The sequence below is a fragment of the Malus sylvestris genome, chromosome 13, assembly GCF_916048215.2.
Source record: "Malus sylvestris chromosome 13, drMalSylv7.2, whole genome shotgun sequence".
NCBI lineage: Eukaryota > Viridiplantae > Streptophyta > Magnoliopsida > Rosales > Rosaceae > Malus > Malus sylvestris.
In genome coordinates, this window is record NC_062272.1 from 17,383,528 (window position 1) to 17,511,962 (window position 128,435).

Consider the following 128,435-nt stretch of genomic DNA (forward strand, 5'->3'; position numbering starts at 1 on the left):
ATTAGCATTTCAAAAATCTTAATTTGCACTCCTCACAAGTATTATTTTCTTTCTAAATATATAAAGTTTGGAGTGCTAAATAAGAATTTTTGAGTGCTAATAACAATTCCCTTTTATTTTTTATTTTCTAAATCAGATATATGTTATGATAACATGTGAGGGAGGGAAAAAAATATAAAATTCAGATTGTGCAAAACTAAATTACTGTCCATAATTTATTTAGTGATAAGAGACCAAATTGTCTTTTTACCTATTTTGTTGACAAATAGAGTTTTGTTAATATATAGTTTGAATATATGAAGGGACAATAAACTTAAATGTGGGTTATATCAAAGTATCTCCAAAGGAGATGTCAAAAATTCCACATCAGCAATAACAGTAAAAAAAGACAACACAAGTGTTTTCTAACTGAAATATCAATTCCAATGTAGCATAACATGGATTGGCAGGGGGTTGTTGTCAAATTTGACAACAATTTTAAATAAGTTTTAATTAATTATTGAGAGTAACTTTAACGAAAAGCTCCCGGTACCGTTCACTTTAACGAAAAACTACATTTTTACACTAAAAAGTCAATCATGGTACTATTCACTTTACCCTTTATTTTGTCCTTATCGTTAAAACTCAAAATTTTCAAGTTATTTTCATTAGTTTTTCTATTATTAAATGCTTGTTATTAATTTTTAGGAAATTTAGTAAAAAATCAATAAAAACTCTACTAATGAACCATACATCAATGGTCAATTTTTATTTTAGACCTAATCAATGAATATTTTTGTTAATTAGGCATAGGTCAAAAAGGAATGTTACATGGGGTTCAAGCTCATATAAATAGTTATAAAATTACTTTTTTACCCCAAATTAAATCATAAAAAAGTCCATGATCATATCTCCTAAAAAACCTCTCTTTTCTGAACGTGAATATGAACCCAATACTTATCAATGCAAGCCATGAATAAAGAGAGGTTTTTTGGGAACATGCACTAAAATGCAGTGTCTAAATCAAAATGTAGAGAGAAAAAAACAAAAAACAAAACTAGGAAACGGACAACACAAGCAGTGCCTGAAACTAAATGTAAAAATAATGTAAAAAACAGAACCAGGAAACGGACACTGCATTGCAGTGTCTGAATCCAAATGTAAAAATCAAGAGTCACGCAAAGTATGAAGCATATGAGGCTGTGAGTGATAGAAAAAACAGAACCATGAAACGAACACTAAAACGCAACATCTGAATCTAAATTTTATTGGTATTGCATATACCTACCCGTGTTGAGTAAGTTGTATTGGTATTGGTTAATTTTATTTGGAAAAGTGTTTAATTCTATTAAATTTGGTGACCCTTCTTAGATTACTTTAAGGCTAATTTATGGAAGGACTATTGTTTTCTTTTTTGTGTTTTTTGATTTTGCTCGAGGACTAGCAAAAACTAAGTTTGGTAATTTTTTATAGGGAGTTTTAACGAAAAGGGCCTGGAACTATTCATTCTTAATTATAAGGACATTTTGTGTATGAAAGGTCCATAATGGATCAAGTACTTTTCTTTATTTACTCTTATGCCATTACAGCGGGGTCCACAAAGATGTTGACATTTCTATCTGGGAATACATCATTTTATATTATGCTATTAAACTTATGCTAATTTTACAGTTAGCTCTTCAGGCTTTCATCATGTTGTCGATGTTTTGTAGCTCTTCTTCTGACAAATTATTTCAATATTGTTCATCGCCTTCTACTAGCTCCGCATCTCTTTCTCTATTTTCTTTCACCTTGTAATATATTTCTGCTGTTTCTTCTTTGAAATTTTGGGGCTTCCAATAAGGCTGATGACTTATTCTTGTCTTGCTGTAAATATATATCTCTTCTTCTTCTGCTACTAGTACCATGTCATACCTAAAATCTTCAAACTCATCTAAAGCAAACATTTGGATCCCTCTAAATTTTAAAATATCTTTGTATGAAGGAGTCCACCTATGTGAAGAGATAGGGTTTAGTCTAAAGGACTCTTCATTGATCATGGCTATATGCCTAGCTTTCTCCTTATGCATATGTACATACCAATCTGGAGGACTACTAATAAAACTTATGCAAATTTCCTTCCACCTTTCTAGATAATCTTCTGTTACTTTTATAAGTTTTTCAGGAAATGATTCTAGTTGAGAAATATGGTTAATAAATATTTTATCAAGATAACCAAACTCTAATAGTAAGACAGAGGTAACTTCTACCACATTATGCTTTTCCTGATGCTCATAACTAAAATGTCATGATTTAAAATTTCTCATGTTAATCCTGGCCACAGCTACGCTAACCTCTGGTTTACAAATACAATTCTATGTACTATCACAAAGACATGGAGGATACATCTTTGTAATAATATTCATCCCTGGTTTTGGATCAAAGATGGACTGATACAAGACGCATTATAATTGTAATTGTAACTCTTTCATGGACTGTGATGCTCTGCTCAGGATCTCACTTTGCATAACTGTTGGCATTATTCTTAGTTTCGCCTTTGAAATTTCTTCTAATAAGACATCATCTAATATTAAGTCTGAAGATATATTCCTAAGAAAACTTTCGTATTTTTCTTGTTTTTCTTTGTCACTCAAAACCTGATGCTGATCATTACTTTGATGTTGCTCCATTTCAACGTCTTCTTCTAAGAGCTCAATCTTAATTTTTTCTATGGGCTCATTAGCCTCTTGTTCTATGAGTTCAATAACCTCTTTTCCTTTATTCTTATGCTGATCAGTTTCTAAACCTATTTTTAATTCTCTTTTCAAGGTATCACTTGCCTTTTGCTGCATTCTAAGAGATTGGAGTTCTTGGTTCATTTTACCAAGTAATGACTCATGGTCCTTAGAAATAGCTTGAAGGTTGTGCTCAAGAGAATGAATATGCTGCTGGTTTTGGTGGAAATTAAAATTAAAGCTATCAAACTCTTGTTCCAAGGCTCTAATTAATTTTTCATGACCTAACCTCATGCTTGGCTGCTTAATTTGGATATTCCAGAAATTATCTAAGAGAACCTGCTGCCTATTAGAAAGCCCTGGTACCCTTGACCTATATCTCAGAGTTGGATTTCTGATTCCTTTAACAATATTGCCATTAAAGCTGAACGTAGGTACTGGTGGGGATGCTGGTCTGCTCATGCTATTTTGAAATCCACTGAATGGTGGAGGTTGATGGTGCATCATCATGCCATTGAAAGAAACTCTTCTGCCTTACAGCCTTGTGCTATTTGCTGATGATGGTCCACGATATTCCATACCTGTTCAACAAATTAATCTTGATAAGATATCAGCTAATGTATTGTCATTACCTTTTATATGTTCAAAATTTGGTTTAAAACCATTTCCTGTAATTGAATCAACAAAATTAACCCATCTTCGGGCTGCCTGTTTATTAGCATGTACCTTGTTATAATGAGAAACTATATTTTGACAATCTGTTCTAATCGTAAATACTTCATTATGTAAAAATAAAGAAAATGCTTCAAGTGAATTAATTTTCCCTAGAATTTCTAAATCTGTTGATGGTAATCTTGACTGGATATCACTAAACTTTCCTGAGGAATATCTACAAACTTGTTCCTCAGACTTTGGAGACTCCCTATGCTTTTTCTGGTATAGTATACCTGCCCATCCTAATGATGAAGCATCTGTTTCAACTATCTTGTAACTATTATCTAGTGGTAATGTTAATAGCTTAAGTTTAGTAATTTCTTATTTTATTTTTTGAACTAATTTAATATCTTCACTATTAAAATATTTTTGTCCTGTTTTGCTAGTTTTACTATGTAATATTGCTATTTTTCTTCCTAAATCAGGGATAAAATTTCTTGCATAATTTAGCAATCCTAAAAACTCTTGTAACTGTTTCTTATCTTCTAATTTATCTGGAAAATCTAACACCTTTTTAGCTATATGATCTTGTAATTGTATTGTATCTGACTTGATATACATTCCTAAAAATTCTATATCTTGCTTTTCTAATGCTATTTTATTTTTGCTAATCACAATTTCATTATTGATAAATTATTGTAATACTATCTCTAAATGCTTCCTATGTTCATTTTTATTTTTACTATGTACTAAAATATCATCTACATAAACACTACAAAAATTATCATATTTCTTGAAAATTTGGTCCATCTTTCTTTGAAAAATCGATGGAACATTTTTAAGTCCAAATGGCATAACGAGCCACTCAAAATGTCCTTCTGGACAAGTAAAAGCTGTCAACTCAATTGATTCTTCTGCTAATCTTATTTGCCAAAAACCTGATTTACAATCAAATTTGCTAAAATATTTGCTCTCTTGAATTTTATTTATAAGTTCATCCTTATTTGGTAATTTATAACTATCTTCGTATGTATTATCATTTAATCTCTTGTAATTATAAACTATTCTAGCCTTACCTCTTTTTAGTTCCGAATGTTTTCTTACAATAAATGCTGCTAATCTACGTCTAGACTTAGATGGTCTAATTACTTTTAAATTTAACAACTCTTTTATTTGTTGCTCAAACTCTTGTTTATCTATTAGACTACAAGGCATATCAGCTGTCTTAATGGTTAAATCTGGGTTAATTATATCTAATTTTGCTAGTATTTTATTTTTACTCCAATGTAACTGTGGGTCTTCTCCTATAATCCTAGTTTGTTCTGCTAATTGTAACAATTCTTCTAAACTCTTTGGTCTATCTAACTGTAATATTTCTATACAGGTTCCTTCTTCTAAAATCGGGCATTCATGTTCAAAAATGTCTTCATCAAACTCTTCTACGTTATTATGCTCATCATTTTCTTTTGAGTTTTCTAAATGATAACTATCTTGGCCACTAGGCTCTTCTATACTTATGTTTTTGTATGCTTCTACAGTATTACTTTGATCAGTTATTGTAATGCCTCTTTTGAAAAATGTTATGTTAGGGTTCATAAATAAAAAACCTTGCAAACTTTTCAAAAAGTTTAATCCTAAAATAAATGGATATGATCCTACTGGTGAAACAAATGTTAATGGTAAATTAAATTGTTGTTTTTCTACTTTAATAAACTCATTATTTATACAATGTGTTAAGTAAACTGGTCTATCATCAAATTGTGTTATTCTTACTGGTTTTGCTAATTTTTGTCTATATTTTTCTGGTACTAACTCTTCTCTTATGACACTCTTTGTACTCCCTGTATTTATCATAACTATGGTCTGTATCTTATGTTCTTTTGCTAATTCTATTTCCCAATTTATAGTGATTAAAGAACTATTTTTTGGTTTTTCTATACTATGAACAATATTTCCTAATATTTCAGATTCTGCTGAATTAACTTCTAATAACCTATTACTATAACATTTTTCACATAATATTGAGTATGTATTGTAGTATTTATTTGCAACTAATTTATTACACTTATGACATTTTTCTGGCCAACCTAAATTAATGTATTTATATTCTTCTTCATGCTGTTCTTCTATAAATGCACACATATACTCTTCTAGATCACTATTTGTGCTACTTGAATCTTCCGAGTTTGAATCTATCATGTTAATACTCTCTATACTATAAATACTCTCATTATCACTTAAATTATCTAAACTGTATATTGACTGAATATCCTCATCTTCTTCTAACTTAAACAACTCCATCAAATGTATTTATTTTTTTTACTGTTTGCCTAATTTTGGACATTTAGGTCTAATATGTCCAGCTTCTCCACATGAATAACATTTACAACTACTCTTATCTTTTGGTGCTTTATATTTCCTAATCCAAGGTCTGCCACTTCCTTTTCTAAATTGTTTTGAAATATATTTTCTTTTCTTATATGTTCTTGAAGGTCTTATACTGAAATTCTTATGTTGTTTGTAGAGTTTATATGATTTATATTTCTTTTTGTATATTTTCTTATGCTTATTTTTCTTATGTCAACCATACTGTTGTGGTAAATCTATATTTTTACAACTCATGTAAAATTGTTTCCTAATTTGTCTCTTAGCCTTTATTTGACTACACTCTTGTCTAAGTATATCATATACATGTTGAATTCTAGGTCGTATAGTAATATCATTTTTCTTCGAATGCTTTTGCCATTCACTCCAAATCTTTTCACCTATTGGTCCTTTTATTTTTGTCATATAAGTATCTAATAAATTAATATCACTAATTCTACATGTTCTTCCTAAATATTTAAAGAAATCTGTTGTATACTCAGCTATATACTGTAAATCGCAAATTTGTAATTGTTCTAAATTTCTAATTGCTCTTATTTGTTCTTGTTCGCTTCTGCCATCTAACCTATTATGATCTAAAAACTCTTGTTTAATCAAAGTAACAAAATCATCAATATTGAAATGTGTTTTAGCTGCCTGATGTTGTTCTGGATTTTGGACTTTCCATGATTGGAAATAATAAAAAACTAAACCATCCAAAGTATGTTCAAAGTAATCTAACATGTTTTGTGAATTACTAAAATCTAACATTAATGCTGCATGTACGCAGCCTTTTTCCCATCTCTCAATCGTTCTTTCCCAATCTTGTGGATCTACATTATCTAAATTTAATATATTACCAGCTATATTAATTTGTTCTAACCCTCTCAAATATGGAATCCTATTTGTTCTAGGTTTTATCATACTTTCTTCTATATAGTCTACTTTTGCTTTTTCATTATATTATTCATTTGTTGGTCTCAAAAATTGTTGATCGGTTCTGCTTGCGTGTCCTGAATTTTCTACTCCTGATGTACTACTTTCTTCTGCTGGATTACATTCTGCTTTCAATTCTAATAAATTATTATATTCTTTTAATCCTAAAATGTGTTCTACTCATATTTATAAGATTAAAATTTTCATTTCTTCGTCTGAAATTTTATTTAGTCCTAAATCATATGTCATATATTTTTTTCAAATATTGTTCTTCATCTAAATGATCAATATCTTCTATAAATTTATCTACAATATGATCAAAATTTTGTTCAACTAAATTAATATCTAAATTATCAAAAGCCATATGTATACTTTCATTTTCAATTTCACTCTCATCTTCTTTTATTTTTTTCTAGTTGCTTATAATTACTAAACCTAATTGTTGCTTGACCTGTACTGGTTTCATATATTTGTACTCTATCTGGTTGTCTATTTTGTGCTACTTGTAAATTAGGTAATGTCCACTGAGTTCCTTCTGAAAAACTATTATCTACGGGTTTTGCTTCTATTATATTTACATGTTTACTGCCAAATGTTTGAACTAAATTTTGAAACTCTAAATTAAACTTATGATTATATCTATCAGACACTTTACCTATATACATTAAGCTAATACACAAATTTTTATACTCTCCTTTCATATTATAATTTTTTGTTCTTATGCTCACTTTAATATATTTACTAAATTCATTAGTCGTCATAACATAATTTGGAATACAACCTATGACTGCTAAATTTGAACTTAACTCTACTTTAGCTATTGCTATTGCTGCTTGTTGGTGATTATCCCATCTATCATCATATATGTATACTAAAGCTTTTGTACCTACTTGTGCTCTGGTTAATCCTGCTATTCCAATTAATATTGTTCCTATATAAATCTGACTAAAATGTGATTTTCTCAAATGAGTAACCGCTTCTTTACTAATTAGATTAAGTGTGACTTCTTTATCAATACAGCTAACTTCATGTTGACTGATGTTGCTTACAATTCTACTTTTGTTTTCCAAATAAACCTAATTGATACAAGTTATATTTATTTTTTTGTGTTCTCTCAAAACCTCTTCGAATAAATTCTTGTGCTTTTTTTTCATCTGGATAAATATATTCCGCTCTAACTACTTCTTTTCCTTTTTTCCTAAAGAGTTTAATTTTCTATTATCAAAAGGATTTAGCTTAGGTCTTCTATTATTATTTGCACTCAAAGTTAAATTTTCTAATTTATCTAGCAAGGATGGTGGAAGTGATGAAGATGCGTTATGTAAAACTTGGTTTATTTCTGCTATTTGTTCTTCAACTTGATCTAATTTTTCAGCTAAACTTAAAACTAATTGGAGAATCAAATTATTTTGCCTAATGGGAATATTACTACTGGATACTTGTGTTGAAAAATCTGTTAATCCTACTAGTTCTTTATCTAATTTACTAATTTCTTTCAAAGCTTGAATATATTTTCTGCTAGTTCTAGAATCTGTCATTAAACTAATAATTTATCTATTTTATTATGCAACTTATCTACTTGTTCACTCAACTCCTTTTATACTAATTGAATTTTTTGAACTTCTAATTTTAGTTGTTCAACTATTTCTAATAACCTAAGTTCTACTTGCTTTGGCTTATTATCTATGAGGTCAACAAGCTCTTTTATCTCTCTTTTGCTAGGAAACCTTTGAATATTTTTATTATTATCTTCTACCTGAGATGTAATATAATCTAAATTTTGTCTAATTATCTTTATGGAATTTTTCTGAAAATGTTCTAACAACTGGTTTAACAAATGATTATGCTTATTATTTTCTAATTTTATATTTTCTGCTTGACTAATAATAAGATCTACAATACTATTGGCTTGCAGATTTTCTTCACTGTGCAAAATATGATTATGCTTTCTTGATAGAAAATAACAAACTAAACTATTTTGGTCTAAAGTTATTTTTCTTTTTTGAGGTTCACTAATTTCTAAATTAAGATAATCTATCATAAACTACAGTCTACCCTTCTCTAGAGTTACAGCTAATTGGTTTCTTAAAAACTCTCTTTTTTCTCTCAAGGTCTCTAAAGCTTGATATGTTGTTCTTTTTGCTTCTAAAACTTTATGTTGCACTTCTGTGTTATTATATTTACGAATAAATGAAGGATGTTCAAGATAGCCAAGATAAAACTTTTGCTTCTTCAAAGTACTGATAATTCTTTTGGATATATATGTTAATCTTCTCTTTATACTAGTTATAGTTGGATGTCTGGGACAATAAATACCTGGTAATTGTGGTTGACAGGGTCTATAGGGACAATAATATCTGTTGTTCATACACAATAAACAAATATGATATCAGTTGTATCAATGACTTCTATCCTCAAGGTACTTTACTATTATGCTTATATTATTAAAATGCTAAACTTGGCTCTGATACCAAATTCGAAACGCATGCTCGGTTAAATAGTCGGATGACCATTATAACAACTAGACATAGAACCTTGCACATGAAACTCGACATGTTTCAGCATGACGGCCACTCACAGTACAAGTATAAAGCCTTAACGGCTGAACTCAGAGGTACAAAGAACTCAGAGGTACCTTGGTTAATGTCCAGTTATTTGTATGGCGAACATTCAACTATAATAGAGTGCTCGAACAAAGTATGATCGTCAGTTTAGCAGGTTAATAATATAACCACAATAGTGTTTCCCTGTTTTAGCCTAGAAGTCTAATTAAACAAACACACTAAATAAGGAAAAGAAAACTTACTTAAGACTTGGAGATTGCTTGAATATGTACACTTGAACTTTTATTGATATATGGAATGTTTACAGAGATAGTTGTTTACAAGAAAGTGATTACAAAGAAGTGTTTACAAGGATGCTATGAAGGCTACGAATGCTTGAGTGTATGAAGTGAGTATGGTGTTTTCAGATGTTGAGAGAGGTGTGTGGTATTCAGGTGTGTTCTGTATGGGAGGAAATGCTCCCTTATATACAAAATCTGATTCTTCAAAGACAAAATAACATTTCATCTATTTACAATTTTTTGAATAGTGATAGTACACTGTTTCTGAAAACTGTCAGCACTGTTTCTGAAAGTTGGCTGTCTTGTCTTTACTTGAATGTCATGTGAATTTATGTTGTCATGGTTGCTGCAATGTTTGCCACATTTTCTTTTGCATGTGAATCTATATTGTCTTGGTTGTTGCAATGTTTGCCACATATCCTTTTGCATGCAAATGCTTTTTGAAAATGTCAATCTCCTTTTTCTTCTTTTGGATGTATCCACATGAACTTTGCATAAAACTGACCCAATCTTGTACATATGTGTGAAGGGTAGGATCGGCATTTTTGAAAAAATCTGTCTTGATGATTAAAAGTAAAGTTTTGAGGGTGTTTTGGTTAGTTTTCTATTTTTTATATGTATTTTATTTCTCATATCTTCATGTCAATTATCTCTATGTTTTGTTAAGGAATTGGCCCATAAAGAATCTTATTATTTTCTTTTCCTTAATTGTAGCCAATCTGCGACATTTTTAAAAAATAAATTGATTTTCCAGAGGAGTTTTTATGCAAGGAAAATTATAAAATAAAGTGAGGAGGCTAAAGATCATTGTGTCTAAATTTCATTATTTCTATGAAGTTGTTTGCTATAGTTTTACAAATCAATCTCATGAAAGTTTCCCATCAAAACTGCACATATGTGAGAGAATGAAGATTCGAAGGCTTTCTCGAGATTTCTTAGTGGCGTGCGATAATGTTTGGAAAGCCAAGACATATAGCTAGAAGTTTTTTTATTTTTCCAAAAATTTTCAAAAGCTGAATCGACCATATAAATCAGACGTGATAGAAAGACGACGAGTTTCCCAAGCCAAGAAAGATTCTTTCCTAGTTTGTGTCATTAATTGTTTAGGAATTTGTTTTGTTTTAGAAGAGTTTCTAACGGATCTTTTAATGTTTTTTTAGTGTAGATAAGGCTCCCTAAGCTCTCTTCGATATGATACCATAATACCATACCATTACCATACACCACAATTCACAAGAAGAGTTTAGGGACGTGCTTATCCATGGATTCCATGTTCTATCTTTCCTTTACTTTTATTTTTATGTGTAACTAAGTTATTTTCTAAGGTTTATGATGAAGACATGACATGAATATTTGCGAATTACTTTTGTTAATTGCTCTTTGATTATATGTCATGTTATACTCTTTAATCTTTGTGCATATTTTATTCTAGACTCAGATTTCAAATGGCTAACCACCTTTAGAAATTTTGCATCTAGACACTTAGATAAATCTATGAGGATGAGCAATTGATTAGGTTTATTTGGAACAAAGATTAAGAAGAGTAGATAAATTAATGAGGATGACCAATATCAAGCTAGTCCTACTTGGTTAATACAATTCTTCTATGCTTAATGAGTTTTTATGCGTTTAATTGTATGTTTAACCAATAAAATATAGTTATCATGTACAGATACACGAGTTGATGTCTGACCACATATTAATCCATACCTTAGAAAGAATATCCTTTAAATTGACATGGTAATTAGATAGTAGTTGGCTCTAGGAAAATGAAATAGGTTTGTTATGGGTAGATTCATAACCTTTGGCTTCATTTTTTTTTCTCAAAACCTTTATGTTGTGTATTTATTTTATTTATTCGTATTTTCCTTTTCTTGTTAGTTTTAGCTGTAATCAATTATTCAATCGACCTGGTATTTGTATATTTTTACTGCAATTGATTTGTGCGCTTACAAATTTAATTTGGTTTAAATTAATATATTATTTAGGTTAGTTTAAATAACCATGAGTACCAACTGTGAATGACCCTGACCATGATCATTCAAATTGTATATATGAAATCTTAAGTTGTTCGGATTGAAAAAAAAAACAACAATGATTATTAAAGTGAAATTGGATGTACATATGTCAACTAAAGAGTGGTCTCACATAAAGAGGTGTGTTAAGTAGTTTCACTACTAATTGTACTCAGACTTTTGTGATAAGACCTCTCACGTTTTTTGTCTACTAATAGACCCGTCGTTTAAATTGATGACAATATTGATGCTAGATTAATTAGCGGCAATTGACATTGAACCATATGTTTTTGAAATCCATATGTTTTCTAAACTAAACATGATTGCTCTCATATAAAATTCATGTACTCGCAACACATATTATTGAAAATAAACATACTAAATAAATATTTAAGATAAAAAAAAGTTTAAAATATTAATTACGTTTATATACTCATTAATAACTACGTCGGTACGTGGATCAAATTCAACAAATATAATAACTTTACTCATTAACGTAAATACGAATTTATCAATAAATATAAGAAAAACTAATGAAAAGGGTTTGAAAACTTTGAGTTTTAATGATAAGGACAAAATAAAGGGTAAAGTGAATAGTACCAGGATTGACTTTTTAGTGTAAAAATATGGTTCGTTAAAGTGAACAGTATCATGTGTTTTTCGTTAAAGTTCCCATAAATATAAGGCTAGTCGTATACATTCTATCATGTGTGAATAGAAACATCAAGGGAGGATGCCCCTATGGCTTTGAGTTAGAAGGCTGGTGGTAGATACACGGAATAAGTAATTGCGACGTTTGACCTTCCTATAAGTTATGTAGAATGAGATGCGGACTAAAAGCCCACTTTCAACAACACCAATATTGTAACGACCCAATTTCTTAATTCAGAAGATAATTACTATTACAGACCCAAAGAAATTAAACCCTAAGATTTATTTTTAAATTAATCACCCAATTCCTTTTCTTAGACAAATTTTCAATAAAAGATTAATCTTAGTTATTTTATGGCTGCATCTAACTTCTTGTTAGACTGTTTACGTACCCTCAATAGGGATCAAGTCATTCGTAGTTCACCTTTCATCTTTAATACATTTCCTAAAATATTCAAGTGGAGGAAATATTCAATACCATATTTGGCAATTGAAAAACATCAAATGGATACCCAAAAACAAATTCAGAATATTGAAATCTGGGTAAAAAGGCAGCATCGGCTCACTGGCCACGTGCCACCACAGGTGGCAGTGTCCGGCGAACGGAAACTCAATTTTCCGACGAACTCCAAAAATTACCAAATTTTACAAACTTGTAGAACACAACAAGGGGAACAATTTTCATACCTGGGCCGAAGTTCAATTCAGCCGAGAAGACGTCGGAAATTGCCTCGACTTGCCGGAAATCCAGTTTTTCGGACTAACTCTAAAAATTACCAAAATTTACAGGTAGTTGGAGCTCAATGAGGGGAACAACTTTCATACATGGGTTGAAGTTCAATTCGACCGGGAAGCACCTGAAATTGGCCTCGCACTATCGAAAACCCTAGAAATGGGTGTTCTTGACTCAACGCCAAAACGAACTCCGACGCTACAACCAACGATTGGGCCTTTCTCCTGGGATTGAGAGGAGTCTATTGGTGGTGGGGATCGATGGTAATCGTTGTCGGAATCACCGGAAAAGAGTAAAAAGCGCCAGACAAACCGGAACTTTGTGGCTTCGATATGTAAAATTGAGTTAGAAATCTAGAAATCTAGCACTACATGGACGTTGGGATCGCCAAGAGCTTTCCATGGACACCAAGATCACCCAAAACGAAAGTCGGATGAGGGATATACGGCCGGGTCGAGTTGGCGGGTCAAAAGGGAATCTGGTTCCTTATTCCTCTCATTTCCCCTCCTTCCCTCCCTTCCTGATTGGTCATCCCCTCTCCTTTTCTCTCCCACACCTCTCTCTTTTCCCCCTCTCTCCTGCTGCCATCTAGCAACTTCTTCTTCTTTTTTTTTTTTTTTCTTTCAACTAAAATGTCTCTAATTTATTCATTATAACTCCAAATTACATTATGTTTACGTCCACGAGTTCGTATCAACGAGTACTACCCAAATATGTAAAGAACTTTGAAAAATCATGAAATGATCAAATATGTCCACGAAGAATCCCGTTTAATACAATAGGGCCATTTTCGTTTTTTTCTCACTTATCAATAAATTTTACGACGTAAATTATAATAATTTCCAGTAACAAAATTTTAAACTTTCTCGATTAAATTTTCATAACCATAAATCGATATATTTTCGATTTTCTCTACATATTCATATATCTTAAATTTTCAGGGTATTACAGATATTGTCTCAAACTTGTTAATTACCACATGCACAAACCATGTGGGGTTTATCACAAAATCTCTCAGTATTAGTTGGAGTGAGGTTAGGATATTTAAATACTTCTTTTCTCAGAAATATGATCGATGTGGGATACTACAAAAGTCATTGATCCCTCCCTTTCTCTTTACTTTTGTATGGTAATGCTTGGCTACTTACTAGTGAGTACTTACCTTTTGATATTGTCTAATAATATTTTAACATGTTTTATTGTTTTTTTTAAGGACGTATCATCAATTTTTCTCGTCTTTAAAGAACAAAAAACACTTGACAAGGGACAACGAAGAAGCAACAACCAACAGCCAATAATCACTTATCTTTCTTACGATTACGCCCTTAGAAAAAAAAAGTGGCACCTATAAAAAAAAAGATTGGCTTGGTCACATTTTTTCATTGGATCGAATTAAAAAGTGCGTATATAGAGTACTCACTAGTGAATATCTAAGTATTATCATTTTTTTTACAGGTCTACTCAACAAACTTTAACCATTTCATCTCTAATTTAATGCACAAAACTTCTCACCAAAAATCATCCAACCCAGAGACCAATTCCCGCTTGCTCTTGTAATTACGTATTGAAAAAATAATATGGCAGCTGGGTAGGTATATGTGCATGCGTATGCCTAAGAATTAGGGTTTGGGACATGCAAGCACATAAAGTTGGCCCTACTTTTGCCTATTTGTGTTTATGTAAGTGATGGTAGACAAGAAATTAACTAAGACTTGCACGAAATGATCCTAATATTTTCTTCTTAATTTGGTTGTTTGTTGTGGCATTTGCTAGGCCAGTTCGGGTATATCTTGTTGTCTCATTCTTAGTGTTTAATTTCTGTCACAATCCGTGATGTTTTGTATCCAGGTTAACTTGATCGAGCTCATATGTTGTGGGGACCTAATGGCACCTCTTTTTACCTAAGAAGATGATCAAGATATATAGCTATATATTAGTCCACCTTTGCTTTCCCTCCATATAAGCATCGGTGTCCTTGAAAAGACTGTAATCTTATCATGGGACATAAAGTTGGCAGCATGCACCGCCCTTAAGTGGGCAGTTTAAACTATAAATGTGATTCATTCTGATAGAAACGATATTCCACCGTAAGTGGGAGGGAGTTATTTTACTCTAAAGGAAATGAGGATTGGGTTGGACCATACAATGAATTATTCATTAACTTGGTATCGAATTACATGTAAATATAATATGTCCTTGTCATCTATGCGAGTTAAACTTGATACATTTAACTTACAAGTAAAAAAGTTTACCACTAGACTGTAATACTAGAAGTTAAGTGGTGTTAGTGTCTATCATCGTATTAACTGATGATGAATCGATGAATATAAATTTCGAACTTTACGTAACACATAAATTAAATCACACTCATCTAACAATTATTAATATGATAGTAATGCTCACATCACTCAAGGTTGAACAAAAATACTCTCCATAAATTTTCCCAAACCTTTAAGCTTTTTCAATTATTTATTTATTTTATGGAAGGCCTTCAGGGTTTTAACATTCACACAACTAGCCCCTATCAAACTTGGACTAAACAATTTTAAATGTTTAGTTATGCCAGCCTTTAGACGTTAAACCTTAAAATTCAAATCGATTTTCTGTTTGTTGAGCAAACTTAGCTGGATACATATAAAGAATTGAATAAGTAGACTCTAAGCACTTCATTGAAAACTGAGCTCATAATAGAATCGTTAAATCTCATGTTGTTCAAAGATCATGTAAAAACAAAACTGTCAACTCACATTAGACATAAAGTACGATGTCCATGGTCTAATCGCATCACATATACCATGATCCCATAACACCATGTGAAGTAGATTCATTAGTTCAATTACAAATCCATCCCTTTTACACATAGATTTGAAAGAGTTTCAGCGCACCACGAAAAAATTAAAATAAAAAACTTCCCTAAGAGAAAAACCAAAACCAACACAATCCTAGTAAGTTTATGAAAATTATTATATATAAAAATAAAAATAAAATAATCAAACTAGTAATATGTCACCGCTCCACATCTTCCGGTCACCAAAAGAAAGTCATGGAACCATACCAGTTAAATACATATATAGTGGTATTAGCTTAAGGTGAACCTTACGTATTGCATCTCCAAACTCATATCAGGTGACAACTTAAGCCAAAACCTTATATTAGTTATGTGCATGTTGATAATAAATCCCCATTGATAGGAGGAGGAGTCTTGTATGTGCTTGTAAGTAGTTTGGTTACCCCTATATTGCCAATTTGGTTTTAAGGTGGAACCTTAACTTTCTTCATCGTTTCAGAGCAGGTTGTCCTGTGTATGAAGTCTCATTTGTATTGTCCACATGTTAGGCGCGTGAAGCCTAATGGTCACACATGCTCTGCGTCTACCCATTTTTGTTATCCACGTGTTAGACTTGAAAAGTCGCCACACTTGAGGAGGTATGTTGAGAATGAATCCTACATTGATGGGAGGAAGGACCTTGCATGTTATAAGCAATTGGGCTACTATCCATATTGCCAATAAATTTTATGGTAGAACCTCAACTTTCTTCAGTGTGTTAGCCAAAAAATGTCAACTGCTTCGACAACTAAAGTTTCACGATAACCCTAAAAGTAAGAGAAATGAAAGAGAGAACTGACCAAAAAGGATTGCTAGCAACGCCAAGGCCAAAAGAAATGCATGATGACTAATTTATTTTCTTTATTTTTTCTCTCTAACCGGTTTGGATTTTTTCAAGTGGTATTCCAAAAGGACAGGAGAAAAATGTACTTAAACTCCTGGTTTCACAAATAACCTAACCAATGAGTTAGGTAGCTTGACCATGTATATTATATACTTTTAGGATTACACAACTTTTTAATTTCGGGAAGGACTAACTAAAATAGTTAGTTATATTATAGGGAATTTCTACTAAATTCACGACCCATTCCTTTATCATTTATTTTAGAAGCAAAGCAATATTCAACCAAACAAGGGTAATTTCCATTTCTTCGCGACGTACATTACCTATATATTCTACGACTCTAGGGATGTAAGGTTGTTGACCAAAATGGGATATATAGGAGTTTGCTTGCAGGGCAGAAAGACGATGACCTAATGTTTTTAAAAACTGTAGTTTACCTTCTTAGAAATGCTTAACCAAAACAGATAACAAAGTATACAAATAAACAAAGATCAAGGAGAGTTTAAGATGTTGATGAAGGGGGGAGAGAGAGAGAGAGAGGCTACCAACTGCACACATGTTTCTTAAACAGTACTAGCAATTGGGCACACAATGTAAGTGCAAATTAAGAAAGTGTGGAACCAATTTTCCAGTACAATAACTTATCAACGTAAGAGAAATCGTGAATGTTTATTCTTTATTTGGTAAATGAAGTCATGAAGCTTATTTACTTATTTCCTCAAAGAGGTGGCGAGTTGATTTTTTCTTTGTGATAAGAGAGAGGTTTTCTTAATAATTAGTAAAGATAACAGGTAGAAGTTTTCAAAACAAGTGATGGCATGCGCAAAATAAACAATGGAAAATTTAGGGATAATTTTTGAAGTGTTATACGAACTTATACATTGTTTTTAATTTGTCATATGAATTAAAATTTTAAGCGATTTGTATTTCATTCTAGCACCATTATGTTTTCCATTCAAAATACTTGCACATGTCCTGTGTTTTGGGTTATTTCAAACATTTGACCTCATTTTCATTTTACTTCATTGTTTACCATGAGCAATAACTTTGTAAAAACAATGTAACTTTGATATTTCAATCGTTTTGGAGGACAACTATACTTCAAGAACATGCGATATATATTTGAAGACTATATTGTTGGATAGAAACTCAGTCAAAAATATTTATATTATGTCTTTATACTAAGTTTCGTTTTTGTTTTAGAATAAAAAATATTTTTCCTTTATATAATCATTTATATTTTTAGTTTGTAGAAACCCTAGATTTTTGTTTTGTCGAATGCAACCTTTTAGAAGGGGAGTGAAGAGTTGAAGTCCTAAATATCCCAAAACATAATTCATATGCAAGGCATGTTCACAACTTGTTTTGGATGAAAAAGCTAACGAAGTTAATGACATATAATAAATTTATGATTTCAGAAATTGAATATGACGAATTGCTTAAAATTTTAGTTCATATGACAAATTAATAAAATTATATAAATTCATATAACATTTAAAATTTCCCCCAATCCTTAAATGTAAGCAATTATTCCTCTTTAAATGACGATGTGACCATATTTTATTAGATAAACATATTTGAATCCACTCATTCACTTTGAAGATCAGTATCTTCATATGTGTCAAGAAAATCATCTTTAAGAAATGAGTTAATTGTAATAATAGTCCCTCAATTTTAATCAAATTGAAGCAATGGTCCCTCAACTAAAAATTCATTACCATTGGTCCCAACTCTTCAAAATATGTAGCTATGGTTCTTTTCGTCAACTTCGTCAAAATTTTGTCAAAATAAGTTATGTTGGAAGGACCATTACTACAATTGGGGTTCCTCAACTCATCAAAACATGTAGCTATGGTCATTTTCGTCAACTTCGTCATAATTTTGTCAAAGTGAGTTGTGTTGGAAGGACCATTGCTACAATTGGGTTAAAGTTGAAAGATCATTGCTCCAATTGAAGTTAAAGTTGAGAGACCATTTCTCCAGTTAGATTAAAGTTGAGGGACCAATGGTAATGAATTTTTAGTTGAGGGACCATAGTTGCACGTTTTGATGAGTTGAGGGACCAATGGTAATGGATTTTTAGTTAAGGGACCATTGCTCCAATTGAGTTAAAGTTAAAGGACCATTGCTACAATTTACTCTTAAGAAATTAATTAATTACAAGTAATTAATTATAAGGTAAATTTGTCTTTAAGAATTTTTTTTAATTGAAATTTGGCTAAAAAGGATTATCTATAAGAAAACTAAAACATCAAGGGATGTTAGTGTAATGTCTCAAAAAACTCGATAAACCTCAGGGAGTGTTAATGTAATTAACCTGTAAGGAGCTTGTTGCTTAATTGGTTAAGAGTATTTTTTTAATAAGCGATAGCGTTAGTAAGTTAAATTGTTAGTTGTTAAGAGATAGAGATCGGTAGGGATCGAATTTGTAATAGGGTGCATATACATAATTTTTTCGTCACTGTGATAAATCATGATCTACAAATGATTAAGTGCATTTACTTACCGTCAACTTTCTAGTCATCCCTACAAGGGATGGGCTAATGGGTCTAGGAACTGCAGGACGAGGCGAATCTAGTGAGTTCGGGGAGGGTACGTGGCGGGTACAAATTTTGTAAACTCCAAACGGGGGGGGGGGGGGGTTCCGAATTTATGAAAAAAATGACCCCTAGCCGAACCGTTGGTACCGTCGATTACATAGAGATTAAATCTTCACCAATGATTTGTAACACATCTCTTACTCTCGGTCTCTCCTCCCTCGATTTCCCAAGTCGAGTTGGTGGATTCTCCTCTCTCGAATTTGCAACTCGAGCATGAGGTCTCTCTGGGGACTCCGCCTACCACCGTTCTTCGCCATCATGACTTCAGCTTCTTCGTCGGTCCATACGCGATGTTCGCCGCAAGGACGCCAACAGGTTTCTGGCAAAGATGATCAAGGACGAGGACATCACCGCCTCCCTGGACGGCCTCACGGAGAAGGAGATCGGAGTCCTCACGACTAGGAGAAAAATTTCGAAGCTTACCCAGTTATGGAGGTTGACGTGTGTTTGCCACTCGAGGTCTTCCATTGGTGCCATCTTTCTGGTTTGTTTTTTGATTTCGAGCTGTTTGTGGGGGATTCTAAGTATGGAAAAAAAAGGGAATTTGTTATTTTTCCATGCATGCCATCACTGTTTTGGATTTTGATCAATTGGGTTGTTACATTGTAAAGCAATCTTGGGAAATTAGTCATCTGGGTTGTGTAAATTTCAATTTTTTTTATATTAAAGTTAGTTACTTGGAAGGTTTTTCATGAGGAGATGGACTTGGTGTGTATTGTGTAAATTATGATTGGGTTTTGAGATTTCGGTGAATTGGTTGGACTGGGAAATTTGATAGGAACCGGCCCGTTTGAAACGAACCGGATTAGCTCCTGTTCTTATTTACTCATCCAAAGCAGAGTAAAACGCATTTAGTATCAGGGTCTAACGCTGTTTCTCTTTATTTGTAAGTGAAAGGTAGATTCGACGGGAGTAAAAAGAGAGACAATTGATGAATGTTATAATAAGAGTGACAATTGATGCACTAAATTTTCCAACTCCATCCTGGTATAATCCCAAACAGAGTTGAAGTACATTTGTTCTTCTGATCTGGTAACCAAAACTTTTTAGCCTTACATCATTCCCGGAATAATAGAAGTTGATGATTTCGAATAACGGTCAAGGAGTGACAAAACCCTGGTAGCCTTCCTCCTATGGCGCCCATCCTCATGAATGTTCCTGCTAGTTAGTCCAGCAAGATTTAATCTAGCTGCTGAACCATACACCTCAACCATTTCCTTCGACATGAAAACCTTTTCGAGAAGACTCAATGCGTCTTCTTGCAGAGAATCCGTTCCCCAACACAATATCTCCAACGTCGGCTTTATGGCATCAGCGTCATGCAAGACACTGGCTCCTCTTTGAGGAGAGGCTTCGAGAACCAATGTCGAAAGAGTTTGAATTGCTTCGATGGCAGTTTCATAGACCTCTCCCGATAAGAGCCTTACCAAGTCAGGCAAAGCTTTCGCTTCCAAAAGACAGAATGTGGAAGTCACACTGCAGATACCACCGTGTGCTGAGCATAGTGGAGCGCCGGATGGCTTGAAACATGACCAGCAGCCAGAGGCTTTGGAGACCATGGTGAGCTTTGGAGTGCTTGTGGAAAGATTACCAATCAGAGCTGCAGCCCTCGCCCTTGCAGTCACTGAGCTGGACCTGAGAAAGTTTACGAGCAAAGGGTATGCTCCTCCTTCAACCAGCTTACGCTGCGATTCCAGGTTTGTGGGATCCGTAAACCTGAAAAGAGCACTTAGAGCATTTTCTTTTGCCTTCATAGTCCCTGTTCTTAAAATGTTTATGATTGCAGTATGTCCATCCAGTTCGATTAACTTGTTGGTTAGTAATCTTTCGGATTTTGGCAGATTTGCCAATAATCCAGCAGCAGCCATCTGTGCATCACCCTTGTCATCATTCTCAAGGAACCCCACTAAAGCCTCCAGCCTTCTTGGCTTGAGAAGGTATTCCACGACCCCCTCAGGCTCATGCTGCGAGAAGAGGAAGAGCAAATTTATGGCAATCTCCCGAATCTCTGAGTCAGAGTGATCAAGTAGAGGAAGGACTAGAGATATGGCATTGGCAGTGAGAACAACCTTCTTTATCAGCCCTGCATCGAACTTGCAGATTCCAAGAAGTGAGCACAAGGCAGGCCTCCGGACATTGTAGGCCAAGTAGGGATTCTGTTGTAATGCAGTCAAACTGGTGACAATTGGCTCTAACTCTAGTTGACAACCATTTTCATCAACAAAGAATTTAGCCCCATCCGTGTCAGACGTAAATTTCTCCAGGATTTCATAACATTTAACAGTAATGATTGAGGGTACATGGGGAGTGAACGCTAGCTTTAGAACAAGATTAACCCCACCAGAAGCAGCAATCAGTTCTTTGTTGGCTCTGCAACCTGATAATTCAGCCAAGGCGGATAAGGACAATTGTTTTGATTCAATATTTGCAGACACCATTTCGAGCAAAGGAGGTATAATCCCTTCCTCACCAAGGAGCTTCAAATTTGAGTCTACCAATTCCATTTTAACTAGTGTTCTCACCATTGATAACCTTGAAGTTTCCGGCCCTGGAAATTAGAATGATAAAATGCATCAGTAATCCATCGTTAAATGAAAAAAAAAGGCATTCATTTCCAAAACAGATTTATTACATCCAAATCTTTTCATTTTTTTATGTGATTGAAGGAATAGAATATAAAGAAGATGTTATATAGGTCCTAGGAGATGAATCGTCTTACCTTGAACTATGCGATCAACAAGTGGCTTATACCAGCCAGATTTAGCTGCACAAGAAATGTTTTTCTCATCTATGTCGAAAAGATTGAGCAAGATTTTCTCTGCAATCTCAGCTGACTCCCTCACAGTTCCCTTTAAAAGGGTGTAAACAAGGAAAAGAATTGTACTGCATTGTTCAGAGAGTTTAATGCATACACACACATTCCAACCAGTTGTGTCCTGCGACAATTCATATAGCAACTCAATTGCAGCCTTTGAGATGCTTGAGTCGCGGCCTAAGCAGGGAATGATGTGATCCCACCCCTGGGAGTCAACCACTTTCTCCTAAACGAATTGATCGAAAAAGATTTAGAATTCATAACTTTGTCCAACTCTGAAATAATAGATTGTATACTTGAAAAATCAGAAGAGTGGGAGGAAAAATTGGATGAATTAAAGGAAGGGCATTCGATTTGTAGTATTCTTTTATATTTTCAGCTTTCACTTTCTTTTAGTTGTTTTCCATACATACAAGGAGTATCAAAGATGCTTACCTTGTTTCTTGCATGCCCTTGGACAATATCCTTTAAGGTGATCAAAATCTTCCTCTTCACTTCTCTGTTGTGAGAATTTCCAAGGATGGAGATTATAATATCGGTGAGTCCTTCAATGGCGATCCAGTCCTTGTTAATAGAGTTCTCTGTCATAAGATCTTGCATTTGGCTTAAGGCCTCTAACATTGACGTCTCAACGCCTGATAACAACTTTGCCTTGGCAGATCGGATCTTGAGACAATAATTTAGCTCTCTCCACTCTTCTATTGATTGTCTCAGTGGGATGTTACACCTCCACGAAGTATCTTGAAGAACCTCAAGAGTTTCTGGGTCAGTTCTCTCGCCACTTTCAAACCAAGCTATGATAGCGGCTCTCTCACATGTAGTACCAGTGCAAAGACTGACTGGTTCAGCCATCACAGTTTTCCTAATACAGCATTTAAAAGGCTTAAGTGGTGGAATATATTCTTCACTCGGATCATACCTCTCTATGGCCTGCACCCGTTGCTTGTATTGCTTCTTGACTTCTTCATAATCCCTCGCAGCATCAGCTCGAGAGAGCAACTCAATAATCTGATCTAAGAAGAAAACTTCAGCTCTTTCTTTCCTGTTGGCAGCTTCTTCTTTCTCCTTTCGGAAATCTGCAAGCTCCTTGCTTATCTCCGAGGGCTCTAAAGGCACCCCAACTGCCATTGCTATTTCTGCAAGCATGTCGTTTGCAAAACCTGGGCCAAGGGTCTGATCATCAAGACCTTGTTTTAGCTTGTCGAAAACTTGGAGCTGAGACTGTGAAGCCTCGATTTCCACTCTTTGCATCTCATTCTGTAACCTATTCACCTGATCAGATATCCCCATTAAGACGTCGTTGTTTGCAAGGGAGAGAGCAGCCAAAGACCTTCCAATATCCCTGGTAACGTCTTGTACCTCCTTGACAATGTGCCTGCACTTGACAAGCAAGTAGAAACGTGCTCGGTTTTTGTACTTGTCAACCAGATTATTAGCCCTTTTAACATCTGTTTCGAGGGACTCCAAAGCAACCCTTGCAGCTTGTGAATCATTCAATTCTTGACGCTGTAGTTCTTTCAAAACCAATCCAATGTCAAGCAAATGGTTCGAAAGGACCTTGAAACTCTCCTTTTCGAGAACATCTTTCGCAGCGTTGGCTGTTTTAATGACCTGGTTCGTTAGCACAGCCAAGATGGTACCAATAGGTATAAGTTCCAATGCCATCGTTATACTCTACGCCAAACCCTTTATTCGAACAGAAACACGATCGCTTATAAGATGAAGGCTACAACTACCCAAGCATACTTGTCCTGCACACGAAAAACACACAAAAATACCAAGAAATTGTACCAATCAACGTTCTAGTTGGTCAAGGATAAATTACTTTTTAAAGTTGAAAAATAAACTGCAATCCAAATTGCAATGAACAAGTCACACCCTTTCACACGGAAACCTCTGAATTCTGAAATTCTGCTAATCGAAAAAAATGTACAAGTTTAATAGTTCAATCACAATGAAAGTGCCTGGTTAAAAAGCTGAGAAAATCAGAAAGAAATATCTCAGCTTTAGTTTTGGTCACTAATCCGTTGGCCGGAACATGTAAACGGAAGGAAAGTGGACAATCCAACTGGGCCAGAAGATGAACATTGCAACACTTGCAAACGAAATACTTTCAGTTTCAAACTGGTAAACGAAACAGTTATCAAACGGGCTGTTGAGAGAGCGTCCCAGGTCCGGGTAACGAGAGAACTTGCATGTACTTATAACTAATTCGGATAGAAATAAAATAAGCAGGAAAAATAAGCACAAGTATATTAAAACATGAGAAACCCAGAAAAAAGCAATGAGAATTAGGTACCTGCCACAAGAGAAGTGCATCATCATATTTACAATTGGAAAAGTTGGTGTTAACGCGATCAAAGATTTGCTCCGGTTGGAAAATAGCACTTGCTAATTTGCTATTAGCCTATACTGCTATCGCTGCAGGGAGGAAGACTTAAGCAAGTCAAGGCTTCTTTCTGTGGCTGTCACTCACCATTTATTAAATATTGGTTATTAATTTTAAATTACTTAATTCACACGCGGCGTGGAAAATTCAGAGTTTCTTTGTGCTTTCGACTTGTAAACCACGCTTCACCTGACTGAATATTTTTATGGAATTTCACGAAAGATCAGGAAATTTCCACGTACTTGAGGAAGGTTGCTGAAAATGTCCATCTTGATTTTATGCCATTGTAATCACAGCTGTGATGCGATGCAATATAAAGGTGTGACAATAATGGACAAGGATTGTCTGCCTCCACTTCTGATGGGACTTGGATTGTCTGCCCTCCCATTTCAGTGCCCTCCTCGTGCTCTCCTGTTTGTGTGGTTACGGTTAAGCCACATCAACATTTTATATTACTATTTTTTTTTGTTTTATTATTTTTATAAAAAAAACAATATAAAATGTTGACGTGGCTTAACCGTGACCACACAAAACAAAAGGGCACGGGGAGGGCATCGAAATGGGAGGGCAGACAATCCAAGTCTCTTCCGATGCTCTCTCCGTGCTTTCCTGTTTTGTGTAGTCACGGTTAAGGCACGTCAATATTTTATATTGTTTTTTTATAGATATAATAAAACAAAAATGAATAGTAATATAAAATATTGACGTGGCTTAACCGTGATCACACAAACAGGAGGGCACGGTGAGGGCACCGAAAGTGAAAGGCAGACAATCCTTGTCCACCAATAATACATGCAACTTACGTATATAACAAAAAAAAAGCCAAAAGAAAAACTAATGAAAAGAGTTTGAAAATATTGAGTTTTAACGATAATGACAAAATAAATGATAAAGTGAATAGTAAATATTTGACTTTTTAGTGTAAAAATATAATTTTTCGTTAAAATGAACAGTAACGTCAGTTTTTCCTTAAAACTCTCAAAAACAAAAGGTAAGAGTTTATATCTGAATTAGTTAAGAAAATTCACTTGTATATTCGAAATATTGAGTTTAAGTTCTTCCTTTTTCAATATCGTTTGCATAAAAAAATAAAATAAAAATTGATGTAGGAGTCCGACCATACATGTTTCGCACACAACGAAAAATTTCTTCTCTCTTTTGAATTTTTGTTATAGCATCCATAACGGCCTCTGGTTTCCGGTTTAGCCTTTCAGATGGGCACCCGGTTAATTAGAAACCCAGAGGAATTAGCTTATCAACTCCCTCAACTCCAAGGATCGGCTCCCACTGTCCCAATTTACAGGCCGGAGAAAGGTTTTCCCGGCGATTAATCCCAATGGATCAGAGCAGTAAAGCATGGAATCAACACAACAGTAAAGGAGACAAGTTCAACCATCTGAAACTACATTCAAGCTCAACCACCTAAGCACAGTTAGTGGTACATGGGCATGGTGATACTTGGTCGATAACATCGCCAATAAACGAAATCAAATCATTGAAAGCAACAAGTAGTGGTTCCATTCCATTCATGCTCTTACGGTATTACATCACTTCCCCAGTCACAAAGCTCATTCAAGTTTCATATTTTACAAACCGAAACGGAGGAGGCCACACCCCATTACCAACATTACAAGTTCATACGTGTATTCCAACACCTAATCCACTTACTAACCACTCTGCCTCGCCATTTATTTAAACCCAAATCCAAATGCAAATATAGCATTTCTCTACAGCAGCAAGGCACTTGCAAGTTACAACAGAGGCAGCACAAGCCTCAACGCCCAGCCTTGTTCCGAGCTAGCTCTCGTGCCATCTCCCTCATTTCCTCCGGTGATGGAGGTCTCGGTGCCTCTGGTGGATATACTACATACGAATGCTGCACCCCATAACAACACAATTAAAGCCATACATCGATCGCCTCGAAAACATGGTTAAATTAATAAACCCACATGAAATTTCACCAAGCCTCTCGCTATATAATAAGTTCTAACTTAATCATTGGGAAATTTCAGATTTACTATCACCTCAACTTTGAATCCTTCAATTTAATCACACTACAACGTTATAATCCAATAAACCCAATTCAGATTTCAACCAGATTCTTTCAGTATCTAAAAATTTCTTCCAGTTTATATATCCAAAAAGCATTAATAAAACACCAGTGAAATATATATGTATGGGGAGGGAGAGAGAGAGAGAGATTACATTGCCCATGAATCTCTGGAGATTCTTGGAGTTATTGGCGAAGGTGTACATAAGAACGATGGGGATGGAGACGTACAGGCCAAATTTACCCATCTCCAGAATTCCCTTCGCGGTTCCCACATTCGACATCTTCCCTGTTGGCTCAGGTCTGAAGGTTCAGCTCACAAACCCTAGAAAATGATCGACCTTCGCAGAGAGAGAGAGGTTCAGGGGGTGAACGTGTGCGGATGAGGAATTGGATACGTGGACTCTAGTGTTTCTTGGTGCCCGACTGAGTGTCGGTGACGTTGGGCCGGGCGGCGGGTTTTTGTCAGAAAATTATTAATGGGCTGCTCCAATGTTTCATTTTGGTTTTTATAGCTTCATTTGTCCAAATTTAACCTACCTTGTTAAACAATTGTTGTATTTTAACTTAAGTGCGTTACTTTCTACACGAAATAACAAGTGAGAGGCATGTGTTTGATGCTTTTGTAACTCCACACTAGACTTGGCAGTTTTTGACACGACACGGTGACACGACACGAAAACGACACGAAAATAACGGGTTTCGGGTCAACACGATAACTTATCGGGTCACTATGTGACCCGTTAAGAACCCGTTAATAACGGGTTCTTAACAGGTATACACGCGGGTAACACGTGGGTAACCCGTTTCGACCCGTTAAGAAAAAAAATATTTTAATAATTTTAAAGTTTAATTACTAAAAGATTTATTATAAAACACAATAGTCATATTAATATATTCTATATTAAATATATAATTTTGTATTATTGTTCTATATAAATTATAAAAAAAAAAAGTTTTAGTCATTATTTATTTTTATTATGAGAGTTCCTTATTATCATTACTAGGATAAATTTTACATAACATATTCTTGTACATAAATTTTACTAAATTTTACATAACATACTAGTATAGTATTTGTATATGCAAGAACTAAGAAGACATACATAAAAGTATGAAAAATGTGAAAGAATATATAAACACTCGTGATTTATCATTATTCCTCTACAAATAGATAATTGTTACACTTATATTATCATTTAGATTTTTAAAATCCTTCAAGTCCTCATGAATAATGTTTTTTATTTGAGGGCAAAATTAATAAAATTAATAATAATTATTGTAGAAGTGTAAAAAATGTAAAAATATATATATACAATCACTCATATATAAAAAAAATGTAAATGCTTTAAATTAAAGATCAAATTTATTCATTACATTCTTATAGGGTCGAGGAGTGTATATGTACAAAATCATCAAAATCAAAGCTAAAATAACCGTTAAATTGTGATTTTTCATTTATAACCGTCGAAAACTTTTGTTCCGTTACGTAATCTCTGAATGTTTTTTTTTATGATTTTTTAAGTTTGCGATCTCGGAATGTGTACAAATAAGTTTGACGGTTGGATCGTTGAAAAAAGTTTCGTAGAATGCATATTGCGTCAAAACGGTATATTAAACAAACACTTAGAGTTAATATTATACTTCTATTAAGTATAAAATAAGTTTTTGTGGTATCCACTAGTGTAAATACTTTAAATTAAAGATAAAATTTATTCATTACATTCTTATAGGGTCGAGGAGTGTATCTGTAAAAAATCATCAAAATCGGAGCTAAAATAACCGTTAAATTGTGATTTTTCGTTTATAATCGTCGAAAACTTTTGTTCCATTACGTAATCTCTGAATGTTTGTTTTTTATGATTTTTTACGTATGCGATATTGGAATGTGTACAAATAAGTTTGACGGTTTGATCGTTGAAAAAAGTTTTGTAGAATGCATATTGCGTCAAAACAATAGATTAAACAAACACTTGGAGTTAATATTATACTTCTATTAAGTATAAAATAAGTTTTTGTGGTATCCACTGGTATAAATACTTTAAATTAAAGATCAAATGTATTCATTACATTCTTATATGGTCGAGGAGTGTATCTGTAAAAAAATCATCAAAATCGGAGTTAAAATAACCGTTAAAATGTGATTTTTCGTTTATAATCGTCGAAAACTTTTGTTCCGTTACGTAATCTCTGAATGTTTATTTGTTATGATTTTTTACGTATGCAATCTCGAAATGTGTACAAATACGTTTGATGGTTGGATCGTTAAAAAAAGTTTCATAGAATGCATATTGCGTCAAAATAGTAGATTAAACAAACACTTAAAGTTAATATTATACTTTAATTAAGTATAAAAAAAGTTTTTGTGGTATCCACTAGTGTAAATACTTTAAATTAAAGATCAAATTTATTCATTACATTCTTATAGGGTCGAGGAGTGTATCTGTAAAAAATCATCAAAATCGGAACTCAAATAACCGTTAAATTGTGATTTTTCGTTTATAACCGTCGAAAACTTTTGTTCCGTTACGTAATCTCTGAATGTTCGTTTTTTATGATTTTTTACGTATGCGATCTCGGAATGTGTACAAATAAGTTTGACGGTTGGATTGTTGAAAAAAGTTTTGTAGAATGCATATTGCGTCAAAACGGTAGATTAAACAAACACTTAGAGTTAATATTATACTTCTATTAAGTATAAAAAAAGTTTTTGTGGTATCCACTAGTGTAAATACTTTAAATTAAAGATCAAATTTATTCATTACATTCTTATAGGGTCGAGGAGTGTCTGTAAAAAATCATCAAAATCGGAACTCAAATAACCGTTAAATTGTGATTTTTCGTTTATAACCGTCGAAAACTTTTGTTCCGCTACGTAATCTCTGAATGTTTGTTTTTTTATGATTTTTTACGTATGCGATCTCGGAATGTGTACAAATAATTTTGACGGTTGGATCATTGAAAAACGTTTTGTAGAATGCATATTGCGTCAAAACAGTAGATTAAACAAACACTTAGAGTTAATATTATACTTCTATTAAGTATAAAATAAGTTCCACTAGTGTAAATACTTTAAATTAAAGATCAAATTTATTCATTACATTCTTATAGGTCGAGGAGTCTATCTGTAAAAAATCATCAAAATCGGAGATAAAATAACCATTAAATTATGATTTTTCGTTTATAACCGTCGAAAACTTTTGTTCCATTATGTAATCTCTGAATGTTTGTTTTTTATGATTTTTTACGTATGCGATCTCGGAATGTGTACAAATACGTTTGACGGTTGGATCGTTGAAAAAAGTTTCGTAGAATGCATATTGCGTCAAAACGGTAGATTAAACAAACACTTAGAGTTAATATTATACTTCTATTAAGTATAAAATAAGTTTTTGTGGTATCCACTAGTGTAAATACTTTAAATTAAAGATCAAATTTATTCATTACATTCTTATAGGGTTAAGGAGTGTATCTGTAAAAAATCATCAAAATCGGAGCTAAAATAACCGTTAAATTGTGATTTTTCGTTTATAACCGTCGAAAACTTTTGTTCTGTTACGTAATCTTTGAATGTTTGTTTTTTATGATATTTTACGTGCTATCTCAGAATGTGTACAAATAAGTTTGACGGTTGGATCGTTGAAAAAAGTTTTGTAGAATGCATATTGCGTCAAAACAGTAGATTAAACAAACACTTAGAGTTAATACTATACTTCTATTAAGTATAAAATAAGTTTTTGTGGTATCCACTAGTGTAAATACTTTAAATTAAAGATCAAATTTATTCATTACATTCTTATAGGATTGAGGAGTGTATCTGTAAAAAATCATCAAAATCGGAGATAAATTAACCGTTAAATTGTGATTTTTCTTTTATAACCGTCGAAAACTTTTGTTATGTTACGTAATCTCTGAATGTTTGTTTGTTATGATTTTTTACGTATGCGATCTCGGAATGTGTACAAATAAGTTTGACGGCTGGATCGTTGAAAAAAGTTTTGTAGAATGCATATTGCGTCAAAACAGTAGATTAAACAAACACTTAGAGTGAATATTATACTTCTATTAAGTATAAATACTTTAAATTAAAGATCAAATTTATTCATTACATTCTTATAGGTCGAGGAGTCTATCTGTAAAAAATCATCAAAATCGGAGATAAAATAACCGTTAAATTGTGATTTTTCGTTTATAACCATCGAAAATTTTTGTTCCATTACGTAATCTCTAAATGTTTGTTTTTTACGATTTTTTACGTATGCGATCTCAGAATATGTACAAATAAGTTTGATGGTTAGATCGTTGAAAAAAGTTTCGTAGAATGCATATTGCGTCAAAACAGTAGATTAAACAAATACTTAGAGTTAATATTATACTTTTATTAAGTATAAAATAAGTTTTTGTGGCATCCACTAGTGTAAATACTTTAAATTAAAGATCAAATTTATTCATTACATTCTTATAGGGTCGATGAGTGTATCTGTAAAAGATCATCAAAATCGGAGCTAAAATAACCGTTAAATTGTGATTTTTCGTTTATAACCGTCGAAAACTTTTGTCCCGTTACGTAATCTCTGAATATTTGTTTTTTACGATTTTTTACGTATGCAATCTTGGAATGTGTACAAATAAGTTTGACGGTTTGATCGTTGAAAAAAGTTTTTGGACCGCCAGCAATAGATAATTTTGTAGTAGTGAAGCCTTAAATTTATTTAACTGTCGATTGTCATTTACAGTTTATTCTTCTTACTGAATTTCATTTTTAAAATTTTATTTTTTGAAAACATGATCATCTGGCGGATGTAAGAAGATGATATCACATTTCGATATTTACGGTTAACTGAAATATGAGTCAATGTCATATAATTTGTAGAAACTTTATAAACATCAAGCAATATTTTCACTAACCGCAAAACTCTAAATATAATATCAATGATCCAAACCGTTCATCTACCTGCACCCTCTAATAGATTATGTTTTCAAAAAAGAAAATCTAAAAAAACGAAATTTGATGAGAACAATGAAGCATAAATGTAAACAACAATCAATGGTTAAATTTTGATCTATGATTTATATGATTATAGTGGCGAATTTCGAAGTTAAGCTCTTCATGAAAGTTATAAAGCTTGTCATTACGAGTGTTTATATATTTTTTTCTATATTTTTTTACACTTCTACATTAATTAAAAAACTATTAAAGACTTTAGGTAAGCGAAAATATACTTAAAACAAAATTGCGTTTTTATGTTTTGGCTATGATAATATGGAATGTATATACTTATTTAGTATTATGTTTTTCATTTGATTATTTATTGGTTTAAAATATATTTTCCTTAACGGGTAACGGGTTGGGTCATATTACCTGTTAATATTATCGGGTCGATTTCGGGTCGGGTCATTTTACCCGTTTATTTTAACGGATGTTACACGACACGACCCGTTAAGATATCGGGTATGACACGAAAACGACACGAACACGAAAAACACGACACGAATGCCATGTCTACTCCACACGCCAATTTATCCTCGTATGCTTTAGGCGCACCGAAGAGAATTAAGATACTAACTCATTGAATATTTATTTATTAAACAAGACTGAGCTAAGCTAGTTCTAAAGCCAAAAGACCATGGCGCAAGGAGAAACAAACAAGGGGAAAGTTTCTTTGATTAGTTAGTTGTTTTTGTCTATTTTTTTTTCTTTATTCTTTCTTTATGTGTTCCTTTTTCCACACCTTGAGGACAATGTATGATTTAAGTTTGGGGCAGGATTTTGGTTTCTGTTTCTGTGTTCTGTTTTTGTTTAGTGTTCATGCTGTCTTTGTTGCGTAAAACTGTATTAACTGAGAAGGAATTTGAACATTCTGTCCGCGTTGTCTTTTTCAAATTTTTGTCTTCTTTCCAGCCATATAAAGACCATAAAAATCGGATTTTTCATTCAAAAGTTATGATTACATCTTTGTCTAAAGGTCAAACTGCCTGTGGGTTATCATATTTGCACCGTGCCGTTTGCAACCTCTGTTGGCATTTGTTCTTTTCTTTTGTTTATTTGTTCTTTGTTTTGCTCTTCTATTCAAGTCTTAATGTCATTAAAAAAAAAAAAAATATATATATATATATATATATATATATATAAAATTGAAAAATGTCAAAAATCCAAAAAGATTTTATTTTTCTTGAGTCGTTTAGTTAGACCTTCCATAAGTCAATGATAATAATTCGCTTTCTTCTAGGTCAACAAACTTATTTGAATTTGTTCTTCTTTTGTGAAAATTCAATTGTTTTAAATGGTTAATCCGATTCTTACATGATCATTCTCAAGTTTATTTTATACCAATAACCAATGTCAGTATGATTATCTCTTACTTAGAGAATTATATGTGGATTTAAAGTGAAAACTTATTGAACCCTTGTGAGATTTTGAGCCTCTTGCATATTCTTTCTTGTGAGTTTTATGATAGCATTATCATCCACTAGAACTTGCTTCAATATCTCTCGAGGCGAAATCCTAAGTCATGCAACATTAGAGAGATGATAAAGGCCATGTTTGGATCGTTTGAGCCTTTCTAACCAACCTTTTATGTTTCATTTTCCCTAGTTACCCTTTTGAAGCCAAACACTTAGCCTTTTCTTTCATCACCCACATTCATCCCTACACATTTAACCTATTTTAGCCATACCCTATAACTTAAGGGATACCAAGTGGACATCAAGGAAGATAAAGGTTGGGTACTACAATAAGAAGTGGCGTGTACCGAGGTACCATGTCTAGTATTATTTTTTTATTCTTCTGTGAAAAAAAATAATAATAAAATAAAATAAAGAAAAAAAAATTAGAAAAGAAGAGTTCGAAATTGTTCCATCTTTATGACATGAGTCCTGAACTCTAATAATAGAAGATTCAAGTTTCAAAAGAGGGCTGACCGAATTACATTATGAAGATATCTTGGTATTTCTTAAGTTTTAGTTTTTTTCCCTATCCTTTCTTTGATAGCCCATACCCTAGCCTAATGTTACAACCTTTATAAAGACCTTTGATCTTTGGTGTTGCATTGATTTACATTAGTGGAGAGTTGATATGAAGAGCAAGCTTATGGAGTTTTATATTGCTTATCATGATTGAGTGAAACACTTTGCCCTTTAATGTGTGATTTTTGTGTGAGTGATATTCATGGTAGAGGATTTGAAGTGGAAGCTTTGGTTTGCATATACCTATCCGGGTTGAGTAAGTTGTATTGATATTGGTTATGTCACTCATTATGCTTGAGAATGTTGTTTAAGGGTTGGTTAATTTTATTTTGAAAAATGTTTAATTCTCTTAAGTTTGGTGACCGTCTCTAGATTGCTTTGAGGCTAATTTATGGAAGGTCTATTGTTTCATTGTTGTTGTTTTTTATTACTCTGTTTTGCTTGAGGACAAGCAAAAAGCTAAGTTTGGGGGTATTTGATGAGTAGATTTTATATTATATATTTTACCCTAATCTTAGTATATTTTGGTTAATATATTGGAAGAATTTTGATACTTTGAATTGTATTTTTAATATAGGACTTTCGACTTCCTCTGGAGCAAAACAGGACCAAATGGACGAATTTTGGAGTAATTCCAGTTGGAGGATGTTCGTGAGTCACTTAGCTTGATCGTATCAAAATTTGGGATTTTTCCACCAAGCGGTTATTTTCTGGAAAATGACGTTTTTGGGCTTAAATTGCGTTTTTGGAGCCCAAGATGACCTCGGATGTGTTCGTGGCCTTCTGGATAAGTGTTCAGAATATTCCAAACATTAAATCCAGCTATATTGGGCCAGTTTTGGAGTAGCTTATGGGTCCAAAACGTGGTTGTTCAGATTTTAGGCGAATTTTACCATTTAATTTAGGGTTATGTTTCCTATTTTATTGGTTTTTTGATTAATTTTAGTTTTCCTAGGGTTTGTGTGGGGGGCTTAGCAGATATATTGCTTGGCCGTCTACAATATTTCTCTGCGTTTCTTTTATGCAATTTTGGAGACAGAGAATTGTTAGGGTTTTGGAGACTTTTTACTTGAAGGTGCTTTCAATCCTTTTCTTGAATATATTTTCTATGATTTCAATTATGAATATGCGGAACTAATTTCTTTTGCTAGGGTGAAGCCTTGAGCCTTAGCATGAATATGTGATTTTTATTTAATTGCTTATGATTGATTGTATGCATACTTTGAATTGTTAATCACCGGGATAAAAACTATCTAATTGTCTTAATGCCTGATCACTATTAGGATCTTTAGAAAAGTAATTTGATGCAATTTTGGTCGGAAGGTTCCTTGAAATTGACGCTAGCTTCTTGTGATTAATAATTGTAATTTCACTTAGGATGAATATCACGTCTTAAGGATTGCATGGATTTTCAAAGGATTTTCATAAAGCATAATGAATCTTTCATGTTCAGATTTGATCCGAACATCCGGATGGGTTGCATGTTAGATATACGTTCTATGTTGGAGGTTCCAAGTAGAATATGAATTAGGAAAATCTAACCTTCAAAGTGGCATGTATAGTTCATAAGTAATTGGTAAAAATTCATAGGATTGCTAGGTGATGGTGGAACCCTAGTGCTTTCTTAATTTTATTCTCCCAAAACTGTTTTCTTCTCTCTAGCCCTAATATTGCAGATTGTTTATTTTAATTCATTAATTTCGTTTTTATTTTAATTAGGTTATAAAATCAATCACCTAAACTTCTATTTTACAATAATTAAATGGAATCTGATTAGTTTCGAATTATTTAATAGTCCATGTGGAGACGACCTTGCGAGATCCGTTTATACTACAATAACCTTGTGATTCTTGCAAGTAAAATAGAAAATTTAAGCCCGTTCACATGAGTAGTAAAAATCCTATCACTGCCCTACTTTGTGGAATTAATTGTACTTAGGATGGGGCTCCACCGGACCTCATTCCAGACCTTCTATTTGAGAAGGCTAATATGTAACTGTGTTGTTGTCCATTTGGACTTTTTAATGAAATCTATCAATCCTTTCTCAAAAAAAAAAAAAAAAAAAAAAAAAAAAAAACAAGCCTTCCCAATGATTTTCTGATTTCTTCGGAAATGCGATTGATCGTCATTTTCTTCAAATTACAAGCCCAAACTATAGGGGCCTAAATCAAAATGTTGCTCTTTTTATCTATTGATGGAGAATTCAAACTACGAATCTCTTCCGATGTTAGAAACAGTGATAACATTGTACTAATTAGAGCATCTTGCCACTTAGTTTTACGGTCTAGTAGTATTCTTCTTCACTAGTAAGTGAGAGGTCTTAGGCTCGATTCTCGCCAAAGATGAATTTGAACCACATTATTGCTAGTTCATTGTGAGGCTAAACCCTTCCCCTCCTCCTAGTGTAGATAATATCGTTTGTTTGTCTTGTGCAAAGTGATAAGGCAATTGCCTCATCGATTTTGCCTTATCCTTGGGAGAGCTAGTGTGTTCTTGTACCTGGTAATTTAAATCCCATGGCTGCAATGATTTTAACTTAGAAAATTATAAGCATGGGAGTCATTGTCTTAAATCCTGCGTTGCATTGTTAATAAAGTGATTAAGACTTGGATTAGGGTTGTATTAAACTAGAGAGAGATTTGCAAATCTAATGCTCTCTTTGCTGTGATCCAAAATAAGCAAACAACTTCCAAGAATTTCATTGTTACAACTTACAATGCTTGGCCAGGGTTTAAATAATAATATATACCTATACCAATAATTTACAACATAAATTGTTTAGGGGTTTCGGAGTGGTGAAAATTTGAAAGGAGAGACGGTACATCTGCACTAAAAGCAAAATCTTCGTGGTAAATGACAAGATAGTTTAGGTGATATTTGCACACACAATCCTTATTAGTCCATGTAATGTTTGTGCAATTTAACTTCTTTTTGTTTAATTAGCTAGATACGGACAAAGGAGACGGAAAAATAACTCATGCACATTCGTTAAATGTAAATAAAAATCAAAAGGATGACATTGGCAACTAAACTTATTGGATAAGTAGAAAATTCGTATGCAGTACCAACCATTGTTGATCTCAAGCACAAAGCATTTGGTGAAAAATATCTAATAATTAGCAACTAAACTATGTTCACTTTGTCATTAGCCACAATTTAGTTATAAAAAAAAATCTAAGCTAAACCCGTTGTTTGTGGACAAAAATGGGATTGTATTATGTTGATGCACAAAATCAGCGAGGACTTTGGTACAACAGAAAGTGTCAGGTTTGTGACCTTCGCTTGGTTGCTTCGATCACTAGTGAAGATAAGTACGTAAATGAATAGGGACAGGGAAGCAAACACAAGATGTACGTGGTTCACCCAGATCGGCTACGTCCACGGAGTAGAGGAGTTCTCATTAATTGTGAAGGGTTTACACAAATACATAGGTTCAAGCTCTCATTTTGTGAGTTCTAGTGAATAGTTTAGTACAAAATGACATTAGAGATTATTGTGGGAGAATGATCCCTATTTATAGAAGAAAGTTTCTAGTTTTGTTCTAACATTGACACGTGTCGTGTTGTGATTGGCTTCTGATGTTGACACGTGTCGTGTTGTGATTGGCTTCTGATGTTGACACGTGTCGCGCTGTGATTGGCTTCTGATGTCGACACGTGTCGCATTATGATTGGCCTCCTGGTTGAAGGGAAGCTCTTCTGGGTCCTTGACGGTATAACGTTGACCGGTGCTCAGTAGTTTCGGGATTGGTCAAGTATGGTACAAACAGTGCTCCCCTAAGTTCCCGAGTGAGGGAAGCTCCTCGGTTGGGGACTTGCAAGATCCAAGCCACTGAGTAATCACGAAACTTCTAAGTACCGAAGTGTGATATCATTTTCACGTGCCTTATCTGTCTCATATGTAGATGTGACATCTTCTTTGGAAGTACTTTTCTTTCATCCATGAGTGGTATCTTTAACCGATGAAGATGCACAAGGTAATGTATCAATTTCACTTGAAGCTTACTTGTAGTTTCGGGCTTAGTCAAGTGCGATACAAACCCTATAGTAGGAGTCTCCCAAGTCGCCGAGCTAGGAGATCTGCCGAAAGATGTGACAGACAAGGTAAGCAGTCAAACTTCCAAGCAAGCAACCCAGGATCGGAGGTTCGACTTCGGCTTCCGGTTGATTGTTCTCCTTCTCCTTGTCTCTCATTCAGCTGCCGGGATAAGGAGAAGCAAATGGAGAAGAGATGATATGAGATACTTTTGCTTTTGAAGAAGTAACTTTCCACAGGCTTATTCTTGAACTGTGCTGGAGGGTTTTCTGGTTCCCTTCAGAGTATAAGGCCGACTCAAGAATTTGAGGGTCAAAACAAGTCCATCAAATCTAGAGTACGTTCGACCTTGATGATATGGGATACTTTTGCTGTTGACGGGATAGTGAATGTGGTATGGAAAGGTGTCGTGCTGTAGTGATCTGTTTCAGCTCACCGTTGAACCTTCTGCTTCAATCTTTTGCATGGCAGAAGTGGTGTGCAACCTTTGCATTTAAATGGTCCTTCAGAACATTCCTTCATAGTGACTCATCCACGCTTGGCAGCTTCAGTGTAAAGAGCCAATATCTGATCAACTGTCATGAGGTATGTGCCGGTGGAATTCATGACCTTGACAGCAGTTGAGGATGAGTTCTCGAGAGCAATGCTAAGTAAGCAACCAGGCAAAGGTCTCAGGCAGTCAGTTCCAGATTGGAGGTTTGATTTCAGGTTCCGACTGACTGCTCTTTTTCTCTTTGTCCTGCAGGTGTGGACAAGGACGAAGACAAGGACAGGGAGAAAGCATGATATGGGATACTCTTGCTTTCGACCTTGATGATATGAGATACTCTTGTTCTTGGTGTGGCTTATTTGCTGAGGTATTATCGGGGGGAAATAAAGCTGAGTATTTCGAGAGGTTATGTTGAGGGTGCATTCTCGAATGTGAGAAAGGGTTGAGCATTTTTGCAGGTTTGCCTGTCGTTGAGGAGGGAGGTCGATGTATATAGGGATTTCTCAATAACAAGTAGTAATGCTATTCCTTTACCCTTCTTGGTCACATCAATGTAGTGGGAGCTGTCAGCTTCACGTGTTTTAACTTTGTCAGAGCACTTTGAAAAAGTTATATGTGGTACCCGAGGAGTTGATGGTGCGTGTGGAGAGTGGTGATTGAACAGTAAGATTCACGTGCTTTCTATTTCACCAGAAATCTTCGACAGATTGCCCGTAATTTCCGTAAAGCTGAGTGTGCATGTGACAGGTGCTGACGAGGCTGAAAAAACAGGTGCTTCTTCGATTTCTAAGATCGGCCCTCGTGGTCTCTGAGCAACCCAGCTTTTGAGAAAGCAAACGCCTCTTCGATTTCTGAAGCTCCGTCGAGTGCAGATTTTTATAGAGGCTGGCATTAAGTTCCACATCACACCTGAATCTCCACCAGTAGAAGCTCTCTTCTTGCACTTCTAAGATCTTGATTTGTCTGACCTCTTCTCTCTTCAACACCTTTGAAAATGTCAGGCCCCTCCGACCGTCGTTTTGACTTGAACCTTGGAGAAGAGGCAGCCACGCCTTCTTCAGACAACATATGGCGCCCATCCTTCATATCCTCTACTGGTCCTCTTACCGTTGGGGATTCTGTGATGAAGAATGATATGACCGCTGCGGTGGTGGCCAGGAACCTTCTCACTCCCAGAGATAACATACTACTTTCCAAACGGTCTGATGAGTTGGCTATTAAGGATTCTCTGGCTTTTAGTGTTCAGTGTGCAGCTTCTGTGTCTAATATGGCCCAACGCCTATTTGCTAGAACCCGCCAAGTTGAATCATTGGCTGCTGAAGTGATAAGTCTCAAACAGGAGATTAGAGGGCTCAAGGATGAGAATAAACAGTTGCACAGGTTCGCGCATGACTATGCTACAAACATGAAGAGGAAACTTGACCAGATGCAGGAATCTGATGGTCAGGCTTTACTTGATCATAAAAGGTTTGTGGGTTTGTTCCAAAGGCATTTATTGCCTTCGTCTTCTGGGGCTGTACCGCATAATGAAGCTCCAAATGATCAACCTCCAATGCCTCCTCCTTCTGGGGTTCTTTCCAGTACTGAGGCTCCGGATAACCACCCTCCGGTGCTTTCTCTTTCTGGGGCTCTACATTTTTTTTTTTTGATTTTTTTTTTTTTTGAATTTTCAAATTTCCGGATTTTTGAATTTTCGAATTTCCGAAAAAATAAAAATTAAAAATAATATATATTGAAAAACTTTGTTGGTGAAGCTTTGGTGTTGAAGCTTTGTAGGTGAAGCTTTGAGGTTGAAGCTTTGTTGGGCATCATGAATTGATTTTGCTTCACACTATCTTGAGGAAGAGTGTGTGAAGCTTTTATATGTTTTGGTGTTGAAATTTTGTATTGTAGGTGAAGCTTTGGGGTTGAAGCTTGATAGGTGAAGCTTGATAGGTGAAGCTTTGGTGTTGAAGCTTTATAGGTGAAGCTTTGGTGTTGAAGCTTTATAGGTGAAGCTTTGGTGTTGAAGCTTTATATGTGAAGCTTTTGTTGGCACCATAAATTAATTTTGCTTCACACTATCTTGATGAAGATAGTGCAAAGCTTTTGAGATTGATATTTGTCCTCCATTGATGAAGCTTTTGTTGGCACCATAAATTGATTTTGCTTCACACTATCTTGATGAAGATAGTGCGAAGCTTTTGAGGATTGTAGTTGTGTTCCATTGATGAAGCTTTGTTGAATTTCCCAATTTCCAATTTCCTCTTTTTTTGTTTTTGTTTTTTTTTTTTTTTTTTTTTTGTTTTTTTGGGAAAACTAGAAATTTGAAAATATGGGAGAGACAACGTATACAAATTTTGCTTCCATACTGTTAAGCGAGAGATTGTGATGCAAGCCACATCTTGTAGTAGTCGAAGGTTTGGATGAACCATATACATCTTGTGTTTGCTTCCCTGTCCCTATTCATTTACGTACTTATCTTCACTAGTGATCGAAGCAACCAAGCGAAGGTCACAAACCTGACACTTTCTGTTGTACCAAAGTCCTCGCTGATTTTGTGCATCAACATATTACAAATTCAATGATATAATAGCGGCGCGACAATGATATCAACGTGGATCCAATCAAACGAAATTAGTGGAAGGAAATGAGCAGCCCATAATTGAAAGTGTTGTAAATGGCACTTTCAAAGTGACGAATAAGGAGACCGTGCTCATGTTTAATTAACTAAGAACAAGGTAACCACAAGTTTATGATTATTTATAGCCACACACAATTTGGTTTCGTCTTCGTCGCCCCAATAGATGCTGTTAGCTATTACTACAAGATTGTTCATTTTCTATTTCTTTTTTGTACAATGATACTAGGAAGTGGAACTCAAATTCGAAGCTTTGAGTATAATAATAATGCTTTTAAGTAATTGAGGTACAACTTTTTTGCGAAGATTATTGAGTTTAGTTAGATTATTTTGCATTGCTTTGGAGAGAATAGCATAAATGTACCCGATGTTTCTAATAAAATGGACATTTTATAGAATAATGGTATGTTTGCCGTGTTTTTAATCAAATGAAATCGGAATTCGAATTTAGGAGGTTTTCAATTTGTTCTTCAAATTTACTTTTGTATATGTACATAAATGACTCTCTCTCACTAGTCACTACCAGCAAATAACATCCCTCTCCTCTGCTTGAGAGCCTTTCTCACCGTCTTGTGTGAGTAGTTGCAACTTCGTCAATTTTCGTTTTTTTATTTTTTATTTTGTATTTCTATGTTGTGTTTTCCTTTTCCTTTCAATCATGTTCTAGTTTTGTTCTCCACAATTCTTTGGCAGCCCTTTTTTTGGTCAATTCCAATTCGATCTGAAGCCACTGTTATAGCGATTCGTTGCGATTAATCGAGTCGGTGTATTGAATTCCGGTGTTCCCACTAGTTCGGGTGCTATCAACATCACCACCTTCTCTCTCTACCTTTTGCAGCGTTGCGTGTGGATTTCCACAGGCTTCATGGTTGCTTCTTTCCAGCTTATGGTTGCGATTAAAGAGCTGTTCTCAGCTAGTGGAGGCGATTGGAGTAGGGATGCTTCGTCGGGAGCGTGGAATCGTCTTCGACAAGATTTGCTGGTGCGGAAGCGGATACAGCAATGTTCTAGGTTTCCTTTCTTTTCTGATTGTTTTGGGCTCAACTTTTGTCTGGGCTTCTTATGTAATTTTGTTTCAAACTCCCTCTGCTCCTCTCCCTCTCTGTCAATTTCCTTTTTATTTTTATCTTTCTATAAAGAAGTCAACACAAAATGTTGACGTGATTTAGTCGTAAACGTTCAAATAAGAGAAGACTAGAGGAAAGAGAAAAATGGGATAGAAGAGAATCCGGATCCAATAAGTAGCACAACAGTTTTGATGCTCCTAAAGTCGCCATATTGTAACACTAAAACAAAATGAATATTAGAACCAAAAAAACTAAAATTGATTGAAATTGATATGTCAATCTTTTGTTAATGTTGAATATTCTGACATAACTGTGAATAAAAGTATGAAAAACAACCGATCGAATAAAACGTGGAAACAAGATATTCAAAAACATAGTTTTTTTTTTTTTTTTTGTCAAAATATTCAAAATTATCATATTTGACTTTAGTTAAATTGAATGCATATAATTTATACGAGAAAACAAATTCCAGGCCAATAATGCAACAAGTAAAAGGAGTGAAAGGAGCAGGATACGTCGTCGTTCCAGTTTGCAGAAGCAGCCGCAGACCCCCAGCCCCAGGGCCCTAGGTAATCCCAACGTGTCCAAAATTCATCGCTTTCCAGTTTCCAGACTACTGTTTCCTGACCCCTCGTAGTAAATTACGTGAAAACCCCTAGTATTGAATTACCTAAAAGCCCTTCTTCCATTTTCTCCATTACAGAAACGAAATTGACCACGCAATTAATTAAAGTTGAATATTAAGCTGAGCAGCAGGCACCATCAGAATTCAGAACCGTGAAACTTTCGAACAAAAACGACACCAGGAAAGGTCATATTTCCACTTGATTTGACCGTCTTTTCGACTATAGAATTCCAAGTTGCACATGAACAAATATAAACCGCTGATTCATGAAAGACCATGATTATGATTATGATTATGATTCCGGTAAATTGTCGAAGGTGGTGCATTACGTTTTCCACTCCGTGATATGTTAAATCCAACAGGATATTTTCTAGATTCTTTCATAAAGATTATGAGAATTCGTAAATCGTGTTCATTCATCGTATATTGTGTAATCAGTTTTTGTCGGGTACTGTTTGTATTTAATTTTAAATAAAAATATTTAAAATGATTTCTGACCGCATGATATACGATGAACAATTATGATTCACGGATTTTTGAAATCCTCACAAAGAGAAACCGGCAAGGATCCAAATTCATATTAAAAGACAGATATTTTCATCTTTATTACTTTATTCTTTTTAATACAAACGATATTTTACAAAGTATATTATTAATTGAGAAAAGTTTAAATCCAAGATGTCGTAGAAGGGAGAAGAAGGCTCTAATTATAAAAGAAGTACGACTTACGTTAAAGATAAATATTTAAAAGAGAGAAAAAAGCCAATTACTGTTTTGAAAAGGGGGGATAATTCATTAATTTTCTGTTTAAGGCTTTAAGCATAGATGCATAGGTTGATTTGTCGGCACCAATATTAAGGCTTTCAAAGGGGAGAAAAAAGCCAATTACTTTTAGCATAGTGGAAAACGCCTTTAACCTTTTGCATTGATATTGTTTTTGCATAACGCTTTACATCCTGTTTGTGGCCGTATAAGCCAATATGAAAGTTACTTTCTTTTGAATCTTGCATGCTCAATTTGCGCTTTCTCGTTTTTTCATTGACAGCGAAAGGAAGGTTTAACCCTATACATATGATCGAATATAATACATATAAGTATGGTAGTATTAGAGCAAATTACTCACATATGCGTTGTGTTGTATAATCATATAAAATATATACGGTCTAATTGCTATATAAATCACCAAATAAATCATTGTTGACCCTAAAAACTACCAAGCCTACGTGGCGCGCAGGCTGAGTAATCTATAAGCTAACTACGTCCTTCGGTGAATGCAGGGCGTGCCAACTCGTCGGCCTAGCTCGGCCGAGGAGTAAATTTGTTGATGTTGCGTTGGGTGCGCAGCTAACTTCTGCATCTTGCGATTGCGGCCGAGAAAGGAACACGTCTCGGCCTCTTGGGCTCTCGAACCTGAAGACAAGGTTACTATTCTTACGAAGCTCACAAATCGTCGTCGTCGGATTCGGTCACAGTGATGTTATTCGTCAGAGTAAACTCACGCCGAATCGACACCAAAGTGTAAGGGCACAAATACTCAAAGCGAATATAAGTCTTGATAGTGAACGTGGTTTGGCCGTCTGAATGCCGAACTCTAAATCCCACTTGAGAGTAACCAATCATAAAATAACTCGGCGTGCAATACGCCGAGCTCAGTAAACTGTAACACCTCACTTCGCCGAGAAGGCTAATGAGATGACCTCAATTAATAAGGATTCGGAAATCCTTCTCGACCGAGACTTGGATAGGTAACCAACCATCCTCGCCGCAGTGCTGTTGATGCCAACGAAAGATGCTGCGAGATCGACTGATTCTACGGCGACAGAGCTATCTATGCCGACTTAAGATATCACCGGTTGCTTTCACAGTGTTGTTGATGCCAACGGAAGATGTGTCAGCGAAAAGAGAAAAAAAAAATCTCAAAGTTGTTGAGAGAGTTTGCGCAGGGCAGTTGTGTGTTGAATTGGAGGAGGCTTGAATGATGTACAACCTCCTCTATTTATAGCACCGGATACCCTCTAGGTTGAGTTAAAACCCTACCCGGATTAGGACTCCTTCTCCTGATCAAACACCAACTCGACCAGTCCTTCTTTCACCATAATTATGAACCTATTCCTTTATTGAGTCGGATTCATTTCCAGGTTATTGATCTTACCGAGACTCCTCATTGCACCAGGATTCGACTCGTCTTGCAACATGGCATAACCGACCCGGATTTGGAAGCCCACGACCTAACCGATCCAGAACTAACCGATCCTTGAGAACCCTGTCGTAAGGCCTTCTGGGCCGAGAATAACTCTATACTCAGCCCAAACTAATATTTTGGGCCCAAACAATCATATAGAAAAATAAGATATTATCATGAAAGTATATACAAAATTTAATGCATACTAACAAACAAAACACAATGCTCATGCAAATTAAATTGGATTAGAAAATTTTGAAAAATACGGTCGAGTCAAGAGCTTAGTTCTTTTTTCTTTAAGACGATTTAAGCTTTACTGCGATATTCATGGTTAATCGGCATATTTCTTTCAAGATACAACGACTATGTTCTTATAATAGTAGCTAGCAAACATAAGGCCCTAGCGAACCATAATTGTGTTGAACTCTCTAAAAATCTTGCTTAATCTTAATAATGATTTTGACGCCACTCAGTACTACGATCTGGTAATATTCTTCTTCACCTTCTTCACTTGAAAGTGAGAGGTCTTAGGTTCAAATATCGTGGATGATGAATTCGATATCAAATTAAGCTGCTTATTGCGTGGTTTTGTCAAACTCTTCATTCTTCATTCCCTTAGTGTAAAAATATCAATTTATTAAAAAACATTATTTTTGACTCAAATGATAAAACTTAATTATTTTTTTGACCAAATATGAAAAACTGGTCACAATTGCCCAACAAAGACGGACCAAACCCTAAAAGGGTGTTTTGGGAAACCCAAATTAAGAAGCGAGCTAGTAGCCTCCCGAAAAATGTGCTATAAATAAAACCCAACTCATAAGGCAGTGGCCATTGTTCTTCACAGTTTCTGGGTTTCTGTCGTTGCTGCTGTTGCTGCTGTTGCCTCCTCCAACCCGCGAGCCATGGGCCCTGGGGTCCCACCAACCCTATCACCCACCTCCGCAGCCGCCGCCGCCACCCCCACCTCCACCCGCACCACCCTCCTAGGCAAATACCAACTGGGCAGGCTGTTGGGCCGAGGCAGCTTCGCCAAGGTCTACAAAGCTCAATCCCTCGTCGACAACACCGCTGTCGCCGTCAAAATCATCGACAAGTCCCAAACGGACGCCACCATGGAGCCCCGCATCCTCCGAGAAATCTCCGCCATGCGTCGCCTCCAGCAACACCCCAACGTCCTCAAAATCCACGAAGTCCTAGCCACCAAGTCCAAAATCTACCTCGTCGTTGAGCTCGCCACGGGCGGCGAGTTGTTCGCCAAACTCTCGCGCCACGGTAAATTGCCGGAGTCCCTTGCCCGCCGCTACTTCCAGCAGCTCGTCTCGGCGTTGCACTTCTGCCACCAAAACGGCGTCGCTCACCGCGATATGAAGCCCCAGAATCTTTTGCTCGACAAGAACGGCAACTTGAAAGTCTCCGATTTCGGTCTCTCCGCCTTACCCGATCAGCTCAAAAATGGGCTGCTCCACACCGCTTGTGGGACCCCCTCGTACACGGCACCCGAGGTGGTTTACCGGCACGGCTACGACGGCTCAAAAGCCGATGCGTGGTCGTGCGGCGTCATCCTCTTCGTCCTGCTCGCCGGGCGCCTGCCGTTCGACGACAGCAATTTGATCGCCATGTATAAGAAGGTTCAGAGGCGGGAGTACGAAATTCCGGGTTGGATTTCGAAGCCGGCGGGTAAGATCATATACCAGCTGCTCGACCCGAACCCGAACACGAGGTTGGGGACTGAGGCGTTGATGGAGAAGCCGTGGTTTAAAAGATCGATTGATTTAAGGCTTTCCAAGGAGCCGGCTGCGGAGGTAAAGAAATGCGACGTCGTTCCGTGCGGGATTAATGCGTTTGATATAATATCGATGTCATCGGGGTTGAATCTCTCCGGGCTTTTCGAGGCGGAGACAGGGAGGGAGAGGCGGTTCATAGCGGAGGCGGGGGCGGATACGGTGGTGGAGAAGGTGGGGGAGGTTGGGAAGAGGCTGGGGTACAGAGTGGAGAAAGGGAAGAGCGGTGTGAGTGTTGGGGTGGGGAAAGGGGCTATGATGAGGGTGGTAATGGCGGTTGAGGTAATGGAGATTGCGCCAAGTTTGGTGGTTGGGGAAGTGAAGATGGCGGAAGGAGGCGGCGGCGGCGTGGTTGAGTTTGAGCGGGAGGTTAGGCTTTGGGAAGAGTTGGGAACTGGGTTGGAAAACCTTGTCTTTTGATGTTGGATTTAAGCTGGCTGCGTGTGTTGTGAGGAAATAAACACGGGGTTGATTTAACTTAATCTTTGTACACACGAGGCCGAGACCAAGGCCGATGACAGTGTATTCGTGTTATGTAAGTCATTTTCCGATAACAGGGGCATCGATAATTAAGCTTAATTAACGCCCGATTAGTGGTTTTTTAGTTGGAATTAGATTCTTTTGTTTATTGAGAGAATGTTGGGTTAAGATCTTGGATCTTGTACATGAGTTGAGATACTGTAGTCTTGTCATTTCAAGCTCAAAGATTTAAGTATGGCACAAATTCGTATAGCGTATGAATCGATGTTGCATACCAACAGATTCAACGATGCTTCGCAACTCTAAATTCTACTCGTTTGTTGTATTTTGTCGTATCATTTACAACATTTGCTACTCCCTAAAATATGATGCAACTCAAATCGAATTATTATTCATTTCTTAATCGCTTCCTTGATGATCCTAGATTTAATTGGCCTAATACACAACAAGAAAGAACCACTTATTTTCTCGTTTCAACATTTTCACTTTTATCCGTGTCACGTATTCCACTAGCATGCAAAGCTAACAAATTTAATTATTTTTTTGTTAACAAACTAAAATTTGAATTATTAATAACAAAAGAAGAAAAATATTAAAATTTTAGGTTTCTAGTAGGATACACGTGACACTAAGACCATCTCCAACCCTTGGGCTAAAAACTAAATTTTTTAGCCCGGAAAATTTGGCTTTTAGCCCAGAAACATCTTTTCTGCTCGAACCCTTCTGGCCTAAAATTTTAGCCCGGAATTATTAAAGAATGAACTTAGGCTAATTTTTTTCTTAAATCAATATTTTTTTTAAAAATAAATATGTAGATTATTGTAAATTAATTTTATGAACATTTTAATCTAAAAAAATTTAAATTCCGATAAATATTGAAAAATCATTAATTTTTTTACAAAGCAAACTACTTTCACCAACCGTTCATCTTTCACCAACCGTTCAACTCCAAACTTTCAACTTTCACCAACCATTCAACACCATAAAGTGCATGCTTTGTTGATAGTCTTCCACCGATCATAAACACCACCACCGTCTCGCCCGCTGCCGTTGCAGTTTTATTGAAACTTTGCAATGATTTTATCCCACAAAACCTTTTTATTTTGATTTGTGCCAACTGCACCATCTTCACTAACAGAAACCCATGCCAAGCATAAAGAAACATCTTCCTCAAAGGTCCAATTACGACCTCTAACATGCTCTCTTGCCATGTTGAACAATTTGGAAATGGAAAGAAATGATAGAAAGATAAATTGGAAGAATTGTAGGAGAAAATTGAATTTTGTGTGGATGTTTGAACAAATACATAGGTATTTATAGATTTTTTGGGTAAATTTTGTGTTAAATAAATTTATTTAATTATTTTAGCCGTTGGATTTAAATTTGGGCCGTTAGATCTTTTTTTTACCGTTAGATTTGAGTATATTCAATCTCAACCGTTGGATTCAATATATTTTAAAATAACATATTTTTTAAAAATAAAGTTTGAATCTGGACCGTTGGATCAACCAACGGTCCTTAAATCCTGCCCGTTTGATTTCGAAAAGAGCCGTTGGGGCTCTGAAGAGTAGCCGACAAGGCCTGACGGTGGGACCCCCTCTTGTCGGGCTCCGGTTGCAAGTTGGGGGCGTGGGGCGCGTGCGCGAGTCCACGGGCCGAGAGTGGCCCAAAACTGGGCGAGTCCATGCGGCGGGGGGGGGGGAATTTGGCCCAACTTTAGCATTCCCCTTTTAGCCCAATATTTTAGCTTGGGTTGGGGAGTGTTTGGGGGTAATTTTGGGCTAAATATTTGGCTTTTAGCCTAGAGTTGGAGTTGGTCTAAGAGAATTTAAAAAGTTAAAATAAAAAAGTAAGCAAGAAGGTTGCTACCACTTTTTGTGTATTGAAAAAAAAAAACTATAACATACGATATTCAAAATCCAACCAAGAAAATTTGGAAACACATGCATTATGCGTACACACAATTGTATACAATGACTGTTGTATTCTTACTATTTTTTTTAAGAGATCCACATTGATGATCCAATATTTACATGCATATCAAATCAATAATACTATGAGATTAAAACCCAAATAAACTTCTGCCTACTGAATAATATTTTAAAAGAGAATTCCGTTTTCTTGGTCACTTGGTAATCAAGATTCACAGTTACTGGTTTTTAAATTTGATACCAATGATTGCGATTAAAACACTAAAGTGACATTTTACATATTTTTAGATATCAAATTTAGAGGTGAGTGACTATGCATAACCCTTTTGTTTTGAAAGTTGTTCATACATAAATCCCCACCAAGTATTTATCAAAAGAGTGTAGTAATATCTTTTACAACACCAACTGGCCTAATCAAGTTTAGGAGATACTATGTTTGTAAAGTTTGTGGTGCGTGAACTTGAGAAGAAATAATATTAGGAAACTTCTGCCTTGTGCTTAGTAAATATTCAATGTACAAAGGCAATTACACAAAACCTGACAATTTCGTTGCTCTTCTTTTTACAACGCCCACGGATGAATAGAAGAGCACATTACAACCTTTTGCATACATATATTTAAGAGTCACAGCTGGTCATACAAGGATGTTACATAATCTTCAATTTGGTTCAAGGACTTACTCCTGTAGAGTTGGCTATACAGTTCTTGTTCCGAGCAATCGGCTCTATACAGGATCACGTCTCTCGCCCCTGTGAACCGAAATGTGACCTACATTTTCGTTTTGTCAAAGTTTTCATCTCCCTTCTCAGTACCGTTGAGTGAGACATCGGTTGTAACTTTGAATAAATAATCAACTTCTACACCTGAAGTTCCACAGCTCAATTCCCTCACTGAATTTCATTAATCAGCAAGGAATTGGACTACAATGCCTGGCGAGTATTCAAAATGCTCTTCGCAGAGTATCTACAGATAATTACTTTCATTTAATCTCACAACAGATGAGAGTGCTGAAATCCACGCTCGCAACCCACGCTGAGCATCCTTCTTCACTGATACTTCCAGATTGCCGACAGCCTGTTTTGAAATCCCAGATTTCACCAAAACAATTCCAAGTGATTTGAATGTATGATCATCAGGTTGAACGGAAGCTTTTATCATTTCCTTGAAAGTTGCCACTACCTCTTTGAATCTTCCATACATCGCATACAGCCCAAGCACATTATTATAACTGAGCAAATCAGTTAAAAGTCGCAGTTCTCTCATCTGCATTGCAATCTGAATGGCCTCCTCAAACCTCCCCAGTTTCTTATACATGCACAACATCATTGCGTATGTAAACTCATTTGCAGCTCCCTTGCTCTTCAAGCTATCAAAGAGTTTTTCTGCTGGCTCAACCATACATCGCTCGCTATAAAGGTCAATCATACAATTTGAAGCATAAATAGCATGACCATCCTCTGAAGATTGAAGAAGTCTGTATGTTTCTTCTGCTTCATTCAAAAATCCAACTTTAGTATAGAGCTTGATCAAGGAGTTGTAAATCACCGTGTTCCCAGGCAAACCTGCCTTTTTCATTGCATCAGCATAACTCAGAGCTTCATTAACACTTCCGATATCAGCAAAAGCATTTATCAACACCCCAAAGATAATAACATCCGGCTGAACATTGAATCTGACCATCTCTTTGTATAGTTCCTCTGCCATTTCCAGTTCTCCTAACTTTGCAAAGCTTGATATCACAGCACAATACGGGAGGCAATGATTTACCAATCCTGCCTCCTGCATCTTCCTGAGATAGGGTTTTGCTGTATGTGGCATATCAGCACTAGCCAAAATTTGTATCAGAGAGCTATAGCTACATTTGTCCGGAACTACGCCATGACTCTCCATGCTATCAAACAGCTGACATGCTTTACCATACTGTTTCCCCACCCCATAAGCTTTAATCATCACGTTAAACTCAAGGACACTCAATTTCTTTGCTTCTAGGCAGCAAATGAAAACTTTCTCAGCTTCCAAAATATGGCCACGCTCTCCATATGCATCAATGTTGGCAGAAAAGCACTCAGAACTCAAATTCCCTGAAAGATGAAATCTCATGAACCAAAACCATGACTTTTCAAGCATCCTGGCATCTATGTACATCCTTGTCAGAGCTGTCTGAGTGAACTCATCAATCTCGAGACCCTTTTCATCCATCTCTGATATGAGGACTTCAGCTTTGCTAACCATGTGCCTTATTGAGTACGCATACAAAAGGATGCGGTAACTGACAGGGTCTGGCTCAAGGTGAGCCTCCTTCATCTTTGTGAAGTAGTTTGTCGCCATGTCTATATTGTCATGCTTTGCATGGAGGGAAATTAGAATATTATATGTTCTTGTATCGGGTGGACATCGAAGCTCTTCCATCTTCTGCAATAGGGAAGCAACTTCTTCCAGCCGGCCATGGTTACCACAAATGTGAATCATTGTATTGAAAGTAACTGTAGTTGGAGCAATCCCTTCCCTAAGCATCATTGCAAATATTTCAGATGCTTCTTTAAGTTGGCCATCCTTTCCATATGTGTCAATCAATGTATTGTATGTATGCGAGCTCAAAGAAATGTGAGAATGCAAAGAACTTTGCAATCCAGAAGCACTTGTTGTAGAAGTGCCCTCTTGTTCTTGTCTCAAAGATACGCTCAACGACCATTTGTTGAAAAAATCCTCAGCGTTTCGAAACTCTCTCGCTTTCTTATACAATTGAACGACAATCCCCATGGTAACCTCATCCGGTTTCATTCCTTGTTCGCTCATCTTGTCCAGCCAAACAAGTGCTTCTTCTTTAAGCCCGCCTTTACTGTAAACATCAATCAAAGTTCCATAAGTTGAATTTATCGGTGCTATTCCGTTAACCTTCATCTCATCCCAAAGGCTCTCGACACGGCTCCACTTCCTCGCCTTCCCAAGAATTCTAAGCACTATATTATAGTGAATCACATTCACCTCATAACAATCCTTTCTCTTAAACCACTCAAAAATCTCCCAAGCCCTTTTCCAACACAGCTGCTCCTTCAAAATTATACTCCTTTCCTTGTTAGTAAGCCTATCTTCCCACGGCCTCAGAGCCTCATCCAAATCCTCAACTTCATCCAAAGCCTTCAAAATTGCAGGAATGCAACCTCCGTAACTGACGCATTTGGTCGAACACCTGGAGTGCACTTTCTTCACCACTCCATTCCCATCCCCCACCCTCAACCCACCACCAACATCTCCACTTTTCGCAAAACGGCCACTACCCTTGACGTTTTTCCTCTTCTCCCCACCTGGGTTCTTCACAAAACTGGGTTTTTTCAGCTCGACCTCATGAACAACGACGCCATTTCCACACCTGCCATTTGTGGGTCGATGAACTTCACCCAACTTCTTCTTCAGCCCTCCTCCTCCATTGGGACTCTGAACCACTCTCTGTTTCCTATCGTTGCTTATGAGTTCGAGTTTGTCCAGTGGAGAGCGTCCTGCGTTGGGGGACGTTTTTATGGAACCCAGAATTGGGAAGCAACTGGTGTCCAAGTGCAGCTTCAGAAACATTGCTTTCACAGAAACTGAATCATACTATAGCTTTTCCTCGAGTTTCAGGAGAATGACATGGATAGAAATTTAGAGAATGTGCAGAACGTGCTCGGTGGAATCCAATGGACTCGAATACGGGGAAAGTTATAGGCACTAGGCAGCAGCGCGTAATATCCTTTTCGGAAATGCGAGTTTCGGAGCATCCAAATACCGAGGTGGGAACTATCGTATTATACGGGTCCACCCAACCCATCAAAATTTGAACACCATTTGTTTTGTATGAATTATATGGTATGATTAGCATGGCTTAGATTTTTGTAGTCATTCGATTTATGTTCATTGCATGCTTAATTAATGAGTATTCAACCTATGTGTTGATGACTTCCAACATCGTGAGGTTGGAAAAAAATTGTGATCCTAACCTGAATTCAAATCAATTTAGTTTGACAACGTTAGAATTCGAGTGATGTGAACTGTGAAATGCTAACATAATGGGTTTGAGTAAGATATTGGAGAAAGCTAAATTATTTAAAATTTTAGAAAAAATCTTATAAACGTCCATAATTCTTGCAGCACTTTCATCTTAATAAATTTAACATTTCTTTTTTTTGTACTTTTATGAAGCGTAGATAAATTTTTTGTTTGGGGTAATAAAAAGAATTGAAAAGTATAAAAGAGAGGATGGAAGAGTGTTAATTTTCTTCCGTTTTGATGGATTCTAATAAAAAGTGATTTTTTTTTCATAAAGTAGTAGGCAACGCGTAAGAGCTCTTTACCCTGCCTCTTTATCTACAAACCCGTTGCACCTGTTAACCACCATTTCATTTTTAGATATGAAAATTCTTAACGCGCATGTTCTTGGCTTCGCGGTTCACACCGCCCTGAAACGCCAACAGCACCAGGATTATGCCCAGAAAAACCCACGACACTCGTCTAGATTTGTCAAAACATTCCAAAGGAAGACCACTTCTCCATAGACTTAGCTGTGTTTCTACGAGAAAAACACATTTATATTGCTCATATGCAATGCTCATAACTCACTCAACATTTGTTTGACAAATTGTCTACATTGGCTAACAGATACAAATACAAGGGCTAAATTAGACAAATTAAAAACACAAGTGCCATACATGACATGTAAGCCAAAACAATATTATATAACAATTGAGTTGAAGTTCTATTACTGAAATCAATAATCATAAGTTCTCAAGTAGGTAGTTTTTCATTCAGATTGAAGATTATACATGCTGAGCAAAGGCATGGGCAGACGACCTTACACGTTCAAGGTGGATTCAACCTACTCGACTATGACTCTAATAAACAACGTTGCAGATTGATTTGCCCTGCCCATAAATCAACCATCTTACGAAAGCTCTCAAAGTCGAACTATGGGGGCAGGGGAGAAATGGCTATATTCATTTACGATAAATACTTCTTGAACCAGACACCAATGTTAAGCAAGCTCTCAAAGTCAGATTGTGGTCTGCAAACACAAATTCGTATCAGATGGAAATCCAAGCATGAAACTTTATGACCTTGGCTGTAGTGACTAGCGACTACAATGCTACAATGCACTAGCACATTTGGAGCATAAGTTTACCTCTTAATTGCATGAACATCACAAGGAAACACAATGATTTTGACAGGAACTCCTTTTTCCTTCAGTGCCCGAGCATACTACGAATAATAAATACCCAAATCACTTTTCAACTCACATCATTCCAATCATGTAAGTGTTTGAGTCAAAATCATCACACCCCCTTCAGAGGAAGGAAATCAATTTTAAAGATGAAGGCTAAAAGAATTAAGTTTATAGATTCCAATTGTTTATTGTGTTTGTGCTTCATTAATTCATTTTCTACTGCAATGCAGCCAAGAAGAACAATTATCCAAGCACTTGCTTTTGTTGTCAAACTATTAAGAAAAGGCGTAGTTCATTAGGAGAACATGTACTTACTTGAAATCCAGTAGAAACTGGAACACGAAGATCCTGAGCACCCAAAAGAAAAAGGGTGGGTGTTTTAACCTGCAGATAAGATCCTTCAAAAAGTTAGAAATAGCAATCGCAGTGTTGGACCAACCAAAGTGATCCTAGGAGGGAAGATCTGGATACAATCCAAACCCTCAGAATTGATTCCCTTGACTTAGCCACTCTCAAGAACTAAACCTTCACATTCATCATGACCCCTTCCAAGACTATTAAGCTCATAAAGAATTACCCATTTTTCACTCAGGAAGGGGTAAATGCAAAGCTTAACCTTTGGAGAGAAGTGTTGGAATCTAAAGGTCTTCGCCTAAGCCGATCAAAGACAGAATATATGGAGTGCAAGTTCAGTGCAAATGGAGGCCAAAACGAGTTAGGGGTGAGGATCGGAGATCAAGAAATACCAAAGAGCGACCGTTTTCGTTACCTAGGATCTATCTTGCAAAAGAACGGAGAATTAGATGGAGATCTCAACCATAGAATACAAGCTGGATGGATGAAGTGGAAGAGTGCATCCGGCGTGTTGTGTGACCGCCGTATGCCACTGAAGCTCAAGGGAAAATTTTATAGGACGGCAATAAGGCCGGCGATGCTGTATGGCACAGAATGTTGGGCGGTGAAACATCAACACGTACACAAAATGGGTGTAGCGGAGATGAGGATGCTTCGTTGGATGTGTGGGCACACGAGAAAGGATAAGATTAGGAATGAGGATATCCGGGGTAAAGTAGGAGTAGCCGAAATTGAAGGAAAGATGAGAGAAAATCGGTTACGGTGGTTTGGACATGTGCAAAGAAGGCCTACTGACGCTCCGATTAGAAGATGCGACTATGGGACAGAGGTTCAGGGCCGAAGGGGTAGAGGAAGACCTAGGAAAACTTTGGAAGAGACTCTAAGAAAAGACTTAGAGTACTTGGATCTAACGAAGGACATGACACAGGATCGAGCACAATGGCGTTCTAAGATTCATATAGCCGATCCCACTCAGTGACTTGGATTTTCCAAGTCTCCAACCGAGAAGTTTTCCTCACTCGGGAAATTAAGGGAACACTACCCCAACCTACATGCTCCACTCAGAAAGCTTCAACATACAAGCTTCAACAAAAGAAAATTCAAAGAACTTAGCGAAGAAGGCTTTGGTGTATTTAACACAATACGTTGAAATGAAGGAAAGCTTATTTATTGATATCCCCGATAAGCTACAAATATGTACATATACATGAGTCAAAATAAACACACAAGAGGGAGCCTTCACAAAGGTTGCTTAGGAGAAGTCTCAGCAGTCGGTAGAGCCCCAGAAAGAGAAGGCACCGGAGGGGGATCATTTGGAGCCTCAGTACTGGACAGAACCCTAGAAGGAGGAGGCATCAGAGGTTGATCATTCGGAGCTTCATTACGCGGTACAGCCCCAGAAGACGAAGGCAATAAATGCCTTTGGAACAAACCCACAAATCTCTGATGATCAAGTAAAACCTGACCATCAGTTTCCTTCATTTGGTCAAGCTTCCTCTTCATGTTTGTAGCATAGTCATGTGCGAGCCGGTGCAACTGTTTATTCTCATGCTTGAGCCCTCTAATCTCCTGTTTGAGACTCATCACTTCAGCCGCCAATGATTCAACTTGGCGGGTTCGAGCAAATAGGCGTTGGGCCATATTAGACACAGAACCTGCACACTGAACACTGAGAGCCAGCGAATCCTTAACAGCTAACTCATCAGACCGTTTGGAAAGTAGTCTGTTATCTTTGGGAGTGAGAAGGTTCCTGGCCACCACCGCAGCGGTCATATCATTCTTCATCACGAAATCCCCAACGGTAAGAGGACCAGTAGGGGAGACGAAGGATGGGCGCCATATGTTGTCTGGAGAAGGCGGGGCTGCCTCTTCAACAAGGTTCAAGTCAAAACGACGGTCGGAGGGGCCAGACATTTTCAAAGGTGTTGAAGAGAGAAGAGGTCGGACAAATCAAGATCTTAGAAGTGCAAGAATGAAGCTTCTACTGGTGGAGATTCAAGTGTGCTTTGGAACTTAATGCCAGCCCCTATAAAAATCTGCACTCGACGGAGCTTCAAAAATCGAAGAGGCGCCTGCTCAGAAATCGAAGAGGCGTTTGCTTTCTCAAAAGCTGGGCTGCTTAGAGATTCACGAGGGTTGATCTCAGAAATCGAAGAGGCGTTTGCTTTCTCAAAAGTTGGGCTGCTCAAAGACCACGAAGGCCGATCTCAGAAATCGAAGAGGCGCTCGCTTTCTCAAAAGCTGGGCTCCCCAGAGACCACGAGGGCCGATCTCAGAAATCGAAGAGGCACCTACTTTTCCAGCTTTGTCAGCACCTGTCACACGCACACTCAGCTTTGCGGAAATTATGGGCATTCTGTCGAAGACTTCTGGGGAAGTAGAAAACACATGAATCTTACTGTTCAATCACCCACTTCCCACACGCAACAATAGCTCATGGGTACCACAGATAATTTTGCCAAAGTTCTCTGCCAAAGTTGAGCACGTGAAGCTTGCAGCTCCCATTACATCGCTCTGACCAAGAAGGGTAAAAGAATAGCAAAGAAACAGCACTAACAAAGTTTAGACCCATAAATTTTGAAGGTCTAGCTACCATATTATTACCCACAAGGGTAAAGGAACAGTACAACTGCTGGATAATTGGAAAGTCCCTGTGTGTCAACCTCTGTGCTTCGTGGCAAGGTAGACTAGCAAACATGCCCAACCTTTACTCACATTCGAGAAAACACTCCCAATAAGATTGCTTGCTCCAAAATCGAAGAGGCACCGTCCTCCGAATCTCGAGAGCCAGACTCCCAACATGACTACTTTCTTAAAAATCGAAGAGAGGGTAAAGGAACAGTACCATTGCTGGATAATTGGAAAGTCCCTGTGTGTCAACCTCTGTGCTTCGTGGCAAGGTAGACTAGCAAACATGCCCAACCTTTACTCACATTCGAGAAAACACTCCCAACAAGATTGCTTGCTCCAAAATCGAAGAGGCATTGCCCTCCGAATCTCGAGAGCCAGACTCCCAACATGATTACTTTCTCAAAAATCGAAGAGACACTACTCCCCGAATCTTCGAGAGCCAGACCCCCAGCATGATTGCTTTCTCAAAACTCGATGAGGCATCGTTCTCCGAATCAATCGAAGAGGCGCTCGCTTTCTCAAAAGCTGGGCTGCTCAGAGACCACGAGGGCCGATCTCAGAAATCGAAGAGGCACCTACTTTTCTAGCCTTGTCAGCACCTGTCACACGCACACTCAGCTTTGCAGAAATTATGGGCATTCTGTCGAAGACTTCTGGTGAAGTAGAAAGCACATGAATCTTACTGTTCAATCACCCACTTCCCACACGCAACAATAGCTCATGGGTACCACAGATAACTTTGCCAAAGTTCTCTGCCAAAGTTGAGCACGTGAAGCTTGCAGCTCCCACTACATCGCTCTGACTAAGAAAGGTAAAAGAATAGCAAAGAAACAGCACTAACAAAGTTTAGACACATAAATTTTGAAGGTCTAGCTACCATATTATTACCCACAAGGGTAAAGGAACAGTACCACTGCTGGATAATAGGAAAGTCCCTGTGTGTCAACCTCTGTGCTTCGTGGCAAGGTAGACTAGCAAACATGCCCAACCTTTACTCACATTCGAGACAACACTCCCAACAGGATTGCTTGCTCCAAAATCGAAGAGGCACCGCCCTCCGAATCTCGAGAGCCAGACTCCCAACATGATTACTTCCTCAAAAATCGAAGAGACACTGCTCTCCGAATCTCGAGAGCCAAACCCCCAGCATGATTGCTTTCTCAAAAATCGAAGAGGCATCGTTCTCCGAATCTCGAGAGCCAGATACCACAGACCACTTTTTCAAAGTGCTCTGACAGAGTTAAAACATGTGAAACTGGCAGCTCCCACTACCGTGCTATGACCAAGCAGGGTAAAGGAATAGCATTACTACTTGTTGTTAGGGAGACTCCTATATATGTCGACCTCCATCCCCAACGGACAGGCAAACCTGCAAAAATGCTCAACCCTTCATCATATCTGAGAGGGCACTCCCAACGAAGCCTTTCGAAATATTCAGCTTTCTTTCCCCCCGATAATACCTCTGCAAACAAGCTATACTAGAGCAAGAATATCTCATATCATCAGGGTTAAAAGCAAGAGTATCCCATATCATGCTTTTTCCCTGTCTTTTCCTTTGGCCTTGTTTTTACCTGCAAGACAAGGAGAAAGAGAGCAATCAGTCAGCACTTGGAATCAAGCTTCCAGCTAGGAACTGACTGCCTGGAACCCCTTACCTGATTACTTACCTGACATTGCTCTCGAGTACTCATCTTCAACATCTTATGTTTCCAGGGAAGATTTCGCATCTGCTTGAGGAACAGATAGGGCAAGTGCGAAGGATACAAGGAAGCATGTGGAGACAAGCGTAACAGCACACGTGCCGATACATCCATTACTCTGTCAAAAGCAAAAGTATCCCATATCAGCAGGGTGGAACGTACTCTAGATTTGATGGACTTGTTTTGACCCTCAAATTCTTCAGTCGGCCTTATACTCTGGAGGAAACCAGAAAACCCTCCAGCTCAGTTCAAGAATAAGCCTGTGGAAAGTTACTTCTTCAAAAGCAAAAGTATCTCATATCATCTCTTCTCATTTTTCTTCTCTTTATCCTTCATGCTGCTGCAAGATGGGGAGAAGGTGAACAATCAGTCGGAGCTCTGATTGCTTACCTTGTCTGTCACCTCTTTCAGCAGACCCCCTAGCTCGGCGACTTGGGGGACTCTTACTACATGGTTTGTATCGCGCTTGACCAAGCCTGAAACTACAAGTAAGCTTCAAGTGAAATTGATACATTACCTTGTGCATCTCCACCAGTTGAAGATACCACCCCTGGATGGAGGAAGAGTACTTCCAGAGAAGATGCCACATCTACCTATGAGACAGATAAGGCAAGTCAAGACGACACCACACTCCGATACTTAGAAGTTTCGTGATTACGAGATCAGTCTCCCACAATATTTCCTAATGTCATTTGTACTAAATCATTCACTTGTACTCACTAAAGGAGAGCTTGAACCTATGTACTTGTGTAAACCCTTCACAATTAATGAGAACTCTTCTATTCCGTGGACGTAGCCAATCTGGGTGAACCACGTACATCTTGTGTTTGCTTTCGTATCTCTATCCATTTATATACTTATCCACACTAATGACCGGAGCAATCTAGCGAAGATCACAAAAAGCGACCGTTTTCGCTACCTAGGATCTATCTTGCAAGAGAACGGAGAATTAGATGGAGATCTCAACCATGGAATACGAGCTGGATGGATGAAGTGTAAGAGTGCATCCGGCGTGTTGTGTGACCTTCGTAGGCCACTGAAGCTCAAGGGAAAATTTTATAGGACGGCAATAAGGCCAGCAATGTTGTATGGCACAGAATGTTGGGCGGTGAAGCATCAACACGTACACAAAATGGGTGTAGCGGAGATGAGGATGCTTCGTGGGATGTGTGGGCACACGAGAATGGATAAGATTGGGAATGAGGATATCCGAGGTAAAGTAGGAATAGCCGAAATTGTAGGAAAGATGAGAGAAAATCGGCTCCGGTGATTTGGACATGTGCAAAGAAGGCCGACTGACGCTCCGGTTCGAAGATGTGACTACGGGACAGAGGTTCAGGGCCGAAGGGGTAGAGGAAGACCTAGGAAAACTTTGGAAGAGACTCTAAGAAAAGACTTAGAGTACTTGGATCTAACGGAGGACATGACACAAAACCGAGCGCAATGGCGTTCTAGGATTCATATAGCCGACCCCACTTAGTGGGAAAAGGCTTTGTTGTTGTTGTTGTTGTTGTTGTCACTCTTTTCTGTTTCTCTTTAGTTCCATTTATATTTTGCTTGATATCCAGCACTGAGAATACACAGCTTGCCTGTGCAAATATAAAATATCATGCTACTCGCCTAGTTGCCTTTACAGTGTCACGGCATGTAGAAGTATGGTTGTGGTTGCAGCTATGATATCTATTTAGTTGCTTAAAGGTGAATGTGCATGTAGTTAATCAATGTTGGGAGAACGACTGTGTTGACTTTGTTGCTTTTAAATCTGTATGTAAACTTTCCGTCTTTGAAAATATTTCTAGAAGAATCTTCAAACTTCAGAGTAAGCTAATAATATGGTAACAGAAAAGAAGCCTTAACCAAGCACCCACCATTGAGACATGTGATATAGGAGATTTGCTGTGCATGAGAGTCAGATGCTCAGCTGACGGTGCTTCTGTGTAGTAATTTTTACCCTCACTTCCATAGGCCACCACATAGCACCAATCAGGGATGTCTGTTGTACTGACCATTAATGCAAGGTTACAGACAGGGTTCATTGCTGCTGCCACAGCAAACTTATCTGGTGCCTGCAGCATAAATATTGTTCAACTCTCAAGAATAACTTAAAAAGAACTCGTCTACCAAGCGTGCATAAGTAATAGATGCTTCAATAGGAAATTAAAAATCTATTTAGTACCCCACAGAAAAAGAACAAAGCTTTACACGAAGAAAGTTGAGGTTCCACCATAAAACTAATTGGCAATACGGGGAGTAGCCCAACTTATTTATATGCCCATGCAAGGTCCCTCCTCCCATCAATGTGGGATTCAATCTCCATATGTGCCTCAAATAAACTAAAAAATAACAGTCATGCTTTCTATAGAACCACCAACCTGGCCAATCAAGTGAGTTGTTAGAAAGCCGCCATGAGAACCACCAACAACTGCAATTTTTGATGGACTGGCAAGTCCCATGTCAATGACATGATCTATAGCCACCAGTACATCATCCACATCCTGTAGCAAATAAACTGAGAGATTAGGGTCTTTAAATACAAAAGCAGATACATAAAGTAAATACTAGTTATACAGGTATATTAACAACATAAAATTCTTAGCATACATAAGCATTACAGATATATTTACACCAGAAGTGTTTATATGTGTGTGTATGATACCAAAATGTAGGACTCTGCCTAAATAACAGGTGGTATACAGTAGGCTCCCCTAAGGAACAATGCCAATCGGATAACAAAATTAAGATTGCTATAAAACAAATAGAAGGTAAATATGTATAGGTAAGCACCTGGGACCCAACTTTCCCTGGAAGGGACTGAAGTGCTTCTTCCCCAAACCCCAGTGAACCTCTGAGATAAACTAACATGTCAGAACAATCTCATAACATAACATCTGAACAACAAAATTGAACCACAATTTGGTTGAACATCAAATACATTTAGCTGCACAATTCAAAGCTTTGACAGTGGTATGAAAAATCACAATCATACCTATAATTTACAAGTAACAGGTTGAACCCAATTGAAGAGAGAAAAGCAAGGGACTTTGAAAAGCTTGACACTGACACATCGTGCGGGCCTCCGTGGAGGATTACAATTAATGGGTCCAATGAATCATTTCTTATAGTTTTGGAAGACACAAATATAGCTTCAATTGGTTTGGCAGCACCTGAAAGGGTTTAAGCATATACAGGATGTTAAAATCAATTATTCTCTGACACCCCAGATAGAAAATTGGTTCATTATACCTTTTGTTACACCACCAGAAACATGCCTGACGGGAACCTTCAGTATACTGAATTGCAGAGAGGAGAGCAAAGATTTAACCTATCTCAAGTTGAAACATGAGTAAAACAGATGTAAGCCTGAAGATAATCATGATATGTGGAAATATAGAAAAGCGGATTGATGGACCTTCTCAGAGCATTCACTTGTGGGGCTTGATACATTTAACCAACTCCATGCGGTACTTTTACTTTCTTTATCAACAAGGTAGCCATACTTGATATGAGGCACGTCTACTGGACTGCTAGACACTTCAGAAATCAAGGATGAAGTGAAATTTCAGTATTGATGTTTCCAAGTATTTATCAGTAAAAATGGCAGTTTATGTTACCAGCAATGATATTGTCCCCATCTAGTGTAAGAACATTCCATGAATTTGAATCAGCAGGGCTGACACATGATACTTCCCCACTGTACTACCATGTAAATACCATAGGTCAGTTATAAACAGTTAAAACGTAAATACGCTGTGCATATGATTGGTCGCTATAATTACCTCAAAACATTCACAGAAAGTATCACTTCACAGCTGCCCCATATGGAAGATATGATCATCGTGCATCCATCAGAAAGCCATGGATTACTAAGGATACTTGACTTGTAAAGCCCAGGGAAGCAACCATCCTCAGGACACATTACAACAGGAATCTTCAAAAAACAAGTGTATTTAGTTATACTTATATAAGCATGGAGAGGGATTAAGAGAAAAAATATCATACAAAATGTTCTAAACTTCTATTGTTATGTTCTGCGATGTCACCTCCATGAAATGAAAACCTTTTGTTGAAGAGAATTAAGCTAGAGTTCAATTGTGGTCCCCTTCACTTTTTTCAAAAAAGCACATTTTTTAGGATCATATACAAATTAACCAATAAAGCATCAATGGGAAGCTACCCATACACAAAATTACCAAGCACAAAAAAAAAAAAAAAAAAAAAAAGGGGGGGGGGGGGGGGGGGGTGGGAGAGAGAGAGAGAAGAGAAGAAAACAGGTCAAGGGAAATTTATATATATTGATTGAATGTTCACCCTCAGTGTGTATGATAACAACATCAAATTCCAAATTTACATCAGTACATAACATACCACTGGTAAGTGAACCATGATTTTCAATCCTAAAAGTTCAGGAATGCGAACTTGTACAAGTTTGCACCTTTACAAGGACAACGCTTAATGCTTACTTATATCCACATCCTAGCAAATGAACCTTCGTTGATAAGTTACATGCCCCAAGGACTCGAACAAAGAATTGCACACCAACTGAGTCGTTTCAAATTATCAATCAGATAATAAAATGTTGATTACTCAACAGAAAGATAAAAGCTGAAGAGCTCACCACATCAACAATTTTTGCAGATGAGGATAGCACTCCATCAACTGGCCAGTCTATTCTGTGAAGAGAATCTGTTGCATAATGTGACCCAGAATCCACAGAACTTCTTGCTGATATAAACAGAAGGAATTTTCCATCTGGGCTGCAAAAATTACATTGATAATGTTTCAAATACAATCAGAATCAGTAATCGCATATGATATTTGAATCAATCAGCCATCTATTGGATAACGTTTGAAACAATAGTACAATAGTACAATTCCGATTCTATTGTTCATCAAACTCCAATTAGTATTTACTTTAGATATCAATTTCCGTTGTGAAATTGAAAGAGGAGGTAACAAACGCGAAAAACTTAATTCTCAAAAGCTGGGCTGCGCAAAGACCACGAAGGCCGATCTCAGAAATCGAAGAGGCGCTTGCTTTCTCAAAAGCTGGGCTGCTCAGAGACCACGAGGGCCGATCTCAGAAATCGAAGAGGCACCTACTTTTCCAGCCTTGTCAGCACCTGTCACACGCACACTCAGCTTTGCGGAAATTATGGGCATTCGGTCGAAGACTTCTGGTGAAGTAGAAAGCACATGAGTCTTACTGTTCAATCACCCACTTCCCACACACAACAGTAGCTCATGGGTACCACAGATAACTTTGCCAAAGTTCTCTACCAAAGTTGAACACGTGAAGCTTGCAGCTCCCACTACATCGCTCTGACCAAGAAGGGTAAAAGAATAGCAAAGAAACAACACTAACAAAGTTTAGACACATAAATTTTGAAGGTCTAGCTACCATATTATTACCCACAAGGGTAAAGGAACAGTACCACCACTGGATAATTGGAAAGTCCCTGTGTGTCAACCTCTGTGCTTCGTGGCAAGGTAGACTAGCAAACATGCCCAACCTTTAATCACATTCGAGAAAACTCCCAACAAGATTGCTTGCTCCAAAATCGAAGAGGCACCGTCCTCCGAATCTCGAGAGCCAGACTCCCAACATGCCTACTTTCTCAAAAATCGAAAAGGGTAAAGGAACAGTACCATTGCTGGATAATTGGAAAGTCCATGTGTGTCAACCTCTGTGCTTCGTGGCAAGGTAGACTAGCAAACATGCCCAACCTTCACTCACATTCGAGAAAACACTCCCAACAAGATTGCTTGCTCCAAAATCGAAGAGGCACCGCCCTCTGAATCTCGAGAGCCAGACTCCCAACATGATTACTTTCCCAAAAATCGAAGAGCCACCGCTCTCCGAATCTCGAGAGCCACACCCCCAGCATGATTGCTTTCTCAAAAATCGAAGAGGCATCGTTCTCCGAATCTCGAGAGCCAGATCCCCGATAGGATTGCTTGTTCGAAAACCGAAGAGGCAACACTTTCCCAACTTCAAGAGCCGGATCTCCTTGGATAAAGCTGTCTGTAATCTTCACACACAACATCAGCTTTCCAGATACCACAAACCACTTTTTCAAAGTGCTCTGACAACGTTAAAACATATGAAGCTGGCAGCTCCCACTACTGTGCTATGACCAAGTAGGGTAAAGGAATAGCATTACTACTTGTTGTTAAGGAGACTCCTATATATGTCGACCTCCATCCCCAACGGACAGGCAGACCTGCAAAAATGCTCAACCCTTCCTCATATCTGAGAGGGCACTCCCAACGAAGCCTTTCGAAATATTCAGCTTTCTTTCCCCCCGATAATACCTCTGCAAACAAGCTATACTAGAGCAAGAATATCTCATATCATCAGGGTTAAAAGCAAGAGTATCCCATATCATGTTTTTTCCCTGTCTTTTCCTTTGACCTTGTTCTTACCTGCAAGACAAGGAGAAAGAGAGCAATCAGTCAGTACTTGGAATCAAGCTTCCAGCCAGGAACTGACTGCCTGGAACCCCTTACCTGATTACTTACCTGACATTGCTCTCGAGTACTCATCTTCAACATCTTATGCTTCCAGGGAAGATACCGCATCTGCCTGAGGAACAGATAGGGCAAGGGAGAAGGATACAAGGAAGCATGTGGAGACAAGCGTAACAGCACACGTGCCGATACATCCATTACTCTGTCAAAGCAAAAGTATCCCATATCAGCAGGGTCGAACGTACTCTAGATTTGATGGACTTGTTTTGACCCTCAAATTCTTCAGTCGGCCTTATACTCTGGAGGAAACCAGAAAACCCTCCAGCTCAGTTCAAGAATAAGCCTGTGGAAAGTTACTTCTTCAAAAGCAAAAGTATCCCATATCATCTCTTCTCATTTTCTTCTCTTTATCCTTCATGCTGCCTGCAAGATAGGGAGACTGTGAACAATCAGCCGGTGCTATGATTGCTTACCTTGTCTGTCACCTCTTTCAACAGATCCCCTAGCTCGGCGACTTGGGGGACTCCTACTACATGGTTTGTATCGTGCTTGACCAAGCCTGAAACTACAAGTAAGCTTCAAGTGAAATTGATACATTACCTTGTGCATCTCCACCAGTTAAAGATACCACCCCTGGATGGAGGAAGAGTACTTCCAGAGAAGATGCCCTATCTACCTATGAGACAGATAAGGCACGTCAAGACGATACCACACTCCGATACTTAGAAGTTTCGTGATTACGAGATCATTCTCCCACAATATTTCCTAATGTCATTTGTACTAAATCATTCACTTGTACTCACTAAAGGAGAGCTTGAACCTATGTACTTGTGTAAACCCTTCACAATTAATGAGAACTCCTCTATTCCGTGGACGTAGCCAATCTGGGTGAACCACGTACATCTTGTGTTCGCTTTCCTATCTCTATCCATTTATATACTTATCCATACTAATGACCGGAGCAATCTAGCGAAGATCACAAAAAGCGACCGTTTTCGCTACCTAAGATTTATCGTGCAAGAGAACGGAGAATTAGATGGAGATCTCAACCATAGAATACAAGCTGGATGGATGAAGTGTAAGAGTGCATCCGGCGTGTTGTGTGACCGTCATAGGTCACTGAAGCTCAAGGGAAAATTTTATAGGACGGCAATAAGGTCAGCGATGTTGTATGGCACAGAATGTTGGGCGGTGAAGCATCAACACGTACAAAAAATGGGTGTGGCGGAGATGAGGATGCTTCGTGGGATGTGTGGGCACACGAGAAAGGATAAGATTGGGAATGAGGATATCCGAGGTAAAGTAGGAGTAGCCGAAATTGAAGGAAAGATGAGAGAAAATCGGTTCCGGTGATTTGGACATGTGCAAAGAAGGCCTACTGACGCTCCGGTTCGAAGATGTCACTACTGGACAGAGGTTCAGGGCCGAAGGGGTAGAGGAAGACCTAGGAAAACTTTGGAAGATACTCTAAGAAAAGACTTAGAGTACTTGGATCTAACGGAGGACATGACACAAAACCGAGCGCAATGGCGTTCTAGGATTCATATAGCCGACCCCACTTAGTGGGAAAAGGCTTTGTTGTTGTTGTTGTTGTTGTTGTTGTGCAGTTCTCGAAAGCATACAAGTAATTTCTCCACTAGACAGATATTTATAAGGAGTTATCAAAAATCTAAACAAGCACTGTGCATAAAATATATCATAGACTGAAGTGCACACAAACAAAGAACTAAGTGTCAGATGGGGGAAAAATTACCTGAACCGTGGATACAAAGCACTACTTATGCTTTGAGTCAGCTTTACAGCAGGAAAATCTTCAGTTGAACTAGCTCTAGAACAGTTAAAGAGATCAATACTTCTATCAAATGTAGAAGCACAGAGAATCTCCAAAGCAATTAACAAGCAAAAGATCCAAAAAACAAAGGGCAACAAAAAGTATTACACAAAGCAACTCACTTGAGTTCAGATCCATCGGTTTCTGATTCAGAATTTGGTGCCCTGACTGCATACAATGCACAGGGCCTGTTAATGCAATACTTGATACCAAGTTTTCTGATACCTTCAGACCACCCAACAAAAACCAAAGATTGATGTGAGCCCTTAACTGGTGGTGCCCATACAACTTGACCAACACTCAAAGACTTTTCAATTCCTTTGACAGCTTGGGCCTCTCCACTGTACAACATAGGATAATTAAAGTTAGCTGGGAATTTAAACGAGAAATCTCCTTACTTCTAATCCTGGTACTAATAGAAACTAAACCAATTGTACAAGACCTGTTAATATTGATGACGAAAAGTGCGGGCTGCCTTTTTCCAGCATACGTTTCCCCCCATTCTTCCTTCCAATCCCCTTGACCCTTCCAGTTACCAAAGTCCTTATCAGTGGAACTACCATTCTTGTAGCCCTGACCTGTAAATGTGGGCTTGGTGGGAGCTGGTTCCTCAGCAACATAAGCAATGAGAGTTTCATCAGCATTCCAAGAAATTCCTTGAAACCTGTATCATTGAAAGTTTGAAGTTCTACCACTATCACTAAAGACATAAGCAAAAAAGCATCTAGAACAGAAGGCTAACATCAAATATCGTGCATGGAAAGAATGCATTCACGATATATACCATTCATCAGCATATACTGAACCATGAACAGATTGGGGGATGTGGAATTCTTTCTCCACTTGACCTCGACCCCAAATTTCAAATTGACAGGGAGATTCATTCTCGGGATTCCGAACTACAAGAAGCTTTGCACTGGACGGGGATGGAACAAATACAGAGACTCCCATCATCTCAACGGGGAATGGAGACCATTGGAAGTTTATAGAATCGTTACTTTCTCTTGAAATATGAGAGGATAGAATGAATTTCTTCCTCTTGTTTGCCAAAAGATTCGGTTGACTAATTGAAAACATTGCCTGAGACTCAATTCCTGAAACAAAGTTTAATGTGCACATCCTCATTAGGAAAAAGTCTTTGCCTTTCAATTAGAGAGGAGGTATATATGCTTATATATTTCCTTACGCATGTAATGTATGTACATATGAATCTGTTGTACGTAATCTGAGGATAAGGACATGCACGTTAGAAGAATGAGAAATCATACCAATGTCAGATTTAAAAGTCCATGCCTTGTCAATGCTGGAAATACTAGTGAAGTCTTGGAGTAGCCTAGACTGTGACGTATATTCTTCCTCAGTTGTTGCATCTACCCCCAGAGGCATCTCCTTCAATGAATTGTCTTTAGAACTGCCCATGGCTAAAAGTGTAGACAATCTTTTACTACGGAGTAGATTGCACTGAAGATATTGTCAATATATGATGCCAAGGAGCTATGAAAGTATGTAGTAGCTCATAACTCAAAGGTCAGAAGCATTGGTCATATAAAAAAAAGGCATAATCTCCTAGAACGAAAAAGAAAAAAAAAACTATATTTTCTTGTTCTTTTAATGAAACAAATGAGTATTAGCATGTCATTCTTTCTTCAACCGAATACAGCAGATGTATGGTAACAGAAACAAGCAATCCGCCAACTCAAATTCTACTTTACATGAAAAAGGATGCTACTTCTGATTATTGTGATGAACGTCAATAACAGCTACGTGAAATTTCTTCAAGTCAATCTGCCACCTCAGATTATAGTTCTACATAACTTGGAATTGCCAAATAGTTAACTCACACATTCGATTCTACCACATACCACTTGTAAGAGTTTCGGCTACAGGAAAATCTTAAGGCCTCTTTGCGGTCACGGAAATTACTCAAATTCAATTTACACTTCCAAGACCAAATTTCATACCCATCACTGGAATCCCATCTAGTAAAAAGGGTACTCGCGAATTCGGGCAATGTGGAATAAAGTTAGAATCTTTTTCTATGTCCAAAACCAATGATCCTTTTCTAGTTTTTTTATATGGCCATTCCATCAATCCAGAGACAATATACTAAGATAATTTTGATTGGTAACTCCTGATTAAAATCCACAATCGCACACTAGTTCAAGAATTCAAACAAACATGTAATTCAATTCAAAACGTTCCACTCTATGCAACCAAAAACAAATGAATCAAAGCACCGAGCAAAGTGAGATGAACAAAGTAAGAAAGGAAGAAATACCAGATACCCATCAAAGAGTTTAGCACAAACACTTGGATTCGACGACTAAAAGTCAACAGTGCATAGATTTTTTTTTTGGGAGGGAGGGGGGGGGTGTGGGAGAGAGAGAGCTTACGTTGTGAGAAAATATCGAAGGGGTCTGCAACTGCTGCTCCTCGGAGTGAGAAGAAGAGTGGGAATGTGAGATAAAATCGGAAGTGGAGGAGGAGGGAATCTTGGAATCGGACGAAGCAAGTTGACGCACCAAGCCGAGGTGGTTAATAATGCACTGCTCATTTTGTTTCAATAATACACCATTTTTCTATGATTCTTCTAGGGGACCATGTACAGTAAAATCCAATAACAATGATTAATTATGTCATGTTCTGCTCACCAAAGAAGCTAAATAGAATTGTTAAGTGGACACGAGTTTAGTTAAGTTAGCTATACCTCTTTTTTCTTCTGCATTCAAGTTTTGACTTCCCTTCCTCATATTTTAATTGAATCTGCTGTAGAATGATAGAAATAAATAGGCATGAAAAGGTTCTGCACACATTTTTTCAAGCTTTAGCGTATAAAAATCATTTTCGTGGTTAAGCTAAAAATTAAATACCTAACTCCATTAGTTTATTTTAAGATTTATTTCTAATTGCAAGAAGCTTGTGAATTGGTTAAGAGCGTTTTTCTGCTTGCATAAAAAATAAGCACCCAAATTTTAGACCAAACGCTAAATAGGGATTAAAGGCTTGTTGCATATGCACAGTGCAATCGTTTCACCAGCAAAAGTGGGCTTAGTTAGGTTTTTGTTTTAGTTAATTTTATTTGTTTTCATTTTCTGTTTTGATCGAGGACTAGCAAAAGATAGGATTGGGGGTATATGTTAGGTTGATTTTATATGCATGTTTTATACCTCTTACAGTTATTATTTAGTCATGATTTTATATTAAATTGGTGAGTTTAATGTGTCTTGTGTGAGTTTTTGTAGAAAATATGATTTGTGAGCAGGGAATTGAAAGCTTAAATTAGAGAAACACAAAGAATTACCTAGTGGGATGTAAACTGATGGACTGGAGCAAAGAATGGAACAGTACATCATATAAAAAATTGGATCATTAAGGGAAGCCCAATATAATTAGGCGGTGCAAAGCATGCGGTGCTGTTTTTCCCAAAAGGAATTGGGTTTTTGAGATTCCAAAAAGCACGTGGATTAGTTAAGAAGAGGAGGGGGATTTTAAAGAAAAAAAAAGTCACATAAAGAGGAAAAGAACCCAGTGCCGCAAGGATTTTGGGGAGGATCATATCACGCACACTTACAGACTACCAGTTTTACAACTCCACAGAGGCTCCAAGATTTCCCAACGCATATACACACTTTAAGAGCACTTTCACCAGGGTGCAAATGTGCCAGCACCCAGTCAAAAAACCAAGCTGGGGCTCAGTCCATTCACTCCAGCCCACAAACTTGCCTGGCATCCAGCCCAAACCAAGCAACAGACCAGCCCATTTTTGACAGACCCAGAGACCGACGCATTTGGTTGGCGTGTGCAGTTCACTCGCGAGTGGGTGCTAGTAGGGGACATGGATGCAGGCGGCGGGGCCCGCTGTCAGCCCACATGTTCTTCACCCAGAAGTAGGCGACGTGGCCTTCTTAGTGCCGTTGGATTTCCAACGGTAAAAAAAATTTAAATTTTACTTTTAAAATGGACCGTCCGATCACAGATCAACGGTCCACGTTTTTTTCCCCAAAAATAAAAATAAAAAGGCCTAACGGTCAGAATTATGACCATTAGCCACGTGACAGCTCCTTAGCTCTTGGATTTGAATACTTTTCAAATCCAACGGTCCAGATTAATTAACTACATTAAAATTTATTAAAAATTATGAAAAAATACAAAAAAATTATTAAAAAATACATTAAATTTTTAAATTTTTTTTTCTATAAATACCTAACCTTCATCTTCCACCTTACAACACATTTCAATATTTTCTACACTTTCTACATTTCAATATTTTCTACACTTTGAGAGAAAAAAATGTCTATGTGGAAGCTCATTGAAGATGTTACATTGTGTGAATGTTGGGTTCACACAACTCATGATTCGATTACGGGTAATGAAATGGATAAGTGAGAAATGTGGAGTAAAATTACGAAAGCGTTTTACGATGTACATGGAAAATATGCCAGAAGTAGTCAAGGCCTTCAAGGTCATTGGAAAAAACTCAACGCATCCTTTACTTGTTGGAAAAACGTCATCTCTCATGCTTTCGGTAATCTACATAGTGGGACAAGGTTAGCGGATCAGGTGACAATATTTTTATTTATTTATATGTATTTCACCCGCATCAATATTTTAATTTATTTATTTGTGTTACACCCACATTTTTTATAACACTGTCTTATCCCACATTTATAGACACTACAAGCACAAGCTTTCTACAATGTGAAGAACCACAACAAATCATTCAACAAATGGGAATGTTGGCAAATTGTCAAAGATTGCCCCAGATACAACTCCTTTTGCACAAAATATGGATGATGGTTGCAAATAACACTCATGATTTTGTTGAACAAACTTTGTTGCATTCTAAAACGACGTCTAAAAACATGATCAGAGAATACACTGTTGGGAATAAAATAATCTTCCAAGAGATTTTTACCTCGTCTTTCCCTTTTTCTATTGAAGTTTGCGGCACATCTGGGTTTGGCTATCTGACCCACAGCTTCCATGACACGATGAGAATGTGAGACCCTCTGCCTTCTATGGTCATCATCCGAGTTCTCCATTGCGAAAGCCTCATCTCCACCTACACCTTCCTCGAGATTGATCAATTCTTCCTATTGTGCCAACAAGCTTTTCTGTTGCTCCACAAATTGTTTAAAAGTTGGGGGCAATTTAGTAAAATAGCTAAGTTCAAGATAACTCCAGATTTTTAAAGAAAAATTTGGAAGGCCACATGTGTGGCCGAGATTTAAAGACAGAAAAGATGGGCGGTGGAGATGGTTTATAAAGGAGGGAAAGAAGGGAAAGAGGAGCCAATAAGGAAAGAGGGAGATGATTGAGGGACCAATGGGGAGAGAGAACCGGGAGGGAAAGGAGAGAAAGGGGACACGGGGAATCGGGACCCGGGCCTTGGCGACCCGACCCGGTTCGGCGCTACACACATTTCCGACGGAATTTCACCCCTTTTTCTGGTGAATTGGATCAATCAACCATTTGGAAACCCCTCCATGACCTTCCCTCTCCCTATTACCCCAAAAAAAATCATGAAGTTTGGTCTTGAAATTTGGAAGAACACACCCGAGGGTGCCGCGACATACCTTGCTTAAATTCAACCAAATCTGAAATGAATTGATTAAATTTCCACTACCAGTAGACTCCTATTAACCCCAGGAACAAACCCCAAGCAATGGTTGGGGCGTCGGAGTTTGTTTAAAGTCGAATTAAGGATACCCATTTCTAGAGTTCCAGCGGGTTTGGGCTAAATTGGAGCCTTTCTAGACCAAATTGGACTTGGCAACAGGTATGAAGTTTTCTCTACTCTTTGAGATCTTCATTTCTGTAATTTTTGAGAATTTTTAGAAATAATTGAATTTTCCGGCGAGTTGGGACGGCCGACCGCCACCCACGGCGGCGGGTGAGGCGACGCACGGCCAGGGAGCCGATAATTATGTTTTATGTGAATGTCGTTATTTTAATTATGTTTTTGAGATCAAATTGTTGCGGTTTGAATATTAATACGATTTTGGAGTATGTGAACTACGAAAGGCTTGATCTTACTCCAAGGTACGTAGGCAGTCTAACAGTGTTAGATGCAGCCTTAAATAATCGAGAATTTCACTTTAATTGAGAATTATTCTTATTTTGAGACCTTTGTTCAATTGAAAGGAAATGGAAATATCTTGAGATTATAATTGTGTGGTTGTTCAAATAATAATATTTATGAATCATATTGGAAATGAGGAAATTTTATGTAAAGTGTAATAAATAAATTTTAGTACAAAAATTTGGCAAGGTAACTATACGTTCTAATCTTTAATTAACATTGATGGTTTTTTTATGTGAATGAGTTATTTAAATAAAGATTTGTGTTTTAAAATTTGCTAAATAAAGTGGAGTTTAGTTTGGGCCTATTAATACTAATAATATTATTTCTGGAATTAAAGAATTAATTCGGGATGGGGCGTTACATTTTGTAAATGAAGGTTTTGAAGCTAGAACTCTGTAAATGAAGCTTTTGAAGCTGTAGCTTTTGTAAATGAAGCTTTTGAAGCTAGAGCTCTGTAAATAAAGCTTTTGAAGCTGATTGACATGAGTGATGCTCATGGATGTTAACATGAGTGATGCTCATGAATGTTGACATGAGTGATCCTCATGAATGATGGTCATGAATGTTTATGTATGATTGACTTGAGTGATGCTCATGAATGTTTATGTATGAGTGACATGAGTAATGCACATGTATGATTTTGAAGTACTGGGCGTACTTTTGATGCCGAATAAATTTGGAGTACTGGGCGTACTTTTGATCACCTGGTTGGTGATAATAGCGGCAGGTTGCCGATTAATTTTTTGTAGTACTGGACGTACTTTTGATCATCTGGTTGGTGATAATAGATGGCATGGCTCTTTTGGGCATATGGGCATTCTCCCTCCACATAGTATTCCAGCCCATTATTTTTGGCTTGCCGTTTTTTTTTATTACCCTCTGATGGGGTTTATACAGATGTCTCCGAAAGATAAGAAAAATAAATTACATCATTTTACCTGATAAAGATAATAGAGTTCTTTATCTTCTTCCAGTGGTCGACACATTTTTTTATTTTCTCCCCAGACATATTCCTTTTCTTCCCATTGCAGATTTACATCATGGGGTTTGGTCAGCAAGCATGATCTGCTCCCTTTATTCCTTACGTTTGCAGATTTACATGCCTACTATCCGTAGCTTTTTTGTGGGTGGTCGACAATAAAGAAAGCACCAACCGCTATTATTTTCATCTTTCAACTAAAGAAAGCATAATTCTTTCTTTTCTCTTTTTTGCTTCTTGTTTTTCTGTTTCTCACTTTTCTCTTTTCTTTTTATTTTCTCGATCTGCTCAATGCGCCCTCCGTTTGAACTTTGCACTTTACACTTTGCCGTCTCCAGCGCTTTCTGACCAATCAGATCTCGCCACCATGAGGGTTTTTCTCCGATCCGTTGATGGCGCACCCAATCCTTGCGCCGGCCACGCACTGCTCCACCATTCTTGGACTTGTAGGCTCTGTAAATGTTTGCCCAAGCTTCTGGGTCTCGAAACGCCAGGACGTACGGAGGGAGATGGATGACGTCAACACCACATAGTTGACCCAACATTGAGCGTTCCTTTGATCGCCAAGTCCAGAAGCTCCTTCTCGGGGTCGTGGATTTGATCAACGATGCAGGGAGATGCGAGGTGGAAGATGCCAGAACAACCATTGTCGGCGACGAGTATGGAGCTGTGGTCAAGGACATCATCGCACCATTATTTGCATATATATATATATATGTACATATATGGGATCGAACCATTACTGCAACCATTGCACTGCGACTGTGTTGCTTATTGTCTTGCCATCGTAACCTTTTCGACCTTTTCGAGCCTACGTCATGCTTCTCTTGTGAAGGTCATCAACCATCGTTGAGCCTTTCTCCATATTATGCACGCCCTTCCTCCGTTAGCCCATCAATGCTCACTGAGCCCAATATCCTTCTATATTGAATGAGACTAGAGGAGCTTTTCGATTTCTTTAAGCTTTGGTCCTTCAACTTCACCGCCCATCAATGATGTCGACTGAGTAATGGATGCAGCAGCCAGTTGAAGAGTCGAAACAACGGCGGGCAACAGTCGTGGCAAAACTACATCGAGCAGCAAGCAGGCCATAAGACGAAGAAGTGGAGTTCGTGGTGCACACAAGAGGTGCTGGAGTTTGCAATTAGGTGTCATCGTGGCGCGGCAACAGCAGGAGCGGTGCTGGGCGAGGGTGTAGATGACGACGGATGTGTCGTAGCCCAACCTTGTGAAGGCACGGTGGAAGAAGAATGGGTCTGAAAGAAGCTGGCTGTTGCAGTCGTGGTGGCTGTTGCAGTCGTCGTGATGGGAGACCTGCTGGAGACACGGCTGAAGAACCTGAGATAGTGGGTGTGGTAGTGTTGGTATGATCAGAGACGATGGTATTTCTGCGAGAGAGGGAACCATCACATGCATTTGTTGCAGCCACCGTCATTTTCTTTGCTGTTTTTCTCAGCTTTGATGATTCCCATCCTCCTCCTCCCATCCGTCTTTCTCCCTCTCTCTAATTGGTGGTCGAGTTACTCACTAAGTCACAGAGCTCGAGAGTTGTAGTTCGGAACGAAGAGGGCAGATGAGGACAGAGCCAGCGCTGGCGTCTTCGGCGAGCTTGGCTTGCTTAAGGGTTTTAACTTCGACAATGGTGACGCTGCAAGGAGATCTGGAGATTTGGTTCCTGATTGAAGTTGTATTGCAGCGCGGCCATGGCTGGTTCAGAGAAAGTTTGCGAGGGTCGGGTGACTGCAGCGATGATGCAGACCATGGCTGAGGCGGAATGGCCGACGAAGATACGTGGCTCGACGTGGAGCTTCTCAAGAATGGCGAGAAGGTCGTAAGTGTAGCCTTCGAGGGTGGAGTAGCGCTTGAAGTCGAAGTATTCAGGGTTGGTGGTTCCGGCGCCCATGTTGTCATTCATAATGACGCGATTGTCGTGGACAAGGTGGGGGACTAGGTGTTTCCAGACCGACTGATCGATGCCGAAGCCGTGGGCCAGGACTAGGACTTGCTGACCCGACCCTACGACCCGCACGTTGTGAGCTTCTTCCACTATTCCCATTGCGTCTCTCTCTTTCTTCTTGCTCTCTCTATTGCTTGTTGGTTTGGTTTTTTGGTTTTGCAGATCCTCGGTGAAGGTGAAAAAATGAAAGAGAAATGACACAGCTTTTCGTGTCGTTTCCCATAGACGGCGCCAAATGTTGATGCACAAAACCGGAGGGGTCTTGGACAACGTAAATTCGACCGTGAATCTGCAAGAAAGTAAATAACACAAGATGTATCATGATTCACCCCAAGGTTTGGGCTACGTCCACACTGATATTGTATTTCTGCAGGAGAGAGAGCTCTGAATATGAGAGTGAGAGCTTTGAGAGAACTTAGAGCTTAGGGGATCTGAGAAGGCTTAGGGTTTGTGAGGGTGATGAGGCCCTTTTATAGAATAAGGGCTCCTCCCCTTTTTACATATTTGCCCCTGCATTTATTACATAATTACATTTGAGTCCCCCGAGTATTTATACGAGGTCTAAATACAGAGGTCCTAAGTATGGTATAAACACAGCTCTTTTCTTACCGCCTCAGTGTTTCTTGGGTCTTCAATGACGACTCTTCAGTAGTTGGCTCGTGCAATGGAGTCTCATTTAACTCAACTTGTGGACCATTAGGAAAAACTTGGTACTTTGGAGTATGCTTCACAATGTTTCAATATTCATGCCTTGTGAATGATTTCTTGTTATCAAGATTGAACTACATTTGTGCTTATAGTTGTTGAAAAAAAATTGTGAAACAACATAAAATTTACATAACAAAGGTCAAAATAATAACATATTAATTACATTTTTAATTTATTAATAATAAATATTATTAACACATTGGCTAGATTAATTATCACCACTTCGATAAATTCCTTCCTCTTTTGTGATGGCTTCTTGCCAAGCTTTTGAATCTTTTTGCAGCTGTTTGTATTTACTCGCCAGAAATTGCTTGATCCAAGATGTACCTTGCATCAGTTCGACAAATTGTCCATGATCCTTCTTCCACATATGTTGCACCTTGATCTTATTTCCAGTCATTGAGTATTGAGTAACACGCACCCAACTCTCTATTTCTCAACAATTTGAGCATGAAAGGTATATAGCGATTGATTTAGTCCTCTTTCAATTTTGTCATATATTATTGGATGGTGTATAAAAGATATAATGTAGCTCATCATGGTGCATATCGCTGTTAAATGACTACTCACTTGACTTCTCTCTAACAATTATTAGTGAGAAGCATTTTAAAATAATTTATAGACAGAAAAAAATCCCCCTCAACTAGTGTCATTAACAATCGAGTGCGGTAATAGTTCGGTTCAAAAAGCTATAAGGGTCATATTTGTCAAGAGTTCGACCTTATTTGGTGTATATGATTGGCCTACTAGCTTATATTAGATTAAATAACTTACTAGATTCAATCAATATCGAACAAAGAAGTGGATGTACACTGCACAATTTGTCCAAGTAAATGTGGAAGACGAATCAATCATGACATAAACTTGTCCCTCCTAATCTACACAAGATTGGCAGGATTGGAATAATTTCTTTTCGTCACGTATTCATCTTTTACCTTCACTTAGTCAAAATGTTCACAAATCACTTAACATTTATTGAATTTAAAGAATTAATCAATTTCAAACGAATACTTTTTACCTTCACTTGGTCAAAATGTTCACAAATCATTTGACATTTATTGAATTTAAAGAATTTCAAACGAATCCCACCCATCAAACAAGGCCTAGTTGTAGTCAAAATGTTCATAAATCACTTGACATTTATTGAATTTAAAGAATTATCGATTTCAAACGAATCCCACCCATCTAACAAGGCCTAGTTGTTTTATCATTTGTCCTGTACCTCTAAACTATCATGTGCAGAAAGGCAAAGCTATAAATTATGGGGATGTCTATCTGTTTGGCTTTGGAAGACTAAACCTGTGTGGCTGCCACTGCCAGGTATCAGTTTTTCATTGGAGCGTGGATCTACATATATTTTTTTTGACTTATCATGCATTTTTTTGTTAATTTATGTCTTTTAATCTTCTTCAATTCTTGCGATCAAACGGTAAAAATTTTAAAAAATATGTAGAATCAACATCGTACCATGACTTTTGAGACAGACTATGTTGAATTAGTCAAGCACTGAATGGAAGTGTGAGGTTTCAAACCTAATCACGTTTTGTAAGAATATCAATCCGTTGTGCGATATGTCCCATACGGCAACCCACTTGGCCTCTCCTGTCAAACAGAAGCTTCCAAGCTCCTTATCCTATCACCTCTGTGTTCACAACCTTAACCTCTTTCTAGGTCAAGCAGTTACTGTATCTGTAATGTAGTGTTGCCCCTTCAATAAGTTAGAAAAATAGTTATTATTGAATATTAGTCACATTCTGCGTTACAAGCACGTTTGATGTATGAATATTGTCTAAACTGATAGATTAACAGTTTTAAATTGTTTAAATATGCTCGCATCGACAAACAATTTCTAATATCATACAAGATGAGAACTAGAATGGACTTGAATATCACGTGGCGATAATCTCGTTAACAGGCTAAATTACAGCCACCTAATAATCCTCAGTGTTGTGTTACAACCAGTAGATTGCGCCTTAATGTTCTGATCAGAAATCCAATCTTGTATAACCACTTGATCGCAAGAAAACAGGGACAGAGGATTGTGGAGTGACGGCTACGCCCATTGACCTGGTTGACTATAAATTTGTTTTAGTTGGAAAAATGCATGTGGTAGGACCGGCAGGAAAATTGACGATGAAAAATAGACTAAACTCTACGGAAGCATCTTTGACTACAATGCTTTTCTAATTCTAAGAACGAATAATGCTACACTTATTATCTTGTTGTTCCATTTTATTTATAGCGGAGTTATTTTTATTACAATTTTATATCATATTTTTTTAGCATCTTAGGTGGTATATGAGTTTGAGAAGTTACATAATTTAATTTCAATATTTTTTATTAATTAAAACACTTAAATAATCTTAGATGGCAGAAGAAGACTCTTTGTATACCATAATCATAATTTAATTAACAAATTTTTTATCAATTATTGATTAATATTTTGAAATTAAATGCTAATTAATTTAGATGATGTAGTTGTCCACATTAGAAGCCATAAGGTGGTATATAATTATGGTAAAAAAATATGGTAAGAATAAAATTATTGTTTATAGCGAGACCCGCCAACCTATATATACACACATCAGAAGCCATTCAGAGTAAAAACAAAAAACCAGAAAATATGAGAACCAAAACTCTGAACGTCCCCTCCGCCCTGCTCTGCTTCTTCTTTCTCAGCTGCCACCACCTCCTCCGCCATGCACAAGCTCAAGTTCCCAGCACAGAAGGATACACCTGCGCAGCCACAGCCAACCAAACCGCCTACCCATGCCAGACCTACGCCTTGTACCGAGCCCTCTCCCCCGACTTCCTCGACCTCGCCGCCGTCGGAGACCTCTTCCAAGTCAGCCGCCTCATGATCTCCAACCCCAGCAACATCTCCTCCCCGACTGCCCCCCTTGTCGCCGGCCAACCCCTCTTCGTCCCCCTCTCATGCTCCTGCAACTCCCCCAACTCCTCCATCTCCATTTCCTACGCCAATATCTCCTTCACCATCAAATCCGGCGATACTTTCTACCAGGTCTCCACCCACAACTTCCAAAACCTCACCACCTACCAGTCCGTCGAGGTCGTAAACCCTAATCTGGAAGCCACCAACCTAACCATCGGCGTCACCGCCTATTTTCCGATCTTCTGCAAGTGCCCCAACAGAACCCAGTTCGGAAACGGAACCAATTACCTCATCTCGTACGTTTTCCAGCCGTCTGACAACATCTCGACCGTTGCTTCATTTTTCGGGGTGCAAGCAAAGGCCATAACCGATTTAAACGGCAACAACATCCAGCCTTTTGACACGATTTTCGTGCCGGTGGCTCGCCTTCCAGTACTCTCCCAACCCACTGTTGTTCCTTCTGCTGCACCGTCTGGGAAGACAGAGAGGAAAGGAGTGATCAGAGGGCTGGCAATTGGGCTGGGAATTACCGGACTTGTGCTGATTTTCGTTGTCGGGTTTTTGATTTACAGAGACGGATTGCTGAAGAAGAAGATTGATGGGAAGGGAGATGAGGAGAATAAGGTTCTGTACAGGAGCAAGCAGGGGTCGGAGAGGCGGAAGGAAATGGAGGTTGGTTTGATGGCGGATGTTTCGGATTGCTTGGACAAGTACAAAGTGTTTGGGATTGAAGAGTTGAGAGAGGCCACAGATGGGTTCAGAGAAAGTAGCTTGATTGAAGGGTCCGTGTATAAAGGCTCCATTAATGGAGATTTGTATGCCATCAAGAAGATGAAGTGGAACGCCTACGAGGAGCTCAAGATTTTGCAAAAGGTATTTCACCTTCTTCTTTTCTTCTCTGTTTTTGTTTCTTAATTTTTAGGTACTTGGTAAAGTTTTCGTCTTTTTGCGTAGCACGCACTTTAGCATTTGTTAGGTTCATGAGTTCACATGGAAACAAGGACTTTGCTACAAAAATTATCAAAACAAGGTTCACTTTGATGAGTGTAAAAGGAGAAACTGGGAGTACGAAAATCACTACCCTTAAGTTTTAGTATTTAGATTTATATCTAAAAAGTAATAAAATAAAGGGTTCTTTAGGTATAAGCCCATGCAACACTTATTTCCTTGACAAAAACTCATCTCGTTTTAAACATTCAAATAAAACCCAAATTTGAAATAAATTGCCATGTAAACAAATAAATACCTATTATTTTTAAAATATTTACAATTGTGCCACAACACTTTAATTATGTTGATGAATTTAATTACCACCATAATTATAGCAAATAAGTGCTTTATTATTACAAAAGTATCTACTTTATACTTGTCTTACCATCATCTGTTCCATTTCTTTTTTTTGTTTGACAATCATTGTAGGTAAATTATTTTGCATGTATACATTATTCACATTTTGTTGTTATTATATCTGTGTGAAATAAATTACCTATATTTTTAAGTAGAATAAAGGTAATTAATTAACTTTGAATCAATTGGCTAAAAACATCCTTTGATTTTGTAGGTAAATAATTTTGCATGTATTATTACATATACTAGGCACATTTGTTATTATTATGTGTTGTTTGCAATCAATCAGGGCCGGCCCAGGCCCAGTGCAGGAGGGGCGACCGTCCAGGGCCCAAAAAAATTAGGGCCATCAAAATTATTAGGGCGATATATTTATATATATTTTTATAAGAGTATAAATTTATAAAATTTGATTCAAAGACACAAAAATTTAACTAGAAGTGGTGGTTTGTCATTTGAAAATAATAAGGAGGTATTGGGTTCAAAACATCATGTGTGCTTATTTACTTTCCTTTTTTTTACAAATTTCTTTTTATAAGAGTATAAATTTAGAAAATTTGGTTAAAGGATCAAGAAGTTTAATTAGAAACAATGATTTTTGTTGTTTAAAATTAACAAGAGGTCCTAAGTTCGAAATGCTATGTGCATGTTTATTCTTTTCAATTTTTACAAATTTTTGTTTGGTTGGTAATTTATTTTTAGTTACTATCTAGTAGCTATGTGGGTTGTTATTTTTAAATATTCGTTTTAATTCAAGTCTAATCTTCAACAAAGAATAATACGTAGACCAAATTTGCAAATTATATGACGTGTCATCAAAATGTTTAATTTAGTGCCCATTCATTAATAATACATATCAATTAAAGATTCGAAAACATCATTATTTTTTAGTCCCATATTGACAAGGTTAGTAATAAGAAAAAAAAACACCTCACGATTTATTCAAAAACACATTCAAAGTTCAAATGGAAAACAAAACTCATCATCTATCTACTTGTAAGCCCGAAGTTTTTTTGTTTCCCTCTCTCAATACAAAATAAATTAGTCTTTCTGTGTTTCTAAATTATTGAGTTTGAAGTGTTTTTCTAAGTATAATTTTTTTGATATCTTATGGGTGAAAATAAATAATTTTCTTACATAAAGTTAGGGCACTTTTTTTTACGTCACCCCGGGCCTCAAAAATCTCTAGACCGGCCCTGCAATCAATCAACATTCATTTATTCAGTAGGTAAATTACAAAAGTATCCACTTTATACTTGTCTCACCATCATCTGTTCCATTTCTTATATTTGTTTGACAATCATTGTCGGTAAATTATTTTGCATGTATACATTAGGCACATTTTGTTATTATTATATCTGTGTGAAATAAATTACCTATATTTTTAAGTAGAATATAGGTAATTAATTAACTTTGAATCAATTGGCTAAAAACATCCTTTTATTTTGTAGGTAAATTATTTTGCATGTATTATTACATATACTAGGCACATTTGTTATTATTATGTGTTGTTTGCAATCAATCAACATTCATTTATTTTGTAGGTAAATTATTTTGCATGTATTATTACATATGTTAGGCACGTTTTGATATTATTATATATATGTGTATGCAAATAGCTTAAATAACTTTTGAATCAAACAATATTTATTTATTTATTACATAGGTAAATTATTTTGCATGTATTATTTTACCTGGAACTTATATTGTTATTTTATATATGTAAAATATTGGTAATTTGAATAAAATAACATTTGTATATTTGTGAATAAATGCTAATTTACTTGTTACAATTATTTGAAAGGAAAAAAATGCTCATTTTTTACATAAATGTGAAAACAACCATATAAGGAAACAAAACTCTAATGTCATGTAATTTTTGTTATTAATATGCATTGAAATCATGACACTCAAAATTTTCTTTTCCAAATCTGCATAAACATTTCAAAACATTTAATTGAATGACATAATATCATATAAATGTAGATAACAAGTAATAAACCCAAAATCAATAATATTAGGGGTAATTTAGACATCCAAAAATACCAATTTTGCCAAGTCATACTTAATTATGGATATTGCTTAGTTGGAGCCTAGTCATTGGGTTTTTATTAGAAAATTTTACAAATGGGGGTTTTAGTTAATGAAAATTGAATTCCAAGGGGTATACTCATATTTTCAGTAAAATAAATGAAACCTAAACAAACTTTGTGAAACGTTGTTTCGGATATGAACCGTTGTCAAATTAGGCGGTGTCGGCTCATTTAAATGATTCTTCTCCTTCAGTTTAAGCAAAACTTGTTACTTAAGCAAAAACATGGCGTTTATGAAGGTTGTTCTCTTTTAATTATTAATTAGTGCAGTTTAATGTTCGTAAGCATGTTTTGGCTGGAGGGACACGAACAAGGTCACAAATAGCGATTTTTCTTGAATACCTACAGGCACTCTCAATGCCTTACACATATTTGACCGTTGGATTATCCGACAACTTAAACTGAGTGACCGAAGACTGTCAGATTTTATGCAAATATGTGTGGAAACTTTAGTGTCTGTAAGTATTCAAGAACAAACGCACAGACAGTAGAAGATGCAGACTTGTTTGAGCCAAAGGTTGAAACATTCCAAACGATAAAGGATTCAGACCAGGACAGCTCTTGAGAAGCCTCCTTATAAAACTGATCTGTTGCAATATTCAGTTAATTACTGCTAATATATGATATGATTTGGGTAATCTGGCAATGTGACTTGTCTGCTTACTAAGTTTTTTAAGTTTTTATAATAGGATATCTTGTTTGGCAGGAAGCTTTAGATATTAATTGTGTTTAAAGCATTCTTAGGAAGAAAACAATGCTAGGAAAAATGTCTGCCGTCAGTGGTGTCGCATTTGTGGCCCAATTAAATGGATATTCAAATGTAGAGCCTTTGAATGTAGCCATAGATGATGTAAGCGTGGGTTAAATTAGTTGGCTTGCACTATCTTATTAAATTTGAATTCTCTTCTCATAAATTAGAGAATAATTTAAAATATCGTCACGGTAAATCAAAAGTCAAATGAAGTATAAGGTGAAAGATAACAAAGTGAACCATGTGCAGAAACTTACAATTTGGTTTTTAGTCATTCTATTTAGTTCAGTTGTTTGTTGGAGAGTATTGCAGGGCCCATTCAGTTGTTGGAATCATTTTTCATGTTATTTTAATAGGTTTGGTGAGGTTAAAGACAACATTTACTTACTTTTCTCTTTTCTTTTATATCCGTAATTTAATATAGATTAGAGCAGTTTAGAATATATACCATTCATCAAGTAGTTTAGAATATTTATCGCGTTGTCCGGAAAATGAAAAGAACATTGAAGATTTTACTTCAACTGGGGTGCATATGAGATTGCTTCTCATACTTGAACTGAAAAACTTTGATGACTTCCAATATACTGTTATTAGCAGACATTTTAACTACTTTGCATAGGGTACTTTAATTAGTTAGGAAACATGATTAGTATGTGATTATGTGCACAATTTTCAATTATAATTGACAAAATACTGGCTTTTCGAATTTCGAAGGTAAACCATGGCAATTTGGTGAAGCTGGAGGGTTTCTGCATAGACTCGGAGGATGATTGTTGCTATCTAATTTACGAGTATGTAGAAAATGGTTCTCTTTATTCATTGCTGCATGAAAACAAGAATGAAAAATTGAGTTGGAAGACAAGGCTGCAAGTTGCTATTGACGTTGCAAACGGTCTCCAATACATTCACGAGCACACTAGGCCGAGGGTTGTGCACAAAGACATCAAGAGCAGCAATATTCTCTTAGATTCGAACATGAGAGCCAAAATAGCCAATTTTGGGCTAGCAAAGTCTGGTTGCAATGCCATAACAATGCACATTGTTGGAACTCAAGGCTACATTGCACCAGAGTATCTAGCTGACGGGGTGGTGTCAACGAAAATGGATGTTTTTTCTTTTGGAGTGGTGTTATTAGAGCTCATTTCGGGGAAGGAGGCGATTGATGAAGATGGAAATGTTTTGTGGACAAGTGCTGGTAGGATTTTGGAGGGAAATGAGGAAGAGAAGGCAAGGAAACTCAGGGAGTGGGTGGACAATGAACTTTTCTTGGAGTCATGCTCAATTGAGAGCATACTGAATGTTGTGACTGTTGCCATTGCTTGTTTGCATAAAGATCCTTCAAAAAGGCCAACTATGGTGGATATTGTCTATGCCTTGAGTAAGAGTGATGATTTGTTTTTTGACATCTCCGATAATGGATCATCGGCTCCCCCAGTAAGAGCAAGATGAATGGCGAGGAACTCTTTTGGCTTTCATCACATTTAGGGAAGGCAAGGGTTAGAGTCGAATTCTTGCCGTGTCTAAGTATTTATTATGTACCTGTAAATAAATGTCATGTATCTGGCATTTTCGGGCATGTGTTCGTACTCGTAATATTTTTATCATGGTGAGTAAAATCTGTTAATTACTGCTCAAGTGGTAGGAAAAAAATCATTTGGAGCAAAAACTCAAATTCAAGAGCTATGCAACCAACTGGCTATTAATTTAGCGGTATTCTCTTCCAGACTATTGAACTAGGTGCCAAGTTTGAACCACGTTTTTCTGGCAAACTTTGCATTCAAAAGCTGAAACCCAGTTTCGCAATTCCATTCCAATGAAAAGCTGTAAAGATTTCAACCGTAAACTAGAAAAAATTTAGGACAAGTGGGCAAAAAAGTAGTTGTAAGATGGGGGAGTTGAGCCGGGCAGCACACTAGGTAAAGGCATCATCATCATCTGTACGATCTGAGCAGCCGCTGGCTGTTGAATCCCATTTAAACCGTCTGTTGACTTCTTTGTTGGTTTGCCACCCACTTTTAGAGAGGCGTCCTAATAACTCGAGCAACATGTGACGTGCTTGGTCGGTATGATCCCACGCTCCATAAATGGTGGTTTGTGTACAAAATTTAAACACCTTTACCCAACCTGCATCAGTATCAATCATTTTAATGTTCTACTTAATTACACGTTTATACTACTGAGCTCGGCAACATTTATATTTAGTAGAACTTCTTATATGCATCTGTTCTGTGCTAAGCAAGTGCTTTCCGATGTGGAACTCCGTCCACTTAATTTGTAAATTATGAATCATGGTTGTCCCAGACTCGCATAGCACGAGACAACTTTGTACAATAGCATTTGCAGGTATCTACTTGCCACACGTCTATTGTTTCTTGTTGCTTTTGTTTTTCATGGTCATTTTTGCTTTCGTTAGTTAGTAGCCTCTCTTTCGCATGCACTTAACACTCGTGTGAATAAAATCTTTCTATATAAAACATCTATTTTTCAAAACATGTCGATATAAGAAAATTCACTATAAGAATTAGTTAGAGCCAGTAGCGTAGGGTTTTATTTGTCCAATTTGAGTCTCCATGGATTTTACAATGATCTAGTGATATTCCTTTTTACTTGTAAGTAAAAGGTGTTAAGTTCGATTCTTGTCAAAGACGAATTTGAATTAAATTATTGCTAACCCATTGTGAAGCTAAGGCAATCCCCCTCCCCTTAGTGTAATAATATCGTTTGTGTTGTAGGCATAATTTACTGAACAATTATGGAGGCTAGAAAAATAGAGAGGGTGCGGCATAGAGAGAGAAGACAAAGATGTGTAATTGTGGGTGTGTTCTATTTCACCCAATTATGCCTTTATTTATAGTAGTATGGAAGGTTAATTCCTTACCATTTTAGGATTACAACTCTAATAGGATATTAACTACTAAAGGGAATATTAAAGATATTCCTAGATACACTACGATTTACATAATCACATTCCTAATCTAATAGGACTGCAACACTCCTCCTTGAGTGTGTAAATAATCAAGTGAATGACACATTAGGTATTCAGCGATAAAGTAAGTACAGTTGATGAAGTCGTTGACACAATGAGCGAACGTGAGTCTCAAATCAACGGAAGAATGCATAAAAAGTAAAACTCACAAAACCTTGCTATGGTAAAACCCAAGGTGGGAGAAAAACCCATAGACTAAGGAGAAAAGTGAGAAGTTGCATTAAGTCAAAACTATACGTCTTTTGGACGCAAGTAGAAGAGCTCATAAGGGTATGATCAGCCCAAGATGGGTGCCTCGTTAAAACCTAGTTAGGTAGCAAAAACCCAGTGGGAAAAATGCTCATAATCGTAGGGAAAAATAGTACATTAAGATCAAGTGAGTATACTTCTGTATACTCCCCTTGAGTTTGGTAGAACTTCCAAATGAGAACTACAAGCATTGCATATGAATAATTAGGCATAACAATTCTTCAGACAAGCTTCTGGAATGTTAACTTCAGCAGTGACGTCGTGTAAAGGTCGGCTAGGTTGTCTGGGATTGGCTTGCATGACTTCAATCTCCTGATGCTTTGCTGATGTAGATGTAGACGCAATATGTCTAGGTGTTGACTTCGTTGATGTATCATGGCTTGGTCGGGTGCATACATGCTGCATAATCTTCATGGATCGTCGTTGGGACATAACGATGGATGAAAATAGCAAGTACTTCGAATATGCTCAACAATAACTTCTAACCATGTCTCACTTATGGTGTAGTGAAGTCAGGTGAGTCTTGGAACGATTCGAAGATTTCGCAACTAAGGTCATATCGTGGGCCTCCAAGATATTGCGATATCCATAACGGTAAAGACATAACCATTCGAGATTTTGCCTTGTGCGGGTTTGATAAGTAATCTGTGTCAAAATAACAAGGTAAGCATCATTTCGACGATCATGGGGTTGGATCTGCTCGAGATGTGTTGGGATTTGATTTACCCAAATTCATAGTACCTTCAGGGTACGTTTATAATACCAATCCAATGGTTGCATGTAGGGGCGGTGCTGCATCTTTACCAAGATCAACAACGAAGAAGATGTCATGTCTTAATATAATGAGCTAAGTACAATGAAGCGCAAAGTTGAACTTTAGATATGGAATTTCGGATTCCATAACCTTTTTAAGGGTCTCATTTGCATATAACGTATGTACGATCATAGGTATACTTAAATGTAACACAATCAGGGTGTAGTTCGACTGGTATGCCAAGGTACCGTCAGAACAATGCTTCAGCTTCAGGTCAAGGCATAAACAAGTTTTCACAAGATCATTCATCTCAAATTCCATCTTTAGGTGCGAGGCAGTTTTCTCAAACTCTTTCGGAGTCTTAGTGAGATTCGTCTCAACGACATAAACTGTAACTTTAGCAATTCGGAATAAGACTTCATAGTTTAACACACAAGGGCATAATTCATATCCCTGACCGATCAAATATTCACTTAGATAGGTATACCACATCTGTCAGATTGTAAGTGAACGCCTCAATCAAGTTAAGAGGGTGTTCCGTGGTTTGGAACTATTTGAACCAGTCCATGTAATTCTTCGGAAACTTACATGTAAATCTCTGTATCAATATTCCCATAAAGAAAACACTAACTGCATTTCATAATGCTGCTATCAATCACATGACGTTTGAGAGAAACCTTGCTCCATAAGGCGTGCATCATATTGCACTATTTCATTTATCTCATAACAATTCATTTCCCACTTGTAACACAACAGGGTTACATTGGGCAGTGTAGGAACGACAAGTCCAATACACACTTTGGTAAGGAATTTGACCTGGATTGTAATTTCAATTGTCCAATCAGTTATACGTTGCCACTTAATCAACGAAACATGGATCGTCACTTTTCATTTATGTCGGTAACTTCCATATAAGTGAAAACATCATCGATGGTAATCTCATTTCAATTTTATTTAGCTCATCCAAACTAGTATACTGGACCAAGAACTTCAAGTCTCGGGAGTAATCCAGATTAATCTCATGAGATGGAAATGATTTGAGACAGCGATAAAGTATGGATTCATTTTTGTGCCGTGTCTTCCTCTTATAAGGAAGTGAATCATACGAACCAAGTGATTTGTCGTGCTCCAGGCTAAGACAGATTGATTGGCTATCCGCACATGTACCAGACCGTCCAACAGGGGCGTCCAAACCATTCAATAGGGGCGGCACACCCTCCAGGGATGTTGACTCGATGTCCGTTAAGTACGTCTATCCTTGCAGGCATGTTTGTAGCTGGTATATGATCTCGTCACTTTAGCTAGATCAGAGAAATGTGTCTGGAGCAACATTTTGAAAGTTAGAATTCATCGTACTTGCTTATCATACTTGTGCGCTATGAAGATTGAGATGAGACATAGTGGGGCAACGTCCACACAACTTCGCGCCGTTCTACAGGAACATTGACGTTCTTATCTCCCCCTAACGACGGGAATACTATCTCATTAAAGTGACAACTCGCAAATGAGCAGTAAAAGAGATTGCGTGCAATGGCTCAAAGAGAGCTAGTGTGAAGGAGAATCATAATAGATAAAGATTCACATCCTTCTTTGAGGACCTATGTTGGTACGTTGCGACAACTCAACTTGGCACATGGAATGCACACCCAAATGCGTAAATACGAAAATCGTCAGGTTCGTACCCAGTAACCAAATGTAACGTCACATAGGTTGGGTGGCAATGGGCCTCAAGGTGGACCAACATAGCTGCGTACAAGATTGCATAGCCCTAGGCAAAAAAACAAAAAACTTGGTATGTTCACCAAAATTCGGGTGATTATTGAAATTGCGCTTTTTGATTGCTAGACGAGGCTATTTGGGGTGAATCATGGGAATTCTTTGTTCAATTATAAACCCAAAATACAATCAATACTTTATCAAAAAACCATCGATATAAACTCTCCGGCATTATCCAATCTCCTGGACTTTGTGGGATAATTAGGGTGGTGAACCTTTAATCGGCCTGGAGGTTTAGCAACAATGTGTGTGAACAAACATGTGACCAGTTTATTGATTCATCAACCAAAACTATAAGAATTTATATGGTCCACATTTTGGTTGGATTAGTCCACATATATTCCATTGAATCCACTTATGAAAAATGGTGATTTCGTATCTTTGCGAGGGATGATTTAGAAGATCAATTTCCCTAATGAGCAGGTTTGGCAAAGTATGCTTGTAGGCACAAGATCCTTACTTCTGGTAAGGAGATGTGTCGTAGCATCATTGTTCGACCTAAGTGTCCCAAAAGGTCATGCCAAAGCAAGTAAACCGCTTAATCACCCGGTTCCAGGCCGGCTATATGTGGTGTGTTCCCAGTTGGGAGATAACCCATTGGCCCCAAATCAAAGCTTCATGCTCATTTTTGGAGGTGGTGCAAAAATATTTCACTTTATTTGTGCTAAGATAAAACAGAAAATTGACTATTCATGAATCATGCTTCCAACATATTATTGGCCTTTAGGATGAAGATTATTTAAAAAAAAATCAGAAAAATTTGTCCAAAGAGCCTTTTACTTTATAAATTTATATAAGTAGATAAGAGTTTGAACTAGTATATCAATTTGTGCAAATTCTTGGATTGTTATTGACAAAGAAATCTTTCAAAAAGGGCAACCATGGTGACATCGTCTATGCCTTGTGTGAGAGTGATGACGATTTGTTTTTCAACATCTACGACAATGGATCATCGGCCCTCTCAGTAAGAGCAAGATGAATCACGATGAATTAAGGTTGTTTTTTTTCTTTTACGCTTTTATCTAGATCGGTCAGGAAAGATAAAATTAGAGTCGAACTAGCTATTCTTTTGCAATGTTTGTAGATGTGCCAAGTTTAAATCTCCTTCTACAACAATACATGCACTAAAGAAATTATTAGGGTAAATTATAATTTTATGTAAAGTCAATATATCTATATGTATTACGAAATCATATGAAATGGATGTTATTATTTTATTTTGGATTTAAGAAATACGATGAATTATCCCTAAACATTTCAATCTTATAAATTAGTTATTATTTTAGTTTAATTTCGTACAACCGTTATCACTCCGTTAAATTAACTGTTAAGAGATGATGTGGCAAACGTGGAAACCACACATTTTGATTTAAAGTCCAATTTGTGCCACAGGAGAGAGAGACAGAGCTGAAGAAGGAGATTGAACAAAGTTTCACACTTTGAGAGGTCTGGGATCGGACCAGTGAATTGGTTTTTATGAAGCCAAACCTGGGACAACTGGGTCATGTTTGCTAGTACTGACGTGCATGCCTGAGTGCTTTATTTCAAGCTTCTCAACCACACAACATTGAATGACATATTTCACGCCAGTACAATTGGATTTAGCATCCCCACCTGCCCCACCTTCCCCACCTTCATTGCTTCTTGTGTTGTCTTTGTTCTCCATCGTCACTTTGTCTTCACTAAAGTGATCACTCGTCTCTTGCTACGCGTCACACGTTGAATTAATTTTTAAATAGTTGTATAGAAACTCCAAAGGGTTGATCTAGTGAAAAGTGAGCAAAGAATTGGAGCTTTCAATCCGAATTTGAACTTCCACATATGCATTCCTTGGGCCCATTGGCTCTGCTTTGATGTGTCGTTTGATTCGGGTGCTAAAAGTATGCCCACCGTCTCTTGCGGTATTCGGGCTACATGGAAAGAGAAATTAGTATGTCACCAACTCTTTGACAACACGAAAAATCATATTTCAACTCTTTGACAACATGACGAACCAAAAGCTCTGCCTCTTCTCTATCAATCCAAGGGATGGAAGGGACTTTGGGATGAAAAAAAAAAATTGCGGGTTTTTTTTTTGTTGAACAAATAATATATATATATATATATATATATATATATTGTATACCTTTGCTTTGCATTGAAAAAGAAAAAACCAATAAAAAAAATGATATGATTCAACCTCAAACCCATTGAATGTGGTGGATAACAGCATTGCTTAAGAATTGATGTGTATTCGAATCATAGGAGCTAGTAATCGACGATATGCTCATATTGGTGACATTATTATGAGATACCTTCAACATTATAAAAAGAATAGTAGTATAAATGTAGGACATGTCAATCCCCTCCATAAAATTTTCATGTTTCATCGGTAAAAATTGTTCTTATAAAGTCGATTTATATTATAAAAAGTTATACTTGGATCCTTTTCCATCCAAGTAGGCATTCTAACTTTCTTGCCAACCATGTGGTTGGAGTTGAGTTGAATTACTTCCACTACTGTTAAATTAGTTTTAGGATCCTTCATGGTATCATAGCCTATTTTCGTTTTGTTTGTATCATACCTTATCAGTTCTAAAATTATTGAGTACCAATTAATTTTATACCTTCAGAGCCCCATTGAAGGATTTGTGTTGAGGCACTAGCCACACTACTGCTGAAACACAAGAGTTTCTCTCAAACCAGAAGACCAATCACAAAACGACATATGTTAATATCAAAATAAAGCTCATAGAGTTCCAAATCGACCTCGGACAAAAGTGTGTGACTCTCCTCAACTATTAAAGGAGACCATTCTCCTACAACTAATGAATAATGACATTATTCCACTGAACCCATTATTAGAACTTACTAATGATGATTATGTTTGAACCTTTGTGTTATGTAAACTCTATATTATTAAAGAGAACTCCACTATCTTCGTGGACGTAGCCCAACTTAAGGTGAACCACATATATCTTATGTTTGTTTTCTTGTCATTATCTCTTTACATATTACCTGCACTTGACTGAAGTAACCTTGTGAATGTTACAGCTAGACACTTTAACGAATGTTACAGCTTGACACTTTACGCTGTTCCAAAATCTATTATATTTTGTGCATCAACACGTGTTGATCTCCAATTAAAAAGAAACCAATCATATCCTAATAAGTTCGGATATTATTTTATTCACGTGAGACGCTGATGCATTGTTTGATTGTTGTTGATGAGATCGGAATAAGAAAATCAAGAACCACTTTTGGCAATCCTAATAAAACAGAAATACCATCAAATATTAGACTTTTGGTGTTCTTGTTGATGAACAATGAACAATCGACGACAAAGGGTTGGACAACGACTATCCACTGTAGTTGCAAGCATGCAAAGGAAAGGAAATGACTTTTCGGGGAGGGACCAGGTTGTCCACGTTGGATTTCCCGAAAAATCCCAAATTTCATGATTTCCCTACTTTTCTCTGTTTCTTTTTTTTTTCCAAAATTCCACCTGTTTTGTTTAAAGTTTCTGTTGTTTCTCTCATCGGCCCCGGTTTCCTTCTTCTTTCTTCTGAAACCTCGAAACTCCAGAAAAAAACAGCTCTGGCTGACTGTAACAAACATGGTTCTTTTGAGTGGTCAGCTGCACAGATTGCAGCTCTGCGTTTTGCCTCCTCGGGTTCCGATCTCCCACCGTTTTTCTTCCCCAAAAAGGTATTCAGAATTTCATTTCTTCATCTTTTCAATTACCAAAAGTGATTGTTTTTTTTTTGGTTGTTTGTAAGGCATTGGCATTGGCATTCATATGGGTTTTCTTCGCATTCAAGATCAAAGGGTTTATATTATTGATTGGTTTATGGACTAGTAATGCTATATTGTGCCCCTCTGCCCACACTAATCTGGCTTAATTGTAGAAATCGTCCTGAACTGTAGTTCGAGTTGCATTTTCGTCTCTGAATTCGAATGTTAGATTCTTTAGCCTCCAAATTTGGTCCAAGGTTTACACTCTTGGTCATGAAAGCAAACTAATTTGGGGCATTTGGTTGGTGGTAACTTTTGAACCTTTGTTTTTGGGTTAATCTTCGTGTGTTTCTTAGATATTTGTGAACTGGCTAGGGCTTGAAATTGTGAATTGTTGATTGTAATGTGAACCGAGAGATTTCAGGTTTTTAACTAATTGGGTAGTGCCAATTCTTTGTTGGAAGTGTGAACTTGTTGGTAGACAAAGGTGCCGTGTATGGAGAGGAAGTACGGTGCTAGGGGAAAGGGAGTGATCAAGATGAGTACTTTTTGTGAGGAATTTTTCTGGGTTTGATTCGCCTTTCCTCTTCAGACCGGCATACTGAATTTCTGAGATTCTATATACTTTAGCTCAAATTTTACTGTTTCGCGTATCTTCAATGAAATGGTCTACTTAAAGTAGTAATAAATGGCTTTTGCATGCGTTGCTTGTTTAAAAGTATGTGTTCTTCCTGTAGAGTAGGAATTTACTAATGAAAATTAGTTGATGTCTGATGCCGTATGCATAAGTTCTCCTGTCTACTTAAAGTAGTAATAAATGGCTTTCGCATGCGTTGCTTGTTTAAAAGTATGTGTTCTTCCTGTAGAGTAGGAATTTACTAATGAAAATTAGTTGATGTCTGATGCCGTATGCATAAGTTCTCCTGGCTGAGCTCCGTTTCATAATCCTTATAAACTGTTAGGCTATCAACATTTAAGTTTTGAACGCAGCATATAGTATTATGTATAAAAAGCTTCCGACTTCTATCTGAAGCATATTGTGATAATACCATACTCTGTAACTGAGGGAAATTGTAATTTTGGAGTACATTTGCTGATGTCTGTATATGTGCAATGTACTCTATGATACATACATGGGGCAAGTGTTGAAGCACAGTTATCCTGAATTTTAGTGTAGACAAGCCATATGATGCTAACGTTGATGATACTTACCAGGAAATTAATGCCACGCCAATTTTGGTGGATCAAATCTTCGTCTTTACATGCAAGTAGTTTCATAGTACACAACAGAGGTGAGAATATTGTATGTATGCTTTATCATGTGTGAAAGCAAGGTATTGATAACTTACATTCGTTCATGTTTTACTTACGTTTATTCTTTTTACAGCGAAATGTGAGGCCAGTTCTCAAAGGGCAGAAAATGAGCTAGATTCCACTGTGTATATAAATGTTGCAGATGATTTGAATGACCAACTCTTTAATACAGACCCAATTAATATTTCTCAGGTGAGCATTAGATACAGACCCAATTAATATTATTTATTTATCTGTTTAATTTCTAACAAGAGCATTAGATGGATGAATCTGCATAAGAGATTGTAAATTTTTTTTTAAAATCTGAAAAAGAACATATCTTGAATTGATTAAATTGGATAACAGCTTAAACCCCTTTCAATGTTCCTCTATTTAGTGGTTTCACCTGTTTACTCTCTGTTATCAAGTATTTGTATCCATGATAACTTCAGATCTTGCATTTGACTCATGTCATGGCACTTCTAGTATTTAGTAAATTTCTTGACAGAATTTTCTGTATATGCAGGTTCTCGTAGCTAAAGTCACGATGGGATTGCTGTCCTTATATTTCTCATTTAGGCTAGGACAGTCAAATGTTTTTCATACTTTCATTAAGATCGTCCAAGCAAAACTTCCCTCTATCATTCAAACTTTCGGGGCTGCTGCCTTGCCCTTTGCCTGTGTTTCTAATTCATTGAATAAACCTGTGCCTCTTCGGTTGGATGTGTCTTTTCCTTCATTTCGAGACATTAGATGGAGCTTTGCACGGTTACTGTATCTATTTAACATCCAACTTGAAAAGAATGTTGCCACGTAAGTGAAGATATCAGATGGAGCTTTGCATGGTTTCTATATCTATCATTTCATGCTTGTAATTTGTTTGGTCTATGTTCTCATTTAGCTAAGTTCTTTTGTAAATATTTTTTAGGTTCTTTCTGGTGCTCCTGGTAGCATGCTTCTCATTTGTTGTCATTGGTGGTTTCCTATTCTACAAGTATAGGTAACCTATAATCCTTTCTAAGAGCAGTTCGAATTACTTTCTCTGGCATATTCTGCTTCATGTTGCTTTATCGTATTTCATTAAATAGCATTTTTTTTCCTCGTGTCTAGACTATCAGATTGATGCAATTATTGGCCCATTTATAACAGCTGAAGTTTTCTAATATGGTATCACCATATCAGAGCTTTGGTGGTAGCAGCCTAGCAGGGGGTACTGGATGTGGAACCCTCAATCCATTCCCCATTTCTTTGGTGCAGGGTGGGGTTTCAGCTATATTTTTCTTTCCGTTTGATTTTAACATACAAACAAAGAACGTGTTCGTGAGAGGGACAGTGTTAGATTGATATACATTGTTGACCAGTTCCCTAACAGCTTAAGCATTTGGGGTCCATCTGAAACAATATGGTTTCATCATTTTCTTGCCCTCTTCTTCACAAGGGTCTCAGCATCTTAGACCAACAATTATTTTGTATTCTAACACCTCCCCGTCAAATGTGGGCCTCTCTTCACTATTAAAGCCCAACATGTGGGATTCAACTTATATTGGTTACACTTGCAGGATTTGACCAGGATTTCCTGCTTTGATACCATGCTAAAGTTTGTTGTTACCACACTATTCCGAAAAATTTAAGTTGTTACGATGTGGGCTGACAAATATTTGATATTCTAACGGTTAAGCAGTCTTTTAATAGTATTTTTATCAAATGAATAAATTCCTCATGTTTGTTTACAATCCGGATGCATTTCAAATTACACAGGGGTAGTAATGAGTCTTTGGAGGACTGCTTCTGGGAGGCTTGGGCATGTCTGTGTTCATCATCGACACATTTAAAAGTGTGATTCCGCTTCCTAATTTTATCATTTGGTTCATTCTAAAAGTTTTCACTAATTCTGTATTTTCTTGGATGATTGTAAATAACATGCATTGTAAAATATACACTGCAGCAAAGAACACGCATTGAACGTGTTATTGGTTTTGTTCTTGCAATATGGGGCATATTATTTTACTCTCGCTTGTTGAGCACAATGACTGAACAGTTCAGGGTAAGTTCTTGGATCATGGAACATTATCGTACATCTAACTTATATGTAAATGGCATCCTTATGGCCATCATTTGCTCAGAACAATATGTACAGACTAAAAGAAGGCGCACAAATGCAAGTTCTGGAGACTGATCATATCATTATTTGTGGAGTGAACAGTCATCTTTCCTTCATACTAAAGCAACTAAACAAGTATCACGAACTTGCTGTCCGCTTAGGTACTGCTACAGCTAGGTAATCTATTTTTTGTACTCGAATGGAGTTTTTTATATCAGGATTGTGTGGTAAAATTACTGGATTGTGTTGTTGTCTTGCTTATATGTTCACAGGAGGCAGAGAATTCTTCTTATGTCCGATCTCCCAAGAAAGCAGATGGACAAGCTTGCGGACAATTTAGCGAAAGATCTTATACACATTGATATCCTTACAAAGAGGTAGGACTATAAGAAATCATCTAACTCATCTGCGTCTGATTTCATAAGGCCTCAGTGCAATAAAATAAAAAATTATCAGTAAGAAATGATGTAATGGGTAATTGGATTTGATAATAAAATTGAGACTTCGTGTGCTTCTGATTCTTACTTTGAGGCTCTACTCTTACAGTTGCAGCCTTAGTTTAACAAAATCATTTGAAAGAGCCGCTGCCAACAAGGCACGTGCAATAATTATACTGCCAACGAAGGGAGACCGGTGAGAACTTGATCTACTTTTACTTCTATGTGAGAAATTATATTTGAGTATACAAGGGTTTCGACAAAGTTTCTTTGGAATTTCCTAGTATTAGAAATTTCTTATCTCTCAAATGTGTTTTGACTTCACATCCTCATCTGTTTAGGTATGAAGTTGACACTGATGCTTTTTTGTCTGTTCTGGCTCTTCAACCTATTCCCAACATGGAATCTGTCCCCACAGTTGTTGAGGTATATCACTAATCTAGTCTTCGTACTGAACTTTGTTACGAAGTTTGCTAAATCATGTTAAATTTTCTGTGCCCAATGAATGCAGGTTTCAAGTTCCAATACATGTGAACTCTTAAAGTCGATCTCAGGGTTAAAAGTAGAGCCTGTGGAAAATGGTGCATCAAAATTATTTGTACAATGTTCTCGTCAAAAGGGACTCATAAAGATCTACAGGCACTTGCTTAATTATCGAAGTATGGTACAAGTGTCTGTTTGAACTATAACTGGTTTTCTTGTGATGATGCTTATGAAATTCTTTTTTTGAACCCTCAATATTAATACTATATGTATTACCAAAAGGATATGTGATTTAAATCCAACACTTGCAAAGTTAAAGATGAAATGTTATTGCTGTATTGATAATTTCTCCCATTTTATCGGATGTGTAATAAATCGATACTTTGAGCCCATCTTATATATCAATTTGAAATCTTTCGGTGGTAACTAGAACTTAGACCTGTCAACCCAAGTCATGCGTTGTTTCTTACTACGGTGGTTATTTTTACATCATATTGGTTATTAGGCAAATGGAACCATCTCTCCGATCATTTCTGAGATGACACACTAATTGATGTCATTTCTACTCAGTGCAGAAAATGTCTTTAATCTTTGCAGTTTCCCAAGTCTAGCTGGGCTCAAGTATAGGAGATTACGACATGGGTTTCAAGAGGTAACACCATCTGTCAAATGTAATTCTGGTAGTGAAGAACTTATAGCGGTTGGCTGATTGAGAATTTTTCTCTGACTCGATATCCCTTTCAGGCAGTTGTTTGTGGGCTTTATAGGAACGGGAAGATAGACTTCCACCCCAATGACAGTGAAATCTTGCGGGAAACTGACAAAGTATGAGAAGTTCTGACTTTTTTAATTTGAACTAAAACAATCACCAATAACTTTGATATTTCTTTTGACTTGTGAAAAATGGAATCATGAACACAATGTTTGTTAAAATTTTGTTTTGTACTTATCTCTAGACACTGATGGTTGGTTGGATTGTTTACTTTTGTGGTTCCTGTTTTTATTTATCGCGAGCAGACAATTAGACAAAAGTGTAGTAAAATTTGATAATTGCAAAATAGACGAAAGAAACAAAGATGATTATGGGAACCTGAGCGGATTCACTCTGTGACTGCTTCATTTGTTTTAGTACTTGCTTTATGTTGTTTTGCTGACTGAATGGGTCGTGGTTAACCATCATTTTTATTTATGAGTTCCTATTGTTCTGCACTTTCCTCATGTAGGTATTATTCATTGCACCTGTTAATGGGAGTAAGACACCAGATGTTACTTATTCAAATGTTGTCAAAGAAATAGGCGCTGATCAAAGTTTGGATGATCTAGAAACAAACGGGTGTACTCACCCGCATGCCTTGCAACTGGTGAAAACACGACTTGAGAATATTGTCAGGCGTCCCAAGAAACCAGGCTCTAAGGTGCAACTTGACTAAGACATAATTGCTTGAAGGTCACTAGGGCTTGATAGATTTGGTCTCCAATCTGAATAATTTTTTTCTTATTAATGCAGGCCTCAGACTATAATCTGGGACCAAAAGAATTTATCCTTCTGCTTGGATGGCGCCCCGACATCATAGAGATGATTGAAGAATATGACAATTATCTTGGACCTGGCAGTGTTGTGGTATGTTCTAATTCGCTTGGAACTCTTGTTGTGGATCCTATATTCAGCAATTTCCCTAAAATGTAAAACAATAGTAAAAGTACATTGTTACTTACGCAAGTGCATGTGTGATGGAATCTTGAAGAGGTAGTTATATTAAGCGGCTGCAAGACTCCAAAGTAACGGAAGGCAGTGAAATCTCTAATAAATCAATTACCCAGATCTGTAAAACATTAGTAAAAGAGGTAAATTGTTGCTTGTGCAAGTACATGTGTGATGGAACATGGAGTGGTGGTTATATTAAGTGGTTGCAAGGTACTCCAAAGTAATGTGCAGGCGGTGAAATTGCCAATAAATCAATTGGGATGTTATTGCAGGAAATTAACGGATTATAGGAATTTTTCTTCACCTTGAGGAAGCATGATAGAGACTGAGAAAAATAGATTTTTTGTCTGCACAACTGGGAATCGTTGTTTTATATGTGCAGGAAATTTGACACTTGATTAAACATAATTTTCATTTGATCACCTAGACTAAGTTTCTAGACATACATGCATTGGTGACTCACAATTCATCATCTTTATGCATGCAGGAAATTTTGTCAGATGTACCTTTAGAGGACAGAAAGAGGACAAGACAAGTTTCTGATCAAGGAAAACTCAAACATGTCAAGGTTTCTCATCGGGTACTGCCTCTCTCTTTCAACCTAGAGTAGTACCTTCTGGTGTTTCTTTTCTTTCTCTATAATATTTTTGCAGGGAAGTTTCCTTTTCCGCTTATAAACTTCCATTTTTTCCATGAGCTGCAGATTGGAAATCCAATGAACTTTGAAACCTTACAAGATACCATAGTGCATATCCAAAATTCATTGAAGAACGAAGATGTTCCCTTGTCGGTCGTTGTAATATCTGATAGGGAATGGCTTCTTGGAGGTGAACATACATGAATTCCTCCCTTTTTCTTGGTTTTATGTTGTTTTCAATTAGCTTTTGGTCAATTTGCGTTGAAGTACCCTCTCTTCAGATCCAACCAGGGCAGACAAGCAATCTGCGTATTCTCTTCTTCTTGCTGAAAATATTTGCAACAAACTTGGTGTAAAGGTAGGTCAAGTTCATCATTTCCAATTTTGTAAAAATTCAAACTTAGAGTTTAATTAATTAAATAGTTTTCACAATAACTTTGTCATAATCGTCACCTAGAGCAAACAAAGTAACAAGGTGGTGCATTGCAGGTACAGAATCTCGTTGCAGAGATCGTGGACTCGAAATTGGGCAAACAAGTAAACTCCGACAGACTTTTGTCACTGTTTATTATTTCTGTTGATATTTAATGTTATTGATTGTTATACACCCACAATCACTGCAGATCACAAGAATTAAGCCGTCCCTGACTTACATTGCCGCAGAGGAAGTAATGAGCCTCGTAACAGCTCAAGGTCTTGAATCCTTGTACTAGATTTAGCTCTCACAACATATAATATGGTTATTCCAAAATATTATAACAGGTAAATGATTTCTTTGTGCATAACAGTTGCTGAGAACAGTGAACTAAACGAAGTGTGGAAAGACATTCTAAACGCAGAGGGTGATGAAATATATGTAAAGGTAAGCGCCTCGAATCCTCAATTTTAATGTTATGATGTTGATCTCGATTGGACGTTGTCTTTTTTGTATTTTCGGCTAGAGGATTTGGATTGGATATCCATTAAACTGTATATTTAAACTTTGCCTGCTTTTGTTACGACAGGATATCAGCCTCTACATTAAAGAAGGAGAGAACCCTTCATTCTTTGAGCTTTCTGAAAGAGCACAACTGCGGAAAGAAGTGGCGATAGGTTATGTGAAAAACAACAAGAAGGTAAAAAGGTCTTGATTTGGATTCGGCTCCTAAATTGCTTCAGACTTCCCATTCATCTCTTATGCCATGTTGCAGGTTATTAATCCAGTTCCCAAGTCCGAACCCCTCTCCCTTGAGTTGACAGATTCGTTGATAGTTATATCCGAACTTGAAGGAGAACAACCTATCATTCTGGAGAACCAATCAAGTTGAAACGACCGCCCAAATTTTGCTCGTGAAAGTTTGAATCCCATGCTAAATGGAAGTACTCATGTTTTGACAGTGAAAGTGTTCTCCGAGCTTGACCATTGAACCGGCATTAAACTAGCAAATTGGTGAAGAGACTGTTTTAGCTTCTTTATTTTGCAGTATTAGCCTCTCTTTTGTTGTTAAGACCGTAACATTGATACAGACACCGCACTAATTCATGGAAATTTGTCCAATAAAGAAAATCTGGATTAACAGTAATAAGCATTGTTAGTCATGTTAATTATACCTTGATATTGTCCTTGTGTTCGAAATTTACAGTTTCGTCTAACTGTTCTAGTAATATGTCTCTTTCCGACGCTGGAAGACGTCCTAAGTTTGTGGGTTGAGTATGCCGTAAGGTACGCATTTTAGTAAGAAGTTAATTATAGCTGGCCACTTGTATAATGCTCTCTTAGCAACAGATCAAAGTCTGAATAGAGTCTCGTTCTTTTGGTCACTTGATGACGAAGGATTGATGGTCACTGCCCTTTAGATTTGATACCAAGGATTGAGATTTAAACAATAAAAACACGTCCATTTAACCTCAACGTTTGGTATCAAAGCCAAATGTGAGTGAGCATGAATTCCTTGGTCATCAGATGAGTAAGAGAACATTTTTATGGTGACCAAGAGAACATTCTGAGTCCGAGTAACAAAGGGTGATCCAAATCTGAATGCTTGATCATTCTCAAATCTCAAATAAGACCATGTGTAATGTTACATGTGTTAGAATGATATGAGTTTCTTGAGAATACAATTAAGCTATTTGCTTATAATACTCAATCAAATTCCACATAAAACAATAAAATACGATTAAAGAACGTCGTTACTAATGAAAATTTTAAGCATTCCAAGGTTTCACAATGGTATGATGCTTATTATAGGGATTCAATTCGTAATACGCTTGAAGTAATTTCACCATGAAATTGTTTGGCAGCTCATATAAGAGACTGAATATGATTAATAATACAGACTCAGTTGTTTGGTATATTTATATTAAAAAAGTACTTGGATAATTTAGGGCAGCGCTATTCATGGGCATTTTTACCCTCTACACACCTTCTGTTTTTATTTATTTTTAACAAATAATAGTATCTACACTAAGGATAGAGGAGTGAGCTAAGTCTTACAATGGGCGTATCAGAACCATGTGGTTCAACTTCGCATTTGACAAGAATTGACCTAAGACCTCTCACTTACAAGTGAAAAGAAATATCACTAGACCGTAGTACTAAGTGACCCCACACATTCTTGTTAATCATTGATTTTCATCAATTAATTCGATCCGACGGCTGAAAATTGAGAGAGTATGTGAGAAGTAAAAATAGGGGTGTGGATAGCACTACCCAAAATTTTATATAGGGCTTGTTTGGATGTGCTACTCTATAAAGCGCTTTTACTCACTAGTGTTTTTTGTTTGTAGCACTTTTCAATAACGCTTATATGAGGAAGTAGTTTGTTGTTTGGCATGCAACCAACTAAGCGCTTTTGTATTGGATAGAGGCGTTTTTGATATTAAGTAGAGTTTTTGGTTGTCAAATGAAAAAGCGTTTTCATTAATAATTCTCAATACTTTTTTCATAAGTATTTTTTGTACATAATTAGCATACAACTTGATTAAGGGTTGATGAAAATTCAATTACATAAAATAATGATCACTAACAAAATGATACATACTTAATGAAAATATATGTTTGTTTCTTAAAAACAAAAGGACACGTTATAGTTGCATGACAAACAAATGTGAAATAAGTATTAACTAGATATAAGAAGATTAACAATCCTTTCTCGTTCAACATCCATCTCTCGCCTATGAGTAAAATTTCATCAACAATTTCTTCATTTCTATGATCTTCCTCTTGTCCAGGCGGAAGTAGCTCATCATCATCATCATCATCATAAGGTTGGAACTCTTGATTTGTTATGAAATGATTCCTAATAAAATTGTGTAAGGCTATTGAAGCAACAACAATTTGTACCTGTTTTTCAAAAGGGAAGTTACGCATGAGACGAATCAATGTCTATCTATTTTTCCAAGCACCAAAAGTTATTTCTATTGTGCATCTTAGGGATGAATGCCTCTGATTAAATTCATTAGTGTTGCTTTGTATTGTCATTGGAAGTTAATTTGCTATTAGTAGTATCTATGATCGTTAATGCGGCATTAAATCTTAACAGCAATACAAGCCCTTCAAACATGAAGGCCTTTGAGCAACCTGATTAGAAATATTTGACCTGCTCAAATGCATGTAGTATTTACAAATTAATTTTCATGTAGTATTTACAAATTAATTTTCGAAGCAAACTAAGTTGTAAATATATGTTCACAATGATACCTACCAACAAACTAGATGACCCGCCCGTACCTAGAGTGACTCTGGAGAAAGCAGAAAATACCTTTGGAATGTCAATGAACGATCACTAAATCCTAAAATTATTTTCGTGTAGTTCAAAATTCACAACAATTTTGATATAAATGACATATCAACAATCAAATTCACACACTACATTCAAAATTTAAGATAAGAAATAGCAAACATACCTCCACAAAGAATTTCAGGCGATGGAGATGCAGAGAAATTTGGGGGAAGATGGAGACCAAGATGACTTCTCCAGCCACCAAAATAATATGAAAATAAAGACTTTTGGGTTCTTAACGTGCAAACATAGAAAAAATTGGTGATGGCAATTTTGATGTTTTTTTTTTTTTTTCAAATGTAATGGCATTTTAGACTTTACAAATTAAAAAATAAGGATAGTTCGGGTATTGAAAAAAATTCATTAAAGGGAGCAAAATGCTTCCCTTATTTTCTGTGCTTAGCACTTTTAGGAAGGCCTTGCTTTTTAGAAAATGCTTATTACTGCTTCTAAAGCACTTTTAAAATATTTGCCAAACGACCATTTTTTAAAACTAAAGCGCTTTCACTCATTAGGAAGCGTCTTTGACTATTTTAAAGGCACAACCAAACGAGCTCTTAAAGAATTATAAATATTAATGAGTGGTTTCATTAATTTTAATAAATGTATTTCTTTTATATAAATTGGTTGCGAATTCGCCATTTATAAGATTCGAATATAAGACATCACACTCACAAGTAAAGAAAAATGCTACTAAATCATAATACTAAGTGACAAGTTTAGCAAATATCTTAGCATTGTAGCCAAATTCTAAATGAACGGAACTAATTACAATATTTATATATATTTAATACAACGAACATCTAACCGTCAAAATATTGATGATATTAAACACATATAAGTATTGCAGTTAAATATAAAGTGTGTACTTAAAAATAATAAAATATCAAGAAAGTTTAAGCATAGTTACTGAACGCTATGTTTAGCTCCGCATGAGACGGCGGATTAAGACCGAAATGGAATTTAGGTCAAACGCGAGGAAAATTTTATTTCGGCTCAACTTTTTTTTATTTTTATAAAGAAAGTAAAAAAGAGAAAACTCAACAAAACAAATTGCTCTTAGAAAGCGCTCGCTGTCATCTGTCCGTGCCCTCGGCGATTATTTGGAGGGGTAACGCCATGGCTCACGGTGGCTACAGCAAGCGGCGGGTGAACCCCGCCGGACGTCGGTCCAAGTCGGTCTTGGGCCCGGAGAAGAAGCCCAAGTCCGTCACCCTCAAAAACCAGATACGCTCCATCGAGCGCATGCTCCGTAAGGTACTCCCTCACTCTTTCTTCCCAATCTCCAGCTCTTTATCTGTTATTCCATTTCGACCTTGCTTCGGTTGTGGTCGATTTTGGGGTTAGGGTTTGTGTGGTTTGGGGGTTTTCAATCACCTAGTTCTTCGCTAGCCCTGCTGTGTGTGTATATGGACAAAAGTGTGTACAGTACACTGGAATTTCTGAGGAATTTGAAGGAATTGGAAAATGTCTGACCTAATACCGCTTGAATTAGTATTCATTTCGTAAGATTAGAAATTTGTAGTAGGCAACTTTGTGGTTTTATCTATTGATGAAGTGATAATCATCGTGAAATGCCTAACACGATGATTGTTTTCCTAAGAATTTACCAGCTGAAGTTAGGGAGGCTCAGGAAAAGAAGTTGGAAGGGTTCAAGAAACAGCAGGAGATTCATTCCCGTCTCGCTGTGGAACGCAAAATATTTATGCGTGACAGGAAGATAAAGTTTTTTGGTATAATGAACCGATTCCATTTGTTATTCTAGTTATTTTGTAGGTGAATTCTTGCATGATGTACGGCTTAATTGCATTGGTGGTGTATGTTTTGCTTTGAGTTGTGAAAGTAACGTGCACCTTTTTCAGAGAGAAGAAAGATAGAGAGAAGATTAAGACGTCTGGAGAAACTTCAACGTGCTTCTTCTGGTCAGGCACAAGATGCAGAGATTTTGTTGCAACTTTCCAAATTGAAAGAAGATCTTGAATATGTTAGGGTAAGCTATATAGTGGCCCTTGGTTTATCTGCTTTTAAGTTGATGTCGGTGCATTGATATGATAGTTGTAATTGGAAGTTTGGTAGTTTTTCTTCTTTCATGAGAATATCTTAAGCTTATATTGACATGAAATGTGAACTTCTACTTGACCTTGTGCCTTACTGGAGAAGAGCCATTTTTTTTTTACTTTGCTTGTTACAGACTTTGAATTGTTTTTTGAAATAACACTGTAGTTGTTTCAAATAATGTCAAACTAAAAGGCTGATATTTATTGACCATCAGTTCTTTCCCAAGACCGAAAAATATGTCTCGTTGTTTACTGGAGGTGAAGATACAGATGTGATTGATAAGAGAAATAAGTTGCGTAAGCAGATTAAGGCCAATATAGTTGCTGCAGCAGCTAGCGGAAAGGATCTGGAAGGTATTTCTTTTATGCCTTACTTCCATCAGAAATTTTCTCGTAGAGTTATTCTTCATAAGATCAGGTCAAACAACCTCTATATAAGCAATAACTACCTGATGTTATGCATCAATATATTTTTTAGTATTCTGAAGTTGTTTGAGGGTGAATTCCTAACTTGGTGCAGCCTTATCTGAATATTTATTAAGGGTAAATACCACTTGAAAGAAAATATAGGATGAAAATACCTAGCAAAACATCTAGTCTTTCAATGAAGTTAATAGTAGAAGTAAGAATGGCTGGAAGATAACATATCAAACACAAACATCTACCAACTTATGCTTTCCACAGTTCTGCCATGCTATTATATTCTTTCAAAAATCTAGAAGATGTTTTATGTTTTCTCTGTGGGATGCTTGTTTTACATCTCTTTTCTTCTTTTAATTGTCAATTATGAACATAATCTGAGGGGTTGCAAATTATTGAACTATTTTGTTACACTGACAATAATGCTTTTTGTTCTTGGAATTCCTACAGAAACAGGGAGTGAGGATGACGGGCTTCTGGATATGAGCGAAGATGATTTCTTCCTAAATGGGAGTTCTAGTGATGAAGCAGATGCTGACGATGAATGGACAGATAAGAGTGCAAAGTATTTTTCCATCTTATTCTGTTTGTAGTTTTTAGCAATAAAATTGTTTCTTGCACAAATAATTAAAATTATGAGTGAGATACTATTATTTATTCTTGAGAACCTTTTTGTTTTAAGGTAGGGTTATATGTTTGTTTTTGTTTGAATGGACTTCGTTAATATTCCCTCTTTGATTGGTTAGTTGAACTTACAGTGTAAGTTCTCATTTATCAAAACAAAACAGTGTGAGTTCTCATTTATCAAAAAAAAAAAAAAAAAAAAAAAGAAGTGTAAGTACTCAGTGGAATAGAAAGCTTATTTATGAATTAGGTGACTGTTGCGGACTTCGATCATTATCACTTTTTTGAAACATGAGCCCACTGCTTGTAATTTGATTTAGTATATAATCTGTTCCTTCATTTTTATGTGTTTTACCTGTTTATTAGAAATATGGTCTGCTTTGATGGAAGTTGCATCTAAATTTGTCATCTGTTTTGCAGGGAACAGGCTTCCAGTGCTTCTGGAAAAGCAACTTCTGGCATGTCCAGTGATGAGAGAAATCAGGTTTCCCATCTTCTCACTATTGCACTGCTGTAATTAACTATATGTACTTATTGAGTGTCTATATTTCTGCCTCCTCACCTGAACTTTCTTAAATAGCGACAGATTTCTGCTAGAGCTTTGATGCCTCCACCCCGGCCATCCAGCAATTCTCACTCAAGTTCAGTTGGTGCTCAGTCAAGGTTTGGTCCTTCATCGAGCAAAAATTCCTCAAAAAAGCCTGCTGAAATGACCACATCAAGCAATACATCAAATAGCAGAAGTGGAACTTCCTTCAATACATCAAATAGCAATACATCAAGTAGCAGAAGTGAAACTTCCTTCAAAGATAGGGGATCCTCTAATTCAACTGCTGGTCAAAGTAGCAATTTGAGCTCCAACTCTGATGCTCATAAGCCCCGTAGAAAAAGGAGGCCAAAGAAGAAAAAGCAGCAGGTTCACATTACTTGTTAATGTTGGATAGTTTATATTTTTGCATTTCTGTTCATGAGGTTTGTAGTTTATTTTCGGTTGAAAATTTGGTACAATGCTTTTAAAAGTCTGTCTATGGCAATCTCCTAAGATGATGAAAAAAATATGGAAATTTGCGACTTATCTAGATGGTCTTGGTTGAACCTAAGGCTACTTGGTTTTAGTATCTGTTTTCGTTTCTTATATAAGAATATCACTCCTTTTTATACCTCAACTACTGAGCTCTTGTACCTGCACTTTATCCCACACTGGGGTATAGGTATTGGTCCTCTTGGGTCAATCACGCATATATGGAACTTTCTACCCATGGCATGCTAAATATGACCATCATTGCACAATTACCTTGAGATTGATTGTTCTTGAATACAATATGTCAAAATTGGCGGGTAGGATGGTAATTGGCCACATCCTTGTTCCTGTGATTTATGAAGTTCATATACCGTATTGGTAATTAGCCACATTCATTTTTCTTGTGATTTATGAAGTTTATATGCCATATTGGTATATATGTGTTGTGAAGGGTGACAGCATTTTCCTATTTTCATGATTAGTTTATGAGCTTTACAACTCATAAAGAGTTGATTTAGGCTGAAAGTGGGTGCACAGACAAGACTAAGCCCCAAAGGGTGTGAATTGAGTCAATTGATGCACGTCTGCGCTTTGATAGGCGTAATGACAGTGGCTAGGCATTTTGTTGGCTAACTCGAAGAAGTTGGATGTATATCTCTGCCCGATTGATTTTAGCTAATTATTCAAGCTGGAAATCTAGAGGTCGCACTTGGTGTGATGGCAAGTGCCTTCGCCCATGAGCGGTAGGTCTCGGGTTCGAGACTTGGGAGCAGCCTCTCCATAAATGAGGGTAAGGCTAGCCGACATTCACCTCTCCCAGACCCTGCGTAAAGCGGGAGCCTTGTGCACTGGGTACGACCTTTTTATTCAAGCTGGAAATCTGAAGTACAATTCAATGATGGACCATCTTTGTTTGTTTATTCATTATTTATCATTAAATAACCATTCTTCAAAAACAAAATTTAAATACCCATACTATGCTAAGTGGATTTCTTCATTGAGTAGAATCCTTATGTCCTACAAGGCTGCTATGGGACGTGTTCAATATAGTGCTATGCTTGCTTCTATTTATTTCAGAGCTGACTTCGTACTTGCTCTTCATAGTGTTCAAAAGTCTGGTTCATACTAGTATTCTTTGTACAGTTGATGCCATTTATTTACCAAGTATTGTAGTTGGTTAACATCTTTTTCATAACCAAGTACTTGTATATTTTAAGGGATGAGGGGAAGTTGCTTGGTGCCGATGCGGACCTTTGCTTTTAAGGATTTGATCGCTTTGAGTTGTTATGTGAAATTATTACAGCTCAGTCTTGACAATGAATTGTGTATTTTCTTTTTGTATCGGTCTTTGGTTGGAAGCCGGTGCTTACTGCTCAATGTAAAGATCAGTCTTAACTCCATGCCTACTCACTCCGAGTTGGGCTCGGTTTATCTTGAGAATTTGTTTCTGTTGCAACTGTACAAACTTCTGATCTGGTAAGTCACAAAATCCTTGGATGGATATACTTTGTACTGGATTTGCTTACGGAAGATATGAAGCATAAATAATTTTATGGAGGGTGTTGGCAGTTGGACTTGGATGTAATTGTGCATCATTTGATTCTGGCTACAATTGAGTGGGTTGATTTTTCGGGTTGGGTTTCGTTAGGTATGGGCGGACAAAGCATCAACACAGCTCAACCTAATAAATAGTCGGTTTGGCGATGCATTGGGTTTGAGCGGGTTATGACAAAAAAAAAAACAACCACCCCTTCGGGTTTAAAATTGGGATTTGACATGGGTGGGTTCCGATTGGCCCAATCCAAGTTACCTTTAACAATTAATTTAAGTCTTAGTTACTCGTAGGGCGCTAAACCCTTTCCGTTCACCCTTAAACCAAACTAATATAATTAAAACATAGTATTCTTCGTATTGAAATTGGCCAGTACGCAAGAAAAGATAGAATAATGTCAAATTATGAGCACGAATTGTGCAGAAACAAAAGGAATACCCAAAAAAGTCGCTTGTAAAAGAAGACGCAAGATAAAAAGTAGGGTAAATCGCCAAAATGGTCCTTGAGATTTGCATAACTCATCGCTTTGGTCCCTGAGATTCCAAATCGATAAAAGTGGTCCCTGAGATTGTCCACCATCCATCATTTTGGTCATTCCGTTAAAAACTCCGTTAAGTGTCCTGGAGCTTTTGGCCTGAAGTTTGAGTAATTTTCAAAGCTTTGAAACTCAATCGTTTCTTAAACAAATTCGACCCATAATATATCGAATGAAGATAGGAAAGTGTAGAATAAGATTATACCTATGTCGAAGCTCAATGATTGCCGGAGATGGCCTGAAGATAGCCTCAAAGTTGATTGGTCCGAGTGAAAACTTGAAAACTCGCCGGAAACTGGGTAAACTTTAAACGTTCATAACTTCTTCAATACTCAACGAAATCAAGTAATTCAAAAACGAAAAGCATACTTCTCGATGAGACGAAGAGAATGGTATATTTTTCGACGGCTAAATCGTTGTGGTTTGGCTGGAAAATAGCTTGAAAGTGGCTAACTCGAGACCAAGACAGCCACTTTCGAGCCGTTTTCTGGCCAAACCACGACGAGTTAGCAGTAAAAAAGGTATCATTCTCTTTGTCTCGTCGAGACGTATGATTTTCGTTTTGAATCACTTGATTTCGTTGAGTATTGAAGAAGTTATGAACGTTTAAAGTTTACCTAGTTTTTGGCGAGTTTTCAAGTTTTCACTCGGACCAGTCAACTCTGAGGCTATTTTCCGGCAATCTCTGGCAACCATTGGGCTTCAAAATAGGTATAATCTTATTCTATACTTTTCTATCTTCATTTTGATATATTATGGGTCGGATTTGATTAAGAAACGATTGAGTTACGAAGCTTTGAAAATTGCCCAAACTTCCGGCCAAGAGCTTCGGGACACTTAACGGAGTTTTTAACGGAAGGACCAAAATGATGGATGGTGGACAACCTCAGGGACCACTTTTATCAATTTGGAATCTTAGGGACCAAAGTGATGAGTTATGCAAATCTTAGGGACCATTTTGACAATTTATCCTAAAAAGTATAAGCAAAAATTAGACTACAAGATCCAGTACTCATAGTGCTTCCAGTTGTCAAATTCTTTGAGAAATGCGTCTCTGTCTTGACCATGAAATTCATAAAATTCTTGATAGCTGTTGACATATATGGAAAAGCCAAGGTCAAATATTATTAATGCTATATATAAACATATGTGTGTATAAATCCATTATTTGGGATATAAAATTAAAGAGAGATAACATAAATTTAAGGAAGATGCTATTAACACTACACTTGTTAATGTCGAGTTACATGAGAAGCTCGTGCAGGGATTATTGCACGCGATCACAATGGTACACTTTTAGGTGGTGCTTCTTTACAATCACATCGATCCTCGTCTGATGTCGCCGAAGCAGAGGCTGTTCTTGGGGGTCTGAAATTTGCCAAAGACAAATGTTTCAACCATATCATCATTGAGAGCGATTCTTCCAAGGTCATCGAGTGCTTGAGGAAACCAAACCTTCACAACCAATGGTGTCTATATCGAATGATAGAATTTGACACACCCCGACCAGGGTTGTCCACTAGAACTCCGAATTGAGTTGTGCTGGCCGACACCTGAAAGGTGATGAAGCCATAAAGTATGATGATGTGGAAAAATGTGAATAAATTTAAACCTAAGAGTGTCTAAATACCAGAATGTGCTGGTGAGTGGGAATGAACCCACTTCACACGTGACATTAGAGCATAAACAGTACAGTTGAGTGAATCGAGAATCATACCCTCGAAATAATCTCCAATATTAAGAATCACCACGAATCTTCGACAATAAGAAAGCTCAACTAATAGAACCTGGATGGCGAAAACAAGACAAGGGTGAGTGGTCATGGAAATAAAATTTTAATAGAAACCATATAAAACATTATAACTCCTCGCTATAACACCTATATAATTTCCAGAAAAATCATAAATATACCACAATATAGCATCTTATCAGCAATATCAATAATCATGTGATTAATAACCCATACTAGCACGCAAGTCAGAGTCACCTATAGTGACCAGTACGACTACACCCATATCTCATCAATCAATGTTAACTTATAAGTTGGAGTCACCTATAGTGACCTGTACGACTTACCCATATTTCATCACATATGCTAGCTCATCACATATTTCATCACATATGCTAGCTCATAAGTTGGAGTCACCTTTGGTGACCTGTACGACTTATCCATAGCTTAATAAGTATACCTGCACACGAGTCGGAACCACCTAAAGTGGTTGGAACGACAGAACTAGGTGTAATTAAATACGCTCAAGTGCTATGATCACGTGAAGACTGTGCGAATAATCGCGGGTCATTTACGAGTCGGAACCACCTATAGTGGTCTGTACGATAGGACTATGCACCTACCTTGGATCCAAGGTGAGCGTGAGGTGCGGGAGGTGAACATCACGTGAAGGATTGTGCCCTAGCCACGGGCGGAAGCACTAACACCGGGGTGCAGGTTTATGAGCTCTAATTGTATCTATTGTAACATATACTATTCATGGGCAATCTGTACGACAGTGTCGGAGTTGGCTATCATTGCAACCTATACGACAAGGTCGGAGTTGCCTAAACATACGTGTAGTCATACCATAACCCCATCATTTCAACTAATACCATAAACTCACCTGAACTTACCTGGGTGTCCTGCATTGACCTTTGCACTTTAAGCGTTCATAATAATTATGTGCCGGTAATATACATATAGATAAATCATGATGAAATCTGATACTCAACCACATTATAGCATTTCCAATTACACACACACACACACACACACACACACACACACACACACACACACACACACACACACACACACACACACACACACATATATATATATAATGTGGCATAAAAAAAATGCATAAGCTGTAACACTCTACTCCCGAATTATTTATTTTCGGAAATAATTATCGGTGACGAGCCCAACTAGACACTAGTTTAATTAATTATCATTACTTACGCTTCCTTACTTCAAATTCTTGATTCTTTACACATTGATTTATGACCAACATTTAGTCACCAAAACATAAGGTTAAATCTCATATTTTTCCACCAATGTCTCTCACATTGCTCAATTCCCTAAACAAGACTATTGTCTCAATTATTGTATGGTTGCATCTAACTCCTCGTTAGATTGCCTATGTATCCTAAACAGGGATCAAACCATTCGTAGTTCACAATAGTACTTCAAAGCATTCGCAGTAATTATATGTAATAATCAATTTATAAACGTTTGAATTGCTTCATGCAAGAAGCACATAAAGCATTTCAAGTGCGTTTCTAGGATTGACTTATATTTTTGCTAAGAGTAAATTGTAGCAATGGTCTCTCAACTTTAACTCAATTGGAGTAATGGTCCCTCAACTAAAAATCCATTAGCAGTGATCCCTCAACTCATCAAAATGTGCAGCTATAGTCCCTCAATTAAAAATTCATTACCTATGATCCCTCAAATTTAATCTAACTAAAGAAATGGTCCCTCAACTTTAACCCAATTGGAGAAATGATCCCTCAACTTTAATCCAATTGTAGCAATGGTCCTTCCAACATAACTCATTTTGACAAAATTTTGACAAAGTTGATGAAAAGGGCCATAGCTATACGTTTTGATGAGTTGAGGGACCAATGATAATAAATTTTTAATTGAGGGACCATTGCTCCAATTTGATTAAAGTTGAGAGACCATTGCTACAATTTACTCTTTTGCTAAAGATTGCTTACAAAAATATTTTGACAAAAATCATTTTCAGTCATTTAAAAGTACTTCCAAACCAACTCTAAGGTTGTGAGAATTTTGATGCATTTTTAATTAGCACTCAACATAATGTTCAATATTACATTTTCATATTAAATGACTTGTATACCCTTATATGCAATGACAATTTTGATCCTCACGTTTAAAAAATAAACTTTAAATACACCACAAATCACTTTAAACGTGTATATCCCAAGCTACAAAACCCTAACCAATGAATAGAGAAGGACGGCTCAAACCCAAAATCTAAATTTATTACAGAATTTTTTCACGAAGAGAAGAAAGATCTCATTAATCGATCTGCTATCATAAAGAAAAAAGGGCGAAACTATAACAAAAAAAAAAAAAAAAAAAAACCCTTATCTTCCAAAACTTTTCCTTCGATGTTTTGACAGAAGACTGCTGTTAAACTAGACACCTGCTGCTAAGAATATAATCACTGGCTAAGCTGTGCACGTTATATAACCAAAAAAAGAAGAAGAAAAAACTCATTCAGAGTATCTCGATTTTCGATCTAATGATTCATGGAGGCTTTATATTCATTTTTCTACATACGAAATCACATTACCCAATTTCATTGTTTTGTGATTACACATAAATAAGAAATAAAAATAAAAACATAAAATATGTATTTGCACCTAACCTAAGATGTAAAGTGTGGAGTGTATGTAGAAAATGTGGGTTATGCAGCGTGAGGCTATTATAGAAAAATATGTGAGGTGTCACATCTCAGTCTCGGTTCCGCCGTAGCACGATACCATTCCCTCACAGTTTTGTTTTGGGAAGCTCAGACAAGAACTTCCTAGTGGGTCACCCATCATAGAAATGCTCTCGTCCGAACTCGTTTAACTTCGAAGTTTCGAAGGAATCTGAAACCAGTGAGTTCCCACAAGGTCTCATGCTATAGGGAGAGGAGCATGTACATATAAGGCACATCATCCCCTCTCCGTTGATCGATGTGGCATGTTACAATCCACCCCACTTAAGGGGAACATGGCGTCTTTATCGGCATATCCACACTGAATGACAGAGTGGCTCTGATACCAAATTGCCACATTCCATTCTCGGCTCCGTCGTAGCACGATATTGTTCGCTTTGGGCTTACCATTCCCTCACGATTTTGTTTCTAGGAAGTCAGACGAGAACTTCCTAGTGGGTCACTCATCCTAGGATTGCTCTTGCCCGAACTCACTTAACCTCGGGGTTTAGATGGAATCTGAAAGCATCGTGCTATAGGGAGAGGAGCATGTACATATAAGGTACATCACCCCCTCTCCATTGGTCGATGTGGGATCTTACAATCCGCCCCATTTAAGGAGAACCCGACGTCCTCGCCGGCACATCCGCACCGAACGACAGAGTGGCTTTGATACCATTCTGTCACATCCCAAACCAGCTTTATTGTGGCACGATATTGTCCACTCTGGACTTACCATTCCCTTACAGTTTTGTTTTTGGGAACTCACGAGCAACTTCCCAGTGGGTCACCTATCCTGTGATTGACCTCGCCCGAACTCGATTAACTTCTAAGTTATGATGGAACTCGAAACCAGTGAATTCCCAAAAGGCCTCGTGCTATATGGAGGTGGGCATATACATATAAGGCACATCACCCCCTCGCTGTTGATCGATGTGAGATGTTACATTAGGTGTATTAAGATAGATTTTAATTAAAAAAGCAAATGTAGAACGTAATAAGTATGTGATGTATATTTAATAATATGTGAAGTGTTTATAAAACAAGTCATTTCTAAATTATTCTTATTTTATTCTTCTCTATAAGAAGGAATATACATAATTACATGATCTGGTACACAAGCTAATAATAGGAAACCTAAAACCAAAGTATAATTGTAAATTAATAACCCAAGCCCAATAGGCACAATAGGAGGCGAGTATAATATGTGAAAAATGCGGAACATTCATTTACAAAAAGTTACATGAATTTAATGATATTTAGTTTATTTTAGTGTGACAAATAATACATGCAACCAACATTTTATGAGATATACTCATTCATTGTCGTAGAGCTTGACGTTTATATGTTTTGTCTCTAATCCTATAAAATACATGACATGTAAATGAAATTTAGGAATTGAGCAATTCAGTAAACAGCAGACCGGAATGAGTTAAAAACGTTGAATTCATGTAGCCTTTATGATCTAAACAAGTGTGTTCTTAAATGGATGGTCAAATTCTAGTATGATGGTCTTCAAATGAAATGTTTGGTACTATATGTTTCCGCATTTAGATAACCGATGATGGTTTGATCTTGCAAATGAATGTTCAACATTTTTTTACTAGTAAACCACTATTGTTCTTGAACTTTCAATTCAAAATCTCTTTCAAGAAATGGATAATAATCATGTCAACGTTGAGGGGCTAGATAGTGTGCATGTTGACTTGATATTAGGCGTATTTCTAGGATAGATATGTATAAAAAAATCGTCAAACGCTATTCATTTATCTTTGAGTAATGCGAGGTAAACTAAATTTATAAACCAAATGATGTGCCACCAATAAAAACACTCACGCTAATCAACACTTAAGTAATAATTAATTTAATCATCAACTTCTATATCATTTAGGTTACAAGATTTCGTCTACAAATTTAATCTTCTTAACATTACCCTTTATCTTTAGATCAATCATGCTTGTTATATCATTACTTAACGGCTAATTTAACAGATTAACTAACATGTGTATGATATTCAAATGAAATAATAATTAAATGCATGAGATGAAAATATTTTAATATGTATGATGTTGTAATTGAACACAGACTTGAGAAGACAAAATGTAATTTACCTTTTGTATGGTATTCAAATGAAATAACAATTAAATGCATGAGGTGAAAATATTTTAAGAAGTATGAGGTTGTAATTGACTTGAGAAGGCAAAATGTAATTTACCTTTTGTTTAAAGGTACAAGTTAGGATGGTAAGCCTGTAAATATTTTAAGGCCCGTAATCCAAAAATTATTTTCGATTTTAATTGGGGAAAATCCAGCAACCATTATCAGCCTTCAGATTTTCGAAAGTCTCAACCTAAGAACTATATACATGTGCAAGCCCATCTATCCTTCAGTAGCCTTGGATCGAATCAGAACCTTGATGGAAGTCATTTTTCTCTATCATTTGGTTTCCCCTTTTACTTTTCAGTTTTGTGTTTAATCTTAACCAAAAATTAAAAGAAAAATATAATAATCCTGGTATGAATGGGCTACAAACTCGGGATCTCACATTTGCCACTACAAAAACTAAACGAGAGTGACAACCAAATATTTAAGTTCTTACAAATACGACGACAACCGCACCATGACCATGCAGAAAAATAATCTGGCTAATCATAAAAACTATATTCTCGTGATGGGCTACTCATAACTATGAATCGAAGTTGTTAAAAATATATAGAGTAATTAGGTTTTCATCCTTATTTTTACTACTCTATTGATTAAAACCTTATTACTTTTCAATTTTTGATTAAGGTCCTTTGTATTAATAATATCATTAATTATTTCAATAATAAAATATTTTTTATTTCTAAATATATTCATTTAATATTAAAAATGTTACAATTAGTATATTTATATTTATGGCTAAATTTTTTATCATATATTTTTATTTTTAGTTTGTACCCATTTTTAATTTGCAACCCTTTTTTAATTTTTACCAATTTTCCTTTCAGTTTTAATTTGTACCCATATATTAATTTCTTTTTGTGCCCATATTTTTTAAAGTTTTATTTGTATTGTACCCATATTTTTTTATTTATTTGTACCCATTTTTATTTTTGCTAAATGTACCTATTTTGAAGAATGTACTCATGTTTTGATACAATAATTTTTTGGTTATTTTTTATGAATGTACCCATGTTTACACACACACACACACACAATAGTATATTTATATTTTAATATTTTTAATCCCACAAATTATGGTTTTTTATTTAAAATCTCATTGCTATAAACAACTATAAATTTTAATTTTTAATTTAAAAAATATAGTAACGTACATAGAAATAAATTATCAATTAATTTTAGGGACTTGGATCAAAAATTGAAAACCAACAAGATTTCAGTCAAAAACTGTTCATAACTAGGGACCGCATCCAAAGTCTCCCAAAATATATACATAATATCTACAACCGCACAACCATTAACATGCAGAAACCAAAGACTTGCATGGTAGAAAAATCCTAGGGTAAGATCGTGTGGTGTAAATTTTACCAGTACAAGACTAGAGAGAACCAAATTGGGTCCAATGATGAATGATGGTGTTTCGTTTTCCCAGGTTGGTTGGGGTCCACCCTCTGCAGCTATGATGACAACCATGAATGGTCATGGGTGCGTAGACGTGGCTCAGTTCAACATCCAATTAGAGTATTGCGGATTGATTCAAATAATTTGCTGTCTATCAGTCTCAATCTCCCTCAGATCAGCCACTGAAAGCCAGGCAAACCAGCAAGACCCCTCTGCTCCCAGATATCATGGCTCGGCCCCATCCTTACCTCTCCGCTCGTGTGGTTTGCAGGTCTCACCAAGTATATATGTAACAATCATTCATTTGGCGTAATAAACACATACCTTCATTTTTTTGTTTCTTTTTCCCCTTCACTTTTTCTCCTCTGCATTCATTTCTTTCAGAGTAATCCTTTCCCATATCTTGTTTATATATTCCAAAATTAAATGTTATGACTTGTTATAAAGGCTATACATTCCTGATATGTAATTGCAGAATTGCAATTCTTTATATGGCTTAAGAGAAAAAATTATATCTGAATTGAAAATGATCATGACAACAGATGGATAAACTTTAGAAATTAATATATTGGGATATCATCCTATCGAGGTTACACATTGCCCATATAAAAAATACTCGAAACATTTGTAAACTAGGTTCCATGTTTCAGAAAATACGTAGAATAAAGATGCAAAAATAATTAATTATATATTGTGCTTACTGCTTATAACAATATATATCATACAAGAATATTCCCTGGCTTTCTCACAATATTAGGTAAATTAGATGAAACAGAAACAAAACTGTAATGAAGTGGGTCTTTAGGGTAGGATTTGGATTTCGGTTTTTCCAAGGAGCACATATGGTTTGAATTATATAATGCAAGATATTCGAATGGAGGAGCACAATGTGTGGTCCAAAGCATGAAATGATAGTACAGTCTGACACACACACACACACACACACACACACACACACACACATATATATATATATAGAAATAGAGTTAATTATACGTTGCCCACGGATTTAATTCACAAAGATGATCAGTGAGTGACCCTCCGCGCACCCGCCCTTCAAAGTTGTAAATATATTGTGATGTCCAAAATTTGTCTAGTGCTCCTAAATGATAACATTCATCCAGATATATAGAGATGAATGTATGTATGCAGAACACACAACAGCAAAGCCTAAAGAAATAGAGAGATGAGAGCGAGAGAAAGATTAAGAAGAATGAAAGCTTTTGTTATTTCTCAACTGATTCAATACTTCCTCACACACACAGAGTACATGTTTATATATCCTGCAGATATGCCTTATCAGCTACGCTATTACTCTAACTACCTGATAACAAACTAACTCCAATAGCTGATGTGGTAATCTGTGATGATGTGTCAAATGCTGTGGTAGACGACTGATGATGTGGCAATAGCCATATACCTTCAACACTAAACTCCCCTCATTTTAGGGTGCCTCTGGGAGGGACCACTGCCCCAAAACTTGTCCGTTGTCGTTTTGTCGAGGCCCCCTGGGGTACCATACAACAATGCAACAGACGGTCTTAAGGCTCTCTACTCGGTTTGGACAGGGTATATACCCTAAAGATTATAGGACTAATATACTGACCCAGATGCTTAATATCGGTATAACTGTTTTGCCTTTTGGAGGATAAAGTGACACAGAGGGTCCTAAGATTAGCTGCAAAATTAAAGCACAGTTTTATCTTATATGCACCGACTATCTATTTGAGCATATTTTGTTCCAAGAATATATATGCCAACCTGCTTTGACATCCTATATTGCATCTTAGTGTCTCTTTTGGTATAATATCAACAAGATCTACCGGCATGCACTCCACGCCATAATCAGAGGTGTCATGTTTTGAACAAAAGAGAGAGAACAAGAAAAGAGTTGCCATTTTATATATGATAAACGTACTTTTGCGTTTCTTTTTAGGGGCACTAATCAGAGTTGAATGCATTATAAAAGATGCAAAAATTTGTTATATATTCACGGCTTATTGGTTTAGGTCAAAATCCAACTTTTCAATGCGCGTTTTTAATGTTTTCTAATTGTTAAGAGTATGAATTTATATTGGGGAGAGAAGGAACCGTGTATGTGCTCGCCATTCTTAACCATTATGCAGAAATCTAGAAGAACAGGCAAGAAGAAAACAGAGAAAAAGGAAGATAAGAGAGAGGAATAATACAGAAAAAGCTGAACTTTTGTTTATTATCTTAACTGAATTGAATGCAATAGTCACAGCTTTATATATAGAAATGAAAAAGAAACTAACTTGCTTAATCTTTAAGATATCTAACCGACTCTCTAACAAAACATAACTAGGCAGCCTTGGCACCTCATTACTGACTTATCCGTCATCATCCCCTCAATCTCAACTAGGGCAACCTAGTTTGAGATTGAACAATATCTTACAAATGCAGGACTGTGAGGTGCTTTTGTCAACAAATTAGCAGTTCGATCATCATTATATAGACATTTAACATGAAGATCTCATTGGAGATCCCCTTCTCTCACAAAGTGGTGATCAATATCAAAATTTTTAATTCTTGAATGGTAGACTTGATTGGAACTTAGGGCAATAGCTGACATGTTATCACAGTAAATGATGGGAGGACTTGACAAAAAAAATAAATAAGAAGAGAATGCTTTGAATGTGTTAATTGTATTCTTCTCATTCTGAGGTATATATAATCATATACAATCCTACTACAATAAAGAAAGAATAATTACAAGCAATCTACCACCTAAACTAGGAAACCCAAGATTATAGGAATCCCAGAATTAAAGGAAATATTATACAAGTCAACACTCCTCCTGAAGTTGGTGCATATACACATGCCCAACTTGTCCAAAAAACTTGAAAACTTGTCACTAGAACCGGCCTTTGTAATTATATCTGCCACTTGATCCTCGGTCCTAATTAGGGAAATTCAATTACCTTTCCTTCCAATTTCTCTTTAATGAAGAACCTATCAACCTCCACATGCTTAGTCCTATCATGTTGTACCGGATTATGAGCGGTATCCCTTGCAGCCTTGTTGTCACAGAATAACCTTATTGGCCGACTATGGTTAACCCCCAAATCTTGTAATAGAAACTTAACCCACAAGAGTTCATAAATACCAAGAGCTATACTTCTATATTCTTCTTCTACATTCGACCGAGCTACTACGTTCTACTTCATGTTACCAGATTACCTCCAACAAAAGTGAAGTAACCTGATGTCGATTGTCGGTAATCTACCGAACCCGCCCAGTCGGTGTCGCTATATCCTTCAATCCTGAAATGCTCATTTTTCTTAAACAAGATTCCTTTTCCTGGACTCCCCCTCAAATAACACAATATTCTCATAACCGCACTCATATGTTGTTCTCCCGAATCATGCATATACTGAATGACCACACTTAAGGCATGAGCAAGATCAAGTCTTGTATGGGCCAAATATATCAATCTCCTAACTAACCTCTGATATCTTCCTTTATCTACCGGTACTTGATTTTGGTCGATACTCAACTTCATTCATTCAGCCAACGGAGTTGCTACAAGTTTACATGCTGACATCCCCATCTCTTTTAACAAATCAATAATATACTTTCTTTGGGACAAAAATATTCCAGACTTGCTTCTTGATACCTTAATTCCAAGAAAGTATTTCAGAGATCCGAGATCTTTCATTTCAAACTCCGTGGACAAATACTTCTTTAGCTCCGACTGTTCAACTGGGTCATTCCCTGTAACCACCATGTCATCCACATATACAATGAGTGTTGTAATCTTCTTATTCTTCCGTTTCAAGAACAAAGTGTGATCCCAATTGCTTTATCGATACCCGAATGCCTTCATTGATTTAGTGAACCTACCGAACCATGCTCTTGGTGACTGTTTCAATCCATATAGTGACTTCTTTAGCTTACACATACCTTACCCTTGTTCATGTCTGTTCTGGTACATCCCAGTGGAAGCTCCATATAAATTTCTTTAGTTAAATCTCCATGTATGAATGCATTTTTGACATCGAACTGTTGAAGTGGCTAGTCTAGGTTTGCTACCAGGGATAATAGAACTCAAACAGTATTAATCTTGGCTACGAGCGCGAAGGTGTCCGTGTAATTTATGCCATGTTTATGAGTGTATCCCTTTTCCACTAGTCTTGCTTTAAAACGATCAATTGTTCCACTTGCTTTATATTTCACTGTATAGACCTATTTACATCCCACATATTTCTTCCCCGCTAGTAAGTCCGATAGTTCTCATGTAGCATTCTTCTTTAGCGATCTTAGTTCCTCATTCATTGCTTCTTTCCATCTAGGATCGGCTAAGGCTTCATGCACACTGTTAGGAATATATGCAATAGACAATTGATTTATAAATGACTTATTTGATTCAGACAAGTGACAGGTAGACACATAATTATTTAATGGGTGCCTCATTCTCGAGTTATGGATTGGTTCGCTTACTGAATATTTAGTTTTACACTTAGGGTCTACCTCATAAGTGGGTTTAGGAATACCTCGATTAATCCTTTCTGGGAGACTACAGAGATGTGTTCCATTTAACGTAAAAGACGATTAGTTATGAGAATCATTAAGAGACGAGTCGGTATGTACTATTTCTTTTATAACCGTGGGGTTCGCTGCAAGGGGGCCGTGTCAACTGCCATCTCAGGATTGGCAGGAAGTTGCTGTGCGCCAACAACTTGCTCGAAACTAGGCTAATGTGCAGTTGGTGTCTAGTCAGCGGTAAGCTAATGTGATGTGGTTTGTTGCTCAGCGATAGGCTACTGTGCAGTCGACATTTTCTTGGTGACAGGTTGCTGTGTAGTGGCCTGTTGCTCGATGGTGAGTGGCTGCACAATAGCCTGTTGCTCGATGGTAGTGATAAACATTTTCTTGGTTGGAGGGTGATAGCAACGATAGGGAGAGTGCATGTGGACAAAAACCACGCATAAACACACATCGAAGAACTCGAGGTTTGAGTTTGTTTTGCCATTAGGGAGAGTGCACGTGGACAAAAACCACGCATCCAAGGACTTGAGGGGGAAGGTTGGGAATTAGTGGGCAACTGAGCAGGGACATAAGGGTCTGAAATGGTGTCTGAAACTTGGGAGTACAAGAGGGAAGTCGATTAATAAGGTAGGCAGCAGACGTGAGTGCCTCACCCCTAATAATGCAAGGGAAGACATGCCTCAAGAAGAGAAGCATAAACCATTTCTAACAAATGTTGATTCTTCCGTTTAGCCACTCCATTTTGCTGAGAAGTATATGGACATATGGTGTGATGAACAATACCGTGCATATCAAAGAAAGAGCGAAGCTCGGTATTAACTTACTCGCCTTCATTATTACTTTGAACCACCTGAATGTTTATATTATATTGTATCGAAACCATTTTGTGAAATTTTTGAAAGGCCATACTAACATCCCTTTTTTTTTTAATAAAGTAACCCAAGTCAATCGTACAATCATCAATAAAAGTGACAAACCAATAAGCTCCACCAAGAGATGTGATTTTTGAAAGGCCCTAAACATCCGAGTGCACAATCATAAAAGGAACATAACTCTTATTTAAACTTGGAGGAAAAGAAGTTCGATGGCTCTTAGCCATTTCACACACATCACACTTAAATTGAGAAACGTCGTTTTTCACAAACAAACTAGGAAATAACTTATGCAAATAACCAAACGAAGCATGACCGACGGTGCCACATCCATACATCTGACACTTTATTACTCTCTGCTGGAGTCTCATTCATTGACAGTGCTTGAGTGAGCAATCCTGAGCTATTGGAATTCAACTCGAGGAAATACAGCTTCCTTCATCTAATACCATAACTGATCGTCTTCCGCATCCGGATGCCCTTAAATACACAAAAATAAGGCCAAAAAATCACTAAACAGTGTAAGGTAAAGGTTATTTAGGCAATCGATAATAAATTATAATTTAAGGAGGGAACCACAAGGATAGTATCAAATCTCATGGTATCATAAAGGAAAACAGTGCCTTCCCCAAGAGGGCAGCATCACCATTAGCAACATTAACCTTGGCGTGGGTGGAGTTTTTTAGTGAGGAAACCTATCTAGAATCATAAGTCATATGTTCAGTAGCTCCAAAATCAATTATCCATGTATTATTCATAATAGAAGTGGAAACATTAAGTGTCTTACCATCGGTACCTGTTACAGCAATCAGAGATGATGCTTTACTTGCTACATCCTTCGAATCATCATTGGTTTCTGAAATAGAAGCTTGAGGTTTGTTGAAGTGAGGGTCACGTGTCTTATCCCAATTCTCGGGATACCCAATTAGCTCGAAGCACTAGCTTTTGGAATGTCCCGTCATACCACAGTGTGGACATTTACCTTGAGGGCAATCACGACTTGTCTGGCCAGTTTGTGGCTAGCCAGACTTACTTTCGAACCCACCTCGGTCGGTTCGGTTGGAAGAAGCTCGAGCTTTGGCTGCCATTGCAACCGGTTCTGAGTTTTGGACCTTAATCTTCATGGCTTCCTTGCAATCCATTTCACAACGAGCGTACGCATAAGTAGTCTGGAGTCCAAGCGGTGGGTCTTTGCACAGTATTCTTCCACGAACCTGATCAAACACATCATCATGTCCACCAAGAAACAAATCCAACCGATGTTGCTCAATTGTCTTCTGAAATATCTGGACATCTTTTTTCACACGCCATGGCCACTTTTTTAAAGTGGTCCAATTTCTGAAAATCTTTGTCAATTCTCCAAAGTAGCTAGCCAACAGCCACCCATTATGCCTAAGACGTGAAGCTTTCTGATTCAATGAATAAATCCTAGCCTCATCATTCTCATCAAAATAGGCAATCTTAAGAGCATCCCAAATCTCTTTAGAAATTGACAATCGAATATACCGTTTCATGATTTTCGGCTTCATTGCTGACAAGAGCCAACTCTTGATTGTCTTATTTTCATAGAACCAATCATCATATTTGGGATCATTTTCTGCAGATGCTTTGATAGACCATGAAGATATCCCATATTCTTCCTTCCAGCAATATGAATTTGAATAAAACGAGCCCATAAATCGTAGTTCTTCTCATCCAAATCCATCCCAATGTTGAAGCTTGAATTATCTGGTTGAACCACAACCGGGGTAGTAGTGGGAACCAGTTGGTTGTTCTCGGTAGACATCTTTCACGAAGGGTGATAGGCCTGTGCAACGACAAAGACGCTTGAGCATCAACGACACATGTTGCTCGCTGCAGTTTTGGGCAGAAACGGGACACAACAATGACTTCTAGGACACAACAACGACTTCTAGTTGCTCACTATTCGTCGAAGGCGCAGCAGTGGTACTTGGCACTGCATGGTAACACAAACCCAATTAGGGTTCGAAACTTTTCTTTCCTTTTGTTATGACCTAGCTCTGGTGCCAAGAAGAGAATGCTTTGAATGTGTTAATTGTATTATTCTCATTCTGAGGTATATATAATCATGGATAATCTTATTACAATAAGGAAAGAATAATTACAAGCAATCTATCACCTAAACTAGGAAACCTAAGATTATAGGAATCCCAGAAATAAAGGAAATATTATACAAGTCAACAAAATACCTCAACCTTTCAATACTAACACAAACAACATCAGCTGCAAAATAATGCTTTATACTTTGCCTCTGCAGCCTAGTCTGAATCAGAAAATGCAGTCAATTGGATTGTTATATCTGTTGAGTAAGTAATTCCACAATGCAGTTCCTTAACATATCTCAGTATCCTTTTAGCACACTGAAAATGCACATCAGTTGTATTTGTCACGAATTGACAAACTAAATTCACAGCAAAAACTATATATATATATATATATATTTGGCCTTGTGAACGTAAACTATTGAAGTGAACCACCAAGATTTATGTAAAAAGTCGGATCCAATAATGTTTGCCCTCAGTGACTAAAGGCTGATTATGAGGCTTGCATGGGGTAGTACAAGTTTACAAGAATCTGTTCCAGATTTATTAATGAGATTCTTCACATATTTTGATTGATTCACAGAGATATCCTATTTTTTTTATAATGTATATGTAACCCAAGAAAATAGGTGACTCTACCCATGTCTTTTAGATAAAAAAACTGCAACCAGATCTTGAATAACCTGTTGAACTTTAGTAGTATTTGACCCAGTAAGGACAATGTTACCACATAGAGCAACAACACAATTACATCAAGACCATCCTTTTTCACAAACAAACTAGTATCAGATGCAGAAGCATGAAATCTCATTGCTGGTAAATTTCTCGTAAATCTGAAACTTTATGCTCTTAGGGTCTGTTTTAACCTATATAATGACTTAATCAACTTGCAGACATAATTTGGGTGGGAAGGATCAATAAAGCCCTAAGGCCTCTTCATAAATACTTCTTCCTGTAATCCAGTATGTAAAAGTGCATTCTTTATATCTAATTGCCTCAGTTCTCCTTTGTTAATAGCTGCTAAAAATAATATAAGCCTCACACTGTGTGTCTTACCACAGTACTAAAGATTTAAGAGTAATCCAAACCTTGCTTTTGAGAGAATCCTTAAGCTATAAGTTTGGCTTTGTATATGGAAACATTACCATCATGGTTCTTCTTAATCTTGTAAACCTATTTGCTTCCAATTATGGATCTGTTAGCTGGAGGAGGCACCGAAATCCAAGTCCCTTGAGGTTTTAAGGCATCAAATTCTTCTTACATTGCTACTTGTCATTGAGGAATATAAGCTATTTTTTCTGAAAATAGTTGGTTCTGCAGAATCATCTGTCAAATTCTTCCTCCAGTAAATAGATCTTCATCTGTCAACATGAATGTTGAAATGAAGCAACAAGGCCTTTATAGCATTCTTTGTCAATAGTCTTCCTCTTCAATCTTGTTACGTAGAATGAACAAATGAGGTATTTGAAACATTTTGTGCAATATCTGAAATAGTTTCTAAAGTAGAAGTTGAGATAGGAAGCAATACCTTTAAATGTGTATCATTGGGACATGGTGATGTACCAGAAAGAGGAGTATGAGGAGTATTTCCATGTGAAGAGCTTAATTCTTGTGAAACAGATGCTGAATGATCTTCAATATTAAGTGAGGATGATAAAATGGATTCTTGACTGGAAGATTGAAATTATGGATCTATTAGTTGAGAAACCCCTCATATTGCTACTTATTTTATGATGGAATCTTCAACTTTCTTCATTGATCACGTAATTACAAATGTTGGAATTTTATTTCATACATGTTTCTACTTAAGGTTTGGTCTCATAGTCATTGTGGATTTACAAGACGTAATTGAGATTTAGGGATTGTATTAAATTACTAGTGTTGAATTATATAACATGAGACTAAAGGGGTACAAAGGGATTAAACCCTAATGTTGACGTGAGGATTAAGTCAAAGGCTTTACAGGGGCTTTAGGGTTTATTTATGACGGGACTCTAAGGTCAATGCCAACATAAATACAAGGGATCCCTATACACCTAACATACCCAACAAAGTTTCGTACTCCCCCTTGAGTCGTTGCATCTAGGGTTAGTAGTGTGCAGAAGATTTTCTTGAGGTTTAGTTAACCATGAAGGATTTACAAGGTGGCTGCAATTCTATTCAACGTCTATAGATTCTCCGGATGAGTGTCATTATTGTGGTTTTAGTTGTTTATGATTGCCAAGATCTAACATAAGCGTCATACAATATGGTATGCTTCACCTTAAGGAATATATGAGCACACATAACTAAGAGAGGATAAAAAATGTTGAGAAAATATTGGGTGCTAAGCACTCGAAGTAGCATGATAACAAGAAGAAAATCAAACAACCACCTTATAGAATCCATATGAAAAAGTAACATAGTATATTGAATAACATATAATTGATAAGATAACAAATTTCACGCCAAAACATTCTATTTATGCCTCTTAGCCCTAGATGTTATATATAGGAGTCCAAATAGGAATTTCCACTTTTTAACTTGATCTTTAATGCATTACGCCATCAGATTTACATATCATTATTAAACTCATGATTGAAAACTAAGAAGCTTCGGAAGAAATAGAAACATTTAAGCAGTTTTTTTTTTCTTTTCCCAGGCAATTTGCAGTCTGATATGTTGGCTGTAGCAATTACAGCTCATAAGGATATGAAGTAGGGTTAGGCTCTGACAAATATTGTCAAGTAAAAACATAGCATGCAGGACACATATATATCAATGTTTCATATCCAAATCTCATGCAATGTGTCATCACCACCACATGTCTGATTGCTTGGATGCCAAACATTTATTAGAATCTTTGTGCGCCACGAATGAAATCCATAGTCGTCCAACGTTACCCTATACAATTGGTCAAAGACGACATTGTCGACCTGGAAATCTCCCTTTCCATATAACTATATCTGCCATGCAATTTCCTGACGAGTCATATCATGTCCAATCTGAAGTTTGAATCGGTCCGATCTATCAAAAATAGAGAATGTATATACCTAACTTTATTACATTTGATTATTAAGTAGTTGTGCATCGTTTTCTTTCTTAATTTCTTGTGTTTTTGAAAGAGCAATGGCCAAGCTTGCAAGCAGATTAAATACTGATCGATCTGAATCACTGAATGCCATGTTAATCGCCTGTATGCCACAACTTTCAGCTGAGCACATGAATATGTGTTGCTATCGTTGTGTTGATAAAGTAATATTGGTATATATGCCAGGTGTATTGAATATATGCTAGGTCATTAAAACTGC

General features: G+C 36.9%; 10 protein-coding genes and 3 long non-coding RNA genes across 20 annotated transcripts; 7 read left to right on the top strand and 6 right to left on the bottom strand.

Annotated features, from left to right (window-relative positions):
* Positions 1-20,071: 20,071 nt before the first annotated feature.
* On the bottom strand, positions 20,072-24,448 carry LOC126596630 (U-box domain-containing protein 43-like). 2 transcript variants are annotated; one of them, XM_050263283.1, is made up of 4 exons: positions 24,277-24,448; positions 22,413-23,728; positions 21,882-22,098; positions 20,072-21,710 (listed from the first exon to the last, which is right to left on the bottom strand). In XM_050263283.1, the coding sequence occupies exons 2-4, from the start codon at positions 23,640-23,642 to the stop codon at positions 20,215-20,217; spliced, it is 2,943 nt and encodes a 980-aa protein (XP_050119240.1). In that variant the 5' UTR covers positions 23,643-23,728; positions 24,277-24,448; the 3' UTR covers positions 20,072-20,214. The 2 variants fall into 2 exon arrangements, with proteins under 2 accessions (XP_050119240.1, XP_050119239.1); XM_050263282.1 differs by having other exon boundaries at positions 21,882-22,203; positions 24,277-24,447.
* Positions 24,449-25,861: 1,413 nt separating this feature from the next.
* LOC126597702 (uncharacterized) lies at positions 25,862-26,809 on the bottom strand. The gene is made up of 2 exons (XM_050264509.1): positions 26,572-26,809; positions 25,862-26,242 (listed from the first exon to the last, which is right to left on the bottom strand). Exons 1-2 carry the CDS (start codon positions 26,698-26,700, stop codon positions 26,141-26,143), a joined length of 231 nt encoding a protein of 76 aa, XP_050120466.1. The 5' UTR covers positions 26,701-26,809; the 3' UTR covers positions 25,862-26,140.
* Positions 26,810-45,197: 18,388 nt separating this feature from the next.
* On the top strand, positions 45,198-46,972 carry LOC126597744 (CBL-interacting serine/threonine-protein kinase 4-like). The gene has a single exon (XM_050264555.1). The coding sequence runs from the start codon at positions 45,307-45,309 to the stop codon at positions 46,603-46,605; it is 1,299 nt and encodes a 432-aa protein (XP_050120512.1). The 5' UTR covers positions 45,198-45,306; the 3' UTR covers positions 46,606-46,972.
* Positions 46,973-49,072: 2,100 nt separating this feature from the next.
* Positions 49,073-52,382, bottom strand: LOC126597707 (pentatricopeptide repeat-containing protein At3g23020). The gene has a single exon (XM_050264516.1). The coding sequence runs from the start codon at positions 52,164-52,166 to the stop codon at positions 49,560-49,562; it is 2,607 nt and encodes an 868-aa protein (XP_050120473.1). The 5' UTR covers positions 52,167-52,382; the 3' UTR covers positions 49,073-49,559.
* Positions 52,383-53,286: 904 nt separating this feature from the next.
* LOC126596461 (acylamino-acid-releasing enzyme-like) lies at positions 53,287-69,343 on the bottom strand. Of its 5 annotated transcripts, none has more exons than XM_050263051.1 (18): positions 69,168-69,343; positions 68,043-68,218; positions 67,559-67,868; positions 67,217-67,438; positions 66,897-67,115; positions 66,697-66,771; positions 63,091-63,229; positions 62,252-62,403; positions 62,087-62,166; positions 61,885-62,006; positions 61,719-61,797; positions 61,462-61,639; positions 61,260-61,320; positions 60,848-60,970; positions 60,344-60,541; positions 54,106-54,174; positions 53,749-53,825; positions 53,287-53,631 (listed from the first exon to the last, which is right to left on the bottom strand). In XM_050263051.1, the coding sequence occupies exons 1-18, from the start codon at positions 69,326-69,328 to the stop codon at positions 53,568-53,570; spliced, it is 2,505 nt and encodes an 834-aa protein (XP_050119008.1). In that variant the 5' UTR covers positions 69,329-69,343; the 3' UTR covers positions 53,287-53,567. The 5 variants fall into 5 exon arrangements, with proteins under 5 accessions (XP_050119008.1, XP_050119010.1, XP_050119011.1 ...); XM_050263053.1 differs by having other exon boundaries at positions 68,043-68,195; positions 69,168-69,309; XM_050263054.1 differs by having other exon boundaries at positions 68,043-68,235; positions 69,168-69,299.
* Positions 54,273-66,543, top strand: LOC126596462 (uncharacterized). 2 transcript variants are annotated; one of them, XM_050263056.1, is made up of 2 exons: positions 54,273-54,973; positions 66,360-66,543. In XM_050263056.1, the coding sequence occupies exons 1-2, from the start codon at positions 54,329-54,331 to the stop codon at positions 66,504-66,506; spliced, it is 792 nt and encodes a 263-aa protein (XP_050119013.1). In that variant the 5' UTR covers positions 54,273-54,328; the 3' UTR covers positions 66,507-66,543. The 2 variants fall into 2 exon arrangements, 1 of the variants encoding a protein (XP_050119013.1); XR_007613973.1 differs by lacking the exon at positions 54,273-54,973 and adding an exon at positions 59,422-59,808.
* LOC126596463 (uncharacterized) lies at positions 56,543-59,275 on the top strand. Its single transcript, XR_007613974.1, has 2 exons — positions 56,543-56,671; positions 57,587-59,275. It is a non-coding gene; the product is annotated as an uncharacterized LOC126596463 (long non-coding RNA).
* A 6,122-nt stretch (positions 69,344-75,465) lies between the features above and the next one.
* On the bottom strand, positions 75,466-75,894 carry LOC126595305 (probable esterase KAI2). Its single transcript, XM_050261642.1, has one exon. It carries the CDS (start codon positions 75,892-75,894, stop codon positions 75,466-75,468), a length of 429 nt encoding a protein of 142 aa, XP_050117599.1.
* A 3,192-nt stretch (positions 75,895-79,086) lies between these two features.
* Positions 79,087-85,259, top strand: LOC126596091 (serine/threonine receptor-like kinase NFP). The gene is made up of 2 exons (XM_050262566.1): positions 79,087-80,269; positions 84,302-85,259. Exons 1-2 carry the CDS (start codon positions 79,127-79,129, stop codon positions 85,034-85,036), a joined length of 1,878 nt encoding a protein of 625 aa, XP_050118523.1. The 5' UTR covers positions 79,087-79,126; the 3' UTR covers positions 85,037-85,259.
* A 7,376-nt stretch (positions 85,260-92,635) lies between these two features.
* Positions 92,636-101,287, top strand: LOC126596090 (putative ion channel POLLUX-like 2). Its single transcript, XM_050262565.1, is given in 25 exon segments — positions 92,636-92,814; positions 92,816-93,039; positions 94,282-94,358; positions 94,454-94,572; positions 94,886-95,172; positions 95,288-95,359; positions 96,118-96,193; positions 96,305-96,403; positions 96,483-96,637; positions 96,733-96,837; positions 97,007-97,093; positions 97,239-97,323; positions 97,409-97,556; positions 97,956-98,032; positions 98,125-98,205; positions 98,604-98,795; positions 98,888-99,001; positions 99,573-99,665; positions 99,789-99,912; positions 100,004-100,080; positions 100,212-100,259; positions 100,346-100,415; positions 100,511-100,584; positions 100,727-100,837; positions 100,913-101,287. Coding segments are annotated over 25 exon segments (2,799 nt in total). The 5' UTR covers positions 92,636-92,727; the 3' UTR covers positions 101,030-101,287.
* A 1,395-nt stretch (positions 101,288-102,682) lies between these two features.
* On the bottom strand, positions 102,683-103,694 carry LOC126594748 (uncharacterized). Its single transcript, XR_007613409.1, has 2 exons — positions 103,608-103,694; positions 102,683-103,044 (listed from the first exon to the last, which is right to left on the bottom strand). It is a non-coding gene; the product is annotated as an uncharacterized LOC126594748 (long non-coding RNA).
* Positions 103,695-104,501: 807 nt separating this feature from the next.
* On the top strand, positions 104,502-109,158 carry LOC126597090 (rRNA-processing protein EFG1-like). Of its 2 annotated transcripts, none has more exons than XM_050263855.1 (8): positions 104,502-104,740; positions 105,087-105,216; positions 105,346-105,473; positions 105,756-105,894; positions 106,411-106,525; positions 107,005-107,068; positions 107,171-107,500; positions 108,823-109,158. In XM_050263855.1, the coding sequence occupies exons 1-8, from the start codon at positions 104,603-104,605 to the stop codon at positions 108,826-108,828; spliced, it is 1,050 nt and encodes a 349-aa protein (XP_050119812.1). In that variant the 5' UTR covers positions 104,502-104,602; the 3' UTR covers positions 108,829-109,158. The 2 variants fall into 2 exon arrangements, with proteins under 2 accessions (XP_050119812.1, XP_050119811.1); XM_050263854.1 differs by having other exon boundaries at positions 104,504-104,740; positions 107,165-107,500.
* Positions 107,507-108,534, top strand: LOC126597091 (uncharacterized). The gene is made up of 2 exons (XR_007614136.1): positions 107,507-108,307; positions 108,492-108,534. It is a non-coding gene; the product is annotated as an uncharacterized LOC126597091 (long non-coding RNA).
* Positions 109,159-128,435: the final 19,277 nt, after the last annotated feature.

What these genes read in the sequence shown, in the direction of transcription:
- LOC126596630 (XM_050263282.1), bottom strand. Translation starts at nt 23,642, where the DNA reads ATGGCATTGGAACTTATACCTATTGGTACCATCTTGGCTGTGCTAACG. An exon ending in AAGGGCATGCAAGAAACAAG is followed by an intron (nt 22,204 to 22,412) that starts GTAAGCATCTTT and finishes CAATTCGTTTAG; the next exon opens with GAGAAAGTGGTTGACTCCCA. An exon ending in TGTTGATCGCATAGTTCAAG is followed by an intron (nt 21,711 to 21,881) that starts GTAAGACGATTC and finishes TCTAATTTCCAG; the next exon opens with GGCCGGAAACTTCAAGGTTA.
- LOC126597702 (XM_050264509.1), bottom strand. Translation starts at nt 26,700, where the DNA reads ATGTCGAATGTGGGAACCGCGAAGGGAATTCTGGAGATGGGTAAATTT. An exon ending in TCCAGAGATTCATGGGCAAT is followed by an intron (nt 26,243 to 26,571) that starts GTAATCTCTCTC and finishes TATGGGGTGCAG; the next exon opens with CATTCGTATGTAGTATATCC.
- LOC126597744 (XM_050264555.1), top strand. Translation starts at nt 45,307, where the DNA reads ATGGGCCCTGGGGTCCCACCAACCCTATCACCCACCTCCGCAGCCGCC.
- LOC126597707 (XM_050264516.1), bottom strand. Translation starts at nt 52,166, where the DNA reads ATGTTTCTGAAGCTGCACTTGGACACCAGTTGCTTCCCAATTCTGGGT.
- LOC126596462 (XM_050263056.1), top strand. Translation starts at nt 54,329, where the DNA reads ATGACCCCTTCCAAGACTATTAAGCTCATAAAGAATTACCCATTTTTC. An exon ending in GATGCGACTATGGGACAGAG is followed by an intron (nt 54,974 to 66,359) that starts GTTCAGGGCCGA and finishes TACTGGACAGAG; the next exon opens with GTTCAGGGCCGAAGGGGTAG.
- LOC126596461 (XM_050263051.1), bottom strand. Translation starts at nt 69,328, where the DNA reads ATGAGCAGTGCATTATTAACCACCTCGGCTTGGTGCGTCAACTTGCTT. An exon ending in ACCGATGGATCTGAACTCAA is followed by an intron (nt 66,772 to 66,896) that starts GTGAGTTGCTTT and finishes TAACTGTTCTAG; the next exon opens with AGCTAGTTCAACTGAAGATT. An exon ending in GATGTTCATGCAATTAAGAG is followed by an intron (nt 53,632 to 53,748) that starts GTAAACTTATGC and finishes TTGTGTTTGCAG; the next exon opens with ACCACAATCTGACTTTGAGA.
- LOC126595305 (XM_050261642.1), bottom strand. Translation starts at nt 75,894, where the DNA reads ATGGGAATAGTGGAAGAAGCTCACAACGTGCGGGTCGTAGGGTCGGGT.
- LOC126596091 (XM_050262566.1), top strand. Translation starts at nt 79,127, where the DNA reads ATGAGAACCAAAACTCTGAACGTCCCCTCCGCCCTGCTCTGCTTCTTC. An exon ending in AGCTCAAGATTTTGCAAAAG is followed by an intron (nt 80,270 to 84,301) that starts GTATTTCACCTT and finishes CGAATTTCGAAG; the next exon opens with GTAAACCATGGCAATTTGGT.
- LOC126597090 (XM_050263854.1), top strand. Translation starts at nt 104,603, where the DNA reads ATGGCTCACGGTGGCTACAGCAAGCGGCGGGTGAACCCCGCCGGACGT. An exon ending in TGGACAGATAAGAGTGCAAA is followed by an intron (nt 106,526 to 107,004) that starts GTATTTTTCCAT and finishes TCTGTTTTGCAG; the next exon opens with GGAACAGGCTTCCAGTGCTT. An exon ending in CCAGTGATGAGAGAAATCAG is followed by an intron (nt 107,069 to 107,164) that starts GTTTCCCATCTT and finishes TTTCTTAAATAG; the next exon opens with CGACAGATTTCTGCTAGAGC.